We start from the raw sequence: 126651 nt of genomic DNA, 5'->3' as shown, positions 1-126651 counted from the left end.
ATGCGGATTCGCCATAGTGGAAACGAGCCCTCAATGTTAAGTAAAGGAATGTGAAAAATCGCTCTGAAAAGCGCTAGAACAGAGCGATTTTTCCAAGCGGTTTTGTTACAGAAGCTGTTCAGTTCCAGCTCTACTGTAACAAAAATAAAAAATGCTCCAAAAATCCCTAGGCACATGCCTAGAATCGCCTAGAAAAATCACTTCAAAAAGCGCTGAGCGTTTGCGATTACACTATCGCAATTTTGGTGTGCACTGGCCCTAATGGACAGAAAGTGATGCTCCCCAATAGGGATGATCAATGAGATGCAAATACTTCTGAATTTATGCAAATTTAAATTTTTATGCAAATATATGCAGCTTAAAAATGGATCAATCAAGGTCCAATTGGTCCAATTTTAAGCTGCAAATATTTGTATAAAATTTACATAAATTTGCATAAACCCAGAAGTATTTGCATCTCATTGATTATCCCTACTCCCCAATGAGGACACGGCAGTGAAAAAATACATGTTATTAATAGAATTCCATGTTTCTTACATCATTGTTACTTTTATTTTAGATGAACAACTATTATCAGCAGGAGTCTCCTCATGGAGCCAGAACACACTCGCCAGATAGTCCATCCTCATCCAGTTACCCTACGAACAGTAATTGGTACAACTCCAGCAGCACTCCTTCTCAGCGTCCATATGATGCTACCCCTTCACACAGGAACGAAAGGAACCATGGTTCCCATCCTTACAAAAATGAAGCTTACCACAACAGAGATATGTATCACAGAGCAAGCCAGGAGGATTACCATTATCGCAGCCGAGGTCATGAGAAGCCAAGTTCAGACCCAAGAAATGACCCCCGGTGGTATCCCAATCGCCGCTAAAATCCTTTGCATATAATCACACCTTTTTTAACTTTTAAACTTTTTATCTGTTTCGAGGTCACAGATTTACTTTTATGTTTTAAAAAAACAGCATCGTTGTACTGTTAGGTGCTAATAAAACATCCATCATGTTTCCTCTAAAATTCTGTTGTGGTTACATTTTATATATTTTTAGTTTTTGAAATTTTTTTTTTTTTTAAATTTTTTTTTTTTTTTGCAAACCTGGAGTGAAAAAAAAAAAAACCTGATGAAATGAACAATTGTATTTATAGTCCTACTTCCAAATAGGGCTTTCCTGGAATCCCGCAATCTTATCCCTTAGCCCTTTTTCACTACCTTGTGTTTTGCAATCTGATTCTGATTGCTAACGGATTGGAACATGCAGGGTAAAGTAAAACGAATGGAAACGGCAGCAGCCATTTCCATTAGTGCGATCCAATTGGCTTTGCGATTTTGGTCTGAGCGCAGTCGTCGCCCTGCTGTGTTTTGGAAGCAATTGAACTCTACTATACTGAGTATAGTAGCTAAATCACAAATGCGTTAGTGAAAATTTAGTGGAAAAGAGCCCATAGTGGAAAAAAGCTCTTAAGGTTAAACTCTACCTTTAAACTTTTATCTGTCTCAGGTAACAAGATGTTTTTCAGCTCCCACATAGAAAAATCTTAAACTATTGAACTTTTTACTGTTCACTAATCTTAGAAGCGTTTCTTAAGCCTCATACACACACTAGGACAAGAATCTAGCCTGTGTACCAAGGTCCCATAATGATCTGACTTGCCAGAGCTTCAACTGAGTCTGTGGCGAATTCCATTGTTTCCCTGCTTACGCCTCCGGCCAGAATCTGCTTTGTCGTGTGCCATGGCAACTGACATGTCAATCTACTATAGTGTAGTGAGGCGTTTGTACAGGACTTGTCTCCTGATCTGTAGCTTAAGGGATAGAGTGCACCCGACAGAAGAGCCATGTCTCTCCTGGAGTGCATTACATGTTCATTAGGAATCGTTAAACTATTTGCAGACCTGATTCTGGGCTTGGGTTTTGTGTGTAGCAGAGCAGCTACCTTTCTGTGATATATTAAGTCATTTGTTGAGCCAAGCTTTTGTTTTGAGAAGAGGAGCAGGGAAGGCATCCTCCCCTCCCGACCTCCCACGAGTAGGGTGACCAGCTTGGCCTACAGGGAGGGAGATGCACAGGCAGATAGAGGCCGCATAAAGACACCCCCCTGATGTCCTCATCCCTGAAAAGCATAAAGGTCCCCCCCCCCCCCCCCCCCATTGCCCCCCTCTGTTCAAGCTCCAGTCAGACACTTTCAGACCAACCTTTGGCAGAGAGCGGACCCTAATCACTGGGAGTCTAGGCCTCAGGAAATGTCAAGAAATTGCAATTCACATTCGGTAAACCAGGCAAAAGTGTTCAGTATTTCTCTCCAGCTCATAGCAGCCGATACTCACTCTTTTCATGCTCTCTCTGTGTGGTAGATGTACTGGACAGAAAACCCTAACTCGCACACAACTCCCTGCCTCTTCGCTGACCTGCTACATGGCTGGTAAGTGACATTTACCGAGCAGGGCTTAGTAAATTGAGGCATGTTTGTTCGGTAAATTACCAAACTTCTGCCTCATACAAAAGATCTTTAGTGAATTTGGAAAAAGTGCAAAATGACAAATGCTGTATATTACCAAGCAAAATTATTTTACCGAACTGTGCCCTTAGTGAATAGAGCCCATTTGCAGAGTTGCAGAAGCTACTTACAAATCCCTTGAGCACAGGTCTTTACTCCAGTAGCTTCCAGCGGCTTTGCGGTGTCCTTGTACGGCTTCCTGGCGTGTCACCTGACCTCCATTGGGTCAAGTGATGCATCGGTGCTGTGTACAGAGGCCAACAGAAAGCTTTTGGGAGCTAAGACTGAAGCAGACCTGTGCCTGGAAGATTCCTAAGTGATTGGGGCTGCTGTGCACCACCCTGCCTGTGATCAGGGGGGAGGTTAATTAATGTTAATTTTAATGCCAGTTGCTGGACTTCTCAAGCAGCCAGTATGAACTTGTATCAGACAATCCTCGTCTGTGCTGGATGAATGGGACTCTACTGTATTATGAAAGGGTGGAGATATTCTCTACTTTCATTGGGTCTGCCTACTGCTTTAACCACATCTTGTATATAGTCCTGAGAAATGGCCATATCTGACAATTTGGTATAAAACATGCTATAAAAGCATCTGCTTGATCCAAATTTAGTATATGGTTTTGAAGAATGGTCATATCTAATACTAATCTTAAAACAGCAACATACATTTAATACTGTTTTATTTGTGGTGCTGTGACCTATGTCAGAGTACCATCCCCCCCCCCCCCCCCCCCCTTCCAGCATCCTCTGTGTCACTAGCTCTGCTCAGCCTTAATATTAAGGCTCATACACACATCAGACTATAGTCTTTGGAAAATGAAAGATCACAGACCAATCTTACCACCCTTCATGTAGTATGAGAGCCATACCTTCAGTCTTTTCTTTCCCTATGCCTATGTCATCACACAGATGGGTAGATGCCCCGCCCACTCTACCCCATAGGACGTTGAAATTTATAAATGATCTGCAAAGCCCTGCCCCCCCAGTCTTTTGTCCTCGGAAACTCACCTCAGGGACGACGGTCTGCAAGCTAGCTATTTTTTAGCTACATCTTTTTGATTAACATTTTTATACCTCTCCCTATCTGCTGTATTCAGCATTTCTGCCGGTGGCCTCGGCCGGCAGTCCCCCGACAGGCTATAATATAGCTGGGGTAGAGCCTTTAATTTGCTGGTTTAACAGGCTGGGCCAGTATGCTATCAGGCTAAAAGTCTGTGTGTCAGTGCCCAAAAAGGAAACTGTCCGCTATGTATAGATGCTAAGTAGCGTCTCATGGTGGCCGTGGAATCTTTCTCACCTGTTTTCTCTGTCTCCTCCGTTATGCGCTCCAGCGGGACTTCCGCATGGGCCTGTGACAGGGATGTAATGCCTGGCAAGACGGTGTGTGAGCGATGTTTCTTAGAGATGTCCTCGGAGCCTCAACAATCGCCAGTAGACGTATCAGAACTAATTAAAGTAGCGGTCCAAGATTCCATGTGGGAATATATTGCATCCCTACCCTCTCAACCGCCCACCTCAGCGGAAACCCAGCCACAACCAATCCCTGGAGAAGGGGACCTGAATACTGCAGGAATTGACTTTACGCTAGTGGAACCTTACGTATGCGCTGTGAGGGAAGCCATACAGTGGGAAGACGACGACTCAGAAAATGGATTGGCAAACACTAGGAAACAGAGTACTACACACACCTAAAGAAAAAAGTTACACCATTCCCCTTTATGCAGGAAATTTCTGAAATTATTGATGAAGAGTGGGAGAAGATTGAAAAAAAGCCCCTCTTACAGAACCGCTTCTCCAAGCTATACCCTATGAAGGAAGACAAGTCGATACGATTAGATAATCCCCCAGTAGTAGATGCCTCGGTGATTAGACTGGCAAAACCGACTACTCTGCCCAGAGAGAACGCAGCCTCATTTAAGGACGCCCTCGACAGAAGAATAGACACAGAGTTAAAGAAAATGTATACAACCTCAGGAGGGGTGACTAAGCCTGCGGTAGCCCTCACGTCTATCGCTAAAGCTATCAAAGTATGGACTCTGAACGTAGAAGAGGCTGTACGTATTGACGCAGAAAAGGAATCAATAATTTCATCACTGGATGACTTAAAACTTCCGATTTTATAGGAGAAGCGGCGGTGGATATAATTAGAAGCACATCCAGATCGATGGTATACTCGGTGGTGGCCAAACGTGCTCTCTGGTTGAGAGCATGGTCGGCAGATCCTTCCTCCCGCGCCGACTGGTGTAAGATGCCATACGATGGAAGATTACTATTTGGAGCAGAAATGGACTCGGCTATACAACGAGTCACGGGAGGCAGATCGGGATTGATTCCTAAAGATAGGAGGAACAAGAAACCTACTTTTCAACAGAATAAATTCCAACAGGCCAAGTATAGAAACCCGCGTTCATACGGACCAGGTCGAGAATATCGACGCAACTGGCAGAGTTCGCAAACGACTTTCCAAAGGTCGACTAAGCAGAAGACCACACCTTCAGGCCAGGGACAACAAAAATCCTTTTGAGGGTGTCTCCGCCCAGATTTGCCCAGTAGGAGGGAGATTATGCCAGTTTGGACAAATTTGGGCGGACAACATTACCAATCCTTGGGTGTTGAGGACAATCAACCAAGGTCACAAATGGAAATTTGTGGGAAGACCACCAGGAAACTACTTTATCCCTACACGTATCCCAGTATCACAGGAAAAGAAATTGGTGCTAACTCAATACATCGAGTCCCTTATACTCAAGAAAGCGATAACACCTGTTCCAACTGCGCTAAGAGGAGAGGGTTTTTACTCCCCACTATTTCTTGTCCGGAAAAAATCGGGCGACTGGCGACCAGTTCTGGACCTAAGGAGATTAAACAAACGAATACTACTAAAAAAATTCAAGATGGAAACGCTACAGTCAATTACAAGATCAATCATGATCTCAGATTGGATGATATGTGTAGACTTGGAAGACGCCTATTTACACGTCCCCATACATCAGAACTTCCAGAAATTCTTAAGATTCGCTGTAGGACCGCTCCACTACCAATTTACATGCCTCCCATTCGGGATATGTACCGCCCCACGAACTTTTACCAAAATTCTTCTGGCACTAGTAGCAGTTCTGAGACTGAAGGGGCTTCGTCTTTTTCAGTACCTAGACGACTTGCTACTCCTGGCCCAAGATCGAAAAATACTGTTACGACACAAACAGATCTTGTTGGACACCCTTCAACACTTTGGTTGGAAACTAAATTTAGGAAAGAGTCAACTGCAGCCGACTCAGGAAATGATTTTTCTTGGAGCACTTATCAAAACACAAGAAAACAGAATAATGCTACCAGAAGAAAAGAGATTGACACTAATATCGAAAGTCAAACGAGTACTGAACGAGCGACAATTGACAGCGAGAGATTGTCTGAGCATTATTGGCTACCTGACATCAACTATACCGATGATCAGATGGGCACAGTGGAACATCCGACCCTTCCAGTGGGGTTTTCTCTAACAGTGGGACAAGAAACGTATGGAACAGACAATTCAGATCACGACCCCTATGAAACAGGGACTGAGATGGTGGAATGTCCAGAGCAACCTGACGAGAGGTCATATGATACAACCTGGCTCTTACACCATAATTACTACCGATGCCAGTCTGAAGGGTTGGGGGGCGCACTGTCTAACACAGTCAGCCCAAGGGGTGTGGCCCACACCTCAGAATCACACTCCTGCCAACATCCTAGAGTTACGGGCGGCGCTTCACGGATTGCAGAGTTTTCGAAAGTTAATACACAACAGGCCTGTATTAATGAAAATGGACAATCGAACAGCAGTCTCCTATGTAAAGCGGCAGGGGGGTACGAAAAGCAGGAACCTGCTCTTACAGACGGAAGAGATCTTCCACTTTGCGGAGCACAATGTATGGGACTTGAAAGCGGTGTATATCCCAGGTCACCAGAACACGAAGGCCGATTACCTAAGTCGCCATCATATAGACAACGGCGAGTGGACACTCTGCCAGGAGGTATATCGATGGATTTGCAGCCAATTCCAGTTCCCCCAAGTAGATCTAATGGCGACAGCAGTCAATTCGAAATGTGCCAAATTCATGACCAGATATCCTTGCAAAGAGGCGATAGCAACAGATGCCATAACAGCGAATTGGAATTTCGACATTGGCTATGTCTACCCACCAACACCAATGATACCACAACTATTAACACGTCTATTGAGGGAGAGAGTTACGCTCATAGCGATCCTGCCTTTTTGGCCGAATCGGCCTTGGTTCCCCCTGTTATGGGACTTGAAGTTGAAATCTCCTCTTCCTCTCCCCAACAGACCAGACCTTCTCCAGCAGGGAGAGGTACACCATCCGGATCCGCAGAGACTCAACCTCATGGCTTGGGTATTGAGGGGAAGAGGCTACAGTCACTAGGCTGCTCTGATACGGTAATACAAACCTTATTACAAGCCAGAAAACCAACAACTAACGCAACCTATAACCGAGTGTGGAATAGATTTGTAGAGTTTGCGGACAGTGAAAGATTCGACCCTTTGTTTCCTCTACCGAATCAAATACTAGCCTTCCTTCAGAAGGGTCTGGACAAGGGACTTGCCTTCCACACCATTAAGGGACACGTCTCTGCAATCTCTGCACTGACAGGATCTCCTTGGGGTAGTCACCCGCTTATAAAACAGTTTATGAAGGGGGTTCTAAAGATTAAACCGCCAAGGAAGAACTTATTTCCTAAATGGGATCTCCCATTAGTTCTACAGGCACTTACGAAGGAACCATTCTTTCCCCTTCAGGACTGCACACTCTGGAATCTAACATTGAGAGCAGTATTCCTGGTGGCAGTAACATCTGCCAGAAGAGTGTCTGAAATCCAGGCGTTAGGTCATGAAGAGCCATACCTCACCTTTCTTCCGGATCGCGTAGTCCTGAGACCAATTCAGAGATTCATTCCAAAGGTGGTAAGTTCATACCATCTAAACCAGGACTGGATTCTCCCGGTTTTTCTTCAACAGGACTCGGACAACGTGCACCCTCTGGACATTGCAGAATCTCTAAAGATGTACCTTCAGGCCACAAAGGACTTCAGGAAGTCTGACACACTATGGGTGATCCCAACAGGCTACAGAAAGGGACAGCCCACATCTGTCAGAACAGTGGCCTCATGGATTGTAAAGACAATTCAGACTGCCTACAGACTGACTGGACTTGATCCGCCGGAACAGATCGTCGCACACTCCACCTGTAGTGTGTCGACATCATGGGCGGCAATGAACAGAGTCTCAGCTGAAAAGATCTGTCAGGCAGCTAACTGGTCAAAGATTGATACATTTATCAAACATTATAGATTAGACATGGCTGCTCAGTCCTCAACAGTGTTTGGCAGATCAGTACTAAATGCTACTACTGTACAAATGAATAATTAAAATTGTGTGTTTCAGCATACTTTCGTTCCCTCTCTTCATTTCCTAGTTAACTCCCATCTGTGTGATGACATAGGCATAGGGAAAGCGGAAAATTGTTACTTACCTATCCGTAATTTTCCTTTCCCTGTGCCTTCATGTCATCACACAGCCCCCTCCCTTCTTGTTATCTTCGGTGGTTCCGAGGCTGACGAGACTGGGGGGGGCAGGGCTATGCAGATCATTTATAAATTTCAACGTCCTATGGGGTAGAGTGGGCGGGGCATCTACCCATCTGTGTGATGACATGAAGGCACAGGGAAAGGAAAATTACGGATAGGTAAGTAACAATTTTCCGCTATGGAGCTGAACTCCCCATCAGAAAAAAATCTTTGCAAGATGCTGCACACACAGATGCTGTACAGACACAAAAGATCAGTGTCTGCAAAAGATCTGTTCCTGCCAAAGATCCGTTCCTGCAAATTGCATTCATAGTCTATGAGATCTGCAGATCATCATACACACCTTGTTTAACTGACATTCATCTGCAGATCAGACAATCATCTGCAGATCTGAAAATCCATCCTGGTGGATCTGATCTGCAGATGAATGTCTGTTAAACAAGGTGTGTATGAGGATCTGCAGATCTCATAGACTATGAATGCATTTTGCAGGAACGGATCTTTTGCAGGAACAGATCTCTTGCAGATACTGATCTTTTGAATGTCTGTCTACAGCATCTTTGTGTGCAGCATCTTGCAAAGATTTCTGTCTGATGGGGAGTTCAGCTCCATAGAATAGACTGGGTAGGTATGGATCTCATACTACATGGAAGGGGGTAAAATTGGTCTGTGATTTTTCATTTTCCAAAGACTATGGTCTGACGTGTGTACAGGGCCTCAGACTAAGCAGAACATCAATCATGGGTGGAGAGGAAGTGGCAGTTCTGCCTCCTCTCTGCCTGTCCTTAGGAATGCCCCTTCACTCACCGCTTATAGTTCCCAATTATGGTGTTACTGCACACAGCGTGCTGGGGTGCTGCGCCCTCTATCATTCCAAACTTAAAGGAACTTTGTAGGGGGGGGGTCGGGGGAAAATGAGTTAAACTTACACGGGGCTTCTAATGGTCCCCTGCAGACATCCTGTGCCTGCGCAGTCACTTACCGATGCTCCGGCCCCGCCTCCGGGGGACCATTAGAAGCCCTGGGTAAGCTCAACTCCTTTTCCCCCGACACCCCCCCCCCCCCCAGTATTCATTTAATCACCACAAGCCTGCAAACAGTGCAGCTCCCCTGCATGCAGCATTCCTAAGGACAGGATGAGAGGAGGAAACACACACACACACGTACGTATTACGGCTGAGCAGAGGGAGGGAGCATGGTGCTGTGACATATATCACAGCACCACAAATAAAACAGTATTAAGTGTGTGAAACAAAATGTCTATTATGGGGGCCTGATACTTACTGGCTCCCTGGTTTTGGCAGCCTCCTTTCTGTTTTATTGGTCTAATTTGGTGCATGCTCTGTGCTGTATGTCTGATCTCCAGCCTGGCTGGGTACAGCCATTGCGGCAGGGAGCATTCTGGGCATGCACACTTCAGAAATGCTGCTTGCCTACACAACCGGGCAGTATCGCAAAGTGGGAAAGCTAGTGCTGAAGAAGGGGAGCGCCTATGGTTTCTATTCAACTGGCTTTAGTTAGTGTAGTGAATGTGGGGGGGGGGGGGCAAAATCAAGGTACATGTAAGTATCCAGACCCTATAAATAGACACCTTTTATACTTATGTAAGGATATTGTGGGTCAGTTCAACAAAAACCCTTTACTTCAGCAGTAGAAAGCATCTTGATGGTCCAGATCCACCTACAGCCCACCATTCTAGTGCAGGGTCGCTCAAATACCTATTTGACTTGCATCAGAAACTCCATTTACCCAGCATATACCAATCACCGTAGGTGTCGGATAACTAACTTTTTGTCACTTCAAGTGTGCCTTAATGTATTTATGAGTTAATGTTAAGGGGAGGGGTTAGGCATTAGGAAGGGTTTAGTGTTAAAGTAACTCAAGCGTCGCTCACTCTACTTCCTGATTAACAGAAGTAGAGTGAGCAGCAATGCTGGAGACAGAGAAACCCAGTGGCATTTGGAGCTCTATCTCATGGAGCACGGAAGGTCCGTATTTCGGCAACGTGTACGGAGGCAGACATACACGAACCATCAGAAGAGCATAGACTGCACTGTCTGATGTTCACATTACATGCGTTGCGTAGCAGTTTGATGCGGGATGTTAAAAGAAAATAAAAGTACTCATGAGACATTCCTCGTTCAGTTGCCAAAACCTTAGAAATCTTTATTCACTCAGCTGAGGACCCTTTTATATACTAGCATTTATTAAAGGGGAAACAGGCTAGCTGCAGCCCGGCTAGTCACAAAAGGGTAGAGACTTCCTTCCTCGGTAAATCTTTATACCCCAGTTAACATGCTAATATATTCCTCCCTCCAAACAGTCTGTAATCCCATAAGTCCAATGAGCAATGTCCAGTTCGCCTTTGCAGGTGGGGTCACTTGACTCCTCTTTGTCCTAAAAATCAGCCTTTCAAGGAAGTCCCCTGTAACAATATTCTTGCTTTCGTTTTCCTTCAAAGACAAACCCACTTTCGTTTCTCTGAAATGATCTCATAGCCAAGTGGATATTTTTCCAGGATGAAATATCCAGTTTAAACTGCTTCTGCTCAAGGAATTCTTCGTGCTTGGTACAAAATGACACTGGGGGGAGGTTTGGAGGTTGTTCTGGAATTTCACTGTGAAAGACATAGGAGACTGCACAGTATATGGTTCAAAAACATATATATAACATATATTCAATGATATCGTGATAACTCCTTGGTTAACAATAATCCTATTACTTAAAGTGTCACTCTAACACAATAATCTAATCTTGTGCATGTGGACTATATAGTCACATAGGTTACACAGGATATACATGATATACAGGGTATACATAAAGATTAACAGATTTAATTATAAAATTCTTTCCACAGGGAACACACTGCTGCACGCATTTTTTGGCAAAACGCATGACTACAGTGAATGGGATCAGCCAAGCAACACATGGAAACGCAGACTGTGTGCGATCGTACACCTTGCGTTCTGATTGTACAGAAATCTGTACAACATGATGCGAACGAGGCCTTATGTTCTGTCACCTATGCATGCTACTGCAACCATAGCTCCCACCTGTCCCTCTTTGGGAGCCCTGTCCCTCTTTCCTCATTTGTCCCTCTTTCAGGACTTTGTCCCTCTTTCTATGTCAATATATATATTTCTCTACTAAACATGTTTGATTGACTCAAAACTTAATTCCCATCCATTTAATTGATATATTACTAATTGTAAAATGTTAATATGAAGGAAAATGAACCAGGATAGAAAGGACCAGTGTGGTTTGCGTTATAAAACCACATATTTTTCTTATGAAATATTTGATATGCGTGACTAGGGGTGTGATGGGGGCATGATCAGGGGTGTGGCAGGGGCATGGCTTTAATGTCCCTCTTTCTCATCTCAAAAAGTTGGGAGGTATGCTGCAACTCTGCAATGGGAGGAGGGAGTATGGAAGGCTGGCCCCAAGGTGAGGAAGGGTGGAGTCGCCCCTCCCACCTCTCCACACTGTGTTAGAGATGGGAAGTCCGGATCTTTTCAATGATTGTAATGATTTAAATCGGATCATTGAAAAGATCCGGATCTTTGAACCGAATCTCTAATCATTTTACTAGGGAAGCATTCTGGGGGTGAAATGACTAGCAGGACAAGACTTTCCCTGCAGTGGACAGAGAAAGGGAGGGGGTGGACAGACAGAGAAGGGGAGAAGATGGACAGAGAAGGGAGGAGGTGGACGAAGAGGGGTGAGCAGAGAGCAGAAATGTTTTTATGCACACATTACGCACAAGTTGCAATCATATGCTTTAAATATATTTCACCTATATGTTCATCTATATACTCTGAATGCAAATGTCTCACAGTGAAAGAAAGCATTCCCCAATGTGTCCTTTTTTTCACCTCGAACACTCATCATAAATTTAGGGAGAAGTTAAAGGAAGCAAATATAGTAAAATGAGTGGTACTTACCGGGGGCTTCCTCCAGGCCCAAGCTCCCAGGACCTCCCTCGCCACAGCTCTGCCCGCAGCCGTTCGCCGGAGCCCCGACCCGGCGATGACGTCAGAGCGACCTGGAAGTCGCTCTGTACTGCGCCTGCGCGATCGGTGCTGTCAATCACCGCCACGTGGGCTGGAGCGGACTGCGCAGGCGCAGTAGTTCTGCGCCTGCGCAGTCCGCTCCGGCCCACGTGGGGATATTTAAGAAAATGAGTGCTACTTACTGGGGGCTTCCTCCAGCTCCAAGCTCACAGGACGTCCCTCGCCGCAGCTCTGCCTTCAGGCGTTCGCCGCAGGTCCGTCCCGGTCCCCGGCGATGACTTTAGAGCGACCTCCAGGTCCGCTCCGGCCCACGTGTCGGTGATTGACAGCGCCACTCGCGCAGGCGCAGTACAGAGCAACCTGGAGGTCGCTCTGACGTCATCGCCGGGGACCGGGTCGGAGCTCCGGCGAACGGCTGCGGGCAGAGCTGCGGCGAGGGGAGGTACTGGGAGCTTGGGGCTGGAGGAAGCCCCCGGTAAGTACCACTCATTTTACTATATTTGCCCTGATGACTCCTTTAACTGCAGCTGTTTAGAGCAGAGTGCAGGAAGATCATATTGCACTGCAATCAGAGCCTGCCCTGTCATTCTAGCTCAGCACGCTGTCTGCAAAGTTACTGAGCTGTGCTTCTGAGCCAAAAGTTTCCCATTTGTTCACTATGCTTAACTATGGAACAGACAGCCTAAAATGAGCAGCACATTACAGCCAGGACGTGTGCTCTACACATATATGGCAGTGGCACCCATGTCCCCTCTCTCATCTACCTGTCCCTGCAAGGCTGGCTCCCCTCCAACTGAAAGATCCACCTCTGCTCTGCTTCCAGGACCCCGCTGCCTGCAGAGAGGGGAGGTGTGCTGCTCCTGGCTCCACCCCCTTTGTGAACCGAATAATTCATTTTGATGATCCGGATGATTCGACTCACAACAAAGATCCGAATCGTTCATGATCCAGACAACACTAGTGTTAAGCCTAATCTACACGTAGCGATCCGGCGGCTTAGCCACCGGATCACCTCTTCCGCCGCCTCCCCGCTCGTGCGTCGGATTCAATACCCACTCGTCCCCGCCGGCGCCGCTTATCTTCCGCTCAATTCCCAGCTGTTGTCCGCTCGCGGGGGTCGAGCAGGGAATCGGCCGCGGCGAGATCTGACCTGTCGGATCTTATCAATCGAGCCGCATCAGCGGCTCGATTGATAAGCCAAATCGCAGCATGTAGACCCAGCTTTAGTGTTCCTGTTGATCCCGCCTCCTGCTCTGTAATCCTGGGAGCACCTGTGTACCTGGCTACCTACACTGGGGGCACCTATACCTGTCAACCAATACTGGGGGACAGTTTTTACACCCTCGCTGGGAGAACCTGTTGCCCAGTTCTAAGTATCCAAATGGATTCCTCCAGTGAATACTTTTTATGAATTTCCCCCAAGTGGCGCTGTGCTGAACCATGTATGTACATGGAAAGTAAGCTCTCATTCACAAACGCATTTGTTCACTGAACATGGGTAGTTTGAAAGTCGTGCAAACACTATTCAGATCCTCTCTGCCTCTGAACTTCCAAAATGCTAGGGGGATAATACTGGGCATGGTGAGCAGGGTGGACAACAAACAGCGTCTGAACACTCAGGATGAGGTAATCTAGCCCACAATAGGCTAATAGGCTTCATTCAGTATTTTTTTTCCTGTTTCGATGATACCTTACTTAGTAGCATTTTACAGTCTAGTTTGAAAGGGAAGCACGATTTCATAGAATTAGCTGTTTTTATGAGGGGACAAATCTATATGCCTGATTAAACAAACTAGCGAAGTTTGTCAGGACGCTACTAATGTTTCCTCTTCCTCCTCCAGCTATCCTCTGTCTGACTGTCTGTAATCAAGTAAAATCATTAATTACCCGCCGAATCTGGAGGTCACATGACGCAGTCACATGACGATGATGTCACTTCCAACTCTCTCTGCCAACTGCTCTGCTCTGTAGACTCTGCTGTTCGGAATGGTGTTTCAATGCTGTAGTTCTAGGTACGGTCGGGACATTTTCTAATCATTGGCTGTTGGCTACTGGCTTTATTTTCTGCATTGTGGAGAGCTGTCTTTTCCTTTACTACTGTCAGCTTCCATGTGATTTAGAGCTGCTGCTTTGGTGCTATTAGAAGATGTTAGGAAGAAGCACAGTGTAACTGCAACATCCAGCCACAGAGCTCAGGGCTGTACAGGTATGCACACTGGATAAGAAATGACGTTGATAATGCTTGCATAAAAGTGTATACATTATATGAATCAGTCTTCTATTTTTATTCACTAAATGGAGCATCTGTAGCTATTGGGGACACACTTGAAGGGACTGGACACAGTGTCCCTGCTTGTAGAATTGCATTAGATGTGACAGGCAGCACATGTTACTCAGTGGACTTTTTCACATTTTAGTGCAAGTACCACTTGTGGTGAAATGTACAATTCCTGTAGTTCAGCAGCCAACTGTGCAACACGCATATGTTAAACACGCAGTACATATGAAAAAATCATCCATGGAAAGCTGCAGGTATTTTCTGCAGTCCTAAGTGTGAATTCTCCCTGTTGATATTTTGTAATACATTTTACAGTTGGTTTTTAGTGTTTAAAATGTTCCTGAGATAAATCAAATTTATACTTACCTGGGGCTTCCTCCAGCTGCTCCATTGTCCCCCAGTAAGCTTCTTCAGTCATGGTTCACTGTGCATGTGTGATCCAGACGCCAGTTCCTCCTGATAGCGCTTCCGTTGCCAAGACCATTCTGCACCTGCGTAGTTACAGAGTTGCGGAGAACGCTCCTGGATATGGGAGCACAATCAAAAGGGAGCGCATGCTTGCAACAGTGAACTATGACTGAATAATTTACTGAAGCTGACTGCAGGGCAAAGGAGCAGGTCAGGAGGACAGTGAGGGAGCCCACGGCCTACAGGGGGCTGGAGGAAGCCCCAGGTAAGTATAAATGCTTTTTTTTTTTAATCTCAAGTTTCTTTTAAAGGAGTCTCAAGGTGAACATAAACTTATGAGAAAAACAATAGTATTTGTCCTGATTCTACTAAATGACTTTTTTTTAGATATCCTACAGTTTTATTTAATATTTAAATCTAGTTTTTAAGTTTTTACTGTTTCATTGTCTCTGCTCAATGACACCTTCTTTGAAGTATGCTAGAGCTCAAATCTATGAATTAGTGATCCTTTTTATCTCTTTCCTGCTCCAGAAATCCATTTACTGACAGGAAAGGATTTAATTACCTATCAGTGAGGGTTATGCTATAGTCTGACCCAGTCCTGACCCGGATAGAAACTGTCACTTGCATACCTGATGTCTCTTTCAGGCAGAGAAAGAAAAAAAGGAACACAACCAAGTTATTTGTGTGCTTGGCACTATACATTTCCCAATGCCTATGTCATCACACCAATGGGTAGATGCCCCGCCCACTGTACCCCATAGGACGTGAAATATATAAATTTGTATGCATCCTCCACCCCCCCAGTCTTTTGTCCTCGGAACTCACCTCAGGGACGTATGCAATGAAGAACTGGCTATTTTTAGCTTTATATTTTTTTTTTTTTACCCCCTACCTGCTGTAGTTTTACAGCCTATACTGGTGGCCTCGGCCAGTAACCCCTAGCAACTATAAATTAGTTTGTGGAGAGCCTCTAAGTTTGCTGGAGTTCTGGGGCTAGGTCGGAATCCTTAACAGTCTAAATGGCTGGGATCAGTACCTGAAAATGTGCATAATGACTGCTAATTGCAGTATTGTTCCGGCCTGGAATCTTTTCTCGTGGTCTCTGGCTTGCTCCCGGCACGGCGTGCGTCTCAGGGACTGCCTCCTTGCGCTCCAGCGGCTCCTTCCGCATGATGTGCTTCCGGTGGCTAGGCGTACTTCCGGTCGCATACGGCGCCGCTGATTGGACACTAACTGGAGGAGAGGAGGAGCCGGATACGGATATTTAAACAGTCAACGCGGCGTCCTTCGCGCTGATGGTGGAAGGAGACTAAGGATCAGCGTTCCTGACACCCCCCAACTCCCTGATTGGAGATTAGCTTTGCGGACAGCATGAGCTCTCCGGCGAGTGGTTCCTCCTCTACGGCTACTACCACAACTACATCTACTAATACTTTTCATCAATAGAAACAACTTAACGTGGGCACCAGTTCATAAAGCTTCATTTATTCCAGAAGTGACATATAAGATGAAATATTTCAGATGTTAATTCAATAATACATCACCGCAAGTAGTTGACCAGTTGCAGAGTAGATGGTATTGTTGACAATTGTTTCGCGTTTAACAGTGCTTTTTCACAGACGGGACTCCATGGCGGGGAGTAGCTCTACATCTACTAATACTATGAATGATCAACAGGACGCTGCAGGTAAAGGGGGGCAATGACACGGCTATCTTTCTAGCTTTTTTCTTCTATTTTCTTTTTTTCTGATTATATTCTTTGGTTTCCTTCCAGCTGGTTCAGCTGACCCTATCCCTAAAGATTCCAAGGCATCATCTTCAAACCAGCCTCGGGCAGAAAGGTAGGGGGTGTACAGGTAGGTTTTTTGCCCGCTACACTGAGTGCAGTGACTGACCGCAGTTTTTTTTTTGGTTAGTCCTAGGAAACATCGAAAGAAGAGCAAGAAAACCCGGAGTAGGTCAAGATGGCGAATACGCAGTCCACAACATTACTACTACCGCGAAAGAAGTCGTTCACCCCGGCAACAAAGATCAAGCTCACGGAGCAGGCGCAGGAAGAGTTGCTGGGCATGTGATAGGGATGTGATGCCCGGAAAAACTGTATGTGAGAGATGTTTTCAAGAGATGTCCTCAGAACCACAGCAACCTCCAGTAGACGTGGCAGAGTTAATCAAGGTTGCAGTACAGGACTCAATGAAGGAATATATTACCTCCATGCCAGTACAGCCTGCAAGTTCGTCGACTGCTCAGCAGCAGCTGAGGATGGAGGAGGAAGATATACAACCAATAGGTTTTGACTTCACACTTATAGAACCCTACGTATCTTCAGTGAGAGAGGCCATACAGTGGCAGGAAACTGAAGAGGAGGATACTTCTAGAATTAGTAAAAATATAGAATACTATTCACATTTAAGGAAAAAGGCGACACCTTTCCCTTTCATGGATGAGATCGCGGAATTGATCAATGAGGAATGGGAGAAGCTTGAGAAGAGGCCTCCTTTAGGCAATAGACTCTCTAAATTATACCCCATTGTGGAGGATAAAGCTAAACTTCTGGACAATCCTCCAGTTGTCGACGCTTCAGTTATTAGACTTGCAAAACCAACAACACTGCTAAGAGAGAATGCGGCATCTTTTAAGGATGCCTTAGATAGAAAGATAGATTCAGAATTGAGGAAAATCTACACAAATTCTGGTGGAGCAGCTAGACCTGCGGTAGCACTTACTTCAATATCTAAGGCATTAAGAGCCTGGACATCAAACATTGAAGAAGCCCTCCGTAATGATGTAGACAGGGATACTATAATTACAGCATTGGACGATCTAAAGCTCACAGCCGACTTCATGGGAGAAGCGGCTGTGGATATCATCAGATGTTCAGCCAGATCGATGGTTCAGTCGGTCGTGACCAAAAGAGCTCTCTGGCTAAAGGCTTGGTCGGCGGACCTGTCCTCTCGGGTAGACTGGTGCAAGATTCCGTACGACGGGAAAAATTTGTTCGGAAAGGAGATGGATACAGCTATACAACGTGTGACGGGAGGAAAATCTGGCTTAATTCCCCAGGACAGGAAAAACAGGGAACTACCTTTCCAACATCCCAGATTTCAACAACCAAGATACCGCAACTCCCGGTCTTACAGACCAGGTCGTGAGTACCGTAGGAACTGGCAAAGCTCCCAGACCACTCTCCAGAGAGCTACCAGACAGAGAATGGCACCTACTGCTCAGGGACAACAGAAGTCCTTTTGAGGGTGTCTCCGCCCAGACTTGTCCAGTAGAAGGGAGATTGAAGGAGTTTGGACAAGTTTGGGCGGACAACATCAGCAACCCTTGGGTGCTGAGGACTGTGACAGAAGGCCACCGCTGGAAGTTTGTAGGAGGCCCTCCAGCGTCTCATTTCACCCCGACAAGCATTCCAACATCAGAGGAAAAGAGTCAAATTCTAACGAAGGACTAAAGAAGGCCATAGTCCCAGTACCGGAACTATCAAGAGGCAAGGAGTTCTATTCCCCATTGTTCTTCGTGCGCAAAAAGACGGGCGATTGGAGACCAGTCTTGGACCTAAGGAAACTGAATCAACGAATACAGCTGCCAAGGTTCAAAATGGAAACTCTACAGACAATCTCAAGTTCGGTGATGGTGTCGGATTGGATGCTATATGTGAATTTGGAGGACGCCTATTTGCACGTCCCCATCCATCACAGGTATCAGAAATTCCTGAGATTCGCAATAGGTCCACTCCACTATCAGTTCACGTGCCTCCCTTTCGGGATATGTACCGCTCCACATACTTTTACAAAGGTCCTATTAGCAGTGGTAGCATTCCTGAGGTTGAAGGATCTCCATCTTTATCAATATCTGGACGATCTGTTACTTCTGTTCCAGGATCGAAGTCTTCTGTTACAACACAGACAGATCCTACTTCAGACTCTACAAGATTTTGGTTGGAAGATAAACTTCACCAAGAGTCAATTACATCCCACGCAGGAGATAGTGTTCCTTGGAGCACTTTTCAAGACTCGAGAGAACAGCCTGGAGTTGCCAATGGAGAAGAGATTAACAGTGATAACGAAAGTGAAGGAAGTAATAGCGAAGAAAGCGCTAACCGCAAGACAGTGTCTGAGTTTAACTGGATATCTCACTTCAACAATACCAATGATCAGATGGGCACAATGGCACATTCGGCCCTTCCAATGGGGTTTCCTCAAACAATGGAACAGGCAACAGATGAATCAGACGATCCTAATAACAGCCACGATGAGGCACAGCTTACAATGGTGGATGATAGAATCAAATTTGGCAAAGAACCATCTAATTCAAACTGGTCCGCTGATCACAGTTACGTCGGACGCCAGCAAGAGAGGCTGGGGGGCGCACTGCCAGACACATTCAGCGCAGGGAATATGGGATACCCTGCAAGATCAGACACCAGCAAACATCTTAGAGCTGAGAGCAGGACTTCAGGCATTATACAGCTTTCAAAGTCTGATTCAAGGGAAATCAGTGCTGATGAGGATGGACAATCGGACAGCGTTATCCTATATAAAGAAACAGGGGGGTACAAGAAGTCAGAGATTGTTACAGACGGAGGAGATATTCCGATTCGCAGAGGAAAACTTGTGGAGCAATATACATCCCGGGTCCACAGAACGTGAAGGTGGATTATCTCAGCCGACATCAGATAGACAACTGCGAATGGAGTCTTTCTCAGGAGGTCTATTTATGGATTTGCAACCACTTCGAGTTTCCTCAGATAGATGGCAACGAGGAACAATGCGAAATGCATCAGATTCATGTCCAGATACTCCTGCACTCAGGCGGTGGCGACGGATGCAATAACAGCAAGCTGGGATTTCAAGATTGGCTATGTGTATTCTCCAACACCAATGATCCCGCAATTACTAATGAGATTGCTGAGAGAGAAGGTAACACTGATCGCGATTTTACCATTCTTGCCGAATCGGCCATGGTTCTCCCTGTTATGGGAGCTGAGGTTACAATCTCCTCTACCTCTCCCCAACAGACCGGATCTACTGCAGCAGGGAGCGATATTTCACCCAGAACCTCAGAAACTGAACCTTATGGCCTGGGTGTTGAGGGGAAGAGGCTACAGTCATTAGGCTGTTCGAATGCAGTGATACAGACTTTACTTCAGGCTAGAAAGCCAACAACCAACACGACCTACACTCGAGTCTGGAATAGATTTGAACAGTTCGCTAGTATGGAACAATTCGATCCTTTGACCCCTGAACCTCATCAGGTACTTGCTTTCCTTCAGAGGGGTGTAGAAAAGGGATTAGCCTACCATACCATAAAGGGACATATTTCGGCTATTACTGCACTAACGGGTTCACCATGGGGCAATCATCCCTTACTAAAGCAGTTTGTTAGAGGAGTCCTAAAGTTGAGACCCCCAAGGAAAAATTGATTCCCTAAGTGGGATCTCCCTCTAGTGCTGGAGGCATTATCGAAAGAGCCTTTCTTTCCGGTCCAAGATTGCACGCTGTGGAACTTAACACTAAGATCAGTCTTTCTGGTAGCGGTTGCATCAGCCGGTAGAGTATCGGAGATCCAGGCTCTAGGTTGTGAGGAACCATACCTCACATTCTATCCGGATCGTGTGGTATTACGTCCTATTTAAAGGTTCATACCAAAGGTTGCAACAACGTACCATCTGAACCAGGACTGGACATTACCTGTATTTTTTCAAGAGGAGTCGGAAACAAAGCATCCGTTGGATATCGCTGAAACGCTAAAAACCTATCTGGAAGCCACTAAGGACTTTAGGGTTACTGACAGGCTTTGGGTAGTTCCAGCAGGAAGCAGGAGAGGACAGCCTGCCTCCACGAGAACGGTGGCTTCCTGGCTTGTTAAAGCCTTTCAGGCGGCCTACAGAAGCTCGGGGCTAAAACCCCCGGAACAAATAGTGGCCCACTCAACACGTAGTGTATCCACTTCATGGGCAGCAATGAACAGAGTCCCTCCAGACAAAATCTGTCAGGCGGCCAACTGGTCGAGTATTAATACATTCATGAGACATTACAGGCTTGATATGTCTGCACAATCAACTGCTGTGTTTGGAAGAGCTGTTTTGAGTGCTACTAATGTATAGAACAACAACAACAAATAACATTTGTAAAGCACTTTTCTCCCGTGGGACTCAAAGCGCATAAGCATGGCTCCGACCATCGTGGTACAGAGGAAGAATTTTATAAATCTGGAAATGCCAGGCTAAACAGGTGGCTTTTCAGTCTGGATTTGAATAGCTCCAGGGATGGTGCTGTCTTTACTGGGTGTGGTAGGGAGTTCCAAAGAGTAGGGGCAGCATGACAGAAGGCTCTGTCTCCAGATTTTTTGAGGTGCACTCTGGGAGTGACCAAGTTTATAGAACTTGCTGATCTGAGGTTGTGAGAGGTGTGGTGCAGCTTCAGCAAGTCCTTCATGTATCCAGGGCCCAGATTGTGCAGGGATTTGAATGTCAGCAGTCCAATCTTGAAGAGTATTCTCCATTCTACTGGTAGCCAGTGCAGTGAGCGAAGGATCGGTGTAATGTGACAGTAGCGAGGCTGGTTTGTTAGCAATCTGGCAGCAGCATTCTGCACTAATTGCAGGCGACGCAGGTCTTTTTTGGGGAGGCTAGCATAAAGGGCATTGCAGTAGTCCAGCCGTGATGTGATGAAGGCGTGGACTAGGGTTTGAAGATCCACTGGGGGAATCAGATGTTTAATCTTTGCAATGTTCTTCAGATGAAAGAAGGAAGATTTAACTACAGATGAAATTTGGTTTCTGAAACTCAATTCCCCATCGATTAGTACGCCAAGGCTGCGCACAAGGTTGGAGCTGTTTATGTCTGAATTCCCAATCCTGATTGGTGTTGCTTTAGGATAGAGCTGTTTTGATGGCGAGCACTGGCTTTGGACAAACAGGACCTCAGTTTTGTCAGCATTCAGTTTCAACCAGTTATCATTCATCCATGCCTGTAGCTCAGCTAAGCAAGAGTTTATTTTTGGGGTAGGGTCTGTTCCACCAGGTTTGAAGGACAGGTATAGCTGTGTGTCATCGGCGTAGCAGTGGTACGTCAGGCCATGTCGTTGGATAAGTGTACCGAGTGGCAACATGTAGATTGCAAACAGCAGAGGGGATAGGATTGATCCTTGTGGCACTCCGAATTGTAGAGGTGCAGGTTTGGACATTATAGGTCCTAGGGAGACTCTCTGTGTTCTGTCAGTCAGGAATGATCTGAACCACTGGAGGACTGATCCACTGATGCCACAGTACTCCTGCAGTCTGTTAAGCAGGATTTCATGGTCAACTGTATCAAAAGCAGCTGAGAGATCCAACAGGATTAGGATGGAGCATTCCCCTCTGTCCCTTGCCATGAGCAGATCGTTGCAGACTTGGATGAGGGCTGTTTCGCAGCTGTGGTGTTTCTTAAAGCCAGATTGTAGAGGGTCCAGGATGTTGTTTACTGACAGCCTGGTTTCAAGTTGCAGATAGACAGCCTTTTCAATAACTTTACCTAAGAAGGGGAGGTTGGAGACAGGTCTGTAGCTGCTCATAGCATCTGGATCCATGGAAGGTTTTTTAAGAAGGGGCTTGATGATTCCTTCTTTTAGAGAGGTAGGAAACCTCCCTGCTTGCAGAGAGCAATTTACTATTTTGTGAAATGCTGGACCAAGCAGGTCAGGGCATTTCAGCATATGTTTAGTTGGTCCAGGGTCCAGGTCGCAGGTTGTCTGGCGGAGACGACAGAGGATGTCTGAGATCTCTTCCTCACTAATACTTTTGAAATCAGTCCAGGGTGTTAGGTTGTTTTTGCAGCTATTTCCATTAGTTGCATGAGTCTTGGGTGCTGTGGACTGAATGAGAGACCGAATAGAAGATACTTTGTCAGCAAAGTAGCAGGCAAATTTCTCACATAGCTCCTTTGAGGGAGTTATAGTGGGTTTTAGACAGGATGGATTACATAGTCTATCAACTGTGCGGAATAGTTGGGCTGGTCTGTTGGCGGCCTTTGCGATCTCCTGTGATAGGTAGGAGGATTTTTTCTTGGTGATCGCATTTTGGTAGCTTTCCAGGTGAGAGACAAGGGTGTGTTTATCTTTTGAATTCTGAGATTTTCGCCACTTCCTTTCTAGTCTGCGCACTTCTTTCTTTAGGTCCTTTAGTGAGCTGTCAAACCACCGTGCATGGTGAAGTGGTGTAGATCGTTTGATGCGAACTGGAGCGAGGGCGTCATAGGCAGATGACACTGCATGGTTGTATATCAGGACCATGGAGTCTGGGTCTGCACAATGGTTGGTTAATGCGTCGAAGTTGAGGATATTCTGAACGTGCTGGGGTGAGACATCTTTCAGTGAACGGTATTTTATGAGTTCTTTCCCTCTGTGTTTTATCGCTGGTGCTGTCAGAGAGAAGTGGATGGTGTGGTGGTCTGACCATACCACTGGGTTTATATCCATGTGTGATATTAAAAGTCCGGAATGAAATAGAAGATCCAGGGTGTGCCCTTTCGTATGGGTGGGGAGGTTGATAGCCTGAGAGAAACCCAGTTCATTCATTATGAGAAGTAGTTCACTTCCTAGCTGGGAGTCGTGATCATCCACCCATGCATTGAAGTCTCCCAGGATGATCCATCTAGGGTGTTCCACTGTTACGCAGAAAATATAATTAAAAATTGTGTGACAGCATTTCTTCTCCCTCCCTTCATTTCCTAGTTAATTCCCATTGGTGTGATGACATAGGCATTGGGAAAGCAGAAAATTGTTACTTACCTATCCGTAATTTTCCTTTCCCGATGCCTTTATGTCATCACACAACGCCCTCCCTTCTTGTTCACTTCGGTGATTCCGAGGTTGACGAGACTGGGGGGGCGGAGGATGCATACAAATTTATATATTTCACGTCCTATGGGGTAGAGTGGGCGGGGCATCTACCCATTGGTGTGATGACATAAAGGCATCGGGAAAGGAAAATTACGGATAGGTAAGTAACAATTTTCCGCTACACATACCTATCTCATCATGTCACATGTCACCTTGATTGTCTTTTAAGTTACTGAGCACATTTGGGACCTTCTGTGCATTTTTCAGCAACACATCAATGTTACAGACTGCTATGCATTGATGAAAAATGTAAACAAGCAGTCCCGTGCAACATAAATGTAAAGAGCAAGTGTGTTTAGGCTCTTAGGGTTCGTTCACATCATACACGCTTCTGTGCGCATTTCGGCAACGCCTATGGTGTGCGACACGCAAGAATGGCAGAAGTGCATAGACAGCACTTATGCCTTTCTGATCCGGAGCAGTGCTTTTCAGCGCTGCTAGATTTGGGTGCAGCCGGCGCCTCCATAGACTATAATAGGAATTACTCCTATTGCAGCGCTCAGTGAGTAACGTCGGCGCCGTCAGAAGACGGAGCCGAGGTTGCTTAAAAACACAATAATTCGGCCTCCAGCAATGGCTGGAAGCCAAATTATTTCATTCCCCCACCATCCATGGCGGCCTGGAGGGGAAATAGTAATTAAAACGGCCTGGACTTGTGCAGAAAAAGGATCAGCCATATACCGCTGTATCCTGCACCCAACTCTACCGGCACCGATTTCAAATGTACTCTTCTGATCATGTGCACTGCGCAGCAGTGCGATGCGCTATCACACTGCTGTATGCAGTTTGTGGCCAAGAGCAGTGCTGACCCAGTTTCTGTGGTGAATGGGATCAGCTGCGCACAGAAGCACAAATGGTGTGCGGTCGCGCATGGCCAGTCTGCATCAATGACGTGAAGAAGCCCTTAGACATAAATTGTGCAGTTTTAGAGAGTTGACAGACTATATTTTGAGTAGAATTAGCCACAAACGAATATAATTGCATCGCATTGTGACGATATTGTCGATTGCAATGCATCAGACTCTGTGAAAGTGCCCTTTGTGTTCTCCACTTCTCAAAACCTGTTTGCCACTTTCATTATGTGGACAGTATAAAAAGGGCAATAAAATTTTGTATGGTGGCAATAAGTGCAGCTCCATTTGCTTGAATAGGTTTACGGATTGCTAACCACAACTGTTACTTCTTGCCTGGAAAAGTTGTAGTATTTGACTCATTGGGCTTGATTTACTATAACGCCTTATCAGAGTAGCATAGCGAGCGCTACAAACCTATGCCTGCTAATTGGCAATGGTGAGAGCTCCACTCGTCCTACCCTGAGCCCCTGTGGGTCCAATCACTTTAAAGGACATTATCCCTGTACTTTGATTGGCCCAATAGGCTGTCTGTCACTTGACAGGAAACTTGACAGGCAGCCTACTGGGCCAATCAAAGTGCGGGGATTATGTCCTTTAAAGTGATTGGACCCGCAGGGGCTCAGGGCAGGACGAGTGGAGCTCTCGTCATTGCCAATTAGCAGGCATAAGTTCCTAGCGCTCGCTATGCTACTCCGATAAGGCGTGTTAACTCTGATAAGGCATGCTATTTGTCTTAGTGAAGCAAGCCCATTGACTTAAACTGTAATCAAGAGAGGTAAAAGAGATGAGACTGGCACTCAATCGACTGGGAACAGCAGCTGGAATCTGATCACCATTCAACCGTGCTCGTACTTCATAGATACATTGATTTCCCCAAAGTAGAACAACAGCAGATCCGGCACAGGTTGCAGTAAATCAAAATTCTTTTATTCCAGCAGGTACATGCAAAACAATAGGAGTAGAAAAGTGGTCGGCCTGACAGCCGTTTCACGGGTTCCCCCGCTTCTTCAGAGGCACAAAAGAAGAAGCGGGGGAACCCGTGAAACGGCTGTCAGGCCGACCACTTTTCTACTCCTATTGTTTTGCATGTACCTGCTGGAATAAAAGAATTTTGATTTACTGCAACCTGTGCCGGATCTGCTGTTGTTCTACTTTGGGGAAATTGACTTAAACTGTGTCTGCATACTTCTGCTTCCTAAAGCGGCGATCTATGGCAACCTGGTGAATATTGTAGCCCATGAACATTATTTGATAAGCTGTAAAGTGGCATTTAGGGCTGGTTTAAACTCGGGCACTTTTCAGCGCTTTGCTGATCACCCTATGGGATCATTCTCACTGCAGTATTTGCGACTTGTATATATCACAAATGTGCTGCATGCAGCATTTTGGGGCGATTGTAATGTGATTCTCTTTCTATTGAACGGGAATCACAAATGCAAATTGTGGCAAAATTGCGTACTTTAGCGAAAAAAAGATTTGTGTTCCGAGTGTGAACAAGCCCTTGCGCTGATTGCTCCTTTGTAAATAAGGCAAACATGGATTTCGGCGGTGGGTATCTAATGAATTAGGCTATTATGTTTACGTTGTGATGAGGCTGAAAAGAGAGAATCTTTGCAGATGATAGTCATGTGTATAAGCATGCCAGTCTAAACAATTCTGTATAATTAAAAAAAAATAACAGCATTTTATTGTAAATACCATAGGCCACAATTCCTATTTTCATATTCCAGTAACAGGGTGAAGACAGTGACTGAATAAAGAATCTCCTGAAGATTCACAATGCCTTCATTTCGCCAGGTTGGGGAGAAGCAGTTGCCCCATGAGATCATATTTATGTCCTGGTCCCCAAGAAGGGATCTTATTGCACTGGTCAACAAAACTGGTGAGGTATGTTTTCATGTTTCTTTTTTTCCTGTGGCCGAGGGAGTGCAAAGTAAAAATGTTTTCAAATAAGATGGATTACTGAATCCACAGATGTCCAGATTAACATTAGTAAAGGTGCAGAGGTAAATGGCTAAAGTATATTCCTGTTTACACTAAGTTCGTCCAGGAAGGTCTCATAACTCCCTTGAAGGGAACCTTAGCTGAGAAGGATATGCATTTTTCATTTTAAAATAATACCAGTTGCCTGACTCTCCTGCTGATTCTGTGTCTCTAATACTTTGAAGTCAGACTGGATTAGCTGCATGCTTGTTTCAGTTGTGTGATTCAGCCACTACTGCAGCCAAAGAGATCAGCAGGACTGCCAAGCAACTAGTATTGTTTAAAGGGAACCAGAGAGGATCAAATATACATACCTGGGGCTTCCTCCAGCCCCATACGCACGGATCGCTCCCACGCCGCCGTCCTCCGCTGCCTGGAACCGCCGATACCGGGTCCCGTTTTTGCCGCGAGTCGGCCAGTACATACCTGGGGCTTCTTCCAGCCCCATAAGCCTGGATCGCTCCCACGCCGCCATCCTCCGCTTCCTAGATCCGCCGTTCCCGGGCCCGTCACTTCCGGCGGACGCGGCCAATTCTCCGCATCAAAGTGGGCTCCCTCCATACAGGTACGCGTGCGGCTGCCTACTGCGCAGCCGCATGAGTACGGGTATGGAGGGAACCCCTGTGATGCGGACAATTGGCCGCGTCCGCCGGAAGTGACGGGCCCGGTACCGGCGGATCCAGGAAGCGGAGGATGGCGGCGTGGGAGCGATCCAGGCTTATGGGGCTGGAAGAAGCCCCAGGTATGTATAAACTCTTTTTCTATTTTAAAAAATCATTCCTCTCTGGTTCCCTTTAAAAGGAAACATCAACATATTTCTAAGTTAAGGTTCCCTTTAAGCAAACAAAGGAGTGATAAAATACCTCACAAGTATTTCAGCCGAATTGTTGAGGTTCACAACTTTCTAAAAATGCTGTAAATTCTCCCTAATCTGTGTATAGTGCTGACATCACCAGCTAGGTGTCATTTTACATGCTTTCACACAAAATACTGCAGAAATTAGCTGATTGGAAAGAAGTAGCAGTTAATGTATATTGTGAAAACTTGTCTGTTAATTCAAGATGCAGATATCACATTTATTTGAAGTCTATATTCAGACAAGACAGAGAACATTTTATATTGAAATTTTCTTCTTGCAGGCACAAAGCTTCAGAGCTGCAGCCACTAGGGTGACCTCTGTACGCTGTAGCAGTGTAGGGAATCTTGCCGTAGGACTCTTCATTGTGAATTAAAGAGCAAACAAGTTGTATACAGCACCGGAGATTTGGGCGTAGCCAGCACCACCATAGACCATAATAGGAATTACTGCTATAGCAGCGCACAGTGAGTAATTTCGGTGCTGTCAGAAGACGGAGCTGAAGTTACATTTCAAACACTGTAATTCGGCCGCGAATTACATCATTCCCTACCATCCACGTGGACCTGGAGGGGGAAATAGTAATTAACACCGCCAGGACTTGTGCAGGAGCAGGGTAAGCCATATGTCGGCTGTATCCTGCGCCCAAGTCTCCCGGCGGCGATTTCACTCGTACTCTTAAAGAGAACCTGAAGTCTGGATAATTCAGAGGCTTCCCCATAAACCTAGAGCTAACCAAGACCTGGACTCCCTCTGATCATATTCTACAAGGGCTTGTCGAATATGTTCTTGTGGCTGTGCACCTGTCTGTGTACGAGCGTGGCTACATTATTGCTCAAGCGCAAGATTGCCTGTGCAGTAGCATGGAGCTGCTTGTGTACAGCCTTTTCTTCTATGCACAATGGCTCTGTGTTACTGCACAGCCCGTTAGTGCAGCTTTGCTTGTACGTGGAAGGGAGTGTAGCCGCATAACTTGCTGAGTCCGCGTGTTGCACTAATAGCCTAACACGCACTACTCTCCTGGGGTTGGTACCGGTAAAATTGCTGTGCACTGCCTGCTCATGGCAGCTTTTCCAGCAGTACATGCTTGCCAATTCAGGTACCTTTTTGAAGGTCCACTAAAGCAGTAAAGGAACACTATCAAAGTTTTTTTATTTTATTTTTATTTATTTTTCTGAAGCTTTTTAGGAGTTAGGAGAGACTTGGTAATTGCAGGTAATGATAGTAAAGAAAAAAAATCTGTCACCTTGTCAGATCTTGCTCGCTGCTAGGACAGTGCAGGGGTGACGGGTATATCTATTCAGCATCTACTAAGTGTAGGTGGTACAGGAATTTCTCTCTGCACTAAGCTTGCTGGAAATAAACAATCCATGCCTTGCTAGTCATAAATAAACAATCCATGCTGTGCCCACAGCAGAGTGGGTTCTTTTGTGCAGACAGATTTCACACGCTGTAGTGAGAAATTCAACCATTGAATTTCTCACTCCAGCAAGGCTAGTGCAGAGAAGAAAAGACACATTCCGCCTACATGGAATAGAAGCTGAATAGATAAACATATATCACCCATCACCCCTGCACTGTCCTAGCACCTTGCAAGATCTAATAAGGTGACGGATGTTCATCTGCAATTACCAAGTCACTCCTTATTTGTAAGGCTTCGTTTCCACAAGCTGACGCGCATCCTACGAGACGCACGACGGCACTTCCTGTTCTGCGAGTATGCAGCCGAATCCTGCAAGCCATGCCATGCACGGCTATGGGATTCGCTGCCACTCACACAAAAACTTGCTGCAGTGTCGCCAAATCGCTATGGGAAGCGATTTGAGCGGCAGCAGCGTTATCTTCTATGGCAGAGTTTCCCCATGTGCTATGCCTGTGGGGAAACTGCGGATTCGGCCCAATTTCCTCTCTAGTGGAAACAGGCCCTAGAGGGCTTCAAAAATAAACATACAGTGGTTTGCAAAAGTATTCGGCCCCCTTGAAGTTTTACACATTTTGTCGTATTACTGCCACAAACATGAATCAATTTTATTGAAATTCCACGTGAAAGACCAATACAAAGTGGGGTACACATGAGAAGTGGAACGGAAATCATACATAATTCCAAACATTTTTTACAAATAAATAGCTGCAAAGTGGGGTGTGCGTAATTATTCAGCCCCGTTTGGTCTGAGTGCAGTCAGTTGCCCATAAACATTGCCTGATGAGTGCTAATGACTAAATAGAGTGCACCTGTGTGTAATCTAATGTCAGTACAAATACAGCTGTTCTGTGACGGCCTCAGAGGTTGTCTAAGAGAATATTGGGAGCAACAACACCATGAAGTCTAAAGACCACACCAGACAGGTCAGGGATAAAGTTATTGAGAAATTTTAAAGCAGGCTTAGGCCTACATAAAGCTTTCCAAAGCCTTGAACATCCCACGGAGCACTGTTCAATCAATCATTTAGAAATGGAAGGAGTATGGCACAACTGTAAACCTACAAAGACAAGGCTGACGACCTAAACTCACAGGCCGAACAAGGAAAGCGCACATCAGAAATGCAGTCAAGAGGCCCATGGTGATTCTGAACGAGCTGCAGAGATCTACAGCTCAGGTGGGGGAATCTGTCCATAGGACAACTATTAGTCGTGCGCTGCACAAAGTTGGCCTTTATGGAACAGTGGCAAGAAGAAAGCCATTGTTAACAGAAAAGCATAAGAAGTCCCTTTTGCAGTTTGCCACAAGCCATGTGGGGGACACAGCAAACATGTGGAAGAAGGTGCTCTGGTCAGATGAGACCAAAATGAAACTTTTTGGCCAAAATGCAAAACGCTATGTGTGGCGGAAAACTAACACTGCACATCACTCTGAACACACCATCCCCACTGTCAAATATGGTGGTGGCAGCATCATGCTCTGGGGGTGCTTCTCTTCAGCAGGGACAGGGAAGCTGGTCAGAGTTGATGGGAAGATGGATGGAGCCAAATACAGGGCAATCTTGGAAGAAAACCTCTTGGAGTCTGCAAAAGACTTGGGACTGGGGCAGAGGTTCACCTTCCAGCAGGACAACGACCCTAAACATAAAGCCAGGGCAACAATGGAATGGTGTAAAACAAAATATATCCATGTGTTAGAATGGCCCAGACAAAGTCCAGATCTAAATCCAATCGAGAATCTGTGGCAAGATCTGAAAACTGCTGTTCACAAACGCTGTCCATCTAATCTGACTGAGCTGGAGCTGTTTTGCAAAGAAGAATAGGCAAGGATTTCAGTCTCTAGATGTGCAAAGCTGGTAGAGACCTACCCTAAAAGACTGGCAGCTGTAATTGCAGCAAAAGGTGGTTCTACAAAGTATTGACTCAGGGGGCCGAATAATTACGCACACCCTACTTTGCAGTTATTTTTTTTTTTTTAAATGTTTGAAATCATCTATCATTTTTGTTCCACTTCTCACGTGTACACCACTTTGTATTGTTCTTTCACGTGGAATTCCAATAAAATTGATTGTTTGTGGCAGTAATATGACAAAATGTGGAAAACTTCAAGGGGGCCGAATACTTTTGCAAGCTACTGTAAACTTCGATAGTGTTCCTTTAACTTGTTTTTACGACCGCTCCATGCCACATGGTGTGGACGCAGCGGCATCCCCAGGACCACTCAACGCCAATTGGCGTGAAATCCTGGGGCGGGGTTTTGCAGAAGATTGAGCTGGATTCTCCGCTTGAATGACAGAGCTCCGTCATCAGTCTCCCAGCTGAGATCGCCACTAGGAGATATACTGCCGTCTATCTACACTGTACAGCGCTGCGATCTACGTGTCACACGGTTGTCCCCCTGGGAGGCTCTGGAGGGATCGGCTGTCATAGGCTGATGCCTATGACGGCCGATCACGGTGATTGGCTAGCCCCCCGGGACGAAGAGAGGGGTAGAGGGGCATTAAAAAAACGAACAAATAAAAAATTTTTTAAAAAAAAACACGCTGGCAGGGATCAGAGCCCACCAACAGAAATCTCTGTTGGTGGGCAGAAAAGGAGGGGGGAATCACTTGTGTGCTGAGTGGTACGGCCCTGCAGTGAGCCCTTAAAGCTGCAGTGGCCTAATTTGTAAATAAGAGCCTGGTTACTGGGGGGGATAAAGCCTGTGGTCCTTAAGTGGTTAAAATCTGACAGGGTTTGGACTAATCCATCTCCTCATGGGGGATACTCAGGGTTTTCTTCCTTTTTCAAAAGTGCTTCCTGAACGGCAGTGTAACTGTCAAAATAGTAAAATACCAGGAAGCCTCCCTACTCCCTTGCACACTATTTTGTTAGACTTAGCAACTGCTGTTCAGGAAATGCTGTAGAAAGCACATTTTAACCACATAACGACCGCCCCCAGCCGATGGGCGGCGGCAAAGTCTGGGCCCAAACGACCGCAATACGCCCATCGGCGGGGGCGGCTGCGGGAGTGGCTATGCGGCGATCGCGTCATTCGTGACGCGATCAGCCGCCGGGGACTGGCTCCGCCCCCCGTTCGCCGTAACCCGCCGGCCGTTCGGAAGCGCCGGCGGGTTACTGGCATCCGGATCGCCGCTGCAACAGTGTATAATAGGCTTTGTAATGTATACAAAGCCTATTATACTGGCTGCCTCCTGCCCTGGTGGTCCCAGTGTCCGAGGGACCACCAGGGCAGGCTGCAGCCACCCTAGTCTGCACCAAACACACTGATTTCCCCCCCCCCTGCCCCCTGATCGCCCACAGCACCCCTCAGACCCCCCCCTGCCCACCCCCCAGACCACTGTTTGCACCCAGTCACCCTCCTAATCACCCATCAATCACTCCCTGTCACTATCTGTCAACGCTATTTTTTTTTAAAGTCCCTAATCTGCCCCCTACTCCCTCCTGATCACCCCCCCACCCCTCAGATTCTCCCCAGACCCCCCCCAGACCCCCCCCCCCCGTGTACTGTATGCATCTATCCCCCCTGATCACCTGTCAATCACCTGTCAATCACCTGTCAATCACCTGTCAATCACCCGTCAATCACCCCCTGTCACTGCCACCCATCAATCAGCCCCTGATCTGCCCCTTGCGGGCAATCTGATCACCCCCCCACACCAATAGATCGCCCGCAGATCCGACATCAGATCACCTCCCAAATCCATTGTTTACATCTATTCTCTCCTCTAAACACCCACTAATTACCCATCAATCACCCCCTATCACCACCTGTCACTGTTACCCATCAGATTAGACCCTAATCTGCCCCTTGCGGGCACCCAATCACCTGCCCACACGCTCAGATTGCCCTCAGACCCCCCCCTTATCAATTCGCCCGTGCAATATTTACATCTGTTCTCCCCTGTAATAACCCACTGATTACCTGTCAATCACCCATCAATCACCCCCTGTCACTGCCACCCATCAATCACCCCCTGTCACTGCCACCCATCAATCAGCCCCTAACCTGCCCCTTGCGGGCAATCTGATCACCCACCCACACCAATAGATCGCCCGCAGATCCGACATCAGATCACCTCCCAAATCCATTGTTTACATCTATTCTCTCCTCTAAACACCCACTAATTACCCATCAATCACCCCCTATCACCACCTGTCACTGTTACCCATCAGATTAGACCCTAATCTGCCCCTTGCGGGCACCCAATCACCTGCCCACACGCTCAGATTGCCCTCAGACCCCCCCCTTATCAATTCGCCCGTGCAATATTTACATCTGTTCTCCCCTGTAATAACCCACTGATTACCTGTCAATCACCCATCAATCACCCCCTGTCACTGCCACCCATCAATCACCCCCTGTCACTGCCACCCATCAATCAGCCCCTAACCTGCCCCTTGCGGGCAATCTGATCACCCACCCACACCAATAGATCGCCCGCAGATCCGACATCAGATCACCTCCCAAATCCATTGTTTACATCTATTCTCTCCTCTAAACACCCACTAATTACCCATCAATCACCCCCTATCACCACCTGTCACTGTTACCCATCAGATTAGACCCTAATCTGCCCCTTGCGGGCACCCAATCACCCGCCCACACCTCAGAACGCCCTCAGACCCCAGCCCTGATCACCTCGCCAGTGCATTGCTTGCATCTATTTCCCCCCTCTAATCACACCTTGAGACACCCATCAATCACCTCCTGTCACCCCCTAGCACACCTACCCATCAGATCAGGCCCTAATTTGCCCCGTGTGGGCTCCTGATCACTCGGCCAAACCCTCAGATCCCCCTCAGACCCCCTTCCGATCACCTCCCCAGTGCATTGATTGCATCTATTTTCCCCTCTAACCGCCCCCTGAGACACCCATCAATCACCTCCTGTCACCCCCCTAGCACTCCTATCCATCAGATCAGGCCCAATACATCCTGTCATCTAAGAGGCCACCCTGCTTATGACCGATTCCACAAAATTTGCCCCCTCATAGACCACCTGTCATCAAAATTTGCAGATGCTTATACCCCTGAACAGTCATTTTGAGAAATTTGGTTTCCAGACTACTCACAGTTTTGGGCCCGTAAAATGCCAGGGCAGTATAGGAACCCCACAAGTGACCCCATTTTAGAAAGAAGACACCCCAAGGTATTCTGTTAGGTGTATGATGAGTTCATAGAATATTTTATTTTTTGTCAAAAGTTAGCGGAAATTGGATTGTTATTGTTTTTTTCACAAAGTGTCATTTTTCACTAACTTGTGAGAAAAAATAAAATCTTCTATGAACTCACCATACCCCTAACGGAATACCTTGGGGTGTCTTCTTTCTAAAATGGGGTCACTTGTGGGGTTCCTATACTGCCCTGGCATTTTAGGGGCCCTAAACCGTGAGGAGTAGTCTAGAAAACAAATGCCTCAAAATGACCTGTGAATAGGACGTTGGGCCCCTTAGCGCACCTAGGCTGCAAAAAAGTGTCACACATGTGGTATCGCCATACTCAGGAGAAGTAGTATAATGTGTTTTGTGGTGTATTTTTACACATACCCATGCTGGGTGGGAGAAATCTCTCTGTAAATGGACAATTGTGTGTAAAAAAAATCAAAAATGTGTCATTTACAGAGATATTTCTCCCACCCAGCATGGTTATATGTAAAAATACACCACAAAACACATTATACTACTTCTTCTGAGTACGGCGATACCACATGTGTGACACTTTTTTGCAGCCTAACTGTGCTAAGGGGCCCAAAGTCCAATGAGTACCTTTAGGATTTCACAGGTCATTTTGAGACATTTGGGTTCAAGACTACTCCTCACGGTTTAGGGCCCCTAAAATGCCAGGGCAGTATAGGAACCCCACAAGTGACCCCATTTTAGAAAGAAGACACCCCAAGGTATTCTTTTAGGTGTATGATGAGTTCATAGAAGATTTTATTTTTTGTCACAAGTTAGCGGAAATTGATATGTATTGTTTTTTTTTTCACAAAGTGTCATTTTCCGCTAACTTGTGACAAAAAAAAAATCTTCTATGAACTCACCATACTCCTAACAGAATACCTTGGGGTGTCTTCTTTCTAAAATGGGGTCACTTGTGGGGTTCCTATACTGCCCTGGCATTTTAGGGGCCCTAAACCGTGAGGAGTAGTCTAGAATCCAAATGCCTCAAAATGACCTGTGAATAGGACGTTAGGCCCCTTAGCGCACCTAGGTTGCAAAAAAGTGTCACACATGTGGTATCGCCGTACTCAGAAGAAGTAGTATAATGTGTTTTGGGGTGTATTTTTATACATACCCATGCTGGGTGGGAGAAATCTCTCTGTAAATGGACAATTGTGTGTAAAAAAAATCAAATAATTGTCATTTACAGAGATATTTCTCCCACCCAGCATGGGTATGTGTAAAAATACACCCCAAAACACATTATACTACTTCTCCTGAGTACGGCGGTACCACATGTGTGGCACTTTTTTGCACCCTAAGTGCGCTAAGGGGCCCAAAGTCCAATGAGTACCTTTAGGATTTCACAGGTCATTTTGCCACATTTGGTTTCAAGACTACTCCTCACGGTTTAGGGCCCCTAAAATGCCAGGGCAGTATAGGAACCCCACAAATGACTCCATTTTAGAAAGAAGACACCCCAAGGTATTCCGTTAGGAGAATGGCGAGTTCATAGAAGATTTTATTTTTTGTCACAAGTTAGCGGAAAATGACACTTTGTGAAAAAAAACAATTACAATCAATTTCCGCTAACTTGTGACAAAAAAAAAAAATCTTCTATGAACTCACCATACATCTAACGGAATACCTTGGGGTGTCTTCTTTCTAAAATGGGGTAATTTGTGGGGTTCCTATACTGTCCTGGCATTTTAGGGGCCCTAAACCGTGAGGAGTAGTCTTGAAACGAAATTTCTCAAAATGACCTGTGAAATCCTAAAGGTACTCATTGGACTTTGGGCCCCTTAGCGCAGTTAGGGTGCAAAAAAGTGCCACACATGTGGTATCGCCGTACTCAGGAGAAGTAGTATAATGTGTTTTGGGGTGTATTTTTCCACATACCCATGCTGAGTGGGAGAAATATCTCTATAAATAGACAATTGTGTGTAAAAAAAATAAAAAAATTGTCATTTACGGAGATATTTCTCCCACCCAGCATGTGTATGTGTAAAAATACACCCCAAAACACATTATACTACTTTTCCTGAGTACGGCAATACCACATGTGTGGCACTTTTTTGCGGCCTAACTGCGCTAAGGGGCCCAAAGTCCAATGAGCATCTTTAGGCTTTACAGGGGTGCTTACAATTAGGCACCCCCCAAATGCCAGGACAGTAAACACACCCCACAAATGACCCCATTCTGGAAAGTAGACACTTCAAGGTATTCAGAGAGGAGCATAGTGAGTCCGTGGCAGATTTCATTTTTTTTTGTCGCAAGTTAGAAGAAATGGAAACTTTTTTTTTTTTTTTTTTTTGTCACAAACTGTCATTTTCCGCTAACTTGTGACAAAAAATAAAATCTTCTATGAACTCACCATGCCTCTCACTGAATACTTTGGGATGTCTTCTTTCCAAAATGGGGTCATTTGGGGGGTATTTGTACTATCCTGGAATTTTAGCCCCTCATGAAACATGACAGGTGCGCAGAAAAGTCAGAGATGCTTGAAAATGGGAAAATTCACTTTTGGCACCATAGTTTGTAAACGCTATAACTTTTACCCAATCCAATAAATATACACTGAATGTTTTTTTTTTTATCAAAGACATGTAGCAGAATAACTTTCGCGCTCAAATGTATAGGAAATTTTACTTTATTTGAAAAATGTCAGCACAGAAAGTTAAAAAAGTCATTTTTTTGACAAAATTCATGTCTTTTTTGATGAATATAATAAAAAGTAAAACTCGCAGCAGCAATCAAATAGCATCAAAAGAAAGCTTTATTAGTGACAAGAAAAGGAGGTAAAATTCATTTAGGTGGTAGGTTTTATGACCGAGCAATAAACCGTGAAAGCTGCAGTGGTCTGAATGGAGAAAAAGGCTCTGGTCCTTAAGGGGCGAAAAGACTGTGGTCCCGAAGTGGTTAAAGTCCCTTTTCAGCCTACAATTTTTACATCCACACTTATCCCCAGTAGTGTAATAAGAGCTGTGTTGCTTATCAGAGACTTAGTGGTCAGATTTGAAGTCATGTGCGCACTATATCGCTTGGTCCACCTTTTCTCCTATGATTGGGGATGATTTGCCTACTGTACATAGAGGTGGGGCTTAACTGCTACTCGCTTCCTCTCATGACTCTTGAATGAGGTATGGGCAGGTCACTTGGATGAATGGAGGGAAGTGCATGACCTGTAGAGGAAGGTTACAATGGAATGTTTATGGGACATATGAGGGAGAGTGTACCATTAGTGTATACTAATGAAGGAATGAGAGGCATAAATGAAGTGTGATTTTACTGATTCCCATATTGATACCATATCTTTGTAGGTGTTGCTTCATCGACTGGCAAATATTCAGAGAGTGTGGAATTTGCCTCCAAATGAGAATACAGGAAAAGAAGTGACCTGCTTAGCATGGAGACCCGATGGCAAAAGTAAAGCACATCTGTGTGGATTTATGGTTTGTCATGTAAAAAAAAAAAGTTATACAGTTGTGATGCTGGATCATATTGACAGCTGTAATTTTGCTTTATGTTGACAGTTTTAGCTTTTGGTCTGGCTGATACCAGACGGGTTGTACTCTGTGATGTGGAAAAGCCAGAGAGCCTACACTCTTTTTCTGTCGAAACAACCGTATCATGCATGCACTGGATGGAGGTGACGGAGGAAAACAGGTGCGTGTTTTTTACAACCATTTTAGTTATTCCTAGAAGTGGTTTTTTTTGTTTTGTTTTTTCTTCTGCACTGTATTTACAGTATGCTCTAACAGTAAGGTAATGTTAGCGGGTGCTCCGGTCACCCGCTATTATTACCTTGCTGTGCTCTCAGCACCTGCTAACATTACTTTGCTGTGCTCTCAGCACCCGCTAACCCACTATGGGGAAGTTATTTTATGAATTAATATGGTGCTCGGATTCCTTTTAAAGGCAACCCGAGGTGAGAGGGATATGGAAGCTAACATGTTTATTTCCTTTTAAACAATGCACATTGCCTGGCTGTCCTGCTGATCCTCCGCCTCTAAGCCATAGACCCTGAAGAAGCATGCAGATCAGCTGTCTATGACAAATTGGACAAGATTGCTGCATGCTTGTTTTAGGTGTGTGATTTCGACCCTACTGACTAGAAAGATCAGCAGGATTGCCAGAGAACTGGTATTAAGAAGAAATGAATATGGCAGCTTCCATAGGTCTCACACCTCGGGTTCCTTTTTAAAGAGAAACTTACTGCATATGACTTAATGTACCAGAAATGAATAATACTTACCATTTTATACATACCTGGGGCTTCTTCCAGCCCTATGCGCACGGATTGCTCCCACGCTGCCGTCCTCTGCTGCCTGCAGCTCCAATACTGGGACCTGTAACTTCCTCCAGTCGTGGCCAGTCTGCCCAAGAGGAAGTGCGCTCATTACGTATTTCTCCAGCAGCTGCTGGAGAGATACAGTGTGATGCGAAAGTTTGGACAACCTTGTTAATGGTCATGATTTTCCTGTATAAATAGTTGGTTGTTATGATAAAAAGTCAGTTAAATATATCATAGAAGACACACACAGTGATATTTGAAAAGTGAAATTAAGTGTATTGGATTTACAGAAAGTGCGCAATAATTGTTTAAATAGAATTAGGCATAAATCTGGGCACTGTTGTCATTTTATTGATTCCAAAACCTTTAAAACCAATTATTCAAACTCAAATTGGCTTGGTAACTCAGAGACCCCCTACCTACACACACAGGTGAATCCAATTATGAGAAATAGTATTTAAGGGGGTCAGTTATAAGTTTCCTTCCCCTTTTAATTTTCTCTGAAGAGTAGCAACATGGTGGTGGTTCCATCATGCTGTGAGGGGACCGGAAATCTTGTCAAAGTTGAGGGACGCATGTATTCCACTCAGTATCCGCAGATTCTGGAGACCAATGTCCAGAAATCAGTGACAAAGCTGAGCTATGCCGAGGCTGGATCTTTCAACAAGACAACGACCCTAAACACTGCTCAAAATCCACTAGGGCATTCATACAGAGGAACAAGTACAACGTACTGGAATGGCCATCTCAGTCTTCAGACCTGAATATAATTAAAAAAATCTGTGGTGTGAGTTAAAGAGAGCTGTCCATGCTCGGAAGCCATTCGGAAGCCATCAAACCTGAATGAACTAGAGATATTTTGTAACGAGGAATGGTCCAAAATACCTTCAGCCAGAATCCAGACTCTCATTGGAGCCTACAGGAAGCGTTTAGAGGCTGTAATTTCTGCAAAAGGGGATCTACTAAATACTGATTTCATTTCTTTTTTGTGGTGCCCAAATTTATGCACTTGCCTAATTTTGTTTAAACAATTATTGCACACTTTCTGTAAGTACTATAAACTTCATTTCACTTCTCAAATATCACTGTGTGTGTCTCCTATATGATATTTAACTGACATTTTTTATCGTAACAACCGATTTATACAGGAAAATCATGATGATTAACAAGGTTGCCCAAACTTTCACATCCCACTGTAAGTAAAGTCCAACAGTCAGTTGTGAAAGTTTACTGAAAATGTTAGTTTGCTTTAAGAACGATGCATAATCACAATGTAATCTGTATGTTATACTATATGTTACACGCTCTGTATTACTCAGGCTTCAATTGAAACTGTTTTCTTTCATTGTAGTGTCTTGTCATCGTTTTACAAGACAGAAAATGAATCTAATATTCTTCCAAAGTTGCCAGCACTGCCAAAAAAGTAAGGATGCTTTTGTATATTCCATGTACTGTAACTGGGAATTATCAATTATAAATTGGGTATACATGGTTGCCTCTCAATGGGCAAATATATCATTCCATTGAGCTGATCTAAAATGTTACCACCTTTATAAAACATTCAGTAATACGTGGAGCAAATTCTTCAGTAAGAGCTTGTTCACACTACAAGAGCTTTCTAAGCGCTAGTGATTTTGAAAAGCTGTTGCTAATGCAATGCTATGGGGGATTTTTACAAAATCACATTGCTCCAGTGTGCACACACACACATAGGGTAACATTAGCAAGAGCTTTTAAAATCACAAAGAGCTTAGAAATGCTCTTGTAATGTGAACGAGCCCTAAAGAAGCTTTCTCACGGCAATGCGCTACCCTGTTTTACTGCAAGGGTCCGCAAAAGCAATGAAAGTCTATGGAGACATTCACACCAATTGTGGTCCGTTGCGGTGTGTCAGAAGTATCTGAGCTGACACCAGGACAGCAGAGCGTTACTTCAAGCATCGCGCTTAACGCTCGGTGCCTGGGGTAATGGAAGTCTATGGGCAACGCAGTAAGTGTAAACAACGGAGCACACTGTGTCGCGCATGCACGGACTGATGGGAATCCCAGTGACTTATTTCCTGCCTCAAAGGTTAACTAAGCAGCTTTTACAATTTCTTTACGTATACCTGACTCCTTTAAATACTGTAGCAGGAGCCAGACAGCATTCCACAGAGGAATGTAAAAGATGATGAAAGGTGCAAATACTCTTGCACTTGATAACTTTAGGCAGACAAACATCAGTAAACCTTAAGCAGCTCTGTTGCATTCTGAGGTGAGGGATGGAAATTTTCCGGCTAATAGCCGAGATCTTTTTTTTTTTTTTTCTTTGTATTTTTTTAAAATCCACTCCTGGAGCGCCATGCTGAAGATGGGGTTTGGGTTGAATTTCCTTGAGAGATTAGTCTTGATGCCCTATCTGCCCCATGAGAGGAGAGATAAGGACATGTGCTCCTAATCTGTTTGATAGGTTGATGCACTGTATGCTTGCATTTATTTATTGTAAGTATTTATATAGCACTGACATATTATGCAGCACTGTACAGAGTATATAGTCTTGTCACTAACTGTCCCTCAGAGGAGCTCACAATCTAATCTCTACCATAATCCTATGTCTATCTATGTATCCTTTAGTGCATGTATAGTCTAGGGCCAATTTTGGGGGAAGCCAGTTAACTTATCTGTATGTTTTTGGGATGTGGGAGGAAACCGGAGTGCCCAGAGGAAACCCACACAGACACGGGGAGAACATACATACTCCTTGCAGATGTTGACCTGGCTGGGATTTGAACCAGGGACCCAGCGCTGCAAGGCAAGAGCGCTAACCACTATGCCACCATGCTGCCCTAAAGCCCTAGCCCTTGCATGCTGCAATATGCATGTTCTAGGGCTAGAGTTAGAACACATACTAAAAGAGGAACGTGCACGGTTTATGTGATGATGCAAAATAAGACATTGTTTTTCCAGCTAACACCTTTGACTTGTAAATAGCTGTAGGGCCACTTGTTCCTTGTCATTATGTTTGAATGAGAATTAGTGTGCAAAGGGTTAATTGACTCTGGATTAGGGAGAGTCTCTTAACCCTCCTGGCGGTTAATTTTTTTTGCCAATTAGGCAGAAATCTATTTTTTTTTTTTTAATATATATATATATATATATATATATATATATATATATATATTTTTTTGTTTCATGTAAAGCTACCAGAGTGGTAGCTACATGAAACACCACTAGAGGACGCATGTGTCCCTCTAGTGCAGGGGTCTCAAACTCAATTTACCTGGGGGCCGCAGGAGGCAAAGTCAGGATGAGATTGGGCCGCATAAGGTATTTCACAATCACGGGGCATCACCGCCGCTGCCTGCCCCTCTCACTCTTCCTTCATAGAGAGGGGCGGGGAGAGGCGGCGATCCATGAGGCGATTGACGTCAGGAAGGGCAGAGCTGAAGCTGAAAGCTCTGCCCCTTCCAGGAAATGCTGTCGGATTGCCCCCCGGGCGATTTGGGGGCTCTGCAGCCCTCGTTTAGCGGCGGGGATGCGGCGGATTACTTGGGAGCACTGAAGCGAACTATAAGGAAGCTTTTGCCAGCGAGGGCCACAAAATATTGTATCGAGGGCCGCAAATGGCCCGCAGGCCGCGAGTTTGTGACCCCTGCTCTAGTGCGATCGTCGCCGGCATCAATAGCAAACAGGGGAACGCGTATATAACGCGTTCCCTGTTTGGCTTCTACTGTCGCCATAGCGACGATCGGAAAGACATCATAGACGTCAGCTGACGTCAGATGCCTCCGATCCAGCCCATAGCGCTGCCTGGAACTCATTGGTCCGGGCAGCGCAGGGCTCTGGCGCAGGGGGGGGCCTCTTCCGCCGCTGCGTGTGAGTGATCGCCGCAGAGCAGCGGCGATCGAGCTGTACGTGCGGCTAGCAAAGTGCTAGCTGCGCGTACAGCACTTTGAATGGGGCGAATCGCCCCACTAGAGGCAGAGATATCCTCCTGCGCGGCATAGCCCGAGCTCAGCTCGGGCTTACCACCAGGAAGGTTAAGTTGTTTCTCCCATGATTTTTTTTTTTTTTTTTTTTTTTTTACTATTAAAATAAAGGTTGAAACCTATTTTAATTGTCTGCAAACTTGTAGTCTTGTGTGCTGTCCCCTCTCCACGGCTCCACTGTGAGTTGGATGTCAGTAAGGGCTGAATCACATTGCAAGAGCTGTTTAACTGCTAGTGATTTGAAATGCTCTTGCTAATGCAATGCTGTGGGGGATTTTTATAAAATCACATCGCACCATTGAGAACACACTTAGCATTACATTAGCAAGAGCTTTTAAAATTGCAAGCGCTTAGAAAAAGCTCTTGCAGCCATGTGAGCAAGCCCTAAGACAGTGGTTCCCAACCTTTTCCATTTCGTGACACATCACGCCAAACATTCAGATATCCGTGACACGTCACATCACGCCAAACATTCAGATATACATGACACATCACGGATGATAGAAAAAAGGGGCTCAGTAACAATCTGCTGATGCAGCAGGCACAACAAGGGGCTCAGTAACAATCTGCTTCTGCTGCAGGCACAATGAGGGGCTCAGTAACAATCTGCTGATGCTGCAAGCACAATGAGGGGCTCAGCAACAATCTGCTTCTGCTGCAGGCACAATGAGGGGCTCAGTAACAATCTGCTGATGCTGCAGGCACAATGAGGGGCTCAGTAACAATCTGCTGATGCTGCAGGCACAATGAGGGGCTCAGAAAATCTGCTGATGCTGCAGGCACAATGAGGGGCTCAGTAACAATCTGCTGATGCTGCAGGCACAATGAGGGGCTCAGTAACAATCTGCTGATGCTGCAAGCACAATGAGGGGCTCAGCAACAATCTGCTGATGCTGCAGGAACAATGAGGGGCTCAGTAACAATCTGCTGATGCTGCAGGCACAATGAGGGGCTCAGTAATAATCTGCTGATGCTGCAGGCACAATGAGGGGCTCAGTAACAATCTGCTGATGCTACAGGCACAATGAGGGGCTCAGAAACGATCAGATTTTGCCATCTTACACATTGGGGGAGGGGGGTTAGAGGGACACAATCCTGCAGCTGCAATGAGCAAAGGGCTGCAGGATTAATATGCTGCTGCTACTGGCACAATAAGGGACAGTATGCTGGTAAACAACACTAAGACTCTCCCAATGCAGACAGCACTCAAAACCCAATTAGAAAAGTTGTAGCTGCACAAATTTCCCCACTCCTAAATGTACTAGAAAAACAAAAGTTTGCTTTCCTAAAACAGAAAGAATTTGCGATAATTCAGGTTGGAGTGAGCTCGAGATGTCTCCCAGGCACTAAATGTACTACAATCACCAACTGACTCTTCCAGCTCAGGAAGGGTTAAAGCAGAGTACACTGACAGCAGGTCCATCACATCCTGAGAAAGAACAGGGTCCTATCACCTTATCAGCAATGTGAGTGGGAGAGGATGGCAGATAAAAAGTCCTCTTGCTGATGACTGTGTGCAAGGTCACATGAGGTTGGAATCATGCTGGGAGTATCTTACTATCTAATCTCCCAACAGGCAGTCACGGGTCAGAGGTGTGCGGTCTCCAAGCTTCTCCCCGTGACTGTCACACTGTGCAATGCTCTGCCTCCGCCCTCTGCTTGTCAATAGTGCAAGGCTACAAGAAAATGGCCACCGCTGTCTGCAAATGTGGACAGCGGTGGCCATTTTCTTGTAGCCCTGCTCTATTAGAAGAGTAGGACGACGACGATCTGCGGGGGAGACAAGTGGGGAAGCAGAGAGCAGCGACACATAGCCGGTGCTAAGTAAGAACTAGGATTATGACCATAATTAGCACCACACCATTAATTATAGCAAAGGTATCACAATTTTATTATTAACAACTTCACAAAAAGCACTATACAATGTTAAAACCAATTAAAAGATCGAGAGACACCACAAATCAATACCAATAATATATAATCTATGATTGCTAATAGCATATCAGTACTTTAGTGCTCACCTGGGTAGTTCAATATATGAGCCACCACAGGGATTGAACCCGGGTTCATAAGCTCACGTAGAATGAAAGTGCCATACACATACATACATGTGTCGCGGCACACCATTGGGGAACCACTGCCCTAAGACATCCCTACAATACCGTTTGTAGCAAGTTGGGTTTTGTTTTGTTTTTTGCAAATAATTTGTAATGCGTTTTTGTGTTATGTATGTTTTAACATGTTGTTGTTTTTTTTTGTTTTTTTAGTTACAATGCCACTGCAAAAATCTTCAGGTAAGTGTTTATATACCAGATTTCAATATGGCAAACTGTACAGCAGACTCACGTACAGTAGTAAACCAAACCGCTGAGAGGTGCCAAACCCGCTCCCTGACAAGTCAAGTTACTCCCCCTTTTTTATGTGCTTGAGGAAGCGGGCGTTAGACCCGTGAAACGCGTTGCAAGTATTGTTGTGGAGTAAGAATAAAGCTGGTTTCTTTTATGTGAATCAGTGCGATTTGTAGTTACTGGGGAGGTGTATCATCCAGCATCCCCCATTTTGAGACTTTTTTAAAGTACAGTGTTTTAATCTTTGGGCGCCTCTGTACTTCTGCACGAATAAGATTGTATCCACCGGTTGGATAGGTGTGAACACCTTCTGTCTATAGAGAGCGACCTTTTAACCTGAGCGGAGACAGGTCTAAATTCCCCGCCTGCAATAATAGTGGTTGCCTGGGTCGGCAACCTACGCTTGTGAGTATAACTCCTTCTCTGTATAAATTCGTCAAATAATAACAATAATACACTATTGGGGCTCTCGTTTTTCCATTTGTCTTTACATATTGAAACCGCTAAACATGTAGGCATAAGTATTTCCGTATGACCTTTTTGTACTGTTAACCACTTGATGACCCACCCTTTACCCCCCCTTAAGGACCAGCGCTGTTTTTACTGATCTGTGCTGGGTGGGCTCTGCAGCCCCCAGCACAGATCAGGTAGCAGGCAGAGAGATCAGATTGCCCCCCTTTTTCCCCCCTATGGGGATGATGTGCTGGGGGGGTCTGATCTCTTCTGCCTGCTGGGTGATGCGGGGGGGGGGGGGGGCACCTCAAAGCCCCCCTCCGCGGCGAAATTCCCCCCTCCCTCTCCTACCTGCTGCCCCCCCCCGGCGATCGAGGATGCAAAGGACGCTATCCGTCCTGTGCAGCCAGTGACAGGATGTCCCCTGTCACATGGAGGCGATCCCCGGCCGCTGATTGGCCGGGGATCGCCGATCTGCCTTACGGCGCTGCTGCGCAGCAGCGCCGTACAAATGTAAACAAAGAGGATTATTTCCGCTTGTGTTTACATTTAGCCTGCGAGCCGCCATCGGCGGCCCGCAGGCTATTCACGGAGCCCCCCGCCGTGAATTGACAGGAAGCAGCCGCTCGCGCGAGCGGCTGCTTCCTGATTAATTAGCCTGCAGCTGGCGACGCAGTACTGCGTCGCTGGTCCTGCAGCTGCCACTTTGCCGACGCACGGTATAAGCGTGCGGTCGGCAAGTGGTTAAACTGACCATAGATGTGAGACAGCTGAATATGTAAGCATTTTCCACACGCCTGCATCGAAGTGGCCCTCTGTGTGCACGTTTTCCGTTTGTATAAAGGAATAAAAAAAAAAAAAAACTATTACTAATTATTTCTGCCTTATGCTCCATTTTAATGCCAGAAAGCATCTGTTTTGCACTGCTTTATGCATCCTCCTATGACCCTAAATTACACCCATTGCTTTCCACAAGTTCAGAATCAGAATCTCTTTTATTCGCCAAGTGTAACAGGTGTCACACCCGGAATTATTTCTGGCATACACGGCATGGCAGGGAACAACAGTTTACAAGCGGCTGTTAGTCATACAGATACATTGATACAAAGAAAGACAAAAAACACAAATTCAGCTATGCCATGGGGCAGGAGTGGCGAGAGTGGAAGGCTAGCGGGCTTCGCATGAGAGAGAGCGAGAGTTCAGGTGCAGTACAGCTTGAGGGAAGAAGGTATTCCTGTGCCTGGTGGTTCTAGTGGGGATGGTGCGGAAGCGACGGCCTAAGGGAAGCCGATTGAAGCGGTGCCAGCCAGGGTGTGAAGGGTCGTTCACTATCTTATTTGCCCTGGACCACAGTCTGGAGGTGAACAAGAGGTCCAGTGGTGGCAGGGGTGACCCTATTATCTTCTCCGCAGAGTTGATAACCCTCTGAAGTTTGAGTCTGTCCCTTGCAGTGGCACCAGCATACCATACGATAATCGAGGAACAGAGGATCGACTCAATGGTGGCCGTGTAGAAGCAAGTCAACAGTTCCCGCGACATTCCAAACTTCCTAAGTTGTCTCAGGAAGTACATCCTTTGTTGCGCTTTCCTTTGAGTGTTTGTGGTGTTATCCACCCATTTCAAGTCATTTCTCTGAATAACTTAAAGTGAACCTAAATTAAGGAGAATATGGAGGCTGCCATATTTATTTCCTTTTTAACCATTTCAGCCAGCGGGTATTTTTCACCTTATGGACGAGAGGAATTTTCACATTTCAGCGCTCCTCCCTTTCATTCCCCAATAACTTTATCACTACTTATCACAAATAAATTATCTAGATCTTGTTTTTTCCGCCACCAATTAGGCGTTCTTTGGGTGGTACATTATGTTAAAGAGGAGCTGTTAGGTATAAGGTCTCAGAGAAAAAAAAACATATATCATTAGCTAAATAATGGCTGTACTTACATTACATATGCATTTCACTGTCCACGTTTGGATTTCACAGAATTTTTATATAGTATTTGCAGAGAATGATGCGCCTGACAGCTCATGGCAGGTTCCATGTTTGTCTGTCTCCTAAGAAGCCAATTGTGTCGTCATGTCCTCCCTGCTTCCTGATGATTCGACTCACAAAAAAAGATCCTAATGGTTCATGATCCGGACAACACTACTGTGCAGTGAATATTAATTAGCCATGTGGCTAGGAACAATAGCGGACTCATGCAGTATACTCTAAAGGAACATATGCCGTAATTTTTCAGTGCTGTGAGCTGGGATGAGTTACAAGCTGCTGTAACTTGAGCCTGTAACTTCTCACTAGCAGCCGAGGGGAGGACCCAAGGTGGGAAGAAGCAGCCCCAGAATGCTTTGCAGTATGTTTTGCGGCCTCTCGTACTTTTAAGAGCTTGGGAATAACAGCCTTGCTGTTCAGCACACATCAAAAGTAAGAGAGATTTTTAACTTCAGTATTGCCTTTTTGGCTTCCTTCTGAACTGTTTAACACAGGAGAATAGAGGTTTAAATTAGCTTTTGCAGCCTGACAGTTACTCTTTAAAGGGATACTGTAGGGGGGTCGGGGGAAAATGAGTCGAAGTTACCCGGGGCTTCTAATGGTCCCCCGCAGACATCCTGTGCCTGCGCAGCCACTCACCGATGCTCTGGCCCCGCCTCCAGTTCACTTCTGGAATTTCTGACTTTAAAGTCAGAAAACCACTGCGCCTGCATTGCCGTGTCCTCGCTCCCGCTGATGGCACCAGGAGCATACTGCGCAGACCAAAGACCATACTGGACTTGTGCAATACACTTCTGGTGACATCAGCGGGAGCGAGGACACGGCAATGCAGGCGCAGTGTTTTTCTGACTTTAAAGTCAGAAATTCCAGAAGTGAACTGGAGGCGGGGCCGGAGCATCGGTGAGTGGCTGCGCGGGCACAGGATGTCTGCGGGGGACCATTAGATGCCCCGGGTAACTTCAACTCATTTTCCCCCGACCCCCCTACAGTATCCCTTTAAGAATTATTTTATTCTAAATGCATTTTAATGGGAGTAATTTGAAAAAAATCATTATTTCTCAGTTTTCGGCCATTATAGTTTTAAAATAATACATGGTACCGTAATTAAAATCCACACATTTTATTTGCCCATTTGTCCCTGTTATTGCAACGTTAAAATTATATCCCTAGTATAATGTCTGGTGACAATATTTTATTTTGAAATAAATGTGCATCTTTTTAGTTTTACATCCATCACTAATTTTTAGCCCATACATTAATAATATGCCCTCTTGAGATACATTTTAAAAAATGTTATTCCCTAAACACAGTAGGTGTAATTTTACTATTTGGCCACAAGATGTCCCCATTGAGCACTTCCTATTTGCCTACAATAAGTACGTTATAGGAAGCAATGTGTTACTACATTGTAACTAGGGAAGTGACGCAGGCAACAATGGATGCCTGCGATCACGGTGGCCTGCGGAGAGATTAATGAATGGGAAGTTTGTTCCCTTTCATAAATCTAACGATTGCCGGCGATAAGCCGAGGCAATCGGCGGCGGGAGGAAGAGCGGCGGCTCAATTTAAGAATAGACACTGTTCTTGAACAAAAACAGTGTTTATTCTCGGCGGATGAGAACAAATTGGCTCAGGGGACCTGTCCCCTGCAGCCAATCATCCCCCCCCCCCCCTTTCTCTTGGCAACATCGCGATCGCGGGCATCCGCCCACACGATCGCCGCATAGCCCCCCCAAGCTGCAGGGACGTGACTATCGCGTCCCTGCGGAAGTAGCAGCTGCCGGTGCGGACGTGAGGCTCACGTCCCAGTGGCAGAAATGGTTAAACAATGCAGATTTCCCATTTGCCCAGCTGATCCTCTGCATCTATTGCTTTTAGCCACAGACCCTGAACAAGTATGCAGATCAGGTGCTCTGACTGAAGTCTGACAAGTAAAGAGTATTACGCACAGGCTGATTGTGGATCAAACAATATGAATAAATTACATGGCGAATATCAATCTTTTCTTGATCTCTCTTATATTTTTTTTAACTTCTCACTTTGCAATGTATTATTTTTTTCCCCTTTTCACTAAAGTTCTTTTTAAAATGTTTTCTGCAAAGAATGGGTTTAGAAGTATGGTTGTCCAACATACACTTTTTTTTTTTTTAGCGCAGCCATTTTTGCAAATCGTTTTAAAAGCGCTCAAGTAATGATTTCCTATGACAGTGTTCACATTTGAGCGTTGCGATTTTTTTTTTTGAAAAAATCCCAAACGCGCTACCTGTACCATTTTCAGAGCATTTTGTCTCAATGGCAGGTGTAGGGAAATCGCAAAGCGCTTGTGAAAACGCTTTGTATATCGCTTTCCTCTGCGCTTTGATAAATACATTGTATTTATTTATTTCTGGGTTAAAGAGTTCACTTCCTGAATGACGCCAGGAAGTGAAAAAAAAAAATCACTCCACATAACCGCTTATAAAAGTGCTTTTGTAAGCGAAAATCGCTGGGAAAAGCACTGACAAATTCATTCTATTAATCGCTTAGTGCTTGCAATAGCGCTGGAGATTTATAATGTGAACAAGGCCTTAAAGCTTTTGTGTAAAATTCTTTGAAGAAATGTATTTGCTGGTTTAAACTGGAGTAAAATGTTGTATTTGTTTTTTCTGTTCTAGTGAAGAGAAATCAGATGAAATACTGAAGCTCCTGGGAGATGTAAAGTAAGCATGTCTATATTTAACAAATGTTGTCATTTTTTTTAGAACATTTCTCATGGCACAAATGTCAAATGCAAAACCAGCCCAGCATATAGCATAGTAACTGAATGTTTAAAGTTACTTGAACGTTTTCGCTTATAATGAAATGAACTTTGATTTGTAACATAAGATATTTTTTACTATGACAGCAGTTCTCATGCACCTCCTCATTGCATGGATATAGGCATATGCTGGCTGTTAGGCTAGGATTGAATATGGCAGAAAAACATCTCTCCGTGGATTTTATTAACTAAACAATTTTCTCTGCTATATTCTTTCAGACCTGATCAGATGTGCAAGAGAAAAAATATTACCTTTTTGTAGTGTTTTCTGCAGTTATGCTTATCTTGTAAACCCTGCATCTACAAGGAGACAGAGTGCTTTAACACAGCAACTGCTGTTAATCTAAATACATTAATCTTGTCACAAACCAGAGCTTTTAAAGGTCAACTTTAATGAGGTGATATGGAGGCTGCCATATTTATTTCCTTTTAAACAATACCAGCTGCCTGGCAGCCATGCTGGTCTATTTGGCTGCAGTAGTGTCTGAATCGCACTAGAAACAAGCATGCAGCTAGTCTTGTCAGATCTGACAATAATGTCAGAAACACCTGATCTGTTGCATGCTTGTTCAGGGTCTATGGCTAAAGGTATTAGTGGCAGAGAATCAGCAGGATAGCCAGGCAACTGGTAATGTTTAAAACAAACACCTACACACCCGTAGGTAGTGCTAGGTACTGCTAATTCACCAACCTTTCAGCAAGCCTCATTTTGAGCGGATATAACCCAGAGGATTAGCACAAACTGCTGCCACCTGTTAGCAGAAGTTTACAGCCTCATGTTTGTCTTCCAATGGTCTCCAGTCTGAAGAACAATACTAAATCAGGCCTAAAATTAAAGTCAGTGTATTGTGAGACAGAGGATGCAAGATTTTTGATAAAACTTTATAGAAATGTCTTTCAGTGGTGCACTGTTACTACAAAAGGCAAGTTGTCACATTCTCCAATGCACAATATATTGAAAACAAGATTGTTAATGTGAAGTCCAGGAAGTGCATGTGACCGGCTGTGGAGTCGGATCAATTTTTGGGTGCCTGGAGTCAGGGAAAAAATGCAGACTCCGACTCCTAATGAATTTAAACTGTAATTAAAATAGAAAATATGATAAAATGTTCTATTTCTCAGAATAGTCATCATAAATAGTTTATATATACAGTAATAGCTCTGCTTAGTCCACAAAAATGAAATAAACCAATCAAAAAATAGTTACTTGTGCTGCTTCAATAAAGCAGTCCCCGTATTTCTAAAGTCAGATATACATATCTGATTGTGACTGTATATATGATGTGTACACAGGAACCTCTTATATATACTAAATAACGTCTATGCTGTAAAAATAAAGCCTGATGTATAGCTGTGTCACTAATAGAGATGGTCAATGAGATGGAAATAATTCTGATGCTGGTTTATGCCAATTTATGCACTCCCTTTACTCATGAAATCAAATAATTTGATATGTTAAACTTTGATTTGATGACTACGAATTAAAGGGTACTTGAGACGGATAAAAAAAAGTTTTATACATACCTGGGGTTTCAGTCCCTCGCTGGCCTCTGCCACCTGGATCTTCTGCTATGAGTCCCGGTAATTCAGCCAGTCAGCGCAGTCTGGCCGTGTGCGGCTTCCACAGCCAGGAACATTCTGCACCTGCGCAATAGTGCTGCGCCAGTGTAGTACGCTCCCGGCGGCGGAGTGTTGCATGCGCACTATGCCAGACTGGCTCAAGTACTTGGACCCATAGCAGAAGATCCAGGTGGTGGAGGAGGACAGCGAGGGACTGATTAGCCTGAAGGGGGCTGGAGGAAGCCCCAGTATGTATAAAACTTTCATCTGTCTCAGGTTTACTTTGTTACACAGTATTACTATACTCTACATATGCACTCCCCACAGAGCTGCAGGGAATCCACTGAGAATGTTGTGCACATTGAACACAGAGGTGTTGTCTATCACCCATAAACCTGGTTCAGATTGTACCTGAAGAATGTGTAATAGAGGAAGAATCCCCTCATTCCCCTGCAGAGTATCACTCTTACATATACTCACAATCACATTGCCTAGAGCCTGATAGATGTTCTTTGTTCCTGTCTGTAACTTAACAAGGACTAGATTTAGTCTAGAGGCAGAATATTCGCCAGATATCCAGATAACTGGTATTGTTTAAAAGGGAATAAATATGGCAGCCTCCATATCCCTCTCACTTCATAGCAAAGAAATGAACAGTGCTACTTAAAAACAGATGAATGCTTACCTGCAAAAAAAGTGCAGACCCCACTCATGGGATACAAATACACGAGCACACATACAACCTGTCTACCACTTGGAGGATGTTAGTTTCCACTAACAGCTTGCATGCAATTTGTTAGGTACTCGTCCCTCCCACTGTCGAAGAAGTCTTTCCTCCATGGGAGGGGACCTAACACTAACTAAATCCTACCTATGCATATGCATAGCCTGGGCGCGCTACCAGTAAAATTAAGAATTGCGCAGAAAAAGTGGGATCAGCGCATCACCAGGCCGCCTCTGAATGGCCTCAGCTCAGAGATGCGCTGAGCCCCCCCAGAGACTACAAACGCACCTTGAACCCAAACAGAGGCTCTGCATATACACCAAAGAAAAACTAACAAGTGGGAGCAGCTGACCAGAATTAAATCAAACATAGCAAAGAAATGAACAGCGCTACTTACTCTCTCTGAAGCTCTCATTTCAGTTGTATTTTAAAATTCCTAAACGTAGGCAATTAAAGAGACTCTGAAGCGAGAATAAATCTCGCTTCAGAGCTCATAGTTAGCAGGGGCACGTGTGCCCCTGCTAAACCGCCGCTATAGCGCTGCTAAACGGGGGTGCCTTCACCCCCAAACCCCCCACTGCGACACTTGGTCGCAGACTTGGTCGCTCCTGGAGGCAGGGCTAACGGCTGCAGCCCTGCCTCCAGTCGCGTCTATCAGTGGCGCATCGCCGCCTCTCCCCCGCCCCTCTCAGTGAAGGAAGACTGAGAGGGGCGGGGGAGAGGCGGAGATACGCGCTGACAGATGCGCGGGGCAGGGCTGCGGCGGTTAGCCCTGCCCCAACCAGGAAGCGCTCCCCCCGCTGAAACGAGGGGATTTGGGGTTGAAGGGACCCTCGTTAAGCCGCGGGATAGCGGCGGTTTAGCAGGGGCACACGTGTCCCCGCTATCTATGAAGTCTGAAGCGAGATTTATTCTCGCTTCAGACTCTCTTTAAGAGATGCATTTCATGTTACATACTTTTCAATCAACAAGACTGTAATATGCAAATTAGAGGAGTCAGAGTTGAGGAGTCTGAGTCGGTTAAATCCTAACCTTCGGAGTCGGGGGATTTTAGTACCGACTCCACGGCCCTGCATGATGACGTGACACAAAGCTCACTGAGAAAGTCTAGGGTGAAATACTTGAGAACTTACCATTTATGCTTTGGGGAAGATTTTAAATCTGCCGCTTATTTCCTAAATGTAATTTTTGCAAAGATGTTGAAATGAAAAGCATGAGAAAAAAACAATCTGAGACTTCTTGTATGTATGTTTTTGCTCTGCAAGGCTCAATGCATTGGTTCTTGGAGGAACATCAGGAAAAATTGAAATCTATGCCTATGGAATGTACAAGATTGCTACTATTACAGAGGTACAGTATTTTGTGCAAGATATTATATTAACCACTTCCGTACCAAAGGTTATTTCCCTTAAAAACCAGAGAAATTTTCACATATTACGCTCCTCCCATTCATTTGCCAATAACATTATTACTACCTAACACACCTTAAGCATGCTGAAATTATAGCTATCTAAATTTTTGTGATTCAGGCACCGAGTATTTCACTGCAAGATCTTAAAAATAACATAATTTTCTGAACAATACAATCCCCTATTAACCCAGAAGTGGGGATAAGGAAGTGTTGAATGTTCAGCCAAGGAGAGATTATCCCACAGTGGTATATGGTAATCTAGACCCTTCTTCCGACATTTTCTTAGTAGGACTAGTACTATATGTACCGATGTATATCTCGCCATGTCACGTGTCAGTTGAGGTATGCTTTAGGGTTGAAACTTGAATATCTTAGCTGCAAATGTTATATTTGTTTGAAAGCCACTGGCTTGACTGGACTGATTCCCCTCAGCATTGCTACCATAGCTGAGATGTTAACATTGCTCTAGTCCATAAGTTAAATCTCTGTATGAAGTAAGTAAACCTTAAAGTAAACCAGAGACCTGCAAATGTAAAGATTTTTTACTTAACCACGGCTTACTCCAGCCCCATAAGCATGGATGCGTCCCTCGCCGTCCTACGTTTAGCGGCAATCATCCTCGGTAACTGCCTCAGTTGCATCAGTCCGAGTCTACTGCGCATGGGCGGGAGGTCCACGCATGTGCAGAAGACCCAGATTGGATGCGAATGAGTCAGATACCGGGGCTGTTCGCAGTTGAACGGAGACCGCAGGAGGATGGCGAGGGACGCATCTGTGCTTATGGGGCTGGAGGAAGCCCCAGGTAAGTAAAAAATCTTTACATTTGCAGGTCTCTGGTACACTTCAGCCTCAGGCCTCTTTCAGACTGAGGTGACAAACGATGCTTCAACCACACTCTCATATCATCCAAGCTTGCAAATATACTCTGATTTGTTACCTTTTGAAAGAAAGAGAATGCAGATATGGTGTGCCCCTGGTAACCATAAACCCGAAGATCAAACTGTGACAACTGGTCAGGTTGGGAACATGCTTATAACTGCTTTATCTGCCATAGTGGATAAATGTTTTTTTTTACCAAGATATTAGAAATGCTTGGATATATACTTCATATTAGTTATTTGTTTTTGTGTTCAGGTGTTTGGATCCTGCCTTGGTTTGTGCCTGTCAAGTGACTTGAAATCTCTTGCTGTTGTCACTGAGCTTTCAGTAAACACTGCCTCTGAGATCACTTATTTCCAGGTGAGATACCTTGCAATGCTCAACCCAAATGTTAAGGGAAAATGTTTTTTCCAATATTAAAGTTTATTGCGAAACAGATTAAAGAGTTGTACATTATAAAAAATTCCATGCCTAAAGCGTTTTTCCCTTACTTAAAGAGCTGCTCTAGAAAACGTGACATCATGCTAGCAGCAGGCATGCTTTGCTGTAGAGCTGTGCTGCAGGATTGAACATCAAAGTTCCTTAGGCCCCTTTTACACTTAATCAGTTGGTATGCGTTAGTGCGCGTTGGTACGCGGTTTTTCCATAGCAGTGCATTGGGAAGAAGATTTCAGTTAAAACGCATTAAGTGTGAAAGGTGCCAACGGAAAACATGGGCATTACTTTGAAAATCAGTTTTCTTTCCGTTTTAACTGAGAGCAACTGATATTGGCCTCAATTCACTAAACTTATCTCCTGTCTTTAATAACTCTTCTAGAGTTGTTACCATGGTGATAAGGCATGTAGTATTCAGGAAACATTTTACCTCAGGCAAGCCTAAAGTTAACTCTTCTGTCTTTAAATTAACTCTCCAATCCTTAAAATAACTCCAGAGTTAAAGACAAGCTGTTAATTAGCTGCATGTGAAAATAACTACAGAGGAGGTAAATTAACTACAGAGGAGGTAAATTAACTACAGGAGAGGTAACTTAAAAAATGAAGAGGTAAGATAACTCTCTCACGTGTGGAGGTAAGTTTTCTCTTGCCTTATTATCTCTAGCATGATCTTAGTGAATTGAGGCCTAAGTGTAAAAGGGCCCTTAGGGTGTCTACAATAGATGCAAGGCTTGGAGTCTTCTTTTCATTTCAGCATCTTTGTTTTTGTTTTATAGCTAGATACTAGTCTGCTGTCTTTCTACTTACCTGAGGTGACTCGAATGGCTCGCAAGTTTACTCACATTTCAACTTTACGTCAGGTAATTTGCTCCAAATCATTCTTCATTTTTAAGCATTGTTTTTTCAAGGAATACTAACTGAAAACAAGTCTTTTTTAATCAATAGCTGAGTTCTGAATCGTGGATTTCAATACCAACAGAACGTTTAAAAATAATTAATAATTTAAACATTATTCAAATGATTAACACACGAGGTATGGCAGAAGATGAAGGGCACAGTGGTTTTGAAGTCTGGTAGTGCTTAGTATAAAGTGTTTACATAATGAATAGCATTGCAATGAAAAAAAATAAACTTGTACACTAACTTTAACCACTCTGTGACCGCCTAACGCAGATTGACGGCCTCAGAGTGGCTCTGTTGTTCCTCCGCGCCGCAATATGGCTTCATTTCGTGAGGAGCGAGATTAGACGGGAGCTCATACGAGCCATGTGTAGACACAGTAGGGAACAGCGATCAGCCTGCCAGCCCGCGATCGGTGCTGGCAGGCTGTGGTTTACATCTCTAACACCCAAAAAATTATATAGCGCTACGATCTTGCGCTGCACTGTACAAAGGCTTGCCTTGTCCCTCGGATGGGCTCACAATCTAATCCTTATCATAGACATATGCCTATGTATGTATAGTGTAGTGTATATCATAGTGTAGGGCCAAATTAAAGGGGAAGGGGGGGGATAAAATGTTTTTTTTTTTTTTACATTGCTACTTTTTTATTTATATATTAAAAAAATAAAAAATAAAATCGCAGCAGCAATCAAGTACCTCCAAAAGAAAGCTCTATTTTTGAGAACAAAAGGAGGTCAAGTTCATTTGAGTGTTAAGTTGTATGACCGAGCAATAAACTGTTAAAGTTGTGAAGTGACGAATTGTAAAAAATGGCCTGGTCACTAGGGGGTATAAACCTCTGGGGCTCAAGTAGTTAAAGGACCACTATCGTGAAAAATGTTGCACTTGACAAAGGCCTGCAAGCTGAAATGTTGTGTGTACTTATGCTGTGATACAATAAAGAATTGAGATTTTATAGCCTTTAAAGTGACACTGAAGTGAAGAAAAAATGATATATTGAATTGTATGTATAGTACGGATAATTAATAGAACATAAGTAGCCATGAAAAGAGTCTCCTATTTTTATTCTCAGGTATATAGCGTTTTTTTTTATAACATTAGATCATTCTTTAATATTTGCAATTGAAAAACTACTCTCTGCATTTTAAACTATGAAACAGAGCACAGCACAGAGCTTATGACCCTTTGAACTCCCCTGCAGTAAAATCTTATCTGAAGTTGTCTTTCATTGTTTCTTTGATGTATAAGTGCTTCAGAAAATAGCATTGCTCTCTGACTTAGGCCTGGTTCACATTAGCGTTCGCTGTCCGGATTCGCCTGATCGGATCCGGACCGTATACTGTACAAACGGAATGTACGTTCCACATAGCAATGCAAAGTCTATGCGGACGTTCACATGCGTCCGTTCCATACAGAACGGATCCGGACTCCGGACACTTTTCCAACATGCGCTGTTTTTCGGGTCCGGATCATCCGGCCCACGCACCCGGACCGGAGCCTGACTGCATTATCCGGAAATAGAAACCAATGGGAAACGTAAAGCACAGAACACACTGGCTACAAACACCTGACGTTCTACCCCTCTTCCTATGCGTATTCTAGCGGCCATTTTGGATGGGGACACATGGGCCAAGCATTCCTGGAGTGGAGCAGCAGTGACACACGTGCTGGAGCTGTTTGGCAGTATGTCGGAGGTGGAGGTGAGGCTTAAACAGCGGAGGACCTGATTCTACAGGTGCACCTTCTGCTGACCTCCCAGACCCCAACAATTATATAGTTTTATTTATAACTTTTACCAAACGGATCCGGATCGCAGCCGTATACATACCTGATGCAACCGGACCAGATCCGGTCCGGTCATCCGGTCCGTTTGGCACAGAAACGCAAGTGTGAACGGGGCCTTAATTAGTTGGAGAGTTCAGAGAAGCTCTTTTGCTTAGATAACAAGATTTATTAACTCTTACTGTACTGGAAACATTAGAGACTCATATCTTTGCTACTAGTGTTCTATTTCTTAGCTGCTCTACACATACAATTCATTTTATCATAAGTTTATTTTCACTTCAGGTTCCCTTTTAAATTCAGGTGGAGACCCAATAATTTTTCACTTTGAGTACGCTTGTCTACACCTTCTCTGGGCCCAGGTGATGACTGGTTGACTCCCACTATTGGAAGCGGTCGAGCGATTGGACAACCTATTTTGACTGAATAAGATGCTAGTCCTTACTCCGCTGTAAATTAAAGAGTAACTAACTGTAACCAAGGATTGAACTTCATCCCAATCAGTAGCTGAGATGCCTTTTCCCATGAGGAATGTCTACCTTTTCTCAAATAGAGGAGGGTCGGTATGGCTGATATTGTGGTGAAACCTCTCCCACAGTGTGATGTCAGTACCTTGGTCCAGACAGTTTCCTGTCTGTGAGCCTTGTTGCATTGTGGGAAATAACAGCTGTTTCCAACTGCCAATATCAACCAATATCTCCCTCTGTGCAGATGTATGTCTATAAAAAAACAAAACAAAAAAAACAAAAACAAAAAACCTTGTAGCACATCTCGTGTGTGTGTGTGTGTGTGTGTGTGTGTGTGTGTGTGTGTGTGTGTGTGTGTGTGTGTGTGTGTGTGTGTGTGTGTGTGTGTGTGTGTGTGTGTGTGTGTGTAATCTGTCAGGGTCATGGCCCTGACATCAAACAGTGGGAGGGGTTTCACCGCAATATCAGCCATACAGACCCCACTGATCTATTTGAGAAAAAGTATAGATTTCTCTTCGGAAAGGAATTATTGGCTACTGATTGAGATGAAGTTCAATCCTTGGTTAAAGTTCCTCTTTGGACAACTGATGCCACTATAACTGACATGTATTTTTTTTTCTGTTTGTGTATGTGGCTTATCTCACCTTCACCTCTAAGGGGTTTCCCCCCTAAAAAAAATAGAGCAATTTTCACCTGTCAGCGCTCCTTCGATACATTCACCTATAACTTTATTACTACTTATCACAACAAAACTATCTATCTTGTTTTTTTCCCCACCACTTTGGCTTTCGTTGGGGGGTACTAAAAATTATTTTATTCTAAATGTGTTAACTGGAAAAATAAGAAAAAATTGAAAAAAAATCATTATTTCTCAGTTTTCGGCCATTATAGTTTTAAAATAATACATGCTACCATAATTAAAGCCCACACATTTTATTTTGTCCCAGTTATTGCAATGTTTAAAATTTTTCCTTAGTACAATGTATGCTGCCAATATTTTATTTGAGAATACAGGTGCATCTTTAGTTTTGCGTCCATCCCTAATTAGCCATAATTTATAAAGCAGTAGTATACACTCTTGACATAAATATTCAAAAAGTTCAGTGCCTAAAGTAACTGTATTTAATTTTTTTTTTTTTTTTTTTACAAAACATTTTTGGGGGGTAACTATTGGGGAGTGAGGAAGGTAAGGGGTTAATTTTAAATGTTGAAAGTCTTTTAATGGGAACAAAAAGTTTGTAGATGTAATTTTACTTTTTGGCCACAAGATGCCCTCGCGCAAAACTTCCTTATGCTTTGTATTACTAAGCGAACAGGAAGCAATGCATGGACGTGTAAGGATCGGGTTTTGTGAATGAAGGCGTCATCTTATAAACGGCAGAATTCATTCACACGGAGATGGCAGTAGTGAGCTTGCGGCGTGGTGGGACGTAGTAGCTATGCCCTTGCAAGAAGACATTGAAATTTGCAGGGATGTAGTTACTCATCCCCGGTGGGGAAGTGAAGTGGTTAAAGTGTACCAGAGCTCAGTGAACTAAAAAGATTTATACATACCTGCTGCTGTCTCCAGCCCCATAAGCTGCGATCGCTCCCACGCCGCTGTCCTCAGTCTTCTGCAGCGCCGGTATCGGGTCCCCGCACTTCCGTCAGTCGGATCCAGTCTGGCGCAAGAGAAGTGCGCCCTCTACGTATCTCTCCAGCAGGTGCTGGAGAGATACTCAAAAAAGCGCACTTCTCCTGCGTAGATTGGCAGCGACAGACGGAAGTGTGGGGACCCGGTACCAGCGCTGCAGAAGACGGTGGCATGGGAGCAATCTGAGCTTATGGGGCTGGAGGAAGCCGCAGGTATTTATAAATCTTTAAGGTCCCTTTAAGGTGGGCATTCGGGCATTTCTTCCATAATGTGATAACCATGGGTATATATAGTAGTTAGTTAGTTTGTTTGTTTTAATAAACTCTGTGCTTTTTGTATCCAAAAGCAGTCAAAGCCACCTATCAGCACTCCTGAGAAGTAAATAGAAACAAAACACATTTATCTGACTGTGAAAACAATACTCATAAGGAGTGCTAAAAAGATATAAAGCTCATTATTTATTTTTCTTGGGAGCTCGATGAACCAGATTTTTATGTCATACTGACATGGCTGTTATGAGCACTTCAGAGTTAAAATGTAATCCCTTAAATTGAATATAAGAATGTAAGACTCCAAGAAAGATCTGTACACCATTGCTACTACACATGCAATTATTTTAGTTTAGGTTTGCTTTAACTTTATTGGAACTGAAGATGTTTTCTTTTAGTAATGGTGATGAAATGTCTTCTATAATATAAAATAGTATTTTGTCAAATCGGCTCTCTTTCTTTTTTAAAGTACTGTTTGATTATCTTGCTTTAGACAAAGAGTATCACTTTTGCAGATGTTCATTATAATTAATATGCATTGTCACATAGAGTGCTAGGCAAAATGAGTCAGTTTTGGATTACTTCTGTTTTTAAGTACTTAAAGTTATCCCTGACGTGTATGTGTGAAGCCTGGGAAGAAATTCTTGTCCAGATGGATTCTCGACTAACAAAGTTTGTGCAGGTATGTATTTACACATGCATTTACATCATATTGTTTGCTCAACAGGCTTTACAGAACAAAAGATATCCATTTCCTTTATTTATATAGCAACAGCATGTAATACAGCAGCTTGCAAAGTACAGCGAACCATTCACACATGTCCCTGATAGAGCCAACATTACTCAGACTCCATTCAGTGTATCAGTACGTTTTTTGATTTTTGGGAGGAAACCGAAGGATTTAATGTTAAAGGACCATTACCAGGAAATATTGTAAAATACATGCAAACAAATACATAAGACATACATTTAGAGTAAAATATAAATGGATGAAGATCCTATTAGCTTTAGATCGCATCTCCTGTATATTAGGTGCCTTCTAGTAGGTTTACGTTCTCACCAATAGAGACTTTTAAATCATTAAGCAGACCATACACCCATCGATTTTCAATTCCCTGGCAAATTTGATCACAGGGTTGGCATCTGCTGGGAATCGATGGCACAAAAATGCCTGATTGATCTATTTCAGCCTACAGTCGATTGAAAGTATTGATCAGGCCGGATGAAAAATTTGGGTCAATTGAAGGAAGGATATTTATGCATTAGGAGCAGATATTTATACATCTATGCATATGAGACTGGATTAATGGGTGTATGTATACTTACCTGGGGGTTTCTCCAGCCCCACGAGGTACGTTGACTCCCTTGCCGTTCTCTCTGCGTGTTCACTCGATATGCCCACGGTAATGTGGCCAGCAGAGCTCTTCTGCGCATGCACAGCCCCCATCGCGGTAGCACAGCCGGGAGCATGCGCCTGTGCAGTAGTTCCGGGGTGAGGGAGTGTGGTCAGGCCATGCATGCACAGAAGTGCATGACTAGCTAATTGGGGGAGATATCAAGTAAATGGAGGACGGTGATGGGGCTGGAGGAAGCCCCAGGTAAGTATAAATACACCCAGTAAAGGTACATTTTAAGGCAGTTACAATTATGTAAAATGTCCTTTTTGATGTAAAAGAATTAAACCATCTTTTGTGATATTATGAATAGTCCTCAGATAATGTTATTACTGGATATCTGCAAACAATATTTGTTTCTAAAGCAGTAGTCTACTTAGAATAGTCCAACTGAGTCAGTGTTTTCTCTTGCTAACAGATGCTCTAAACATAAAACATTTATCCATAATACTGCATGTTTTGTAGGCTACGGTCTACTCCTTTAGAGGAAATGTAACATTTTACCCTTATAAAACGCGAACACGCTGAAATCAGCGCAGGAGATTTGGGCGCAGCCGGCGCCACCATAGACCTAATAGGAATTAAATAGGCTATAGCGGTGCACAGGGAGTAACTTTGGCGCCGTCAGAAGACGGAGCTGAAGTTACTTTTAAAACATAACAATTCGGCCGCCAGCAATTGCTGGAAGCCGAATTATTTCATTCCCCGCTATCCATGGCGGCCTGGAGGGGGAATAGTATTTAATACGGCCGGGACTTGTGCGCTAGCAGGATCAGCCATATACAGGCTGAATCCTGCGCCCAAGTCTCCTGCGCCGTTCTCTCTCGTACGCTATAAAACGCACAAGTAGAATCAAGTTTTGAATAATTAAGTTTTGTGCATGTGTTCACCTGAAGAAGATGAGTAAAGGTTACCCGAATTTCATTTTTTTCTTATTTTACCCTGAAGAAAAAGGAGATTTGATTGTGTTATATGAAATGTAAATGGTAAATTTAGTGAAAAGTTGTACATTGTAAGTTCATTGCAGAAGACAAAAGGGCAACCACGGAAGTTAGAGGAAATAATGACGCAGACTGTTTGGCTGATCTAATACCATAATTCTCACTAACTAATGTAATCTGTTCCCCACCTTTACTAAGACAAGGGCATGCATAGTTTGATCCCTCGAGGGGCAGTGAGAAAGACATCTATGCCGGCAATCATACTATTGGAGCCATGTTTGCAGCTGCACTACCCTGACAGGAATAGAGGAACCAACCAATGATGACCTCCTTACCAGGGATGCTCATCTGGATTTCGGGTATCCGGGTAACTCGGGTATCCGACCATTTTTACCCTATCCGGCCGGATCCGGATTCCAGATAGTTGGGCAGATATCCGGATAGCTATCTGCAGATAGTTTCACCAACGACCCGGATATCCGTGGATTTCTCCCAGACATCTGAACACGGATTCCAGGTTCACTAGCAAAAAGGAGGACCACCACCATATACAGTGGTGTGAAAAACTATTTGCCCCCTCCCTGATTTCTTATTCTTTTGCATGTTTGTCACACTTAAATGTTTCTGCTCATCAAAAAATGTTAACCATTAGTTAAAGATAACATAATTGAACACAAAATGCAGTTTTAAATTATGGTTTTTATTATTTCGTGAGAAAAAAAACCTCAAAACCTACATGGCCCTGTGTGAAAAAGAAATTGCCCCCTGAACCTAATAACTGGTTTGGCCACCCTTAGCAGCAATAACTGCAAACAAGCGTTTGCGATAACTTGCAACAAGTCTTTTACAGCGCTCTGGAGGAATTTTGGCCCACTTATCTTTGCAGAATTGTTGTAATTCAGCTTTGTTTGAGGGCTCGTTTCCACTGTTGCGACGCGATTTCGCCGGCATTCCGACGCTTGTAAAAACGCATGCGGATGCGTTTCCGCATGCGTTTTTACCCGCGATTTTTAACCATGACACTGCCAGGGCAAAATAACATTGAAAAAGGTGCGAAATCGCGGGTAAAAACGCATGTAACAAACGCATGCGTTTTTACTATTAAATACATTAGCGGCGATTCGCACGGATTCCCGACGCAGGCGAATTCTGTGGGTCCCGTCGTGCTGATTTGGCCCGCCGCCAAATCGCTCCCGCACGCCGCACATGTGGAAACAGCCCCGGCCACTTCAGTGTAACAAGCGAATCCGCATCTCATCGCCGCATGCGGATTCGCTATGGTGGAAACGAGCCCTGAGGGTTTTTTAGCATGAACTGCCTTTTTAAGGTCATGCCACAACATTTCAATAGGATTCAGGTCAGGGCTTTGACTAGGCCACTCCAAAGTCTTCATTTTGTTTTTCTTCAGCCATTCAGAGGTGGATTTGCTGGTGTGTTTTAGGTCATTGTCCTGCTGCAGCACCCAAGTTCGCTTCAGCTTGAGTTGACGAACAGATGGCCGGACATTCTCCTTCAGGATTTTTTTGGTAGACAGTAGAATTCATGGTTCCATCTATCACAGCAAGCCTTCCAGGTCCTGAAGCAGCAAAACAACCCCAGACCATCACACTACCACCACCATATTTTACTGTTGGTATGATGTTCTTTTGCTGAAATGCTGTGTTACTTCTACGACAGATTTAACAGGACACGCCAGTGCTGGGCGTAATGGAAAAAGCTACGCTTACGGATCATTACGCGTAATTTTACGCTATTACGCATTACGGAATTACGCTTACGGCGTAGACATTCAATTACGGTACATGTCTGTAATTACGCATAGACCTTACGCAATTATGCATAAGAATACCGTAATTCAGGTTGTTACATTATAGGCTTACGCGTAAAATCCTACTAGCAATTAATGCGTAAGGTCATTATTATTATTATTATTTATTGTATTTATAAAGCGCCAACATATTACGCAGCGCTGAACATCATGCTGCCAAGCGGAAAAGTTGACGCATGGATCAATGTTAGGTAGCCGCCGACTTTAAGTGTTAATAGCAAAGCCCCCTTAATTGCTAAGAGCCTCAAATTTGGAGAATATATTAAGGAGATCAGAAGGAATAAGAGGAAAAAATTTTTTTAAAAAAGACCTTATAGTTTTTGAGAAAATCGATTTTTAATTTTCAAGGGCAAAAATGTCTTTTAAATGCGGAAAATGTCAGTTTTTTTTGCACAGGTAACAATAGTGTTTTATTTTCATAGATTCCCCCAAGTGGGAAGAGTTTTACTTACTTCGTTCTGAGTGTGGGAAATATTAAAAAAAAACGACGTGGGGTCCCCCCTCCCAGACCTCTTTAATCCCTTGTCCCCCATGCAGACTGGGATAGCCAGAATGCGGAGCACCGGCCGCGTGGGGCTCCGCACCCTGACTATACCAGCCCGCATGGTCCATGGATTGGAGGGTCTCGGAAGGGGAGGGGCAGCCAAGCTTTCCCCTCCCCCTCCGAGCCCTTGTCCAATCCAAGGACAAGGGGCTCTTCTCCACCTCCGATGGGCGGTGGAGGTGGAGACCGCGATTTCCTGGGGGGGGGGGGGGTTTCATGGTGGCATCTGGGAGTCCCCCCACCCTCCCAGGAGAAATGAGTATAGAGGTACTTGTACCCCTTACCCATTTCCTTTAAGAGTTAAAAGTAAATAAACACACAAACACATAGAAAAAGTATTTTAATTGAACAAAAAACATAACCACGAAAAAAAGTCCTTTAATATTCTTAATTAACCATTAATACTTACCTGTCCCTTTAAAAGCCAGTTCCCACGCAATATCCTCGGAAATATACTAATCAGTTACAATGTAACAAAGTTGTTACAATGTAACAACTTTGTTACTTTGTAACACCACCGCACCCGACGTCACTCGCCGCTCACCCGCCGGCCGCCGCATACACTCTAAGTCCCCGCCGGCTCCCGCCGTCCACTCCGCCCACACCTGTCACCCATATACATGCTGGCACCCATGGGTGCCAGCAAGTATATAGGTGACATGTGGGAGAGGCGGGGAGGGCAGCGGAGCCGGCGAGGACTTAGCGTCCTAAACCCGACAGAGCTCTGAGCTATATAGCTCAGAGCTCTCGAAAGCATCTTTGTATTTGGGCTCCAAGGAGCCCCATTGGTCCTTAGCAGACCAATGGGGTTCCTTCAAATCAGAAGTTAAGGTAAGTATTAATGGTTAATTAAGAATATTAAAGGACTTTTTTCGTGGTTATGTTTTTTGTTCAATTAAAATACTTTTTCTATGTGTTTGTGTGTTTATTTACTTTTAACTCTTAAAGGAAATGGGTAAGGGGTACAAGTACCTCTATACTCATTTCTCCTGGGAGGGGGGGGGGTGGGCATCTGGGGGACCCCTTTTTAAAGGGGACTCCCAGATGCCACCATGAACCCCCCCCAGGAAATCGCGGCCTCCACCTCCACCGCCCATCGGAGGTGGAGAGGAGCCCCTTGTCCTTAGATTGGACAAGGGCTCGGAGGGGGAGGGGAAAGCTTGGCTGCCCCTCCCCTTCCGAGACCCCCCAATCCATGGACCATGCGGGCTGGTATAGTCAGGGTGCGGAGCCCCACGCGGCCGGTGCTCCGCATTCTGGCTATCCCAGTCTGCATGGGGGACAAGGGGTTAAAGAGGTCTGGGAGGGGGGACCCCACGTCGTTTTTTTTTTATATTTCCCACACTCAGAACGAAGTAAGTAAAACTCTTCCCACTTGGGGGAATCTATGAAAATAAAACACTATTGTTACCTGTGCAAAAAAAACTGACACTTTCCGCATTTAAAAGACATTTTTGCCCTTGAAACTTAAAAATCGATTTTCTCAAAAACTATAAGGTCTTTTTGAAAAAAAAAAAAATTTTCCTTCTGATCCTTCTGATCTCCTTAATATATTCTCCAAATTTGAGGCTCTTAGCACTTAAGGAGGCTTTGCTATTAACCCTTAAAGTCGGCGGCTTTTTTATATTATACGGGAGCATAATATTACGCGATTACGGCAGACTGTGTAATTTCAATGGGAGTTTACTGTCTTGCGCGTAATTTGTTACGCGTAATAACGTAACCTACGGTCTACGCGTAATTACGCGTAATACCGTAACCTTACACGTAACGCTTACGGTGCATTTGTAGTGAATTACGATGCGTAATTACGCTAATGCGTAATTTCGGCCCAGCACTGGGACACGCACCTTCCAAAAAGTTCAACTTTTGTCTCGGCGGTCCACAAGGTATTTTCCCACAAGTCTTGGCAATCATTGAGATGTTTTTTTAGCAAAATTGAGACGAGCCTTAATGTTCTTTTTGCTTAAAAGTGGTTTGCGCCTTGGATATCTGCCATGCAGGCCGTTTTTGCCCAGTCTCTTTCTTATAGTGGAGTTGTGAACACTGACCCTAATTGAGGCAAGTGAGGCCTGCATTTCTTTAGATGTTGTCCTGGAGTCTTTTGTGGCCTCTCGGATGAGTTTTCTCTGCGCTCTTGGGGTAATTTTGGTCGGCCAGCCACTCCTGGGAAGGTTCATCACTGTTCCATGTTTTTGCCATTTGTGGATTATGGCTCTCACTGTGGTTCGCTGGAGTCCCAAAGCTTTAGAAATGGCTTTATAACCTTTACCAGACTGATAGATCTCAATTACAGTACTTTTGTTCTCATTTGTTCCTGAATTTCTTTGGATCTTGGCATGATGTCTAGCTTTTGAGGTGCTTTTGGTCTACTTCTCTGTGTCAGATAGCTCCTATTTAAGTGATTTCTTGATTGAAACAGGTGTGGCAGTAATCAGGCCTGGGGGTGACTACAGAAATTGAACTCAGGTGTGATAAACCACAGTTAAGTTATTTTTTAACAAGGGGGGCAATCACTTTTTCACACAGGGCCATGTAGATTTGGAGTTTTTTTCCTCACTAAATAATAAAAACCATCATTTAAAACTGCATTTTGTGTTCAATTATGTTATCTTTGACTAATAGTTAACGGTTTTTGATGAGCAGAAACATTTAAGTGTGACAAACATGCAAAAGAATAAGAAATCAGGAAGGGGGCAAATAGTTTTTCACAGCACTGTATCTATCTTTCTTTCTTTCTTTCTTTCCACCCAGGTCTTGAAAGATCTGGAGAACTGAACGGGGACAGTTATTTCCCCGTAGGTGCATAGGGTGGCTGCAGGATCTGTAGACCACCCTTGTGAGTATTATACACCCACATTTCTGTCCTACCACATATGACCTAATGGTACTGCACCACCAGGCTCCTGGTCTCCCCTTAATTTATAGGCACCAAGATTCCAATATCGGGAATTTGAGGAAACTTCAGTACGTATGATATGTCAGTCTTAGCTTTGGGTTGTCACTTAAAGAGACACTGAAGCGAAAAAAAAATTATGATATAATGAATTGGTTGTGTAATACAGATAATTACTAGAATTTTAGTAGCAAAGAAAATATTTTAATATTTTTATTTTCAGTTATATAGTGTTTTTTATAACATTGCATCATTCTCTAATATTTGCTGTTCAGACACTACTCGGCATTCTAAATGGGTTCAAAAGTTCACTAGCCTGCTCTGGAAAATCTTCCCTGCAGAGGGAAAAAAAGATGCATTGGCCTCAATTCACTAAGCTTTATCAAACACTTTACCGAACGTTTGATAATTTACCTCATGGGTAAAATCTAATTTTGAATTCACTAAGGTGGTACAGATTTATTGAATGTTTTATCGACAAAACCTTCAATAAATATATAACACCTTAGTGAATTCAAAATTAGATTTTACCTATGAGGTAAATTATCAAACGTTTGGTAAAGTGTTTGATAAAGCTTAGTGAATTGAGGCCATTGTCTTTTAAAGCTTATTATCTCAAGTGTCTGGCAGAGTTCTCTGTGACTCAAAGTCGTGGCGCTCAATGGCTAATTTGCATAGATAACAACTGGAGTTTCTTAGCTCTTCCTTTACTGGAAACACTATTAGACTTGTGTCTCTGCTGCTAATGTTTTTTTTCTTAGCTGTACTACACATACAAATCATTAGATCATAATTTTTTTTTCGCTTCAATGTCCCTTTAAAGGACATCCGAGGTGGAAATAAGCTGATGAAAAACAATTGTATCTATCCTCAGTATCCTAAAAATGACTTTTTTAGATATCCCACAACTTTATTTTATATTTAAATCTAGTTATTCTGTGTTTGCTGTTTCATTGTCTCTGCTCAATTACACCTTCATTCAAGTATGTCAGAGCTCAAATGTATGAATTATTCACCCTTTTTATCTCATTCCTGCTCTCAAGCCATTTACTTACAGGAAAGTGTTTTATGGCTGTAATTGCTTATCAGTGAGGGTTATGCTATAGTCTGACCCAATCCGACCCAAGCAGAAACTGTCACTTGCATACCTGATGTTTAACTTTTTCAGGCAGAGAAAGAAAAGAAGGAACACAGCCTAGTTACCGTATATACTCAAGTATGAGCCGACCCCCCCCCAACTTTTACCTAAAAAATATGCAAAAAATTGACTCGAGTATAAGCCGGGGGTGTAAGCCCCCCATGTGCACAGTACTTTCGGCCCCCGCCTCATGCAGGTTTTGTGTGGACTTTAACTGATTTTGATGGTTGTGTGCAGATATTGGGCAGAATTTGTTGGCCATGTGCCACCCACGAATATCCCAATCTGAGCGCCAGAGCAGAATGTAGTTAGTAAGGCCCTCTGCCCACCTCCCCTCACCCTATTCCCATGTACAGAGTGCACTCTGCTTATAGATTTCAGCCAGCAAAGGCACAGATAGTATGCAGCAACTTGGCCAGCACTGAAGCCTAGGAATTCCTTGAGGTACAGTGGCTTGCGAAAGTATTCGGCCCCCTTGAAGTTTTCCACATTTTGTTACATTACTGCCACAAACATGAATCAATTTTATTGGAATTCCAAGTGAAGGACCAATACAAAGTGGTGTACACGTGAGAAGTGGAACGAAAATCGTACGTGATTCCAAATTTTTTTTTACAAATAAATAACTGTAAAGTTGGGTGTGCATAATTATTCAGCCCCCCTGAGTCAATACTTTGTAGAACCACCTTTTGCTGCAATTACAGCTGCCAGTCTTTTAGGGTAGGTCTCTACCAACTTTGCACATCTAGACAAAAGCAAAGAAGGGGGATGTCCGCACGATATCCCTTGATCAAGTTCCTTTATTATGGACGTATCCACACCAAATCACACATCATATAGCTGACATGTTTCGAACCAAACGGTTCTTACTCATAGCTAAAAAATCAATGACACTGGACACCATATATACCATCCTCCTGTGGTGGGGGAGGTCCCGCAAATGCAGACACTCCCCTTAGTCACCACATCCAGGAAGGGATATTCACATCTCAGAGGGAAACAGCTCTCTCGGATAATGTGTCCTATACGGTATGTCTACACTCCATCAGGTTTTATTTAAAAGTATATAGAAAAGCTCATAAAATAAGATAAATAAAAACAGACAGTATAAGAGCCGAAAGAACAAAGATAAAGGAGCAACTCTAGATTACGTTATCAATGCCAAATCCCAACGGGAATTTAAACCCTTGGGGGTTCTTGTTCCTAGTCTAAAGATCCATAAAGCCTCTCGGCTAGTAAGTCGTTTAACCAAATCCCCCCCTCTCTGAGCTGGGAGAATCCTTTCCAGGCCATGGAAGGAGAAAGAAGCCATATTGCCACCATGGACCTGGCGAAAATGCTTCGCTACATTAGAAATGTTGGAACTAAGCCAGCCTGGGCCGCAATAATGTTCACCAATTCTGGCACGTAAAGATCTGGTAGTGCACCCCACATATTGTAGGGAACACTCCGTGCACGTGATAAGATATATCACATATGGTGTGCCGCAATTGATGAATTCTTTGATTGGAAACTTACGTCCATTTGAGGTTGATATTGCTTCCCGTGTGCGCTTATGTACACCACAGGAACCAGACAAACTAAGCCAGGTTGAGGATCTGGGTCTAGACTCAAACAGGCTAGGCGAAAGGGATTGGGCTAAAGTGGGGGCACGCCTGCTGGCAAATCGTACTCCCTGTTGTAGGATGATGTGCAGATCCTCATCCCCCTTTAGCACAGGGAGATACTTTTTTAAGATGGAAACTATCCTGCTGAATTCCACACTATAAGTTGTAACAAAGGTGGACCTATTGTCTGTGGTGTCCCTTCCTCCAATTGTTGTCAGCAGGTGATCCCGACTTTTTTGGTTGGCCTTAATTTTTCCCTTATTAATCATCCACCCAAGATAACCTCTATCCAAGAGTCTATTCTCCACCCTCTTAAATTCTTCCCCGAGCCACGAATCCTCCGAGCAATTGCGTCGCGCCCTGATAAATTCACCCACAGGGACCGCACAAATAGTATGCCTCGGATGGCAACTCGTGGCCCGGAGAGTGGTATTGCCACTACAGGGTTTTCGAAATGTCCTAGAATGCACTCTCCCCTGGACAGGATCCCCCACTAAAGTGACATCTAAATAGTCTACTGAACTCACCCCCCAATTGTGAGTGAACCGCAAATTTAAAGAATTATTGTTCAGGTCACCCACAAAGGCGGGGATATCCTCAGGAGGTCCCTGCCAGACCAACAATAGGTCGTCGATGTACCTCCCATACCACGCAACACTCCCCAGGAGGCGACCCCCACCCCCAAAGACGTGGCACTCCTCCCACCACCCCATATAGAGGTTGGCCAGAGATGGAGAAAACTTGGCCCCCATGGAGGCGCCACATCTCCTGGAGGTAGAAGCCGCCATCAAACATGAAGTAATTGCGGGTCAGGAGGTACTCGACAGCCAAGTGTATAAAGGTTCGGAGATCTCCAGAGTAGGAGGAGTATCTCTCAAGATGATACCTGATAGCTTCAATAGCCAAACTGTGGGGGATACATGAATATAGGGCCTTCACATCAATGGTAATCCATACATAATGTTTTTTCCACATAAAACTCTTCAAACTAGAGAGTAAATGTTTGGTGTCTCTAATATAGCCTGGGAGGCGCCTAACCAGTGGCTGTAACATTGAATCTACCCACTCACTCAGGCGCTCCCCCAGAGAGCCAATGCCAGCCACAATGGGCCTGCCCTCCGGGGGAACGCCCGGTTTGTGGATCTTGGGAAGATGGTGGAAGATTGGGGTGATCGGATCGGAGACACCCAAATATTCCATCATTTTTTGATCCAGCAGACCTAAACTTTGTCCAAAAGACAAAAGATCTAACAGTTCTCTCTGAAAAACTCTCATAGGGTCTGCCCCCAATTTTTGGTATACCGTAGAGTCATTCAGTTGCCTAAGGGCCTCAGACCTGTAACTGTCACTATCCAGGACAACGAAAGCACCCCACTTGTCCGCATTGCGGATAACTATGCTAGAATTACTCTGAAGATTAGAGAGGGCCTGTCACTCCTGGTATGACAGATTCGGTCTGTTTTTACTCAAAGCCCCTTCCAATTCCACCAAATCTCTCTCCACCAACTCTTGAAAAGTTTCCACATGGTGTGTTCGGCTAGCCAGGGGATAAAAGGACGGGTTACGAGCAAGGATCGACTTGACATCGTCTAAGGAGACTAAGCCAGTGCTTTCTGTGGCCAAAGAATCTAAGGCCCACCTTGCACTTAACTCCTTGAAATCTCCAATATCATCAACACCGCTCATAGCTCTATCAACCCGACCCTTGACTTCCTCACTATAAAGGAAATGCTTTCGGAGTAGAACAGCTCTAATAAATCTGTTTACATTAACTATAGTTTCAAAAACATTCATATGTTTAGTTGGTGCAAAAGAAAGGCCCTTCTCCACATCCGAAAGAACATACTGAGCGAGATTCACCACACTCCGTGTCCCCTCCCTCCCTGTGCTAGGCCACCTGGCTCTATGTTTCTTCCCTGCCCGTCTGGTCTTCCTTCTCTTCCTTTCTTGCCCTTCCTGCGAGAGATTTGCACATCTAGAGACTGAAATCCTTGCCCATTCTTCTTTGCAAAACAGCTCCAGCTCAGTCAGATTAGATAGACAGTGTTTGTGAACAGTAGTTTTCAGATCTTGCCACAGATTTGCGATTGGATTTAGATCTGGACTTGGACTGGGCCATTCTTACACATGGATATGTTTTGTTTTAAACCATTCCATTGTTGCCCTGACTTTGTTTAGGGTCGTTGTCCTGCTGGAAGGTGAACCTCCACCCCAGTCTCAAGTCTTTTGCAGACTCCAAGAGGTTTTCTTCCAAGATTGCCCTGTATTTGGCTTCATCCATCTTCCCATCAACTCTGATCAGCTTCCCTGTCCCTGCTGAAGAGAAGCACCTCCAGAGCATGATACTGCCACCACCATATTTGACAGTGGGGATGGTGTGTTCAGAGTGATGTGCAGTGTTAGTTTTCCGCCACGCATAGCATTTTGCATTTTGGCCATAAGTTCCATTTTGGTCTCATCTGACCAGAGCACCTTCTTCTACATGTTTGCTGTGTCCCCCACATGGCTTGTGGCAAACTGCAAACTGAACTTCTTATGCTTTTCTGTTAACAATGGCTTTCTTCTTGCCACTCTTCCATTAAGGCCAATTTTGTACAGTGCACGACTAATAGTTGTCCTATGGACAGATTCCCCCACCTGAGCTGTAGATGTCTGCAGTTCGTCCAGAGTCACCATGGGCCTCTTCACTGCATTTCTGATCAGCGTTCTTGTTCGGCCTGTGAGTTTAGGTGGACGGCCTTGTCTTGGTAGGTTTACAGTTGTGCCATACTACATCTATTTCTCAATGATCGTTTGAACAGTGCTCTGTGGGATGTGCAAGGCTTTGGAAATCTTTTTCTAGCCTAAGCCTGCTTTAAATTTCTCAATAACTTTATCCCTGACCTGTCTGGTGTGTTCTTTGGACTTCATGGTGTTGTTACTCCCAATATTCTCTTAGACAACCTTTGAGGTCGTCACAGAGCAGCTGTATTTGTACTGACATTAGATTACACATAGGTGCACTCTATTTAGTCATTAGCACTCATCAGGCAATGTCTATGGGCAACTGACTGCACTCAGACCAAAGTGGGCTGAATAATTACGCACATCCCACTTTGTAGTTATTGATTTGTAAAAAAAATGTTTGGAATCATGTATGATTTTCGTTCCACTTCTCACGGGTACACCAATTTGTATTGGTCTTTCATGTGGAATTCCAATAAAATTGATTCATGTTTGTGGCAGTAATGTGACAAAATGTGGAAAACTTCAATGGGGCCGAATACTTTTGCAAGCCACTGTATATGGTGCCCCCTGGCAAATGTAGATAGCTGTGTGGTAGATTTACTTACTATTGTCCCACCGGTATAAGCACAGTGCTCCCTGCAGTGCTAACTGTGCCCTTGGCTTACCTGACTAACGGCAGTTAGCCATGTGCTGCTGCTCACCCCCCTAACTCGACAGACCGGAGGTGTATGTAGTAGTTCCCTCTGTGACCCGTCCCACTGAGTGTCAGTGATTAACGGCCGTTAGATGGCCGTGTGCCGACACCCTACCTGCCAGAAGTAGATTAGAGTAGTTCCGCAGACCCTCTATGTTCCTTCTGTCCCCATCCGAGTGTTTCCCGGCAAAAGCAGTATGGTGCTTTTTCTCACTAGCCAGCACCGCAGTGTTTTCTCTTTAGCTTGTAAGTCTATCCCCTTGCAGATGTGCTTGTGTTCACAGGCTCTACTAGAGGGCGTCATAACAACCAGAAACAATTTGCAAGCTAAAGAGAAATCATTGTGGTGCTCACTAGCAAGTAAAAGCACCATACAGGGCTTTGCTTTTGCCGGGGAACTCTCGGAGGGGGACCGAAGGAACACAGGGTGTCTGCGGAACTACTCAATACTACTTCTGGCAGGTATCGTGGTTGGCACACACGGCCATCTAATGGCCGTTCATCAGGCAAGCCGTGGACACTCGGCTGGGGGGGCGGAACACAGAGGGAACTACTGCATACTCCTCCGGTCTGCCGGGGAGACTGGGGCAGCATGCAGCTATCTAACAGCCGTTAATCAAGCCAAGGGCGCGTGCAGTTAGCAGACAGCACTCTGCTTGTGCCGGGGGACCCACAGCCATCACTGCCAGCATAGGGAGGTGGTGTCAGAAACGAGTGGCTCGAGTATTAGCCGAGATCCCCACTTTTGGACCATTTTTTGGGGTCTAAAAAACTCGGCTTATACTCGAGTATATACGATAATTGTATGCTTGGCACTGTACATAAACATGTTTATTTCATCATGTCACATGTCACCTTGGTTGTCCTTTAACCCTCTGTACAACGTATATGTTTTAGATAATATCTGTTACTGTAATTTCTTAGGAAATACAGTTAGTCACTTGAGTATATTGTGTTTAGGTATATTAAATACATGGTTACTTCTAGTAAGAATTTATTTCATATTTTATTCTTTCAGGAAAAAAATACTACAACCTCCGTACAGGATGAATTCATGCAGCTACTCCTGTGGGGTAAAGCCAGGTAATACTTCTTATTAGAAGCAAAAGTAAGTACAACACACAGCATTATATTTTTAATGGTGCATTTTACAGTTTGTTTTTTGCTTCTTTTCAGTCCAGAGCTCCAAGCATTGCTGATGAACCAACTGACTATTAAAGTAAGTAGCATCTATTATTGTGTCATTGCTTCCTAAAATATGGCTTTCAAGTAAAATAAATGTTCTTCTTTCAGGGCCTAAAGAAGCTTGGACAATCTGTTGAGTCTTCATACTCCACTATTCAAAAACTTGTAATAAGTCATTTACAGAGGTATAAATCCGAACTTATGATATCATTAAATATAAGTGATGTGTAGTACTATTAGTAAATAGTACATTAGTAACAAAACAGTCCCATATTTTGAATTTTATAGTGGAGCTGAAGCCTTACTCTTTCATCTGAGCGAACTAAAAGGGATGGCCTTGTGGAAACAGAAGTATGAACCGCTGGGCCTGGATGCCAAAGCGATTGAAGGTGTGTAGTTAAAGAGAACCTGAACTTAAAATAAAATGTCATAATAGCCACACACACGTCATACTTACTTCCTGTGTAGTCTACTACTCAACCTCTTTCTCCTCTCTTGCGCCCCATTTGTCCACTGTGATCAATGGAATTCTTCGTCGTCCATTTTAAAAATGGCCATTACCCCCTAACAGCTTCCTGGTCAGCACACTGTTAAACTGCAATATCGCTTACTTGAGCCATAGGGAAACATGGACATTACCTTGCACGTTCAGTTGTAACTGACAGCTGCTGATGTATAACTGACAGCAACTGGTATATTTCAGTTCTGAGAAAATATTGTCAGAACTGGAAGGGATCACTGTAAGAAGAAAATGGTGAGCCTCTGAGAGGAACTGACAGTAAGGATAGTAGGTAATATTCATTTGCAGCTACATCATGTGTTTATTTTAAATAATTTTCCTCGCTTCAGGTTCCCTTTAAGTGATTACAATTATCCATCTTTTGATACAGAGCTACTGTATACATGAACAAGTCAAAAAGAACTGCAATGTCTCTATGACTTATTCATAGCTGGCGAAGTTGTCCTAAAACATTGATTGACCATGGGATTATGTTGGCTTGCTTAATACTGATCAACAGAAACAGACTTTAATTACAGTGAGGAAACCAATATCTGCAAAGTGATTTCAATTGTTTATAAAGACAAAAATAACAGAGAAGCACGTACAAGTAGTATTATGTAGATACACCTATGGCAGTAGTTTCAGTTTTGGATCACGTGCACACTGCAATGTTTCCCCATTTCCCTTTATAAAACTGTTCAAGCTCTGTACGGTTGAACGAGGGTTGCAAGTAAACATACCTTCAAATCTAGATGTAATTTCTCTGTTTAAGATCTGCACTTATAGCCCATTGAGCATTAGAAGACATGTTTTCATAGATATCCATCTATCTTAAAGAACAAGCGAGGTGAGGAAATACAGCTATCTTTACTTACCTGGGGCTTCTTCCATCCCCAAAAATTCACGTGTGTCCCTCACCGCAGCTCTAGTCTTCTCCCATCTCCTGCTGGCAGCCTCTGAAGATCGCCAACCTCTAATGTGCCGGTGTCAGGTGTGAATGTGCCCACATCACCGTGCATGAGCAGAATACGCCGACCCAATGGGGGTCGGCGATCTTCAGAGGCTGTCATTGGGAGACAAGAGCAGAGCTGCGGTGAGGGACATGACTCTGGGCTGGAAGAAGCCCCAGGTAAGTAGAGAGAATTTTATTTCCTCACCTCGCTTGTCCTTTTAAAGTTTGTGTATAAAATGTCATGCCCTACTCTTGCTTGCTGGGTTGGAAGCATTTTTGCAGCACACTTTGTTTAGGCTAACTGCACTGAGACTGAAAGTAACTACATAAAATGTCTTAGTGGCATGTCCATGACAAATTTTAACTAAAAATGTATTTCTATTACAGATGCGATAACTTCTGTTGGTTCCTTTATCCTCAAAGCAAATGAGCTTTTACAGTAAGACCAACGACTTGAAATACTGGCTTCCAGCCACTGAAACAAAATTGTATGACCTTTTCTGAATGAGTTTAGTTCTGTACCAGCCTATTTGCACTCTCTTTATGATGCCAGTTGCTGCCACTGTGTAGGCCTGATGTACAACAGCACGAGTTAGAACTTTTTTTTGGTGAACTTACATAACTAAGCATATAATTTATCAGTTATTTTCCACTCTATTAACCACTTAAGGACGTCGCTAGTTGAAATATACGCCCTGTTCTGACGCTGATGTGGCTGCCAGGGTGTAGTTTTTTAACTCACCGCCATGCTTTCCTGTCGCTCCCGGTTATTGCATGCCTAGCTACTAGCCGCAGCTCACTCACCCTGCCGACTCTATGATGGCAGAGCCATGTGAGCAGGTCAGGAGCCGATTTCATTGGCTTCTGACCCTGTCTATCAATGTAAGCAACTCCCATTGGCTCATGCCAATGAAAGCGGCTCCTGACCGGCTCACAGAGCTTTGCCGTCGTAGAGACGGCAGAGTAGGTGGCCTGAGGTGGACGGCGGTTGCGGCAGGTATGTGCAGCTATTTGCTGGTGTTCCGTCATTTCTGGTCCTTCAGGGGGCAGCAAATGCTGGTACTTAACTGGTTAAATATGTTCGATCATAACTTTCTGTCATTAACAAGAGACAATAGAGTTTTTATTTACTAAGGGCCTGAGCCCACACAGTTGTGTCCTCTTCTGTCTGTTTTTCAGCATCTGTAACATTGATGTACTACTGACCTAAGGCCCTGAGTTACGGTAGCCATACACTGGTCGATTCGCCATTAGATCGACCAGCTGACAGATCCCTATCTGATCGAATCTGATCAGAGAGGGATCGTATGGCTGCCTTTACTGCAAACAGATTGTGAATCGGTTTCAGCCTGCCGCCTGTCCCCCCCGTATACATTACCTAAAGCTGGCTCCGGGTCCTCTTCTCCGCGCTGCACCCCGCACCACATCCCAGCGTACACTGTGTCACTCCGTGACCAGGAAGTTCAAATAGAGCGCCCTCTATTTGAACTTCCTGGTCACTGCAGTGACACAGGAATTTAATGTACGCTGGGATGGACGCAGGAACAGAGCTATGCAGCGCGGAGAAGATGCCCGGGAGCCAGCGTCAGGTAATGTATACCTGATCGGCCGCCGCTAGCGACGCTCTCCCTACCCGCGGGCGATCGACGGTATTTTTCCGCACGGCGCGATCGACGGACCGATCCGATTTCGGGAGGAAATCAGATCGGCGGGTGCGTTTACCGCAAACGATTGGCAGCAGATTCGATCCCAGTGATCGAATCTGCTGTCGAAATGGCCGCAAATCGGGCCAGTGTATGGCCAGCTTTAGTGGGCTCAGGCCCTAAGTGAAAGACTGTGGATAACATGAGTTTTGGAACCAAAAGAAAAGAAGAATAGTGAAATAAAGCAATATACGGGCACAGAGATAAGGGTGGACTCGGGGTCCCAGATTTATATAATTACAGGGCTGCCCAGGTGGCACAGCTGGCTGCAGCACATGCTGATCAGAACGCACCTCTATGGGTCCAAATCCAAAATTACCTCATTGACCCTACTAGTCTCCCACTAATGATGTGGACTATGGGTCAAAAACTAGCTGCTATTGAGCACCTTTCAACCCTTTCATATCATTCCAAACTTTATGATAAAGGGTGCGCTTTGCTAGGCAAGTACAGTCGGCTCTGCCACCGCTCACCCCAATATTTGGTAATCCAGCCTTTAAGCCGGGACTAGAGCCAAGGTCCTTCCTGTGGTGGAAATCAAGTGGTATCTCTCTACTCAAACATTTACTGATTGATGGCGAAATTCCGACATGGGAGCAGTTCAGGACTGCAACCTCTTTCCCCCTATCGGAATATTTCCTGGCTATCCAGCTCTTCCATTATATGGCATAGGTCATTTATACCCAGTTTGCTTGCAATATTCAGCTGACATGCTAAAGGTGGCCATACACTGGTCGATTTGCCATCAGATTCGACCAAAAGATAGATCCCTCTCTGATCAGATTCGATCGTATGGCCACCTTACTGCAAACAGATTGTGAATCGATTTCAGCCTAAAACCGATCACAATCTGTGGAGCTGCCGCTGCTAACCCCCCCTGCATACATTGCCTGTTCCGGCCGGCGGGAGTCCCCTGGTCCACTGCTGTCTTCTTCTCCGCCTGGTCCCGGCATATTCTTCGCATCAGCTCCCGGCTGGCATCTTCTCCCATCGGCATCTGCGTATAACTTTCTGTCACTCCAGTGACATCGGAAGTTCAAATAGAGCGCCCTCTAGTTGTACTTCCGCTGTCACTGCAGTGACACAGGAAGCTATACACTGATGGCGTGATGCGGAAGGTGATGGGAGAAGATGCCAGCCGGGAGGTGACAGCGGGGACTCGCGCCGGCGGAGCAGGTAATGTATCTCCGCTGTATTGCGTCGGTTGGCGGGCATTCGAACGCCACTATTGACGCACTCCCGACCCGAGAAAAATCTTCCGCACGGATGGATCGACGGGAGTCGACAGATTTCGGACGGAAATCCATCGTTCTGTCAGCGGTGTGCGCAGCGTTTTCACAACCGTTACGATCACTGTGATCGAAACGGCCGTATTTCGGCGGGAAAATCGTTAGGTGTATGGGCCCCTTTAGACACCTGGTGCGATCGTTGCTTTCTTGAGGGAGGACTGATCTCATATTTGTATTCTATTTTCTCACAGCCACTGAAACCTACATAACTCCCTGCTATGCTCTGCTGAGATCAAGATCTGAACTCATCTCTTACGATGTCCCGCTGGGCTAAACGTTGTAACACCCTATTCAGGGGCAGTAGTTATTTCTTCCATATTTAACAAATATTTGATTTCTACACGTACTTAACTCACCTCAGATAAGCTACACGCCCCATCTTGGCAGCCAACTCGCCTTTGTTTTCAACATTGGTCCCGGTTTGCCCGGTGGTAAAGGCGTACTAGGTAAAAGTATATGCCCTTATTTTCTCTGTCCTGGATAAAACTGATCCAATTGACCCCTAATGCGTCTACTTGGAGATAAGCCCTGGGGTTGGATATTCCCCAAACATTTATTAGTGCAGAATATTGCCAAGGTTGTCAGGCTCCACATTGCAAGGCAATTGCAGCACTCAAATCTTTTGTTGGATCTGCTCATAGACATGGTTACCAATATTCTTATCTCTGAAAGACCGCTGTGATCAATGACACTCTGGAGGTCTTTCCAAAAAAGTGGCAGCCCTCGCTCACTTACATTGATAACCAATAACCTTTGGTCAATGGTCTTTTCATTGTGCTCAATGTTTACAATAATGGGTGCTATTCTCCTTTCGGTTCTCCTGAGTTACAGTGGTGTGAAAAACTATTTGCCCCCTTCCTGATTTCTTATTCTTTTGCATGTTTGTCACACTTAAATGTTTTTGCTCATCAAAAACCATTAACTATTAGTCAAAGATAACATAATTGAACACAAAATGCAGTTTTAAATGATGGTTTTTATTATTTAGTGAGAAAAATAACTCAAAACCTACATGGCCCTGTGTGAAAAAGAAATTGCCCCCTGAACCTAATAACTGGTTGGGCCACCCTTAGCAGCAATAACTGCAATCAAGCGTTTGCGATAACTTGCAACGAGTCTTTTACAGCGCTCTGGAGGAATTTTGGCCCACTCATCTTTGCAGAATTGTTGTAATTCAGCTTTATTTGAGGGGTTTCTAGCATGAACCACCTTTTTAAGGTCATGCCACAACATCTCAATAGGATTCAGGTCAGGACTTTGACTAGGCCACTCCAAAGTCTTCATTTTGTTTTTCTTCAGCCATTCAGAGGTGGATTTGCTGGTGTGTTTTGGGTCATTGTCCTGCTGCAGCATCCAAGATCGTTTCAGCTTGAGTTGACGAACAGATGGCCGGACATTCTCCTTCAGGATTTTTTGGTAGACAGTAGAATTCATGGTTCCATCTATCACAGCAAGCCTTCCAGGTCCTGAAGCAGCAAAACAACCCCAGACCATAACACTACCACCACCATATTTTACTGTTGGTATGATGTTCTTTTGCTGAAATGCTGTGTTACTTCTACGCCAGATGTAACGGGACACTCACCTTCCAAAAAGTTCAACTTTTGTCTCGTCGGTCCACAAGGTATTTTCCCCAAAGTCTTGCCAATCATTGAGATGTTTTTTTATCAAAATTGAAACAAGCCTTAATGTTCTTTTTGCTTAAAAGTGGTTTGCGCCTTGGATATCTGCCATGCAGACCGTTTTTGCCCAGTCTCTTTCTTATGGTGGAGTCGTAAACAATGACCTTAATTGAGGCAAGTGAGGCCTGCAGTTCTTTAGATATTGTCCTGGGGTCTTTTGTGGCCTCTCGGGTGAGTTTTCTCTGCGCTCTTAGGGTAATTTTGGTCGGCCAGCCACTACTGGGAAGGTTCATCACTGTTCCATGTTTTTGCCATTTGTGATAATGGCTCTCACTGTGGTTCGCTGGAGTCCCAAAGCTTTAGAAATGGCTTTATAACCTTTACCAGACTGATAGATCTCAATTACAGTACTTTGTTCTCATTTGTTCCTGAATTTCTTTGGATCTTGGCATGATGTCTAGCTTTTGAGGTGCTTTTGGTCTACTTCTCTGTGTCAGATAGCTCCTATTTAAGTGATTTCTTGATTGAAACAGGTGTGGCAGTAATCAGGCCTGGGGGTGACTACAGAAATTGAACTCAGGTGTGATAAACCACAGTTAAGTTATTTTTTAACAAGGGGGGCAATTTCTTTTTCACACAGGGCCATGTACATTTGGAGATTTTTTTTCTCACTAAATAATAAAAACCATCATTTAAAACTGCATTTTGTGTTCAATTATGTTATCTTTGACTAATAGTTAACGGTTTTTGATGAGCAGAAACATTTAAGTGTGACAAACATGCAAAAGAAAAAGAAATCAGGAAGGGGGCAAATAGTTTTTCACACCACTGTATGTCTACTGAAATGAAAAAAAGAACAAAACCGATACTTACCTATGCAGCTCTGGGTCCCATAGAGCCTTCCCGTACCTCTTATGGTTCCCTCGTTCCAGTGCTGTTACCTTTACCAATCTGCTGCTGCGGGAGGCTTCGGAAGTCTTCAGGTGCCCGAGTGCTCCCGAACATGGGTGGCTCTGTACTGCGCATGCATGAGTGCACGAGGGACAATTCTCACGCAGGCACAGTACAGAGCCGCCGCTCTTTAGGAGCACTCAGGCTCCCGAAGACTACCGAAGCCTCCCGCGGTGGCACAGAGCAGTATTCGACTGATCAGTTGAATACTGCTAACACGGATGACAGCCCTGGAACAAGGGGACCGTGAGAGTAATGGGAAGGCTCTATAGGACCCAGAGCCTTCCTTCTCTGACATTCACTTTAAACTGACTGTTTTGTCAAGAAAAATCTTCAAAATGAAATATACAAGCAGGTTTACAGTAGATTTTGCCCCCATCCCCCATGTGTATGATTGGCGAACAGCATGTATGTACTGAGAGAGTGAAGCATCATTGTACATCACCTTTGAGGAATCACCCCAATGTTGAGCTGTTTTAGTAGTAAGTATACTTTTTGTTTTACAGAGTAATAGATAGTGGCATGAAGAACTTCAAGGCTTTCTTTCGATGGCTTTATGTGGGTGAGGAAATGCTAAACTGTAACATGTTACATTATTACCAAAATCTGTGTGTATTGTAAACAATCCATTATACATTTCAGTGAAGTAATCTATTAGTGATTATCTTTTTTTTTTCTTTTGCATTTAATACAACTCTTGGGAAAAGGTTTAGCTGGTTTGAATGTGGTTTAAACCTCCTTTGGGTTTTGGCTGCTGCCTGTGTATTCACTGTGGAAATAAGGTGCATAGTTCCTGGGAACACTATAACTTAAAGCTAAGCTTCCACTTGTGCAAACACGGGCCTATTCCTCGGCCACAAATTCGGATAGAATTTGATCTGAGGCCCTGCAGCATAATTGCACTCGTCACCGTCTGAATAGAGGAATTCGGCTGCGAGACAGGTCACTGCTGTGGCGGCATCGTGTCTCGCAATGCGCATGCTGCGCACAAATGGAAACGGGCCTTAAAGTGTACCTGTAGTCACTCTTTGGGTAGGAAGATTGCATCTAAGAAGCGCTAGTGCCCTCCTCCACTGCTTACCACTATTCTCATGTAACCCTGGCTGTCCCCCAGTGGGCATCACATATAGGGCTTGATTCACTTTACCGTGCTAATTCATAGCACGGCAGCGTTTTTGCGCACGTTTATGTGTTTTCGCGTGCAAGTGCGAATTTTTCACATGGAATCGTGGGTGAAAATTCACGATTGCGCATGAAAATTCACGATTGTGCACGAAAGCCACCATGGCCGTGCTATGAGTTAGCACGGTTTCATGAATCAAGCCCATGAAGGCGTAGCACTGTTCCCCAGCCAAGCCTTCGTGCCTTGCATAGTGTTGTGGGTTTAACACTAGAAGTTTCTTGCAGTTAGGGCTGGTTCTGTGACTGAGAAGGACTGCCTCTGGGCTCATCATTAAAAAACGCTGTCTGGTCAGATGAGTGGACAGCCGCCAGTACAATTGCTTACTGCCATTTACCGTAATTTGCACAAACAGCATTTTGATCCCGATTTTTACCGTTGTCTGTCCGGTGTTTAGCTGATCCTAGGATTGTTTACCACCATGCTTCTGTGTTCTCCTGCGGGATGAAAAACATCCCGCACGCCTAAAATGCTGCCGAAATAAATACTTTTCTGCAAGCTTGCAGCAAAGCATTTGCAACAAGATGCCAGGCTGCCGTGGGCAGCTGGTTCAGATATCCGTCTGAACCAGCCCTAAGACCACAGTGATGATGTCATCAGTATGTTGCCAATCTTTACAGTCTAAAGGTACCCATACACCTAGCGACTTTTGGTGGCTAATCTGTTGGCCGCCATAAACCACAGGCCGATTTCTGATCGATTTGAGCAAATCTTTTGGGAATCGGCCTAGTGATGTCGCCTTGCTGCCCCCCACCCGTCTCCCCCCAGATGTATAAGTACCTCTAAACCCCTACCCCTTCCCCCTGGTGACCCTGCATTAATACTTTACCTGGTGTCTGCCGCTGTGTCCATACTCTTCTTCCAGATTTGCACCCCCTTTGGTTGCCTGCGCATTGCACACAGGGTGTATGTGTGACATCACACTCGCGTCCCTTGTGTAATGTACCAGCAACCACGCGGGGCGCAAATCTGGAATAGAACTGCGGACACAGGACAAGTAAAATATTGATGCAGGGGCATGGGGGGAAGAGACCATGTACATTTGTGGAGACGGTACCAGGGGTTTCCATTGCGTTCATCATTTGCGATTATGGCACGCCATTACCGCCGTGCACCTGACCGAGCATGTCAGCCTGAGATTTTCCAACATATTTGATTGATGTGTGTGGCCAATTTTGGCCCAGAATAGTAATTATTGAATTGGATGGTCAATCGCGTGCCAAATCTACAGATGTATGGCCATCTTAATCATCTAACAACATGTGTTTTTGTCCAGGTTTTATTTGCTTAAACATCAGAGGAAAGAAAGTCAGGAGGATTACTGTGTTGTCTGGCTGGGCTCCCTGAATCGTTCAATCAGTTAGGTCAACTGAAATGAGAGGGCTATGGAGGCTGCCGTATTTATTTCCTTTTAAGCAATACCATTTGCCTGGCTGTTCTGCTGATCTTCTAATACTTTTAGCCATAGACCCTGAACAAGCATGCATCAGATCAGGTGTTTGGCATTATTGTCAGATCTGACAAGATTAGCTGCATGCTTGTTTCTGGTGTTATTCAGAAACTACTGCAGTCAAATAGATCTGCTGGGCTTCCAGGCAATTGATATTGTTTAAAAGGAAATAAATATGGCAGCCTCCACATCCTGATCACTTCAGTCGTCCTTAAATCTAAATTACAAATATTTTAACAAGCACAAACAGTAAAAATACACAATAGTGATTATTGTTGTTTATTATCATTATCACCTTTTATATATAATGCACCATCACATGTATTTATCCAGCGTTACGCCTTATATTTTATGTTTATTATAACCTTCTTTTTGTAATTGTGTGTGTTTGTTTGTTTGTTTTTGCTTAAACTTTCCAGCTTTTTAAAGTAATGTTTATTTTTCTAGCTATGTTACGGATGTCTGAAGATCATGTTCTCCCAGAGCTAAATAAGGTAACCCAAAATGCTTCCTTCCAGTGGCCAGCTGCAGCGGGAACAGTGCAGTATCCGCTCTCATGGACCGTTGTGGCCCCCGTGTGTAGTCCGGAGCAGATGCGTTTCATACATAGGCTTATATGGGAAACGCATCTGTGTGTATCACAATGTGTATTCCTATTGGGATTGTTTTCTTTATATTGCAGATGACTCAGAAAGACATCACTTTTGTGGCAGACTTCTTAATGGAGCACTTTAATGAAGTAAGTATTGACGTTTGAGTGTTTACAGCTGTAACTGATGTATACCTGGCTGATATGTTTTTATAGATATTCATTGCTTTCTAGGCACCAGAATTGTATGACCAGAAAGGGAAATACTTCAACGTGGAAAGGGTTGGTCAGGTAAGGTAGAATTTGTCACAGATTCTTCACGATAGATGAAATGGATTATGAATTTGTGCTTAATGATTTTGTACTTAAAATGTGAGTTTCAGTATTACCTTCTTTAAACACCAGTCAGTGGGAAGGAAAGTATTACATTTACCTAAAGTTTTACTATCTCTGCTTACAAATGGTATACGAAACTCTAACAATAATTGAGCTTGTATACAGGTGTTTACTGAGCTCATTTAAACTGGACCTGAACTCTTGCACAGGACAGAAGGAAACAGAGAAATGCACCCTGTATGTAGAGAGTTTAGCCTGTCTAATTCTCCCTAATCTGTGACCGATCACCACTGTAATTTGATTTCTTCAGCTGTGTCAGCTCAGGAATCTCCACTGCCATGGCAGAGCTGCTAATTTGTAAACTCAGGATGTTAACCTTTATGTCTGCTTTCAAGTAGACAGACAAACTGTAGATTTATTGCTGGATTTGTATCAACTGTAACAAAGAAATGTTTTTCTTTAGAGGTTATTATGCTTTTTATTATCTTTTAGAGCAGAGAGGAAGTTTTGAATTCCGGTCCACTTTAAAGATCTGTATCAGATGATCTTTAAATGCCAACATGCCCTGAATGCATTGCTCCCCTCCTTACCCATCCTGCTGGAAGCTGCAATGTCTTCCCTCTTCCTTCCACCAAACAACTATTTGGATAAGCTCTATCTCTTTGGGACCTCCCGCCGCCACCCCCATCCTTTCCCCCCTGTTATCAGATGAATGTGATTTCACATATCCCCATTTCATAAATCCCGATGTAAAAAATGGATCTCTCTCAATATTTTTTATGCCACTGTAACTATACTTTTAAATAGTTATTGTAATTTTATTTGTTTTTAAGTATTTGAAAGACGAAGATGAGGATCTCCTGTCACCACCCAGCACAGATGGGAATCAGTGGTTTCACCTTATTCATAACAGTGCTGTCCTTAAAGGTATTTCTCGCAACAATACTTTTTTTATAGCATTTCATGAGGCTTTTTGCAGTAATGTGGATGCTCCCTGTATCGTTTACACATGTAGAGGGTTATAGAGGCTGACCTATTGACTTCCTTTTAAACCTTACCTGGCAGTCCTGCTGACTTGTTTGGCTGCGGTAGTGTCTGAATCACACACCTGAAACAAACATGCAGCTAATCCGGTCAGACTTCAGTCAGAAACATCTGATCTGCATGCTTGTTCAGGGTATACTGCTAAAAGCACAGCAGGATTATCCACCAAGCCACATAGTTAGGTGCTTGGGGCCTAAAGGGGGTCAAGGGGCCCAGCTGCCAACTTCTTTGACCGCTCTTCACTTCAGCTTCCCAAAAGAACCACAATGGGGCCCCAAACCTACTGCATTGCCCAGGGCCCCATTACATCTTTATCTGGCTAAAAGATAGAAGTAGATCATCAGCAGGACAGCCAGACAATTTGCATTGTTTAAAAGGAAATAAATATGTCAGCCTCCCTCTCCCTTCAGGTGTGCTAAAAAGGATACCAGAGCCCAACGTTTTCTGATTAAAAAACATGTTATGCAGGTGGGAGGGTGTCGTTGTTCACTTACCGCTCTCTCTGTTCTAAGCTGCGTGGCTCAGTTTCCCCGTTTAAACCCCCCCATTGTGGCTCCCAACCAGAGCGTCCAGTATGGAGACACTGCGCCGCGCATGCACGGTATTTCCTTGACTCTCCCCTGTGAACGCACTCCTCCGTCTTTCCTAGAGCGCCCGCTCGCTCCCGTCCTGCAGGCATCCTGATGTGCGCGCTCCACAGCCCTCTGCAGTAGGGAAGACAAAGGAGCGTGTTAACAGGGGAGAAGAAAGGAAATACTGCGCATGCGCAGCACAGTACTTTCATACTGGGCGCTTTGGTCGGGAGCTGAAACGGGGGAGTGGAGCCACGCAGCTTGGAAAAGAGGGAGCAGTAAGTGAACTATGACACCCTCCCACCAGCACTACATGTTTTTTAATCATAGATCGTTGGGCTCTGGTATCCTTCAAGTTATGAAAATATTCAATAGTTCCGGAAGTGGGAGCAAATGAAAACCACTAGCTGATGCCAGCAGTGGTGTTAATTAATAGGAATGCTGAATAAGATGCAAATAATTTAGAGTTGATGCAGGGTTACGGAAACGTTTGCATCCCCTTGGTCTCCCATCTTAGGAAGGTGCTGTGTTGCTGGTGTTGCATGCCTGGGGAAAAGTCAGGCGTGCCTCACAGTGGTAAATATTTTGAAATCTTCCAGGGGAGTTTAAATAGTTATCTAATTTCTTTCCAAGTGATCATTGTAGCACGGTTAACTACATTATGCTTCAACCTCAATGGTAGATTGGCCGAAGAGGATTGAATTAAGCCTAATAAGGTCCAAGGTTTGGCTAGGGCAATTTCTAAGGCATAGTTAGAGAATTCAGAGGTGGTAGAAATCCAGTTGCCTACATGTTGCAGCATACACACTAGATTATATAGAAGTATATTGGACAGGTTCACACCTCCTGTCCAACCTAATCCTAGACCTCTTACCCCTCCTTAAGGACTTTGAGGTGACTATATTAAAGGGTACCTAAAGGAAGGCTGCTATATTCATTTCCTTTTAAACAATACCAGTTTCCTGGCTGCCCTGCTGATCTATTTGCCTGCAGTAGTGTCTGAATCACACACCTGAAACAAACATGCAGATAATCCAGCCAGACTTTAGTCAGAGCACATGATTTGCATGCTTGTTCAGGGTCTATGACTAAAAGTATTGAAGGCAGAGGATCAGCAGTCCAGCCAGGCAATATCTAAATAAATAGGACAATCTCTATATTCCTCTTGCTTTAGGTTGCTTTTAGGCCTCTTGCACACTGCATGCATTTCAGATTCCGATTCCGCTTTTTAATCTGTGTTTACATCCGATTCCGATTCAGATTTTTAATCTTAACTGCATGCTGCGTTTTTTGATCCGTTTTTCTGTTGAATGTATTCAAGGAAAATCGGAAACGGAATCGGAATCGGAAAACGGATTTGCAGTGTGCAGGGAGCCTTAAAGAGAAACCGTGACCAATAATTGAACTTCATCCCAATCAGTAGCTGATGCCCCCTTTCCCATGAGAAATATTTTCCTTTTCTCAAACGGATCATCAGGGGGCTCTGTATGGCTAATATTGTGGTGAAACCCCTCCCACAGTGTGATGTCAGGCAGGACTATGGTCCTGACAGTTTCCTGTCTGTGAACCTCATTGCATTGTGAGAAATAACAGCTGTTTACAGCTGGGTCCACCTGCCAAAAAAGCAAGCAGCATTTCCTTCCACTGACATCACCTGCCCGAAGTAAAAATGTCACCACGTGGTAAATGTCAGAATGTAAATCAGGGAGAGGAATGATTTTACAATGGGCAAACACTGACTAAATCATTTATACTTAATTATTGTAAAAATGAAGCACTTGCATTATTTTCACTGCAGTTCCTCTAAGTGTTTGTATGTCGGAGTGTTTGTGACAGTTAATATTTTAAAAAGAGATGGTAGCCGAGGTATGATTTTTTTTTTTTTTTTTTTAAACCGTATAAGATAAATATAATACTTCTTGCCTAATTCTTTATAAAACATCTGTTTAAGTATTTTAATATTGTTTGTACCTCTCACCAAGCTTTATTTAGCCATTACTCCAACATGCACGTTGAGCGGCCAGGATGATGAGTAACGGTGGAGTACCCACTAGGGAGAGCGTAACTTTGGATTTGCTCTGATGGCAGTCCAGCTTGCCTGTAGTCCAAGTTGCTTGTAGTGCCAGCATCATACAAGCTCTTTGGTTCTAACTGATGGAATCACACTAGCCTATATTTAAAGATGAAAAGGGATGATGCAGCAGGGTGACATGTTTGTTATGTCCATGGCAGCAGAAAATTCAAGTTATTTGAGTTTTCTATTGCCTCTGAATAAAGGGCACCGGAAGCGTGAGAGAAATGGAGGCTGCGATATTTATTTCATAAACTATACCAGTTGCCTGGCATGTGAATATTTCATGCATCAGTAGTGTCTGAGTCGTATCTGATCTGCATGCTTGTTTCGGGGCTATGGCTATTAGCATAACGCTGGGTACACACGATGCATTTTTTCGGTCGATTTCCCATCTGCTCGATTCTCTTATCTATTCTTATCTATTTCCATTCACTTCTGTGAGAAATCGAGTGGTTAATCGATCGCAAATAAGATCGAACATGTTGGAAATGATCGAACCATCTATCTGCTGGAAAACCGTATGGTGTATTCCCAGCATTAGAGGCAGAGGATCAGTGAGATAATCCAGTTTGTTATTGGGCTATTTAGAAATGTGACTGAAATGTAACATACTGGACTGGCAATGTAATACTGTTTTCCTTCTTTATAGAAAGTCCATTCCTGTTCCCTTCTTATCCTGAAAAGTCTCTTCACTTTGTCAAGCGGCAGATGGAGGCTGTTATTGACAACTGTCTGGCAAATCCAGCTGTAAGTCTTTCGTTTCATGTATGAAAGCAGTGTATGGGCTGATGCAGGAGCTTTTGGAAGGAGCACAGAAGTTTGCTGTTATGTCCCTGTTAGGGTAGAATATTAGTCAATCACTCCACTGGTGACACAGGCAGGAATAAACCTCATTAAATTATATATTCTACCATACTGCTGAAAAAAAGTACTTTTATTAAAAGGTACCTGTGAGAATTCGCAATCTGTATTATATCTGCCCGCCTCTGGGATAGAAGATGTATATTGGGGAGTCCCGTCAGGATTAGAGGCCCATCACTCCTCCACATGAATCCAACACGAACAAAACTTTCCCGATAAAACTCGACCCTCCAAAGTGCATAGTAGTGTTTTTATTGCGTTTCCATAGCAGTAGTACAGCAGCAAGACAACAGCATGACGTTTCGGGCAAAGGCCCTTTGCCCGAAACGTCATGCTGTTGTCTTGCTGCTTGCTGTACTACTGCTATGGAAATGCAATAAAAACACTACTATGCACTTTGGAGGGTCGAGTTCTATCGGGAAAGTTTTGTACCTGTGAGAATTCCCCTATTTTCCTCAACCCCACTGTTCGAGCTCTGGGACCTTCTGATCATACTTGAAAAGAGCTTTTCAAATATGTTTGCATGGCTGTGACTGTGCTCCCATATACTGTATATATGAGCATGGCTGCACTGCGCAGGTGCAAGTACCGCCTGTGTAGTAGCACAGAGCCACTCGTGCATGGCTTTTTCCTCTGCGCACAAGCGGTTTTGTGCTACTGCGCAGATGCGGGCTATACTTGCGCCTGCAGATTTCTGTCTCATACGTACATGGGCGGGAGCACCACCGCAAAGAAGAGGGTCCCAGTGTGCATTGGTGGGGTGCATTTGAGTAGCCTCTGGATAATTTAGAGGCTTCCCACTACTGTACTGAGGTGAGTATCTAACTTGAATTGTTTAGTAGCCACATATCTAAAAATACCGTCTAACTATAGATCAGAGTACTTAACCATTTCAGCCCGCGGGGATTTTTCACCTTATGCATCAGAGCAATTTTCACCTCCCATTCATTCGCTAATAACTTTATTACTACTTATCACAATTTATTGATCCATATCTTGTTTTTTCCGCCACTAATTAGGCTTTCTTTGGGTGGTACATTCTTGCTAAGAATTATTGTTTTATGAATGCATTTTAACAGAATTAATAAGAAAAAAAATGGAAAAAATTCATTATTTCTCAGTTTTCGGCCATTATAGCTTTAAAATAATCCATGCTACCATCATTAAAACCTATGTATTTTATTTGTCCGTTTGTCTCGGTTATTATACCATTTAAATTTTGTCCTATTTGGCCACAAGATGGCCACCTTCATTTTTTTTCCTCTCCTTGTGCTTCTCGCTAAGCTGAAGTACAAGGGGGATGCGTAAATGTTGCCGCGCAGAAAAACTGAAGCCTCTTGTAAGAGCGATTCGGTTTTTCTGCGAGGGACACGGATCAGTGATCGGGAACCATGTTCCCATTCACTGATCCCAGGGCTACCGGGGGACACCACGGGGGCGCCATCGCGCGCGGGAGCCCCACCGCAACAGAGCAGCCATCCGGACGTGAGCTTCACGTCCGGGCAGCAGAAATGGTAGAACAACTATTAGCCATACTATGCCAGGGGAAAAAAACACATATTTAAGCAGTTACTTGCTCTACTTGCATAACACATGTATTGCCCTGTACACCTATTGATTTCAGGGTATTTTATATGTGAAATGGACAGAATTCTGTCCATGGCAGGGGAATTTTAAGCCTGACAGTTAAGGTCCGTACACACGCCGGACTGGAGGCAACGACGGGTCTGTTGTCACCTCCCGCTGGGTGGGCGTTCCAGCGACAGTCCGGCGTGTGTACAGTCTGTCGGCGGACTGATACGGCTGTTTCTGAGCGATCCGCCGGGCGGATCGCTCAGAAACAGCCGTATCAGTCTGCAGACAGACTGTACACACGCCGGACTGTCGCTGGAACGCCCACCCAGCGGGAGGTGACAACAGACCCGTCGTTGCCTCCAGTCCGGCGTGTGTACGGACCTTTACTCTTTAAAAGATGCACAAGGTAACATGTGACATGATGAGATAGGCAAATGAATGTCCAGTGCCAAGCACACAAATTACTATGCTGTGTTCCTCTTTCTACCGGGAGAGTTAAACATCAGGAATGCAAGTGAAAGTTTCTGTCCAGTCTTGACCTGGTTTGGACCTGGCCGGACTATAGCAGGACCCTCACTGATGAGGCATTACAATCAAAAACACTTTCCTTCTCTCAGAAGCCATTTTCTGGTAGGAAAGAGATAGGAAGGGTCAATATTTCATAGATTTTAGCTCTGGCATACTTCAATGAATGTGTCATTGAGCAGAGACTATGAAACACAGGCTAGACTAAACTACCTACAAGTGCCTGATCCACTCTGCAAAGGTGGTAACCCGGAACAGAGAGACCCTCTGAAGTATCAGCTGGTCGCAGCATCTTTCGATGGCCAGATTCCCAGGCTACTCCACACCAGCTCTCACTTTTTTTTAGGTAAAAATTGGAGGGTCCGTCTATACTCTGGTCAGCTTATACTCTAGTATAGATTGTACAAGTGCAAAAAATCCTTATGACATATTTCTTTTCTAACACAAGCCATTTTGTAACTGAATGCAATTAAACGACAACCATAGTAAGAACAATATGGACGCTGATGTATTTATCTACTTTACAACAATACCTGTTGTCTGACAGCTTTGCTGATTTCTGGCTGCAGTAGTGTCTGAATCACACTAGAAACAAGGATGCAGCTAATCTGGTCAGATCTGACAATGTCAGGAACGCCTAATCTTCTGCATGCTTGTTCAGGGTCTAGGGCTAACTGTATTAGAGGCAGAGGATCTGCCAGGCTGCCCTGGTATTGTTTAAAAGGTAATAAATATGGCATCCTCCATAGCCTTCTCACTTCAGTTGTCCTTTAAATATTTATCTTTTACAGTCAGTCTCCCAACAGTCAGCTCAGTCGTGCTGTACTCGCTTGCCCGGGCGTGTGCTCGCACCCCATTGCACTCCTGACGCCTGGAGCATCCTGCGCAGACGCAGAACTCTTCCAGCGACGGGAGCATGATGGGAGAATGCGTGGCCTGGTTGGGAATGCGCAGTACATCACAACTGAGCTGACTGGAGGGAGATAAATATTTAATGGCATTCAGTTACAAAATGGATTGTGTAGAAAAGAAGTATGTGGAACTGGCGGCAACTTGAAGAAGAGACGGGGTCGGCCAGTGGAAGATAAGAGCGAGCTGGAAGGACGGCAAGGGAGTTCACATCGTACAGGAAGCCCCAGGTAAGTATAAATGCTTTATTTAATTCCATCTCAGGTATTCTTTAATATGCATTGAAAATCCCAATCATTAACTAGGGTTTTAAAGAGACACTGAAGCGAAAAAAAAATATGATATAGTGAATTGGTTGTGTACTATGAATAATTACTAGAAGATTAGCAGCAAAGAAAATATTCTCATAATTTTATTTTCAGGTATAAAGTGTTTTTTCTAACATTGCATCATTCTATAATATGTGCACATTACACAACATTCAGCATTCAAAATGAGTCTTTCAGAGCAGTCTGTGAAGTAATGACCTCTCCTCTAGCAGAGGAAAAGTAAATAGTCCAGGAACAGTTGAGATAATAAAAGTCAGATAACAGCCCTCTCCATGACTATTTTAGTCGGAGAGCTTAATGGCTTGTTTGCATAGAGATAACAACTGGAGTTTCTCAACTCTTCCTGTACTGGAAACGATTACACTGATGTATCTGATCTTAATGTTTTATTTCTTATCTGTACTACACATACAAATCATAATATCATCATTTTTTTTTCTCTTCAGTGTCTCTTTAATCTTTTCTGTTAATTTACATACTGTGTTCACTTATACCACAAGCCTTAGAGCAAAGTGCAGTAACTCACGGCTGCCTTTTAGAATGAACTTTCTACACACCATACTAGCAGGGGCGCCTCTAGCCTTCTTGTCACTCCAGGCAAGAAATCCTGTGGCACCCCCCCCCCCCCCCCCCCCATAAAAAAATAAAACAAAAATCATATACATTATAGAACACTTCACACATGATATAAGCCATCAGAGAGGGATAACTATGAAATGGGGCCCTAGGCAAGATAACACTTTGCCCTCCACTGATGGTCACCTGGCTTATTTAGTTAGATTTGGTGGGGGCTAGCAACCACCAGGCCCCTAAACTCTCTCTAGACCCTAGGCAGCTGCCTAAGTTTGCCTTGTGGATGATCAGAATTGTATGCCATACAGCACATGCTGCCAGTATGCACCTCAAATAAATACAGCATCCACACTACAAGTTCCAATGGCAGTCACATTGCAAGATTGGATTATCAAGCAAGACATTCTTACTTTCAAAATAATTTTTCACAAACATTATGAGATATGCAAATATGTTACCACCTGTTAGGGTAGGACTAGAGTGGGTATATCATGACATTGAAGGGCTGATATGGTAAGGTGGTTTAAGGCCCAGTGCACACCGAGCGGTTTTAGCAGCGATCCGCCAACCGCATCTGTCTGTGAAAACGCTTGGCTAATGTATTTCCATGGGATGGTGCATACCAGCGGTTTGAGGTTTTTAGCAAACCGCAAACGTGCCTCCTGCTGCACATTTGCGGTTTGCAGAAGCGATTCTGCCTCAATGTAAAGTATAGGAAAAATGCAAACCGCTCTGAAAAACGCTAGATCAGAGCAGTTTTCCAGGCGTTTTTGTTACAGAAGCTGTTCAGTAACAGCTTTTACTGTAACAATATTTGTAATCTGCTTCACAAAAACGCTCGGCATGTTAGGAAAATGTCTCTAAACATGCCTAGAATCGCTCTGAAATCTGCTCCAAAACCGCTAGCGTTTTGAGGATCTGCTAGCGGTTTTGGTGTGCACTGGGCCTAATAGTTTGATTCATAATCCATTCTGGAGATAAGCACTGTGTGTTTGTAGTGTAAGTGATACAAGAGAAGAGAAGTAGAATGGAGGGAGGAAGGGTAGTAGAGGGTCAGAATTGATGACATGGATGAGCAGATAGCTATGAGTAGAATAGAGGCTCAGTGGGTAGCACTACTGCATTTTAGTGCTGAGTCCTAGGCTTGAACATTGGCCAGGGCAAAATCTGCATGGAGTTTCTGGCTTCAGACACTTCAGACATTTCCTGCATCCTAAAAAACATACTAAGTCAACTGGTTTGCCCCAAAACAATCCTATATTGAAAATATTAGACTATAACTGTGGTAGGGATTAGACTGTGAGCTCCTCTGAGGACAGTCAGTGACATGACTATGTACTCTGTAAAGTGCCTCAGGAGATGTCAGTGCTATATAAATAAACAATAATAATATGGTAGGACATTATACTATGACTATGGTAGGGTTAGATTGTGAGCTCCTCTGAGGACAGTCAGTGACATGACTATGTACTCTGTAAAGTGCTTCAGGAGATGTCAGTGCTATATAAATAAATAATAATAATATGGTAGGACATTAGACTATGACTATGGTAGGGTTAGATTGTGAGCTCCTCTGAGGACAGTCAGTGACATCACTATGTACTCTCTACAGTGCTGCAGAAGATGTCAGTGCTATATAAATACATAATAATAATATGGTAGGACATTAGACTATGACTATGGTAGGATTAGATTGTGAGCTCCTCTGGGGACAGTCAGTGACATGACTATGTACTCTGTAAAGTACTGCAGAAGATGTCAGTGCTATATAAAGTACTGCAGAAGATGTCAGTGCTATATAAATACATGATAATAATATGGTCGGACATTACAGTTTGACTATGGTAGGGATGAAATTGTAAGCTCCAGTGAGCAGTCAGTGACATGACTATGTACTCTGTAAAGTGCTGAAGATGTCAGTGCTACATAAATACACAATAATAGTTCCAAATGTTACTGGCTCCCCTGAAGAGTGCTCAGACTAGTGTACATAGTTGTGCACATTGTTCCCCAAGTAGCAGTTGTTTGGTCAGAGAGACAGTGGGAGAGGGAGCATGAGCAGAGGGTGAGGGCAAGCAAAGTTAAGCTCCACACTCACCACAGTGACTGCAACAACACAGGAAGATGGATCCAGCGAGGTGTCCCTCATGACAAGCGTCCAGCGATTCATCTTCCTGCCAGCGGGTATGTGAGATGTCACGTGACATTACAGGACGGGCGCGAACGAGAAGTCAAGCGACCGCAGTACTTTACTTGATCCTCAGTGACGGTCACTTTTCACCACACAACGCTAAGCGATGTCACGACATCGTGTAAATGACTACTTGTCGCTCAAAAAAAAAAATTGATGAACATCGGGAAAATCGTTGGAAAAATCGTGAGGTGGTACATAGCATTAGAGAGAGGGCAAACAGACAGCATTAATGGAAATACATTATTATACCATCTTCAATTATAAGTAGTGATGGATGTAATTACACACATTGCTTACATGTCCATTATCATTGTTTGAGCTTTAGATGCTGCCCTCCTATTCACTCACACACAATGAAAGACAAAACCTGCAACCCCCACTGTGTCCATTACACACTTCAAACACTGTCCTGTTGAATTCAGGGAGAAGTGCAGGCTGTGTAGGGGAGAGGATCAGATGATCCTACCGCTCCATAGCTAGTCATGGCGATCCTCCTGACATCTAGACATGCAGACATTCTAGCAGAGCACACAGCTGTCTGCAGAGTTTACTGTTTGTTTGTTTGTTTGTTTGTTTGTTTGTTTGTCTCACTCCCTCTGCAGACTCAGTAACATTTGGGGGTAGGGCGCTGTCGCTGTCTCCTCTGTGGAGGAGCAGAGAACAGCTATAAGCCAGAGACACCTTCTTAGGGAGTATCTATAATTCTGAACTCTGAATGATTCTTTAGTGACTTAGCAGAAGGCTATTTGTGAAAAGAGCAGAGTAACCAAGCAGCTCAGGGTGACCCAAGCTACTAGGAATGTATAGGGGGATAAAAGGAACCAAATGCCCTCCTACTAAAAAAGCAAAGCTTGGTGTAATTTGCCTTCTTAAAACAGAAGGAAATCTTTTTCTCTCCAGTCCCTTACAACGGTCTTTCAGGACAGGAATTTTTATTTCCCCTTGGACTGACAGTAATTTATTGCGCCTTCCCCATCAAAGCCGCTCCAAGCCGCTGCCTGGGTGGTCAGTAGGTAAAGGCGCCCCTGCATACTAGGATTAGATGATTGTGAAGGATGGGTATAGGTACCACACAACAAGGAATGCTTAGCTCTTTGTACTATTTGACTGAACATGAGGGTGTTTCTAGGAAATATGTTATAATAAAGCATTCATTTGTTTGGTGTTTTGCAGGATGTAATAGGGAAATCCGTTCAACAAAAGCTTTGCATTCCTCTTTATCACACATCCAAAAGGTAAGCACGAGCCAGCACAGCTCTGTGGTAGTTTGTACAATAATCCTTTTCAAGCTAGGTACCCATTATAGCATAAGTGGTAGATCCAGTTTCTTTCTGATGGTGATCATTCTCCTGTTATACAAATCGCATCATTATATATTCTATAAAGAAAAATAAATACATACATATATATATATATATATATATATACAGCAGAGATGAAATGTTTTATACTACTTCACGGGGATTGAATAGGCTGGGGAAGAGGAGATAAGGGGTAGGTGATAGGAGGGAACACTACAGCAAGCCGGCTTTATCCTGTCTGAGTATAAGATAAAATTACTTTTTAGGTCCCTTTTACACTAGCAGGTTAAACCTACGTTGCATTACCCTATTTTCCCACAAGAGACCGCAAATTCAATGAAAGTCTAAGCAGACTTTCACACATTTTGCGGTCCCTAGCCGTGTGCTGGAAGTATCCAAGGCGACGCAGGGGCAACACAAGCACCATACTTAACACTTAACACATGGTGCTTGGGGTGATGGAAGTCTATAGGCGACACACGTAGTGTAAACGACAGAGCACGGTTCAACGTGCAAGCGTGGGCTGATGAGAATCTCAGTGATGTACTTGAAAGTGCATACAGGAAGTAGGTCACCGGGGTGGGTTGCGCTATGCATATGAACCTGTTGGCACACTCTGCTACAGGGTCATATGTTTGTCATTTTTTGCTTTGCAGTGGTATGTGACAGTGTGTTGGTATGTTGCAGTGTCATATCCCCACCGCAACTGAAAAAAATTGTGGTAAAACCGGCCTGTAAAGGCGAGATTTTTTTCTGGAAAGCAACACTTTAAAATGCATATAAAATAATTTTAGCAAAAAGTACCGCCCAAAGAAAGCCTAATTTGTGCCGAAAAAATAAATATGGATCATTTTGGTGTGATAAGTAGCTATAAAACTATTGGCAAATGAATAGGCAGAGTGTAATGTGTTAAAATTACTCTGCTTTTAATGGGAAATAACCTGTGGTGGGTAATTGGTTAATTTCATTCCGAATTCTAAAATTCTTTTATTTTTTCACAGTGAAGAATCATGTCCTCGGTTGATTTCCCTGCCTTTCCTGTAAGACTTAAGCATTCAATGTTGTAATGTGTAACTATCACGATTTCTGGAAATGTACAGTACACTGTTGCACTTCCAAATTGTCTTGTTTTCCAGATGGAATGATAAATCGCAGCATTTTCATTATATGATGTTTCGCATGCTGGAGAGGTCGGAGACCAAGCTGTTTATTTTCAGACAACCAACAGATGTAACAAGGTATGGCTGGAAATTGCTTCCTGATTGTGAGAAACTTTTTTTCTTCTGAACAGTGTTTAACCACTTGAGGACCACAGTGGTAAACCCCCCTGAAGACCAGGCAGTTTTTTTCATAATTGGCCACTGCAGCTTTAAGGCCAAACTACAGGGCCGCACAACACAGCACACAAGTGATTCCCCCCCCCCCCCTTTCTCCCCACCAACAGAGCTCTCTGTTGGTGGGGTCTGATCGCCCCCCTTGTGTTTATTTTTTTAAATAAATATTTATGTTCATATTTTTTTACTGTTTCTGTGAGGGATTTTTCCCCCCACTCCCCCCCCCCCCCCCCAGTCGGCCAATCACGTGATCGGCTGTCATAGGCTTCTGCCTATGAGAGCCGATCGCTCTCTTGTCCCCCAGGAGGACAGCCATGTCACACGGCTGTCCCCAGTACATTGCTGCTGATTGCAGCGATGTACTACATGTAAAGACTGCATTTGCCGCCTGGAGATGGAGGGCGGGGCGGAGCAGCCTGCGCGCGATCTCCTGCAAACTGCAGCTCCAGGACTTGACGCCAAGTGGCGTGGAGTGGTCTAAGAGTAGTTAAAGCTAATGTGAAGTGAATATTAAAAAAAGCAAACAAAAAGCAGATACTTACCTATGGAGATGGACGTCTCGCTCCGTACTGCGTGTGTTCACTCTGGCATGCGCAGTACGAAGTTGCCCGTCTTCGGGAGCACTTCCCGTGCCTGAAGATTTAAACAGGGGTGACAGCGCTAGAACAAGGGAACCGTAAAGAGGAGCGGGAAGGCTATATAAGAACTGATGTAAATTAGGTTTATGTAGCTAACCGAGCCTCACACAATGCTCCCATTATGCAAAATTCATGTTGAGAAAACCTGGACTAATTACAAGCCCCGGTGGGGAGGCTCAAAGTTGCTTTGCTGAGGCTCCCTGAATAGTACAAATAGTGCAGAAGAGTTGGCAAGATGAAGTGCCGTGTGCTCCAAATAGGGAGTGGTGTGTGGTCCCGGCAGTGGGTGGCAAGAAAGGTGGGTGTGTTTTTTTTTTTGGGGGGGGGGGGGTTTACAATAAATAGGTAGGGAATCAAAAATGATGACTCCTACATAGTTATAAAAGGGGCATCTGAGATCTCCTTAGTAACGGAGGCTCCCAGATGCCCAAAGAAGGCTCTGAGTAGGTGAAAGGTTGTGTGAATGGAAGCATCGCTTCTCTGCGCGTCTTAAAATAATTGCATAAGAGTAAAAGAACTTGCCACACGAGTAAATTCCCCAAGCAAATTATTTACCGCCCCGCCAGGTGATACTTTGAATTGAATCAGGCAACAGTCCCATCACCTAACTTAGGAACTCACTGGCGCTTATTGCTGACGAGTTCAGGAATTGCATACGGCACCAGTGTTGTAGCAAATATAGTGAATGAGCTAAGTGAAGCTTGCTTGCCTTGTATTGACTGCTTGATATGTGTGTAATACAACATGATTTTCTCAGAATAACCTGTAGACTACCTTTTTGACATAATGCAAATGTTATCATAGTCTTGTACATTAACTTTTTTTTGTTTCCTTTTTTTCATTTCAGAGCAAAAATTGATTTTCGAGCCATCAAGTTTGGAAGCTCATTGAACAGCAGCAAAGCTGAACATTCAGAATTGTAAGTCTAAGCTGAAATCTTTTGATACGACCAATGAAGTATGAGCTCGAAAATGTAAATACAAGTACATTACAGTATTGTGTGATTTGGGGATCAAACGCATTATATATTCCCAGCGCTCAACCAATCTAACAACACAATCAGATGCTTATTTTTATTACAACATATTGAAGGGACTGACAGTACTGGTGGAACTGACTGGTAGTGCCTGGTTGAGGTAACAGAGCTATGGTATTGTAGTTTGGGAGTATGTCTTTTTTTATATGTCAGGGAGGAAGACTGAAAAAGGACTATACTGGAAATATAAAGCAGAGTCTTGCAATATCTTGTAGTACAAAAATATCAAAAATCTTTATTGACACCAATACAAAAATTCTTTAAAGAGTGAGGTCTCCGCAGGATGCTCCTCATTTACATGAATAATTATCCAAAACAGGAATTTGAGCAATGAATAGTAGTAAAGGCTTAATGTATTCAACAAAGTGCTGAGTGCTGTTCAACAAGAGTTTTAGTAACCCTAGCATTCGCGTCAGTGTTGTGACTCCTCCCTCTGCGGACAGAAAGAGACGGAGGTGCCACACACATTCTCCTCACAAGTGTGCCCAGCAAGGAGGTGGTCGGACAGCATCCATGCTGTCCCAGAAGAGGCCCTGGGTTGGTGTCAGAGGCCACTGTGGCACAAATGGAAGAGCCTGATACTGAAAAGCGGTGAGGGTGAATGTAACACTTTGTCCTAGATAAAGTACCAGGGAACAAAGTATAATGCACAAGGTCCAGACAGGACAATAAAATCCTATAGGTACAAATCAATACTTTATTAAAGTTAGTATTCAGTAGGTGTGTCGACCGATATTGAAGGGGTCCCGGAGGGGTCTTTGCTTATCCCCCACCACTCTTTCAAGTGTGTATGGAGTGGGGTGTAGCTATCCCGCTGGTACTCCAGTAACACCTTACACTAGGTACATACAATTCTGCCTGGTATCTGTAGTCAGAGTTGTGGCAGGACTCAATTGTAGCAGCCTGTCCAGCACTGAACCATCAGTATTGTATAAACAATACCAGCACAGTCATGATAAACGGTAGAGTAGATATATACAGTATATGTATATCACACACACACGTACACGTACGTACGTAAAGCCGTGACTCCACATGTTTCACCCTGAAGGGCTTCCTCAGGAGTGCTAAAGGGTGCAGGTGCTATTTACTTGAGCTATTTTGGTGGGGGGTGGTTTTGATTGTAACTGCTGTATATATTGTATATTTGTAGATAGAACCAGGACCACTTCAATATCTTTCGACACACCTGCACTATTGAATACCAACTTTCAATAATGAAGTATATCATTTTGTTCCTTTAAGGTTTTATTGTCCTCTCTGGACCTTGTGCATTATAAACTCGAGATCTGCCAGATAGCGAACTGTTATGAGACTCACAAAGCTAGTATTATTTGCTATAAAACAATTTGAGGTGTATTTTACACTAGTTTTAAAGTGTATCAAAGACGAAGTAATATAAAAGATTTACTGCAGGCTCAGTACTATTCTCCGCCAGAGGGAGATGGAGGAGTGCACTGCGCATGCTCAGACTGGCTGTGACTGGCTGAAGTTACGGGACACAGTATCGGAGCTGGAGAGGACTGAGGACGGCGGCGTGGGAGCCATCCGTGTGGATGGGGCTGGAGGAAGCCCTAGGTACAGTGGGATACGAAAGTTTGGGCAACCTTGTTAATCGTCATGATTTTCCTGTATAAATCGTTGTTTTTTACGATAAAAAATGTCAGTTAAATAGATCATATAGGAGACACACACAGTGATATTTGAGAAGTGAAATTAAGTTTATTGGATTTACAGAAAGTGTGCAATAATTGTTTAAATAAAATAAGGCAGGTGCATACATTTGAGCACTGTTGTCATTTTATTGATTCCAAAACCTTTAGAACTAATTATTGGAACTCAAATTGGCTTGGTAAGCTCAGTGACCCCTGACCTACATACACAGGTGAATCCAATTATGAGAGAGTATTTAAGGGGGTCAATAGTAAGTTTCCCTCCTCTTTTAATTTTCTCTGAAGAGTAGCAACATAGGGGTCTCAAAACCACTCTGAAATGACCTGAAGACAAAGATTGTTCACCATCATGGTTTAGGGGAAGGATACAGAAAGCTGTCTCAGATTTCAGCTGTCTGTTTCCACAGTTAGGAACATATTGAGTAAATGGAAGACCACAGGCTCAGTTCAAGTTAAGGCTCGAAGTGGCAGACCAAGAAAAATCTCGGATAAACAGAAGCCACGGTGAGAACAGTCAGAGTCAACCCACAGACCAGCACCAAAGACCTACAACATCATCTTGCTCTAGATGGAGTCACTGTGCATCGTTTAACCATTCAGCGCACTTTACACAAGGAGATGCTGTATGCAAAAGTGATGCAGAGGAAGCCTTTTCTCCGCCCACAGCACAAACAGCCGCTTGAGGTATGCTAAAGCACATTTGGACAAGCCAGCTTCATTTTGGAATAAGGTGCTGTGGACTGATGAAACTAAAATTAAGTTATTTGGGCATAACAAGGGACGTTATGCATGGAGGAAAAACATAGCATTTCAAGAAAAACACCTGCTACCTACAGTAAAATATGGTGTTGGTTCCATCATGCTGTGAGGCTGTCTGGCCAGTGCAGGGACTGGGAATCTTGTCAAAGTTGAGGGACGCATGGATTCCACTCAGTATCGGCAGATTCTGGAGACTAATGTCCAGGAATCTGTGACAAAGCTGAAGCTGCGCCAGGGCTGGATCTATCAACAAGACAACGACCCTAAACACTGCTCAAAATCCACTAAGGCATCCATGCAGAGGAACAAGTACAAAGTTCTGGAATGGCAATCTCAGTCCCAGACCTGAATATAATTGAAAATCTGTGGTGTGAGTTAGAGACTCCGAAGCCTCTTTAAACATCAGTTTTTAGCTCTTATGTTAAGGATCTACGCTCCCCCCGTTTTTGCCCTGGGGATTTGAGGGTGATAAAACAAAATCATGACTATTAACAAGGTTGCCCAATCTTTCGCATCCCACTGTATGCATAAATCTTTTATATTAGTTTATCTCTGGTTTCCTTTAAGACTATTATCATCCCCCTGGAATATCCCTTATCGGTTAACAGCTTAGCCAACAGATTACCCGATTTAAAAAAATCTGCATAACAAAGAACAGCTTCCGCTTAGCTTTTACTTACTGAAGGTAACGGTAAGCATGCCTCACCATTAACCATAATAATTTATTTTGGTTGGTTAAAGGATTACTATCAGGAAAATGCTAACATTTTAAATACATTTAAACACATGCAAATGAAAAGTATGTTTCTTCCTGAGTAAAATGAACCATAAAATACTTTTTTTCCTATGCTGCTATCACTTACAGTAGGTAGTAGAAATCTCACAGAACCGAAAGGCTTTCGACTAGCCCATCTCCTCATGGGGATTCTCAGCATAGCCTTTATCAGCATAGCCTTTATTGTTTATAAAGACACTCTCTGCAAAGGATTTATACAAAGATGTTGGCCAGCCTCCTTGCTCAGTACACACTATTTTTGACAGTTGGACGAAGCAACTGCCATTTACTAAGTGCTTTTGAAAATAAAATAAACCCTGAGAATCACCCATCAGGAGATGGGCTATTCCAAAACCTGCCGGTTCTGTCCTATTTCTACTACCTGCTGTAAGTGACAGCAGCATAGGATAAAAGTAATTTATGGCTCATTTTGCTCTGGAAGAAACGTACTTCTCATTTGTATGTGTTCATATGTATTTTACATTTTAGCATTTTCGCGATAGTGGTCCTTGACTATAAACTGGTCCGGTTAATTTCAGTGTCTCTTCAATTTCTTTCTCTTCAATACTAGCTCACCACTTGTACAATGCAGTTGAATGTAGATTATCCCTGAGAAAGCCTTTCATTCCATTCCAATTGCTGCTTCCTCTTCCACTATGTCATTATCACTAACACAGCCAGTCAGCTGTTCCTGAACTCTCTCAGGCTTTTTTTTTTTTTTTTAACCAAAGGATTATTAGGAATACCTGTTCAATTTCTCAATAATGCAATTATCTAATCAACCAATCACATGGCAGTTGCTTCAATGCATTTAGGGGTGTGGTCCTGGTCAAGACAATCTCCTGAACTCCAAACTGAATGTCAGAATGGGAAAGAAAGGTGATTTAAACAATTTTGAGCGAGGCATGGTTGTTGGTGCCAGACGGGCAGGGCTGAATATTTCACAATCTGCTCAGTTACTGGGATTTTCACGCACAGCCTTTTTTAGGGTTTACAAAGAATGGTGTGAAAAGGGAAAAACATCCAGTATGTGGCAGTCCTGTGGGCAAAAATGCCTTGTTGATGCTAGAGGTCAGAGGAGAATGGGCCGACTGATTCAAGCTGAGAGAAGAGCAACGTTGGCTCAAATAACCACTCGTTACAACCGAGGTATGCAGCGAAGGATTTGTGAAGCTACAACACGCACAACCTTGAGGCGGATGGGCTACAACAGCAGAAGACCCCACCGGGTACCACTCATCTCCACTACAAATAGGAAAAAGAGGCTACAACATGCACAAGCTCACCAAAATTGGACAGACTGAGAACATGGATCCATCATGCCTTGTTACCACTGTGCAGGCTGGTGGTGGTGGTGGTGGTGTAATGGTGTGGGGGGAGGGGGTGTTTTCTTGGCACACTTTATGCCCCTTAGTGCCAATTGGGCATCGTTTAAATGCCATGGGCTACCTGAGCATTGTTTCTGACCATGTCCATCCCTTCATGACCACCATGTACCCATCCTCTGATGGCTACTTCCAGCAGGATAATGCACCATGTCACGCAGCTCGAATCATTTTAAACTGGTTTCTTGAACATGACAATGAGTTAACTGTACTAAAATGGCCCCCACAGTCACCAGATCTCAACCCAATAGAGCATCTTTGGGATGTGATGGAATGGGAGCTTCGTGCCCTGGATGTGCATCCCCCAAATCTCTATCAACTGCAAGATGCTATCCTATCAATATGGGCCAACATTACTAAATAATGCTTTCAGCACCTTGTTGAATCAATGCCACGTAGAATTAAGACAGTTCTGACGGCGAAAGGGGGTCAAACACCATATTAGTATGGTGGTCCTAATAATCCTTTAGGTGAGTGTTTAAAATATATATAAATATTTCCCCTCTAGTTTTTGTCTTAGGTGCGCCTTATGGTGCAAAAAATACAGTAGGCATTTTTTTGTGCTCCTATAACACTTTGTGTTGTACACATATGTTAAATATCACAGATGATACAAAATAATTACTGGTAAAATACTTAATGGGCTATTTAATGTTTCAACCATTACAGCTCTCTTTTTGTTTATGTTCAGTCACTACAGTTGTCTAGATGGTCGCTTCTTTGAAGATGATGTTATAACAGTAATTCTAAAAGATAGCAGAGGATTAGAGGGAAAAGACAGAATAATGGCGCAGCTCCCATTATCTTCAGTGTACAGTGATGAAAACACAGAGAGTCATTTCATAAGGGATGAGAGTAAACGGTAAGGAAACTACGATGTATATTACTATGCAGATGTCTTCTGGGCCTGTAGAAGGGAATGTAAGACAATAGCTATAATAACAAGACTTTGTGTAGACTCTTAAAGGGACTCAGTGCTCTAAAATTTAAAAAGATTTTATACATACCTGGGACTTCCTCCAGCCCCATCCACTCCGATCGCTCCCACACCGCCGTCCTCCGCTTCCTCGCAGCTTCGGGAACCTGGGCCCATCACTGACGTCAGTCGCGGCCAGCTACGCAGGAGAAGTGCGCTCTTTGCGTATCTCCAGCAGCTGCTGGAGGGCGCACTTCTCTTACGCCAGACTGGCTCCGACTGACGGAAGTGCGGGACCCGGTTCCCGAAGCTGCGGGCAGCGGAGGACAGTGGCCCTAATTTTATACTCTGTCTGGATTTTGGTTAGATTTGACCACTTTTGCTCTTTGAGCCAAGCCTGCCTTAAATCCTTTACAATCCCTACATGGGAGGAATCCTTCCATTTGTCAGCCCTGTAACTTTCCCCTGCACCCAATTGACCATGACGGCCCGACATCTTAAAGCATATCCGATCAATACATGCGACCAATTTCGGCCTGAATTTGGTCCGATCATCGATCAGGCATGCTCTTGGCGGCGCCGATTTTCATCCGATTCAATAATAATTATTGAATCAGATGGTTGATCGGCTGCCAATTTGAGAGATTAGTCCTGGCCTCACTGTTGAGCAAGGGCTCCAAATAGTGTGCTTAGCCTAAGTATGAAGCTGAAGTACGAAGTTGCAATATATAGAAAGAGGCAGCACTGCAAGGGTTAATATGCTCAGACCTATAATCCAAGACGTGGATACAATACAGATGCACATGCATCAAAAGCAGGTATTTATCCAAGGAGCAGTGGGGTGAAGGCAGGTGGGAGTCTGGCAGTTATTGGACAGCTAACAGCTTTCTCACATCATGGGATGCTTGTTCACAGCCTTGTCAACAAGCATGCCACGGCACGAAACAGTGGTTTGCTGTCCAATCATTGCCAGACACCTACCTGCCTATACCCCACTTATCTTTGGCTCCATACCTGCATGTGTATCTGAATTGTATCCACATCCTGGTTTTATAGGGAACCCGAGGTGAGAGGGATATGGAAGCTGACATGTTTATTTCCTTTTAAATAATGCACATTCCCTGGCTGTCCTGCTGACCCTCTGCCTCTAATACTTAAAGCGATAGACCCTGAACAAGCATGCAGATTAGCTGTCTATGTCAAATCTCACAAGATTAGCTGCATGCTTGTTTCAGATGTGTGATTTAGACCCTACTGACCAGAAAGATCAGCAGGACTGCCAGGTAACTGTTAAAAGGCAATAAATATGGCAGCCTCAATAGGTCTCACACCTTGGGCTCTTCTAAAAGAGTAGGATATTAACCCTTGCAATGCCATCGCCTCTGTTTTCTACATATTTCTACATCATACTCGTGAGATACAAGTAATTCAGAGTTAAGGCAACTTTATGCAAAGTTTGCAACTTGAAGATGCACCAATCAAATCTCATTCCACTGGTCCATTTTCAAGCTGCATACATTAACATCAAATTTTGCATAATCCTGCATAAACATTGAATTATTTGCAATTTACTGCCCATCACTTCTGAGAACAGATACAGTATAGGTGGCTATTCTTTTTTTTTTTCTTTCTTTGCTCTGGCGGTTTTTGCCGATTGACGCTATTCACACTTGGGGCGATTTTTTAGCGATTAGCGCCTCTATAGTACTAAACACGATCACTGGGAAATCGCCTGAAAATGGTGCAGGATACAAATTTTTGGAGGGCGATTTGCGTTAATCGCCGGCGATGAAAGCAAATCGCCGGCGAGAACAGACCCATAGGTTATTATTGTACTAGCGCTTTAAAAAGGGCTAGCGCGTGAGCGTTTTACCGAAATCGCCAGCAAAACGCTCTAGTGTGAATGGGGCCTAAGCGTTTAACTGTGCCTATTCAGTAATCCTATGCCTTAATTTCTGTGATACTCTGCAGATTAGAGGAGCAGCATGCTGATATACCCGCTCACACGGTCTACCTAGAGGGTCAATGGAGATTACTGGAAAACATGAAAGCTCAGTATGTGTCTGTCAATGGTATACGCAAGGTGGCATGTGTGGTAAGTGGCCTCCGGAATGAGTTTCTGCAGACCTTTTTGGTGGTACTATTGAATTGCTAATTGGAGGAAACTGATTAGGCATTATCAAGAAAGATGATTAAATGGTCACAGGAGTGTGAACAGTTGGATCAGTGGGGGATTGGCATCACTGGGGGAGAGTAGAATCCGCCGGGCTGTGGTCGGTGGTTGCCAGCTGCCATACACACCTGATTATTGGATGAGGTGGTCGTTATCAGCTGCCTCAGCCAACTTAAATCAGATGTGTGTACGGGTCTTCAACCCAAGGTGTTTTTTGGGGGGCAGATGGGACGCAGAGGCATGTTCTCTGCCTCATGACATGCCTCTGTGTCCTCACACCGCCGCTCTTTGCGCCCCCCCCCCCCCGCCAAGCTATAGCCCCATGAGATTAGCAACAATATTTGTTGCCATCTCTGAGGTAAAGGTGGGAGAGGGATTTCCTGATCAAAACATCCACCAGGGGCATTCCTACAGGGTTTCCAGAGCTGCCATTGGGCAGCTCTCTGGCTGCGCCCCCTTCTGCTCCCCTGCCTCTTTGCATACTGTAAATGAGAGAATGAATCCCTCATTCCAGCGTCGTGACCCAGAGGTCACGAAAGTGAGGGTGGGCCATTGCGGCCTACAGGAGTGGTGGGGAGTGGCGGTTTTGGAGGCTACCTGATTTGCTCAGCCCCCGGATCAGGTAGCCTAGTTTTTTTTATTTCATGAGTCCACCTCGGGCTCTCTTTAAGTATGCCTTCCAAGAACATTAAATCAGTGTTTTAGTGTTTTTGTATTCTAGCTATGTTAGATGTAATTTGGGGTTTAACCCTCTGGGCGATACAATTATATCGGCCAGGAGGTGGCGCAGCACTATTTTTTTAAATTTTTTATTTTTTAAATCATGTAGCGAGCCCAGGGCTCGCTACATGATAGCCGCAGCGCAGCGGCATCCCCCCACCCACTCCGATCGCCTTCGGCGATCAGAGTAAGCAGGAAATACCGTTCAGAACGGGATTTCCTGCTGGGCTTCCCCGGTCGCCATGGCGACGGGGCGGGATGATGTCACCGACGTCATGGACGTCGTGACGTCAGAGGGATTTCCGATCCACCCCTCAGCGCTGCCTGGCACTGATTGGCCAGGCTGCGCAAGGGGTCGGGGAGGGGGGGGCTGCACGGCGGGTAGCGGCGGATCGGCGGCGAGCGACGGCAATCGGAAGTTACACGCAGCTAGCAAAGTGTTATATATTCCGTATCCGTCCCTTCCTCACACAAGAAGCCACCAAAATGCTTGTCAATGCCTTAATCATCTCCCTCCTAGACTACTGCAACACCCTGCTCTGTGGCCTACCAAAAAACAGGCTAGCACCTCTCCAATCCCTTCTAAATTCAGCGCCCCGCCTCATTCACCTTTTCCACACGCTCTTCCGATGCAGCCCCACTGTGCCATTCTCTCCACTGGTTACTCATTACCCAGAGGATCCAGTTCAAACTCCTGACTCTAACATACAAAGCCCTCCACAAGTTGTCTCCTCACTAATCTCAAGATATTGTCCCTCCCGCAACCTTCGCTCCTCCCAAGAAATTCTCCTGGCCTCTAAGCTGATCACCTCCTCTCATGCTCGCATCCAGGACTTTACACGAACATCACCCCTTATCTGGAACTCTCTTCCACAGCCTGTACGTCATGCTCCAAACCTGGACATCTTAAAACACACCTTTTTAGACAAGCTTATAACATTCTATAGCCCTTATTTACTTCTCTGTCACAATGTAATCAGAGGCAAAGAATTACTGCCTCATCCATCCTCCACCCCCTTACCTAGTGTGTCCCCCACAACCCATTAGATTGTAAGCTCGCAAGGGCAGGGTCATCCTCAGTTTACTGTTCTTGTAACAATATTTGTGCTGCTTGGAACTCTGCTGTACATTTGTTAGTTGTATCTATGTTCCCCTTATCGTCTTATTGTGCTTTGTAAAGCGCTGTAGAATATGTTGGCGCTATATAAATAAATAAAAATAATAATAATAACAAAAAAAAATTATGCAAATCGGCCCACCGGGGCCTGAGAACTCCTCCTGCGCGACATACCCCAAGCTCAGCTCGGGATTATCGCTCAGGAGGTTAAAACCACTTTAGGTAGGCTGAATTTTTGTCTTGCAGTTCTAAGGGTCCTTTCACACCACCTTCCTGTGTTCTGTCTCAAGGGACAATAATCTATATATATAATAAGAGTAAGTGCCTCAACCTTCAAGCAAGAAGAAGTAGCGCCCTGCCCCCAGGGCCGGTCCAAGCAAGAAGAAGGGGCTGGTCCAAGCAAGAAGAAGAAGTAGTGTCATATCAAACCAAGGGCAAAGAGGGATAATTTGCATATTCAGTAGCAGTGCATTGTGTGTAACCACAAATGTTCACTTATAGCTGAATTATTGCAGATTTGCTTCTGTTTTAAGAAGGAAAATTACACCAAGCTTTGCTTTTTTTTAGTAGGAGGGATTTTTGGTCTCTTTTATCCTCTTATACATTCTTAGTAGTTTGGGTCACCCTGAGCTGCTTGGTTACTCTGTTGTACTGGTCCAAGCCCTATCTCATACAGCCTTATCAATCCCTGCTATGTACTGATGAGGATCAAATGTCTGAAATAGGCTGTCACATGTGGGTTTGATATGACTGTGTAAAACTTAAAGCTATAGGCTTGCTTGACTTACCAAGGGTGAAAAGGAATAATTTGCATTTTTAGTAGTGGTGCTTTGTGGGTTATCACAAATGTTCACTTATAGCTGAATTATTGCAGATTTTCTTTTGTTTTAAGAAGGCAAATTACACCAAGCTTTGCTTTTTTTTAGTAGGAGGGATTTTTGGTCCCTTTTATCCACCTATACATTCCGAGTGGTTTGGGTCACCCTGAGCTGCTTGGTTACTCTGTTGTACTGGTCCAAGCCCTATCTCATACAGCCATATCAATCCTTGCCATGTACAGATGAGGACCAAAAGTCTGAAACAGGCTGTCACATGTGGGTTTGATATGGCTGTGTAAAATTTAAAGCCATAGGCTTGCTATACACCAGTGGTTCTGGATGCTTGCTTGGCTTACTAAGGGTGAAAAGGAATTATTTGCATATTTAGTAGCAGTGCATTGTGGGTAACCACAAATGTTCACTTATAGCTGAATTATTGCATATTTTCTTCTGTTTTAGGAAGGCAAATTACACCAAGCTTTGCTTTTTTTAGTAGGAGGTATTTTTGGTCCCTTTTATCCCCTATACATTCCGAGTGGTTTGGGTCACCCTGAGCTGCTTGGTTACTCTGTTGTACTGGTTCAAGCCCTCTCAATCCTTGCCATGTACAGATGAGGACCAAAAGTCTGAAACAGACTTTCACATGTGGGTTTGATATGGCTGTGTAAAATTTAAAGCTATAGGCTTGCTATACATCAGTGGTTCTGGATGCTTGCTTGGCTTACTAAGGGTGAAAAGGAATTATTTGCATATTTAGTAGCTGTACATTGTGGGTAACCACAAATGTTCACTTATAGCTGAATTACTGTATATTCCTGCGTATAAGACTACTTTTTAACCCTTAAAATCTTCTGAAAAGTTGGGGGTCGTCTTATACGCCGGGTGTCATTGATGCCGGGTGATACGCCCTATCCTGTTACTGCCTCTCAGATCTCCCTGCTGAGGGAGCGCAATCTATTCTTCCATACCGCTCTGATAAACAGGTAGACAAGGAGAGCTGACCAGTCTACTTAAGGAGAGTTGACCAATGCAACAAGTCAATTGACTATATACTGTTATATACTGGGTAACACATACAGTACAGCACCAGTATCTGTTCATACACAGCACCAGTACATGATTTTTGTATTTTTATTTTAATTTGGTGTGCGTTGGAAGAGGGGTAGTCTTATACGTAGAGTATATCCCAAACTCTATATTTTAACTGGAAAAGTTGGGGGTCGTCTTATACGCCCTGTCGTCTTATACGTCGGAATATACGGTATTGCATATTTCCTTCAGTTTTAGGAAGGCAAATTACACCAAGCTTTGCTTTTTTTAGTAGGAGGTTTTTTTGGTCCCTTTTATCCCCTATACATTCCGAGTGGTTTGGGTCACCCTGAGCTGCTTGGTTACTCTGTTGTACTGGTCCAAGCCCTATCTCATACAGCCGTATGCGATGGCCAAACACGCTGATTTCCAAAGCTATATTACGCTATTGTTGTTTTATTTGTTTTTACATGTACTGTGCATTAAACATTGGATTTATACTGCTGAAGAACTGGAACAGTGGATTCTGTGGCTTTCACATTTATATGCTAGACCCACCTGGATTTTGAGGTGGTGTCAATCTGGTGAGCTGCTACATTTGAGGGGTGTTTGTGACTGAGATACGGAGTGGAGCACGGATTGTCACATTTGTACGCGAGGGTGGTTGCATGTTTCTTGCATTTCTATTTATACAGTAACGCACTATGTGGAGCAATTTTGTTTTAACCACTTGAGGACCCACCCTTTACCCCCCCTTAAGGACCAGCAGTGAATTATGTGATCTGTGCTGGGTGGGCTCTACAGCCCCCAGCACAGATCAGGGTGCAGGCAGAGAGATCAGATCACCCCCCTTTTTTCCCCACTAGGGGGATGATGTGCTGGGGGGGTCCGATCTCTCCTGCCTGCGTGTGGCTGGCGGGGGGGGCACCTCAAAGCCCCCCTCCGCGGCGACATTCACCCCCCTCCCTCTCCTACCTGTCCCCCCTGTGATCGGGGCTGCACAGGACGCTATCCGTCCTGTGCAGCCTGTGACAGGATGTCCCCTGTCACATGGCGGCGATCCCCGGCCGCTGATTGGCCGGGGATCGCCGATCTGCCTTACGGCGCTGCTGCGCAGCAGCGCCGTACAATGTAAACAAAGCGGATTATTTCCGCTTGTGTTTACATTTAGCCTGCGAGCCGCCATCGGCGGCCCGCAGGCTATTCACGGAGCCCCCCGCTGTGATTTGACAGGAAGCAGCCGCTCGCGCGAGCGGCTGCTTCCTGATTAATCAGCCTGCAGCTGTCCTGCAGCTGCCACTTTGCCGACGCACGGTATAAGCGTGCGGTCGGCAAGTGGTTAATCTTGCAGATTGAAAGAAGAGCGCTGTCACAACTTTGATATAGGTCGCAGTATATGCCTGCTCCCCCCGTTTCTCCAAAGTTTTTGACCTCTGGTATCCTTTAACCAGGGCTGTGGAGTCGGTACAAAAATCTTCCAACTCCGACTCCTCAGTTTCTGAAACTCTGACTCCGACTCTGGGTACCCAAAATTGCTCAGACTCCGACTCCTTAGGCCACATACAGACATCAGACCATAGTCTGTGGAAAATGAAAGATCACAGACCAATCTTACCACCCTTCCTGTAGTATAAGAGCCATACTCTACACAGTCTTTTCTATGGAGCTGAACTCCACATCAGAAAAAAATCATTGCAAGATGCTGCACACACAGATGCTGTACAGACACAAAAGATCAGTATCTGCAAAAGATCTGTTCCTGCCAAAAATCCATTCCTGCAAATTGCAATGATAGTCTATGAGATCTGCAGATCATCATACACACATGATTTAACTGACATTCATCTGCAGATCTGAAAATCCATCCTGGTGGATCTGATCTGCAGATGAATGTCAGTTAAATCATGTGTGTATGATGATCTGCAGATCTCATAGACTATCATTGCAATTTGCAGGAATGGATTTTTGGCAGGAAAAGATCTTTTGCAGATACTGATCTTTTGTGTCTGTACAGCATCTGTGTGTGCAGCATCTTGCAATGATTTTTTTCTGATGTGGAGTTCAGCTCCATAGAAAAGACTATGTAGAGTATGGCTCTTATACTACAGGAATGGTGGTAAGATTGGTCTGTGATCTTTCATTTTCCAAAGACTATGGTCTGATGTCTGTATGTGGCCTTAGTCTAATACTTAACAGGGCTGTGGATTTTGTACAAAAATCATGCGACTCCGACTCCCCAGTTTCTGAAACCACGACTCCGACTCCAACTCCGAGTGCCCAAAATTATTCCAACTCCGACTCCACAGCCCTGCCTTTAACCACCTTAGCGGTATGGACGAGCTCAGCTCGTCCATCACCGCCGGTGGCTGCCGCTCAGGCCCTGCTGGGCCGATTTGCTCGCTGTAAAAAGCAGCACACGCAGCCGGCACTTTGCCAGCCGCGTGTGCTGCCCGATCGCCGCTGCAGCGCGGCGATCCGCCGCGTGCAGCGGCGAAAGAGGGTCCCCCCAGCCGCCCGAGCCCTGCGCAGCCGGAACAAACAGTTCCGGCCAGCGCTGAGGGCTGGATCGGAGGCGGCTGACGTCAGGACGTCGGCTGACGTCCATGACGTCACTCCGCTCGTCGCCATGGCGACGAGCAAAACGAAACAAGGAAGGCCGCTCATTGCGGCCTTCCTTGTTACTGCGGATCGCCGGAGGCGATCAGAAATATGGATTAGGAGCGCCCTCTAGTGGGCTTTCATGCAGCCAACTTTCAGTTGGCTGCATGAAATCGTTTTTTTTTTATTAAAAAAAAAACCCTCCCGCAGCTGCCCTGGCGATCTTAATAGAACGCCAGGGTGGTTAACTGTACGTTAGCCCCTTAAGGGATAGTGATTGATCTAGATTGTTCTAAGTTTTTTGAAAAAGAGCAATCTAAATGTGTGAAGTCAATTCTGCATGAAAAGAAGTATCAAACCACCTCATTTCTACATCTGCCCAAACATCTATAGACAAGTGTGACCAAGATAAATCCTATTTGTAAAAAATAATAGCACTATTAGTTGTTTTTGCAATACAGACTCCCCATAGGGTCTCCAATATACTCATTTTACAGCAGGGGCTCATTCTACAATTAACCTCCCTGGAGTTCAATTTCCCCAGGATTCCTGTGCAAAAAATGATCTAATTAATTTTCATAACTTTTTTTTTCCTGTAACTTGCCAAAATGTGTCAACCAAGGGTCTAGTATACAGTGCAGGCGAGTACTGACGTGTATGCACATCAATACTGTTCACAGCATGTTTTGTATTGACGTGTATATCTGTCAATACTACTAGGGAGATTAAAATGGCCCACCTATTTTGCAATGTAAACCGCACTGTGACAAACAAATATTGTATCTACTTCCTTCTCACATACAACCAAGATACAAAGCCATTGTCCATGTATTTCTGTTACAAAAGATTTTCCCTGGCTGTTGCAGTGATATTTGGTAACACACTTGTCACAGTAATGTGTGTTTTGCCACACTATGGGAAATGTGCATCACTGCTTATGTAATTGAGAGGGAAGGAGGCTGCCTTATTTTCCTCTTAACCCTCCTGGCGGTTAATTTTTTTTACCAAAATGGCAAAAATCCTTTTTTTTTTAATTTTTTTTTTTGTGTTTCATGTAAAGCTACCAGAGTGGTAGCTACATGAAACACCACTAGAGGGCGCATGTGTCCCTCTAGTGCGATCGTCGCCGGCATCAATAGCAAACAGGGGAACGCGTATATAACGCGCTCCCCTGTTTGGCTTTTCCTGTCGCCATGGCGACGATCGGAATGACGTCAGCCGACGTCCTGACGTCAGACACCTCCGATCCAGCCCATAGCGCTGCCCGGAACTCATTGGTCCGGGCAGCGCAGGGCTCTGGCGGGGGGGGGGGCCCTCTTACGCCGCTGCGTACGGGCGATCGCCGCAGAGCGGCGGCGATCAAGCTGTACGCGCGGCTAGCAAAGTGCTAGCTGCGCGTACAGCATTTTAAATGGAGCAAATCGCTCCACCAGGGGCTGAGATATCTTCCTGCGCGGCATAGGTGCAGCTCAGGCCCTGCTGGGCCGATTTACATATTTTTTTTTTTTGCTGGACGCAGCTAGCACACCGATCGCCGCCGCCCCGCGCCCGATCGCTGCTATCCATTGTGGCGCGCCCCCCCCCCCAAGACCCCGTGCGCTGCCTGGCCAATTAGTGCCAGGCAGTGCCGAGGGGTGGATCAGGACTCCCAATGACATTGCGACGTCGGTGACGTCATACCGCCCCGTCGCCATGGCGACGGGGGAAGCCCTCCAGGAAATTCCGTTCTTTGAACGGGATTTCCTGATCGGAGATCGCCGAAGGCGATCGAAGCGGGCGGGGGGGGATGCCCTGGGCTTGCTACATGATTTTTAAAAAAAACTGCTGCGCTGCCTCCTGGCGGAATTTTTCATACCGCCAGGAGGGTTAAACTAAAAGTTTTTTATACGTACCTCGGGCTTCCTCCAGCCCCATGCGCACGTCGCTCCCCCACCGCCGTCCTCAGTCTTCTCCCCTATTCGGTATCGGGCAAGAGAAGTATGAAACGTTTAGTTTAAAACGTCTCTGGTTTCCTTTAAACAATACCAGTGTCCTGGCATCCTGCTGATATTTCATGCATCAGTAGTGTCTGAAGTTTAACTGGATTTGCCACATGATTTTTTTAGGAGTGTGATTCAGTCAGGGCACCTGATCTGCATGCTTGTTTAAGGTCTATGGTTAAAAGTATTAAGAGGCAGAGGATCAGCAGGACGGCCAGGCAACTGGTAATGTTTAAAGTGACACTGAAGAGGAAAAAAAAATTATGATGTAAGAAAATTGTATGTGTAGTACAGATAATTAATAGAACATTAGAAGCCAAGAAAAGCGTGTCGTATTTTGATTTTCAGTTATATGGCTTTTTTTTTTTTTTTTTATAACATTGCATCGTGCTGTCATATTTGCAATTACAAACGCCACACATTGTATTTTAAACTATAAAACAAAGCAGAGATAATGACCCTTTGAACGTCCACGCAGTAAAACCTTATATATAATATACAGTACATTTATAGAAAAGTTGTCTTTCACTGTTTCTTTGATGTGTAAGTGCTTCAAAAAACGGCACTGTTTTCAACCCAAGTTGAAGCTCAGAGAAGCTCTTTTGCATAGATAACTGAAGATTCTTAACTCTTCCTGTATTGGAAACAATATGATATTCTTTTCTTTGCCACTAATGTTCTATTTCTTAGCTGTACTACACATACAATTCATTACATCATAAGTTTTTCACTTCAGATGTCCTTTAAAAGCAAATAAATATGGCAGCCCCCATATCCCTCTCAGTGTCCTTTAAAGTCAAGGGGCTACTCGAGAATCAGGATATTTTGTTCGTCCAGTATTTATATAGCGCCAACATCTTCCTCATCGCTGTACGGTATATATTGGGCATCCAGCGCTGTATGGAGAGGGTGCTATCCACTTCAACACCGTCATGCTGCTTGAAAACATGCAGCATGACAGAAAAAGAGAAGGACAGGACATTGCAATAGCCAGTAGCCAATGTGTTCTTTGCCTATGAGTCACTGATCTTTAACAAGTTTTTTTGTTGCAGCTGAGTTCCAATCTGCGGCATGTCCGAGTATTTGAGATGGATGTGGAAGATGATGGAGAAGCAGAAGAGGAGGATGAAGAGGACCGGTCTCATTCTCAGGATGTCACTGGAGAAGAGGAAGGATTAAATCATTTCCTGTATGATGTGAAAGACCGTTCTCCAGAAGCAGCAGCTGTGAGGGAGGAAAGCCTGGACTCTTGAGTCCCATACAGATGGGAATTGCTATTTATTACACTGCTTCCAGTGTGTGTGAGAAAATAAACTGAAACGTTTTGTACAGCAATTTGCACTTGTAGAAACTAATGCCAAGCTTAGTGCGTCCATGGTCCAGGAACATTTTGTAGATGGTTTCCCCAATCATTGTCCATCATGTGTCCCCTTCTGTCCTCCCTTAATATTCCCCTGTGACATCCTCCGGTCCCCCTGTGTGGTGCGCCCGTGTTCTCTTTTGCCTCTGTGTGTCCCTTATATTCCCGTGTGGTACTCTTGTTCCCCTGTATAGTCCTACAATCCCTGTGTCGTCCTTCAGTGTGGATGTGTATATGGGAGGCTGGATACTTATAGGCGAGTGAATGGTGCTAATGGCTGTATAGCTGAGTGTGGATGTGTAGGTGGTTGCCTGGATGCTGATTAGCAAGTGAATGGGTGCCAATAGCTTTACGACGGAGTGTGGGTGGCTGGGGGCCGAAAGCTTAAAGCAAGTCTGAAGTTAAAGATACTCACATAAGAAGAGGGTCCTATAGAGCCTGCCCATTCTCCTCAGTGTCCTCGTTCTCCTGTAGGCCCCTCCGTTTAAATCTCCCGCTGCAGGAGACTTCGGAAGCTCTCAGACTCCCAAAGACCCTGCGGCTCTGTACTGCGTGCACATGAGTGCGTACGCAGTATGGAGCGGCCGTCTTTGGAAGCCCAAGTGTTTTTGAAGACTCCCAAAGCCAGCCCAACACAGAAGAGAGCAGTCTACGGCCCGTGGGTCATATACTAACGGGATCCTGCCATTGGAATCCTGCCATCCTCCCATTGGGAGACCAGGAAGGCTCTATAGGACCCAGAACCTTCCCTCTCTTTAATTGAGTATCTGTTTTGTTTTTTCATTTGAGTCCCTTTAAAGAAAAAAAAACCCTCTGGGGGATACTTACCGCAGGAGGGGAAGCCTCTGGATCTTTAGAAGGCTTCCCCCGTCCTCCTCCATCCCGGCAATCCATCGATGCAACCTCCCAAACAGCGGCGACGTAAATATTTACCTACCGCAATCCGGCGCAGAAGCAGCTCTTCGTCTGGGCTAAGGTGGAAATAGCTGAGCCTGTCATATCCGCTGTACTGCACAGGCGCGAGTCCTTTGCACCTGCGTAGTAGAGACGATCGATCGGGCTTTGCTATTTCCACCTTAGCCTGAATGAAGAGCCGCTACTGCGCCGGATTGTGGTAGGTAAATATTGCCACGCCTGTGCAGTAATTATCAGGCTTTGTCCAAGCTTCGGGGGAGCCAGCACTGTATTCCCCCAGGTTGTAGAGGACGGGGAAGCCTCATTGGGACCTTGAGGCTTCCCCCTCCCGAGATAAGTATCTCCCAGAGGTGCTAGGGGGGAGCTTATAGTGTGCTTCTGAAGCAACACACGCACACAAAAATATGCAGAAAGCCTTGTGACAGTCTACAAACTACTGTTAAACTGGACAGGGGTGGACCTCCTGTTTACACTCAATAATACACACATACCTTGGGTACTAAACTTAGAATAAACTTTAATTATCAGTAACTGACCCATAGCTCCCACCCCTCCCCCATTATCCAGAACTCAGGCTACCGAAAGCCTGAACTAACCAGCATGTCTGAAGAATAACAGGGACTTTGCTTTCGGTGGGTTTTGAGGCTATTTAAATACTAAATGATCCTCCAGCGATGTCTAGCAACCTTCCTGCAGCACCTAGTGGTTTCTGGCGTTGTGCACACAAGTCTGTGTGTCTCTGGACCATATGCAGGTCAGGTGGCTTGCGTGCACTGGGGAAGCTGGAAAGCCACTAGGGTGCTAGGTGCTGCACGAAGGATGTTAGACGTCACTGGAGGTGTGGTATTGGGGGGGGGGGAGTTTTTAGGCCAGTTGCTCAAGGAACTGGCAAGCACATGTATCTGGCATCAGGCGATCCTTGCTGATGCCGGATACTGGGGACTTTACTGCACATGGCAGCAGTAAAATTAGTTCTGTGTATGCACCCTAATCCACCTCTAACATTAGCCAATAGCCACAATTCACTATGCTCATCTCCTGTCTTAATGAGAATCTGTATTGTTAAAATCGCACAAAAGTAAACATACCAGTGCGTTAGGGGACATCTCCTATTACCCTGTGTCACAATTTCGCCGCTCCCCGCCGCATTAAAAGTGGTTAAAAACAGTTTTAAAAAGTTTGTTTATAAACAAACAAAATGGCCACCAAAACAGGAAGTAGGTTGATGTACAGTATGTCCACACATAGAAAATACATCCATACACAAGCAGGCTGTATACACCCTTCCTTTTGAATCTCAAGAGATCATTTGTGTGTTTCTTTCCCCCTTCTGCTCTCATGCACTGAAGTTTCAGGCTGCTCTTTTCTTCCTGCAAACAGCTTTGCCCTTGTCTGAATTTCCTCAGTATGTGAAAGCCCAGCCAGCTCAGAGGACACTTTATCCAGCTTGTAAAAGATAGGAGAGCAGAGAGAAGCTGCACTAATCTAAGGGCTCTTTCACATTAGGGCAGATTTTCTGCGTTTCAACGCAAAGGATAAAGTTTGCGTTACCCAAGGTGAAATGAAAGTCCATAGACTTTCATTTTAGCTTTCACATATAACGCAGCCTTTTTGTGCGTTGCGTTCCACTGCACCTAGGCGCAGTTTTTTGGCCAACGCTAGCTTTATGCGTTACAATGTTAGTCAATGTAAAACGCACACTATGCGCGTTTTTAATCCGTTAACGCAGGCAATCAGTCCCAGAATGCAACAGAGGAACAATGTAGAAAGTTGACAACTAAAAGAAAAAAAAATTACCTGCGTTTTTCTATGTGCAGTAACGCATTGAAAACGGATTAAAAACGCACACTCACTGCAGTGCAACGCATATCAAAACGCAGTAAAAGGCATACAACAAAACGTATGCTTTGAGCGTTCTCCAACGCAAGCTCTGATGTGAAAGAGCCCTAAATATCACACAGGCAGTGTGCAGAGAGGGGCCTGAAAGGGGGAATTCATAGCAGAACCACAACACTGAAGAACTTGGCAGCCTTCCAGACACTGGCCGACAAGTCTGACAGGGGAAAGATACATTGATTTATTACAGAGACTGTGATAGCAGAAAGTGTTGCAGTAAGCCAGAACACATTAGAATATCTTTTGGAACTTGTAGGATGATAAAAAACAGGATGCAATTTTTGTTATGGAGTCTCTTTAAATAATGATTCTGTGCTGTTTTTACTATCATCACTCACCATAGTGATAAAGCATTTAGTATTAACTACGCAATTTACTTCAGGCAAACCTTAAAGTAAGGATTCTGTACTCCAAGTTAGAGTGATTTCTAAAGTTAAGATTTTAATCCTTAAAATAATGACAGAATTCTAAGTTTATACAGGATGTTAATTTACAGAGAGGAATGCAAGTGATAAGAGTGTGAGGAGGTATCACCTGGCCTGGACTGTCTTTAAGTGAAGTGTTACTACCAGCCTCGGACTGACCAACTGAAGTACCGAGGATTTGCTCGGTAGTCCCCGCCTCCACATCTCCAGTGGGCCCCGCCTCCACTCCTGGGGTGAACAAATCTCAGTCTGCAGCACAAAGTTTCTCCTCTCAGCGTATGAATCATTCACGCTGAGAGGCTGCTGCAGGCTCAGGCTGGGCTGTGTGTGTCATGGTAGCTCCGCCCCCCATGTGATGCTGGGCTGGGGCGGCAAGGTTCAAAGGCTCCAGCTCAACGTGAAGAAGCAATAAACATCAGCCAGTAAAAGAAGTGAAGTGTGGGACTCAGGAAGAGGTAGGGGCCAGTGCCACTGAAAGCAGGGGTGGGAGAATGATGAGCTGCAGCAGCTTCTTCCCCCAGACCATCAGAACTAAATTGCCATCGTTACTGAAGCCATTTAAACGGACTGAGATCCTGCCTTATGTTACACCCTGACTGTCACTCTCCCTGTTATAAGTTGAGGTTTTTAGCTTCCCCCTGCAGTAGTGAATAGCTGCTCTAACCCCACCCCCTGCTCTGTCCTGTGCTAGCCTACATGAGCCTTGTGGAGCTGCTGGGGCTGATGGTCAGAAGGCCTCAGCAAACATACACCATGCAGTAAAAACAAGGAACCCCAAGAGCCCCAATAGTGTAATGTGTACTGGTAAATGGTTACTAGATAGAGTAAATATTAATACTCACAAACCAGGGTTACCATTAGGCAACCACTGTAAAGGCAGGTGGGGAGATTTTCCTAACCCCACTCAGGAATAAGAAGTTGCTCTCTGTAGATGAGAAAAAGGGGGTTCAACCCTCCACCCAGGGTGGACTTAATATTATGCAGGAGAACAGAGGCGCCAAAAGGAAGCTAAATTTAGCTAATTTAGCTTCCTTTTATCCTTTTGGCGCCTCTGTTCTCCTGCATAATACACCATGCAGTGTTCCCTGAGTGTGGCTGCAGCATGGAGAAGAGAGGCAGGTGAGAGACTGGGCTGTTGTGAATTGCCTGGCTGCTATATCCCCGATTTCCTTCCCCACAAGATGCTCAGCAGGCTATGTTCTGTACTGTCTTCAGTCACCTTGGCTCTGGCAGCTGCATGCTTATCTACTCTGTGACCTTTGCTAACCTATCACCCTGATTTGCATCCACACAGGCAGCCCATCCAGCACCCAGCAGCATGATATCTGCCTCTGCTTAGTCACATGTAGCCCTTCATATCTGTATTCCTAAACACTGCAGAACAGACTTCTGCCTCCTCTGTAACCCAGGCAAGGCTCATACTGTAGCCTGCCACAAGGTAGTTTGAGCACTGAGGTGTTGGGAGGATTACAGAGTACAGCTGATATAGGGAAAGTGGGCTTCAGATGGTTAATGTTGCACACTTAAGCCCCATCTACACGATACGATTCTTTGTCCGATTCGATCAATTATGATTCTATTTACAATCCGATTTAAATACAACATGTCCGATCGGGATTCGATTCAATTCAATTTGCCATTGTTTTGCAATGGCAAATCGAATTGAATCAAATCGAATCCTGATCAGACATGTCGGATTTAATTGGATCGTAAATAGAATCGTAATCAAATCGCACAAATAATCAGATCGTGTAGATGGTACTTTAAAGGACCAACAAGCCAGATAATGGGGTCAGGTAGGGCTGGCAACTGTGGAAGTCCTGTCAGTTGGTCCAAGGTTTGGTGACGAGGATTCCTGCAGACAATGAATAAAGTATTGCGAGTGTCACTGATGTGCACCGTATCAGGGCATGATACAGCAACAGCTTTGTTCCCTCCTTACTGATGCCAGGTAGCCATTGCCCTGTCAAATTGTTGTGGAACAGGATGGGAATTAGGGGCTCTGTCTGTGGAGGTGGCCAGGGACCGGATAAGAGATGCTAACTTCTGCATCGTTATAGTGCAGGCTACAAACCAATGCCGTCCCGTTCCAAAATGCTTTACATTACACCTGCATCAGGGCCATGTAAGTCAGGATATGGACTTCAGTATCCCCATCTACTCCATTATGTTCAGGCATCACAGCTCAGAGCATTAACTGAGAGACTCACAAATATTATGTACGAGGAGTCCATGTCATGTCGTATTGATTTCATTTTACCAAAATGAGAACTGATTCAAGCCAATTAACTCATCTGTATGTTTTTGGGATGTGGGAGGAAACCATAATGCTCGGATGAAACCCACGCAGACACGAGAACATAAAAGCTCCATGCAGATAGTGCCCTGTTGGGGATTCAAACTGGGGACGCAGTGCTGCAAGGCGAGAGTACTAACCACTACGCCACAGTGCTGCTGACATGCCAGACCCATGGGATGAGAAGGGAGGGGGGGGGGGGGGGGGGGGGGAGTTGTAACAGGATTTATACTTCTTAAAGAGAACCCGAGGTGGGATTTAATTATGTTATAGTGGGGCACAGAGGCTGGTTGTGCACAGTAACACCAGCCTCTGTTGCCCCATGGTGTGCCTCCAAAACCCCCGGCAGTGCTATCGACACACAGCGTGTCGCCAGCACAATGTTTACCTATGCTTGTCTGTTAGCACCGCTCCTCCGTATTGGCGCTACCCGCCCGCGTCACTTTCCTCCAATCAGCGGGAGGGAAGGGACGCGGGCGGGTAGCGCAATACGGAGGAGGGGGAGCGGCGCTAACAGACAGGCATAGGTAAACATTGTGCTGGCAACACGCTGTGTGTCGCTAGCACTGCGGGGGGTTCTGGAGGCACACCATGGGGCAACAGAGGCTGGTGTTAGTGTGCACAACCATTCTCTGTGCCCCACTAACATAATTGAATCCCACCTCGGGTTCTCTTTAAGCCCCCTTTAGTCTGTCAGCTCCCTCAGTGTTATTACTTTACCCTCCATTCTGCCATTATCAGCCCAGTAGTAGTGGACTACTGCGCACGCATAGCACTGGCCACACGCCTCCTCAATCATGCTTCATTTCCAGGAACGTTCTGTGTCTGTGCAGTTAAAGCAGAACTGAAAAAAAAGTTTGACTTGTCTGGTGCTTTTGCAATCCCCTTGTAGCCTTCCTGTCCGATGCCGGTCCTCCTTAATCCTCCTTTCTCCCGCCCCAAGTTACTTTCAGCTCGGTTGACTTGACAACTGCTTCTGCACGCCCCAGGCCACACGTATCTTTATCTGCAATAGTCAGGGCCGGCCTTTGACCTGAGCGACCGGTGCGATCGCTCAGGGCGCCGGCTTCCAGGGGGTGCTCGTGCCACCTGACCTGGCCGCAACTGCAGGGCCCCGGCTGGGTCCGTCTCGCTCCGCCCCCTGGTGCGCTGCTGGGGGTGATGGGGCAAACATGCCCGTGTGGCCGCCGTGATGGAGGGGGGAGCCGCGGGGAGGGCAGCCCGACCTCTCCCTCCCTTCCTCTCCGGGCACCCTCCGTGCTCCCCCCCTCCGATCCGATGCAGACTGCTAAGGGAACAACTCACCTTCCTGGTTCCGATCGCCGGCTCCTCTCACTTGCTGCTGGTCGCCTCTTCTACATAGCCGCTGATGCACAATAAACTTCCTGCTTAACAGGGGGCAGCTACCTATCTAACCTATACTGGGGGCACCTACCTATCTAACCTATACTGGGGGCACCTACCTATCTAATCTATACTGGGGGCAGCTACCTATCTATCCTATACTGGGGGTAGCTACCTAACTAATCTATACTGGGGGCACCTACCTATCTATCCTATACTGGGGGTAGCTACCTAACTAATCTATACTGGGGGCACCTACCTATCTAGCCAATACTGGGGGCACCTACCTATCTAACCTATACTGGGGGGCAGCTACCTATCTAATCTACACTGGGGGCACCTACCTATCTAACCTATACTGGGGGCAGCTACCGATCTAACCGCGGCTCCCCCCTCCTCTATGGGGGGGGGCTACCTACCTACCTAGGGGGGGGGGTGTTACCTACCTACCTAATCTATACTGGGGGGCAGCTACCTATCTAATCTATACTGGGGCACCTACCTATCTAATCTACACTGGGGGCACCTACCTATCTAGCCAATACTGGGGGCACCTACCTATCTAACCTATACTGGGGGGCAGCTACCTATCTAATCTACACTGGGGGCACCTACCTATCTAACCTATACTGGGGGCAGCTACCGATCTAACCGATACTGGGGGCACCTACATATCTAATCTATACTGGGGGCAGCTACCTATCTAACCTATACTGGGGGTAACTACCTATCTAACCTATACTTGGGGCACCTACCTATCTAACCAATACAGGGGGCACCTACCTATCTAATCTATACTGGGGGCACCTACCTATCTAATCTATACTGGGGGCAGCTACCTATCTATCCTATACTGGGGGTAGCTACCTAACTAATCTATACTGGGGGCAGCTACCTATCTAATCTATACTGGGGACAGCTACCTATCTAATCTATACTGGGAGCATCTACCTATCTAATCTATACTGGGGGCAGTTACCTATCTAATCTATACTGGGGCAGCTACCTATCTAACCAATATTGCAGGTACCTACCTATCTAACCTATACACTGGGGGCAGCTACCTATCTAACCTGTACTGGGGGCACCTACCTATCTAACCTATAGCTGGGACAAGTATACTGGCTACCTATACTGTGGGCACTCATCTGGCTAACCTATACTGGGGGGGATCTGTAGCTGGACACTTACACTAAGGGGGGGGGGATCTGCTGCTTAAATACACTATAAGGGGATCTGCGACTGCAAGACTAGTAGCCTAAGCCCATATACACTAAGGGGGGGATCTGGTCTTGTATATGTAGGCAGATCCCCCCTTTAGTGTATATAGGCTTAGGCTACTAGTCTTGCAGTCGCAGATCCCCTTTTAGTGTATTTAGGCAGCAGATCCCCCCGCCATCCCCCCCCCCATTAGTGTATGTGTGTGGTGCACTCACACGCGAAGAGGATGAATGTGGGGGGGGGGGGGGGCACCAAAATCTGGTTACGCTCAGGGCGTTGTGAAACCTAAGGCCGGCCCTGGCAATAGTGCAGGACACTTTTGCAGGCAGGAAAGAAACGGGTGGCTTGCCATAGACTTACAAGTCCACAGTACCAGAAGTAGCTAGCGGCAGGAGAACGGAGGAATGTGGAGGACCAACGCGGGACAGGAAGGCTGCAAGGGGCTGGCAGAAGCAACAGGTAAGTAAAACACTTTGTTTTTTTATTACAGTTCCGATTTAAGGCTTTTGGCTGCGCAGGCGCAGAATACTCGACTATGGGAGCACGATTGAGGAGACTCTGGAGCAACGCATGCGCAATAGTCCCGACTGAGCTGAGTTGTGGACTTTACTAGGGCTGACAGCAGCAGAACAGAATGGACCAGATGGACACTGAGGAGTTGATGGATCACAGGGACTGGAATAAGCCCCAGGTAAGTATAACTCCTCTTCTCCCCCTAATGACAGACTGTGGAATTAAGGACCACTAGACACCAGGGAACTGTATAGGGGAAAGAGGGGACAACTAGACACCAGGGAACTGTATAGAGGCAGAAGGACCACTAGATTATAGGGAACTGTATAGGGGAGGGTGCATGAGATGCCAGGAAACTTTTATAGGGCAAGGAGGAGGTCCACT

General features: G+C 44.7%; 2 protein-coding genes across 3 annotated transcripts in view; both read left to right on the top strand.

The window, feature by feature from the left end:
- The window catches only part of RBM7 (RNA binding motif protein 7), a 16460-nt gene extending 15440 nt beyond the window's left edge, over positions 1 to 1020 (top strand). Inside the window, exon 5 of the mRNA XM_068242804.1 lies at positions 560 to 1020. Within this exon, the coding sequence (XP_068098905.1) occupies positions 560 to 877 (318 nt within the window). The 3' untranslated portion in view covers positions 878 to 1020. The remainder of the gene's footprint in view (positions 1 to 559) is intronic.
- Positions 1021 to 14031: 13011 nt separating this feature from the next.
- On the top strand, positions 14032 to 117632 carry ANAPC4 (anaphase promoting complex subunit 4). Of its 2 annotated transcripts, none has more exons than XM_068240857.1 (29): positions 14032 to 14114; positions 26261 to 26417; positions 37271 to 37376; positions 37484 to 37616; positions 39596 to 39667; positions 44479 to 44505; positions 49657 to 49701; positions 53349 to 53433; positions 54629 to 54733; positions 55585 to 55668; positions 60458 to 60544; positions 74650 to 74714; positions 74808 to 74850; positions 74925 to 75001; positions 75105 to 75205; positions 76658 to 76709; positions 82342 to 82397; positions 84913 to 84959; positions 85148 to 85204; positions 85289 to 85345; positions 86224 to 86317; positions 89730 to 89827; positions 97220 to 97281; positions 98349 to 98387; positions 98484 to 98585; positions 100167 to 100238; positions 105639 to 105809; positions 107835 to 107958; positions 117350 to 117632. In XM_068240857.1, exons 2-29 carry the CDS (start codon positions 26310 to 26312, stop codon positions 117548 to 117550), a joined length of 2370 nt encoding a protein of 789 aa, XP_068096958.1. In that variant the 5' UTR covers positions 14032 to 14114; positions 26261 to 26309; the 3' UTR covers positions 117551 to 117632. The 2 variants fall into 2 exon arrangements, with proteins under 2 accessions (XP_068096958.1, XP_068096957.1); XM_068240856.1 differs by having other exon boundaries at positions 14034 to 14308.
- Positions 117633 to 126651: the final 9019 nt, after the last annotated feature.

The sequence above is a fragment of the Hyperolius riggenbachi genome, chromosome 6 (assembly GCF_040937935.1).
Source record: "Hyperolius riggenbachi isolate aHypRig1 chromosome 6, aHypRig1.pri, whole genome shotgun sequence".
Lineage (NCBI taxonomy): Eukaryota > Metazoa > Chordata > Amphibia > Anura > Hyperoliidae > Hyperolius > Hyperolius riggenbachi.
Note: the sequence above shows the minus strand (reverse complement) of the source record. Positions and strands in the feature narration are given on the sequence as shown.

Coding starts and splice junctions, on each gene's coding strand:
- ANAPC4 (XM_068240857.1), top strand. CDS start 26,310: ATGCCTTCATTTCGCCAGGTTGGGGAGAAGCAGTTGCCCCATGAGATC. Junction 75,206..76,657: donor GGATGCCAAAGCGATTGAAG/GTGTGTAGTTAA, acceptor TTTCTATTACAG/ATGCGATAACTTCTGTTGGT. Junction 85,205..85,288: donor TAATGGAGCACTTTAATGAA/GTAAGTATTGAC, acceptor ATTGCTTTCTAG/GCACCAGAATTGTATGACCA.